Source organism: Archocentrus centrarchus, chromosome 2, assembly GCF_007364275.1.
Source record: "Archocentrus centrarchus isolate MPI-CPG fArcCen1 chromosome 2, fArcCen1, whole genome shotgun sequence".
In the NCBI taxonomy this organism is placed as follows: Eukaryota; Metazoa; Chordata; class Actinopteri; order Cichliformes; family Cichlidae; genus Archocentrus; species Archocentrus centrarchus.
This window is the reverse complement of record NC_044347.1, coordinates 30,955,109-31,095,959: the sequence shown is the minus strand read 5'-3', so window position 1 is coordinate 31,095,959 and position 140,851 is coordinate 30,955,109. Positions and strand designations below refer to the sequence as shown.

Below are 140,851 nucleotides of genomic sequence, written 5' to 3'. Positions count from 1 at the left end.
CAGTGTGATGTTATCTCACTGCTTCTTCAGTGTTATCTGAACCCTGCGGACAGACGTTCTCTAAACCACTACACCAGCGTGTGGAGACCTTTATGGGTGTAGGTGCACCACCCTGTGCTTCAGACTACATCCCTCTAAGTAACTTACATGCTCTTTGCTGTTCCCACATAGTTCCACTAAGCTGAAGATGAGTGGCACGCTAACAAATCTTCACTGAACAAAGCCAGCTGATTTCACTGCTGCAGGTCTCCTGAATGAAGCCTCAGAGACCACAGCTCCAAACGATCAGACTGATGGTCAGACTGGTGTAAGTATGCTTTAATACTATGCAGCTTCCACAGCACAGGTCAGTGTTTTAGCTGGTTATGTTCTGCATATGTCACATGCTCTGAAAGCTCTAAAGCCGTGAGAATCTCTCTCTGCTTCCACAGCTTTGTCTCCTGGTGGAGGTGAAGAAGCTGCTGGATCTGCTGTGACTCCGGGTGACTGTAATACTCTCTGTGCAGGTGCCTGAAACAGCATCCCTGTGTTAGCCTGCATGCAGCGGCCTGTAATTACAGAGACCTGTGTCTGCAACTGAACACTCCTGACCGAACAGTAACAGGAATGGCCCAGTCACTGTGGTCCTGCTGCCGAGCCAACAACAGTTCATTCATTCATCACTGAGGCCAAACGGGAAGAGGGTGAGGGGCCTCTCCTCTGCCACACAAAGAGGGGAAGGACAAAGTTAAGAGCAGAGTAGTTACACTCTGATGGAGACAGGTAGGTGTTGCATGAGTATCCAGATATCCTCTGAATACACTGAACCAATGCCACGTAGGTGTGTCCTTCCTAAACAGCTTCTCCCACCTCACAGCCTTCCTGAAACCTGTGGAGCTGTAAAGTTAAAGAGAGTGTCGTTTTCACAGTCAGCATTAAATGGACTGGACTTTATATGATGCTCTACATGAGCACTCAGGTGGCAGAGCAGGTCACCTACTAATCAGAAGTATCAAAGCATGCTGAACCCCAAGGTGCTCTCTGATGCACCTGTTGGAGTATGAATGGGTGTGAATGTTGTATAAAGTGCTTTAAGAAAAGTGCTCTATAAGAACCAGTCCATTTACTTTATACAGGAACAAAGCTCAGGGTCAATATCTTGGAGAAGGATCCTTTGGGAGCAGTCTGGATTGAACCATCAGTCTTTGGATTAGCACAGGCACCCTGTGTGTAGGTGGGATAATCAGGCTGCTACCACACTGATAGTTTAAATTAGATCCAGAAAGACAATAATGCCATCTAATGCTTCCAGCTTGGATTCAGGAGAGAGACACCCTCTCTATTTTTAAGATTAGGCTTAAAACTTTCCTTTATGATCAAGCTTATAGTTAGGGCTGGATCAGGTGACCCTGAACCCTCCCTTAGTTATGCTGCTATAGGCCCAGGCTGCTGGGGGGTTCACATAATGCACTGAGTGTTTCTTTTTACTCTGTATTTAATCATTAATTATGAATCTCGCCCCTCTCAGCAGATGACCCCCCCTCCCTGAGCCTGGTTCTGCTGCAGGAGTTTTCCCTTCCCACTGTCACCAAGTGCACACACGATGTACATCTATTACAAAACTATAACAGAAATTAAAGGAACATGACACAAGCAAAAGGTCCACTTGGACTTTATTGGTTTCTATCTCTGATTAAATGAACTGATGAAAAGTTGACTGAAGTTACATTTGTAGTTGAGTGTTTCACATCAACATGAGATCTTATGGAATACTATCGCCAACATCATCATTCATGAAAGCCACAGAGCTCTGCAAGAACTCCTGTTTTTTGGAAATGCACGGACACCAGAATTGTGGAATTTCACTGCCCTGAACTCTTCGTTACACACTTCTCTACATTCATGGCCAAAATCTAAAGTGAAAGTTAACCACTGAAGGTTGCAAGGCAAGACGCTGACTTTAGCATTTAACATGATGACACCCTAAAAAGGCATACTGCATTGCTTCTGATAAAGACTTATACTCATCACTTTGGTATTGCATTTATACAATATTCTGCAAAGAAACAAAATGTACAACTGCATAAATATAAAATTCTTCCAACATGTTTCATGGTTCAAAACATTCAGAGAGTTAGCCAACAACGCTGTGACAAATCCAGCAAAGAAAAACAAACCCTTCAGTTAGCACCATCGCCCTGCGAACAGGCCAGTGTCTAACAACCTGGACACACAAGTCTACATTCAAGGCAAAATCAAAGGTAAAAGGCATGAAACAGAGTAATAAAACCAATCACACATTTAAACATAAAGTAGGTCTCCCATGATCAGATGTAAAAGAAATAAAGCGGAAAGACATTTCCTGGAGTGCAGCATTTTCCTTACATAGATCAGAACAGTGAACCCCTTCAATCATTAAGAAAATCAGAGCACGTGTTCATGTTTGAAACATGCCTGGTACTGCTAAAGCTTGCTCATACGTTAAAATGAGGAAGGGCGTGGTTCGAAGGGCCGGGTCTGCGACTACTGTACACTCCGAAAAAACTACCTACTAAAACCACAGGAGGCAGCGCCGCGCAGAGGGGACAGACGGCTCGCTACGCAGCAGAGGTGGGGTCACGATCATCGGTGAAAATGTCCCATGGCTTGTTGAAGAGTCTCATTTACAGCAGACTAAACGTTTTATTGGCCCTATTGCTACTTTTCCCCTAAATTACATTCTAAGGCTAGACAGAAATGTAGAAGCTAGTGATGAAAGCAGACAGATTACACAGCAGTCCCCTAACAGCTCTTCCCCCCTTTATTCAGTCAAGATGAGTTAATAGCTACAGCCTACCCCCTCACTTCTCTCCTACACTAGATTGATACTAAAGGTGTATGGGGTGGAGAGCGCTATGGTCCTGATGGCGGTCACGAGTCATTAACCTGCATCTTGACCTCAAAGCGTCCCTGGTAGCGGTCCTTTTCGCTGTAGTCGATGTTGTCTCCGTACACTTTGCATTCGATGCGCAGTTCAGTGTTGCGGGTTAGGTTGGTGAACTGCAGCGCAACCAGTGGCTGCAGGTACTGAGGGTGCAGCTTCTTGCCGTAATAGGGGTAATACTGCAGGGGGAACCCCTCACCGATGCCATAGTACTTAATCTCTCCGATCTTATCAGCATCCTCCTCTTTCTGCAAGAAACAAGAGTCTGGGCTCAATAAGAGGATTCAGAAATTACAGTCTTATCCAGTTCTTAATTGAAGCAACAAAAGCATGCACGTACCCTGCTGGTACAGTAAATGGGGATCACATTGGGCTGAACCTTGGGTTGAGCCTCCTCGGGAATACTGTCATTAGAGGTCGGAGGCTAAACAGAGAAGTCAAGTTAAAGATGGACAGACCCAGAGCTACTGCTGAAACAGAAACATGACCTTTGGTCTTCAAGGAAACACAAGGAGGCTACACGTTACCCTTGGACGGAAGTTAACGATTCTGTTGAGCTTCACGATCAAACAGGGCTTTCCGTCCTTGAATCCAAACTCTGTGTCATCGATGCCTGAGCAGGGGCCCAGCAAGGACCTGGGGAAACGACAGGCCCTCCTGACCCCCACGTCGCTGTCCAAGTCGCCCCGTTCCTTATACTCTCCAGGTTCACCTACAGGGACAGGGGAAGGGTGAGCCTGGGCTAGGACTTATTTTAGGACACTGAACCACTGAGGGACAGCTCTGCATGTGTCTGCTGAGCTTCCACTGCTGGAGAGTTTAGACTGGAGCCCAGCTAAGGTGATGTCATAGTGAAGTCTGAGACCTGAGGATGCCCAAGTCTCAGGCTGAGGTTCAATGAAGACGATCACGAATGCAGAGAGCTCTAGAAAAACAGGGTTTCATGTCTTTACAGAAAAGGATTTGCCACTTGGCAAAAATGCATCTGTGTGTGTGTGTGTGTGTGTGTCTGTATGGCTGCACTGGAGGTTTTCAGGAGAACGTAGCTTAGCTCTAAGTGACACTCACTTCCACAGTCTTCAAACTTCATCTGGTCCTTCTGTTTGCTGTCATCATAGTGGGCCAGGAACTCCCTCAGAGCTTTGGTGTAAGGCAGGAAGGTCTCCACGGCTCTGGGGCTGAAGCTGAGCTCAGCTTTGTCCGACCGTGGGGTGTGTGTAAGGCCTACAAGTAAAAACACAAGTCCTCGATATCAAAGATGGACACAACTTTCATGTCACACACTACAGTTCTTAAATTCTACGGTTTTAGAGGCACGCGCCTCATTTACACGATTAGAGTCATCAGATGATGCTAGCTTCATCTGGTGGAGCAGCCAATGGAACATGGGGCTTGTAGAGCCTCAAGTGGCCACTGCAGGAACTGCAGTTTGTACTTGCCCCCCCACACACACACACACACACTAAACTCTCTTTGTAGGATTTGGAGGTTCTTTTACTTCTTAAAGAGTTGGAAGCTATCAGGTGTTTGAGGTACTGTGACACTGTGGGACAGTGGATGTGAGGAAAATGTAGCTTTCTGCAGATTCAGGCCCTTTAACAAGTATCAGTGTCAGTGACACCAAGGCCCAGATAGGGTTCCTCCTGCTCCCGGTTATTGTGCTAAGAATACAGTCCGAACACTGACTCAGATGAAACTGAGCACGACTGGATATGAAAGCTAATACGTGACCCTAAAAATGAAGACACTGGGCTGCACACTTTGAGTGTGTTACTGTGCTTGTGTCATTTTAACAAATCAGTTGTATTTACTGTATTTAGCTGAACGAGGATTAGGACGGATTTCTGTGAAAACACACACACACACACCCACACACACACACACACACACACACAGAAGCTGGCTGCCACCAGCCCTCACTGTCAGACAGTATTTCACACATTCTCAGTTGGGCCTGTAAAGCCCAGCTGGCCCTCCCCGTCATGGAAAACAAGCTGTGGTGTGTGCAGAGGGGCGGCTGCAGCGGGGCCATTATGTGCAGATATATGGAGAGTGTTTCCAGTAGGATGTGCGGGGCCAGTCTGAGTACACCAGTTCACTGCATACCAGTGTTTCAAAGCTGCCACTCAGATTTTGAAAGGCCTGTTTATATATTGATAAGCCTGTTTAACGAAGCAGCGTATCTCAGTTTACTGTGAAACCCTCCCTTTGCCTTCAGGCGTCAGCAGACAGAGATATTAGTTAATCACACTCAAGGAAGATCGCTGCGTCATTACGAAGGTCAAAAGTTCATTCTGATCTCTGACAGAGCAGCTGAGAGAATGATGTCACACACCACACACACACACACACACACACACACACACACACCTCAAGCTAATTGAGTCACCCAGTCTGTAGCAGTCAAAATGAAGTGTTTGGAAAGCAGGATGAAGCCTGAGTTTTCCATCCTGAATCGGATCAGTCTCCTCTCTTACTCTCAGTGAGGAGGCCGTCTAAACCTCAGGAACGCCGCCTGCAGGCCCATCCTGGAACATTAAGCTAACATTTTTCATTTAGGAAGCTCGTCACTAAAATAATATACAACACGCAGTCTGAGCACCCCCTGATAAACTGCCATCAGCACACTGATGCAGTCTTGGAGGACATCACAGTACAGCTCAGTTGCTTTTATTTTGAAGGTGACAGTTTTAGTTTTGTTATAACGTGCGAGCATCACTGAGGATGTGCTGCATGTCTGAGAGATGTGAGCGTCCATCAGAAGCAGACTGCTGCAGAAAGGAGAGTTTTAATGAGTTTAATGGACTTTAAGTTTTCATTTACTGACATCAGAGGCACAACTGTTTACACTTTATGAGACTAAACACACAGAAATACAAGAACCCGAGTGAATGCAGAGCAGGAACAGAGACCTGAACCTTTGCAGCTGCAACACGGACGTTTTAACCAACACAGGGATGGAGCAGTCAGCCCTTCTCCGAGTACGAGCCCCTCTTCAGGTGAACCGTAGCACTAGAGCGCTCGGCTGTTTTAGATCCCGAATAACGCGGTGGGGGGTCAGAGTGCTGAAGTCACTGAAGTGTGTGGAGCTTGATCTAAACCCACGGCCACGTTACAGTTTTTTGTGGAACAGACGCCGAGGCTGGTGAAACATAACGCGACTTTCTCCAAAACACAGAGCTAACGGGATCGAGGACACTGCGGGAAATCTGAAGCTTCGCTAGAAAACAAAGTGGAGCACGAGACCGAACACGCTGACACGGGCCCAGCACACCGCTGACAGGTGGCTCTGACGGACAGGCGCTAAAAAGCTTTGTGAGAAGAGCAACGACATTCCAGAGAGGAGGAATGAAGCAGGATCTCTGGTGACTGTCCTGCACCACCTCACACACTGAGCCCAACTTTAATGCAGAAAAACTGCACATGAAGTCATTAAACTACAAGCAAAACAGCAGTTTATACAAAGTTAACGGCTCGGATATTTTAAAAAAACATGCACGTCTGTCATGGTTTTTGGGAATGTTGATTAAATCGTGATAGCTGCTGTTTTTCCCGTGTCTGCTTCACATTTCAGTGCCTAATCATAGCAGCTACTCTTACCAGGAGCACTTCAGAAAGAGAACATTAATACTGGGCAGATGTTCTTACCTGGGGGTGCAACTCTGTCCTGCCAGGTGGGCTTGTATTCACTCAGAGTGAGCAGCATTGCTTGGATGGTGCCAATGAAGACCCCAGCCAGGCAGCCGTAGAAAATAACATAGAAGAGTGTAATTTTTACTGTGGGGAGGAAAAAAAAAGAAAGAATGTCAGTGCACAGAGAGGTCAAAGGTTAAACTGCTGAATTCAATATGTTAGAGTTAGTGCAGAAATCTGATTACATGATCCTCAAACCAACGACACGAAGAGGAAACTACAGTGACCGTTATAAAACAGATCTTTAATCCCACTGCAATAAAAAGGTCAGCACAGGCCCCAGCTCAGCTGATAGTGCTCTGTGGACGGCTGACTCAGCATACTGTGGGGAATGAGGCAGTCACTGTGAACACATCAACTCCACCAGAGCTGCATATGAATAAGGAACACTACAAGAACATCATGTTACACAACTGCAGTAACAGTGTCAGTGATTCCACGCTAAAACGCCCACTTCTGCTCAAAACTGGAGGCCAGAAGAGTGCTCCTGAGGAAGGTCACCAAGATGCCTGGATGTGTCTCTCACACACACAACACACACACACACACACACCACACACACACACAACACCTCAGAATGTATTAGCCACTTTGTATTTACTGCTTGGTGAAAATTAGGCACTATAAATAATCAAATTAAGCCTTGTGGCTGTAGTAGTGCCACTCCACACAGCAGAGGAACCACACCCACCCTCCCACAGGGACGTCCACTGGTGACAGCACAAGCTGAGACGTAGGAGACCAAGGAACGACAAAAACCAGAGAACGCCCAAACTGCGAGCAGTCACAGCAGCTTTGACCTGCCCAGAGCTGCAGTAAAGCAGCACAGGACTGCAGCGAGTGCACACACAGACACACACTTCCTCTGACACACAAACTCTTTCTGCAATCATTTAATGAGAGCTTTCACTTTGATTCTGGAGATTTTTATACCAAACTCAAACGGAGCTCCGACCCTTCGTGGAGCTTCCTGTGTGGACTGAGGCGTCACTACATTCCTGCATCAGTGCAGGAACACTGGAGCAGCCAGTCTTTGCCCTTCCACAGCAACTCAGCCCTGACATCTGTGCATACACAGCAGCTCATGACTAATCTGTTATCACAACTTAAGTCATAACAAACCACAGCTAGTTTTAGGGTGACCTACGCAGGGACACTGTCCTTCTGCTGCATGAGGCAAGGTCACAAGGTCACAGCAGCCTGAGCCTATTGATGTGACATTACTGAGAGTGTCAGATGCAAGAGCAGTTTTTAAAATCGTGCTCCTCTCCGCACCACAGCCCTCACACTGCCAGGACGTGTGTGCTGGAGTTCACTTCAGCTGCAGTACACAGATTTACATTAATAATCAGCCAAGACTTCAAAATAATGTCCAACTTCACGAGCTTGAAACTCATTTATTGTGGTCCCGTGCCCGCCCACGTGCCATTATCACAGCAATGCGCATGGCACACTCTCCATACGCATCAGCACTTTGAGGTGACCCCAGAAGGACAAACAGGAGCAGCAGCAGCCTCAGCTGGAGCCCCTGCAGCGGCGCGGCAGCCCCGGGGCTCCTCGGCTCTGATCCGGGACTTTGACCAGGTGTTCACGTCTACAAAGGGCCGGGCGCTGTGACATTCAGGGGCGGCGCAAGGGCATGCGCACGCCGCTGCCGGAGAAACGGGAGAAGAAAGGTCGGCCGAGTTAATCAACTGTATTGTTCGTTAGATTACAGCGACGTCTGCCCGGAGGAACCCGACACAGATCGATAACCCGAAGCCCTCAGTTACGATAAGGCCCCTCACCTTGACTCACCTTGGACTGTGATGCATTTTTAACCCTTTGTGTGCCCGTTTCAAAACTGCTTAAACACAACTTTTTACCCAACAACAATCAGCCAGCGTGGACGAGACTGCGCTCCAATCAGCTGCGCGCACCGCAGCGGCTCCGCCACACCGCAGCGCGCACGCTCCCTGAATGGGTAATAAGACCCCAGCGCGTGCACACACACATCACGACCTTGCTGTAACCGTCGCCGGGCGGCTGCGTTAAACCCGCTCGCAGCCGGCTCAGCCGGTTTGCTCGCCCACCACAGAGGCGGCGGCGGCAGATGAGCTCGGCGCACGTACATTAGCAGTTACAACTGCAGGACCGCGCCGCGGACCCGGGGACGGAAACGCCAGCTCCAAACAGGTGGTTAGAAACACGAGACGACCCGCGCGCACTTCAGCAACCGTGAACGCGCGTTTCCCATTCTCCCACGGAGAGCCGGTTTGCACCCATACTCACACCAGCTGGCACCGGTACGGCCGAGCAGCTCCCCCGTCTCCGAATTCCACAGGAACTTCTTCCATCCGCCGTCCTCTTTGTTACTGGAAGGCATGTTGCTTATTTCCTTCAGGCTTCAACAGCAGGACCCTCCGCGTGTTGTTTAACCAAGTCCAGCCTGTCCAAGAGGCACCCAGCCCAGTCCACGCTTACGCGCCCCAATATAAGGTCCCAGACTCCGCCCGAAACTCTCAGCAAGTTACTAGGAGGAGGGAGGAGCAGCGCCGGCCAATTACAGGGAGCGGAGAGGCCGTGCGTCGCTGTGACGTCAGAAAGACTGACAGAAAGCAGTAGAGGTGGGCGGTCCTACATGTCCCGGGCCTGTGCAGGTAGGAGAGGACATCACCTGCAAAGCCCCGAATCAGGCTGCTCCGTGAAGCAGGTGCTGTGACTGAGTGCAGCTGCTGTAATGGTACACACACTGTACGTCCACACTTAGGGTTTCCACTTCCCACGACTGTGCACATGAAGTCACTGCACGCCAACAATTATTAGTCACACACTTGATGCGAGATTGCAGTGCGCCAACCTGCAATTCCCAAAAGAAGCTGGCTCCCATAAAACAGTCATTATGGTGCAAACAACAGTCATTTCATCCTCTTCACTGGCTCATAACTGTTCCCACTTTAACTTGGTGGGTGTCCTACAGATGTTGCTGTTTGTGACGACCACCCCCCCCAACCCCCCCCCCCCCCCCCCCCCCCCCCCCCCCCCCCCCCCCCCCCCCCCCCCCCCCCCCCCCCCCCCCCCCCCCCCCCCCCCCCCCCCCCCCCCCCCCCCCCACCCCCCAACCCCCCCCCCCCCCCCCCCCCCCCCCCCCCCCCCCCCCCCCCCCCCCCCCCCCCCCCCCCCCCCCCACACACACACACACACACACTGGGATAATAGGCTCTGGCTGCTTAGCATTGCCAAGTATTTGAAACTTGTACATGCTATATCCTGCCTTCTAGAGCCTATATCCCTCAGTATGGCTGTCCTCAAGGGCACTTCAGCAGCCAGGGTCACGATGATCCGATCTCCTAAGATCAAAATATGGAGCTTTTCATTTCTCCTTTTAAAATGCAGCACCTCCTTAGCATGGCTCTGAATTCAGGCTGGAACGGGTAAAAATGTGATTCAGTAGAAAGCTAAAGCCACTGGCTCACCTGCCTTCCACCTATTTACACACACACACGAGAATCAGTGAACTTTACATTGTGAGCGTGAGCTCAGCAGTGCTGCCCTCTGGCTCTCTGCAGCTCTGTGCATTTGTTTGAATGTAAACATGTGTGTGTAGGTGTGATTACCAGGATTCTGCACTGCTGGCTTTGACCTTTAAATATCACCTCAAGGACAAGATGAGTCAAGTGGCCAGCACTGTCCAGCTCTGTGTGACTGTCATGATGGAACCTCTTCCTCAAAGTCACGTCCCTCAGCCTTTCTGCCTGTGCTGACCCCGTCACCCTAACCTTTACGTTTATGTGGGCTCACGAGGAGGCTGAGGGGGAGTTACCAGAAAATCAGCGCTAACCACCGCTTACCACAGAGGGTCAGGGGTCTTGGACCAGAAGCAGGAGACCTCTGGGTTTAGATCAGCTAAACAGAGTTAGTTCAGTCAATTCTGGAATAATGAAAAAGAAGCAAATCCACGCTGGCTGGAGCTCCGTCTCTCTGACCCAGCTGGAAATCTGAATGCCTGCCGGCGCCGACCGTGATAGCAGCAGGAGTGGACAAAGAAGTCAACACTTTAACATTGCTCCCATCGCTATCTGCTCCTTCATCATTCATTTTCCTTAAGAGATGAAAGGTCCTCCTGGACTCCTCCTGTGTATTAGATTACAGCCGTTTTTAGCAACTGCTTATTCAGCGGTAACCTGACAGGGACAAAATGCTGGTGATGGTAGCTGAAGATAAAATATGAATCAGTCTCAGTCCTCACAGACGGGACCTTTTAGGTGATTTGCACTTGAAATCATGTCTAGATTTAAAAATATAAAGTCGTATTTCAGGGTGTGTCCAAACACCGTAAAACTTTATTCCCCTTCATCTTCGTCCTCACTCACGAATATTCATGTTTCCAACACGATGCTAGCTGATAGAAGTGCTCACACTGTGTGCTCATTAATCAGTGTTCTGTGTACCTAAAGCCTGAACATGTTAGTTTAGTGTAAACAGTGATTACAGATTAAAGGTTCTGATCAGGAGGAAGGAAGTGGATAACGTTCTGTGAGGTAACGGCTTCTGTCCCCACACTGATGCATGGACACTGCTCTGCAGTGACCTTTGAGGACAACACATTTATTAACACAGCAATGACACATCATCAAATTCTCACATGCAGCCCGGTTAGAGAGAGAATAAAGTATTAGCAGTGTCTGTTGGAGGCTGCAGTGAGGAGGTCTGGGTCCCACAGTCTTACCTGAGAACTGGATCAAACAGGGAGGGACTAAAGTGATGACAACAATCCTCAAATCCCAAACATCTGCATGCTCTTTGCCTTTTTGTGAGTCTTGCTTGTTTTGTGGAGGAGTCTGACTTGGATCTGTGAGAGGTGGGGGGTCTTTGTGTGTCTTTTGTCTCATAATCTCATAATCCAGCTCCAGCATCCCGGTCCGGGAACGCAGGGCCAAGGGCGCACAGCTGGCACAGTGACGAGCCCTGAACCAACCCAGAGGCAAATGTAGAGGGTGTGGGGCAGGGGTCATCACTGTTCTGGGTCCGACCTCGCCCCACCTCCACAGGCATCTCTGTGGCCCCTGAATGGAGACACTCAGGAAAGCCTGCCTGTGTGTCTGAATGAAGTACTTCCCAATCACTGCATGTGCTGGGGCTGTACCTGCAGGCTGTGATTCAGCCCAGTAAACAGCTATGATTTAGGAAAAGTCACAAGAATAGAAGGTCATGGTGCTGTGCTCATGTCACAGTCTTCACTGGGCCCTGTCTCAAGCATAAGCAGGCATTACTCCCATTAAACACGAGTCACTTCAGGAATGGGCTCAGCGCTGGCTGGCTTCATGTGACAGGGACTCTCTCACTGTCATGTTAATGAATTCACACATGTGATGTTCACTCTGTGCGGGAGCCTACGATCAGATCTGTGAGTGAGCCGGGCAACTCGGGATGTGGAGACAGTCGCAGGTCCTCGGTTGCCGGCACGCAGTCCGACCTGAGCGGTGTGTTAGTAAGAGTACGGTCACGACTTTTACACAAAAGGGACCAAGGTGCACACTTAAAGCCTGCATCAGTGCATTGCTCTGCCACTGTTGTGTTGCTACAGGCTGTGTTAGAGTGAGCACAGGGAGTGTCTTTATGGCAGCTAGCAGCCATGCGGGCTCAGTGAACTTTAATCGTCCGGCTCGTACCTGCGGGAACGACGGCACAAGCTGAAAGACACATTCCCTCAGACTCACGGAGAGGAGTGTGTGTCTGAAGGAGTCACAGCAATCAGGTAGGTGGGAATGCTGGCAGGGAAGCTTGGGTTTGTGCAGCCTGGTATCATGGAATGGAAATATGAGCATCACGTCCTCAGGCTGTACCTAAACCCTGACCTAACCTTGTCCAGTGTGGCGTTGCTGCTGCATGAAAACAGATTACATTGTGTAGCTGTGACATGTAAATGTGTCTCGGGCGTGTGGTGTTTTTAGAGGGTAGATGGGACCTGTGTGGGCCTAAGTCAGGAAGACTCCTTCACCTTGATTCCACCCTTCCCCACTAACTACTACACACATGTTTATTGTGTACACAAGCTGACAAAAGTCTGGGCGTGGTGACTGTCAGACATCAGGCCGTATCATTAGAAAGCCATCGAGCTTTATCCCCCCGGCTGCTCCACGAGCCCGGCGTCCATGACTTCAGCCTGATGGTCCCCCTCACACAGCTCTATCATATAAACACAGGAAATGAGCGCTGTTGTTGTGCAAATTAGTGTGTAGTAACAGCACAGTTCTCAGCAAGAGTCAGAGCTCGTCTTACTGCTGACGGATGGACGAGTGCTAAAAATGAGAGCGGCTCTTAAACAACGTGGAAAACCGTCATAAAGCAGAGGACTGGACCAGCAGAAGGCCACAGTTCACCTGCTGAGGACTCATCCGTAAGGTTTCCCTGCAGTCTGTTTCAGCTTCTCCATGATCCCGCAGACTTTCTGTCACTCAGGTCAAACGGCCTGCTCTGCCTTTGTCCCTCCAGCAGATTCTTCAGCTGCAAGAAAAATCAGTGACTGCACCCTGAAACACTGACAATACAGGGTGAGAGGCAGTACAGACAGGAACTGCTAAAACTGCAGAATAATAAATCCTCCAATGCAAACTGAAATAAAATGTCTTCATGTCTGAGCTCACATTTAAAATCACACCTGTTATAAATAAACTGAAGCTCTTTGTTTGTTTCTCAAGACTTTCATGAACAAATCACGTTAAACCACGGAGGACATCCTTCAGAGTTTCAGTGAAGATGGATTAAATATAATCTGTATTTCTCAGTCAGAGCGTCCTCGTTGTGCCACACAGATGTGACGTCTTCACTGCTCAGTGCACTGCAACATCACATGCCTGACACACATCAAGAATGATTAGCAGACCTCAGGTTACAGATTAATGTTAGTTTTCAGTGTGTTTTAATGCTCAAAAACAGCAGATGAAAAAACTCCACCTCCTAGAAACTAAGCTCAGCACACAAGTGAGGACATGTGTGTTTGGTGATCATTTCTTTATAACGATGCTTCTTCCCATTAAATCTGATCCCGTTGGAAAGCCTGATTATGGCCTTAAATGGAGCCACATGTGTAAGGAGAATACATCTGTGGGTTGAGCAGCAGAGTTTAGTTTGTGGGCTGCTCTCATGAAAAACAGCTGATCTGCTGTTTGGAGCCTCTGGTATCCCGGGTCATCATTGGAGGCCATCTACTGCAGAGATATGGAGATATTTCCATATCTCCACAGTCTGAGACCGAACTCTATCCTCTAGGAGGACATAGAGCGGGTTTATCAGAGACTACCTCCAGAATTTGGGAGTGGAGAGGACGGATGGTCTGCCTGCAGTCCTGACCTCATCTGCACTGAACACTGTGGGATCAGCTGTTGGTGCCAGAGTGACCAACACAACCACAAAGGCCATAAACAGGCTTCCAGCAGGATCAGATTTATTGGGGAAAAGCATCATTCCAGAGAAGTGCACACATCCTCACTTTCTGGGCTCAGCTGAGCTGAAGCTGGTGAATCTGTGAGAAATGAACTACAGAGTCTGAGCTGGAGATAGTTACCTTTGACTGCTCAGCAGATCCAAACAGTAATTCTTCCACACACATGAGAAGATAAGGACAGTAAAATGTGCTGGGGTTTGTTAGCTTTGGGCCTGCTGGCTTCCTCTGACTCTACCCTGGGTCTCAGCTCAGGCTGTGGTAGAGTCTCCTTCAGTCTCCAGCAGAAAATATCCGGATGCTTTTTAATTCTGGTGCAGACAGGAGGAGGACGTGGATTTATTCCTCAGGACTTTCAGCCTGGCATGTTGGATACGATGTAAAATCCAGCCCAGCTCAGACTGAGCTCCTGACAAGGTCAGAGAGGTTAATTAATAATTCATTAAAACAGTGCTGTGGATTACAGCAGTCTCCTTTCTGATTTTTCCATGTCCTGCCTTCTTTTAGTTTGACGAGCACACGAAAGGCTGCTTCACAGTGACATCGGTGATGCTCCTCTGTTTGCACAGTTCCAGTGTGAGTCCCTGCTGCTGGAGCTGCACACTGAGACTTTTCCTCTCAGCACACATACTCTCAAACCAACAGCTTCTTTGTTCTAGTTTCTCCTGAACCCTGCATCTAAAATAATAATTAGTCAGACCCTCACAATGAATGTAAATTATTATGTTTTGGAAACAGGTCTCTCCTGCTCTCAATGGGACTGCCTGTATAAATAAAGGTTAAATAAAAGAAAAAACTAGCAGTTTGTTCTCTGTGAGGGACCAAGCTGCACGGCACAGGGAGGTTTTTGAGAACAACATCTTTATTTACTAGAAAGAGTCATCTACACAACATCAGTGAGGTCTGGGCCATAGAGAGGCTCACAAACACTGATATGATCCTGTTCTGTAACACACAGAAGATGGCATTATATGCTGTATTACACACTAAGATGCCACAGCACTAAAAACTACTGACACAACAACAGATTGTTACCATGCCTCCTGCTCCAAGTTTGGATATATGTGGATCAGATTTGACATTATGATGATGATGATGATGATGAGCATCTGCAGACTTTCTGCAGATGCTCAAACATGTAAGAGCTCCGGGCTGGCTATGGCTGAACAGTGCCATTACTCATGGCTGTTACTGACACACTCCAGCTCTGCACAGCAGCAGGACATCTTTCAGCAGGATCGGGCGCCCTGACCAGCGATGTTGTGGAGTGTTTTGAGGCACACTGCACCAGCATGGGGCAGAGCGGTGGTACGGAGTTAGCCTTGTTGCCTCACAGTAAGAATGTTTCTAGTCTGAGCCGGGCCGGGCCCTCTGTGTGGAGTTTCATGTTCTCTCTGTGCTGTGTGGTTTTCCTCTGGGTACTGTGTGGGATGACTAAATTAGCTGTGGCTGTCAGATAGTTCATGTGCTGTATGACTGTATGGTTAAAATGTAGCTTTCTGTTAAAGGACTGTGAGTGTTCAGCAAGATTAGAAATGCAAGTACATTCAGCTTAAAGGACGCGCTGTAACTGCTGGTGCTGATACCACAGAACGTTTTCTGAGGCCCTCAGAGTCTGTGTGAGTGTGAGACACACACACACACACACACACACACACACACACACACACACACACACACACACACACACACACACACACACACACACACACAGAGAGTGTACTGTGCGCAGAGGTACAGACATTCTGTACTGAAGTAAAAGTACAAATACTTAAAAAAAAAACAATTCTGGTAAAAGTTGAAGTACTGGTTCAACTACTTTACTCAGTAAAGGTGTAAAAAGTACAGGCTCTGAAATGTCCACAGAGTAAGAAGTAAAAGTAGGAGGACATTTCTACCTGATATTTATGTGTAAAGCTAACTGAACCTCAGTGTAGTGGAGTAATGTGAAGAAACAAATCACAGCTCACAATCATTTCTATTGTACGTCTTCTTTGTGTGCAGCTGTGACCTGCTGCTGCTCTGAGGTTTACTGCTCTGTGTCTGTCTACCATCACCTACACTGAGAGTATAAAGTTGGTGTAAAGGTGGAATTCAGTGAATGAACCTCAGCTTCAAACTCATCTCTGCACCATCCAGCACTGAGCTTTACTGTAAACTCACCACAGTACTGCAAACTGACCTGTTTATCCTGCACTAAACTGCAGCATTTTCATGCTAGTTATCATACCTCAGTTTGTTTTTCAGGACATTTCACAATAAGAAAAAAACTCAGCTTCACATCACAGATTTTAAAAAGTAAAGCTTTAAATTTCCAGATTATCAGAGGTCCCTGAGCAGTCCTCTTCCTCTCCTGTCCTCTTTCTCCAGCTCTGAGTGAACTTCTGTCTCTTTCTTTTCTCTCCCTGGAAACACAGCAGCTCTTCTTTCAGCTCGCAGACTCACTGTGTGACAATCTGCACACACTTTGTGTGTCTGCTGATATTTGTTGAGCTGATAAAAACATTACATTTAAAATTACCTGCAACACATCACTCAGTTTATTTTCACTCCTCTTCTGTAGTGCCGGCTAAGATGCTGAAGTACCCCTGAGTACAGAGCTTTGAATGATGATGTCTGACAGCACAAAACCTTCCCTCAGGCCTTAAACCTAAAGTAACGAGTCTGTTTGAAGATGTAACGAGTAGAAAGTACTGATATCTGTGTAACAGTGTACGGAGTAAAAGTAAAACATTGTCAGAAAAATAAATACTCAAGTAAAGTACAGACACCTAAAAATCCTACTAAAGTACAATAATGTATTTGTACTTCATTACTGTGCTCCTGTAAATGAGCTGATAAACACGGAGGAGGAAAGCAGATGAGCCACGTGTTTTTGTTCAGTCATCCTAAATAATGTAGTTTCTCTCAGACAGCTGATGATCTGTGTTATGACCACACGCATGCAGACAGCTGTGTCAAGAGCTGGGAACTTATCACACACTGACACTCATATCTAGATGGAAGCAAACACAAAAAAGGAGAAAATGAGCCGTGTGTGTGTGTGTGTGTGTGTGTGTGTGTGTTGTGTGTGGTGTGTGTGTGTGTGTTGTGTGTGTGTGTGTGTGTGTGTGTGTGTGCTGGGGCAACATTAAATGATAACAAATCTGAATAATAATTTGGAGCATTAGAGAGTGTCTGTGAGGATTACTGCAGGCCAGCGTGCTCACGTTGAATGTTCTCCTTCATAGATGAGGTCATACTGATGGACAGCAGGTGCAGACTGCTACACAGAACTGACCCTGACTTTGGTGTTAATTACATTGTTACTATACTTCCAAGTTCGTTACCATTACACAACTGCAACACAAGAGAGGATCTCAAAGTGTGAGATTGCTGCTGAATGCAAATGTGATAGCAGACAGCCACAGGTTTAGACAGGATCATGTTTCAGGCTTTCAGGCCATCACTTCCACCTGCAGCTGTCCACAGACAGAGCTCCTGATCACACTCTGCCTTCTATAGTTTAATGCACTTTTATTTATACGGCACCAAATCACAGCAACAGTCACCTCAGACTGCTTTATACCCTGGCAGTGCTGAATGCTGCTGCTTAGCTCTTTTCTCTGCTCCAGCACTCAGAGCTCTTTATACAACATGCCTCACTCACTCCAGCACCGTGCTTTCTGTCTGACATTCATACACAGTCACACCCTGATGAATGCAGCTCGGGTTCAGTATCTTACCCAAGGTTACTTTGGCATGTAGGGATTGAACCACCAACCTGCAGGGTTTCTCACTCACACCTAGCATGGACCAAAGGAGCAGGAGGAGAGAAGCCGATTCCTGACATCTGACGACCATCATTGTAGCAGTAATCAGATCTAATTGGAAAATTTATTGGAAAATAAACTGACACCTTTTAGATAAATCCTTCAGACCCTGACTGGATGAAAACAGGACGGATTTTAGGATGCTAGCTTATTGCTATCATGTGAACAACCGGCTGCTCGTGCTGCTGCTGAGCGGCTGATGTGGTTTGTGGAAAATTATGCAATTATTTATATTTTGAAGTAGAAGCCAGGAGCTGAATAACTTTAGTGTCTCTGTGCTTTATCCTGCAGTTAACTCATTCTCACTCTAACAATAGAACCTCCTTTTCATGCATGTATCTTCTTTCACCACACATGTCACCTGTGCAGATTGTCTCCTGAGTTTTTGGCCACTTTATGGGATAATCCTCAGATGTGCTGCATGACTCCTCCTGTAACAGGGAAGTGGAGGTCACCTGGATGTGCACGTGTGAGTGTTCATTGGCTGTGTGTGTAGGAGGGAGGTGGGGGTGGGGCGGTGGTAGCAGTGAAACTGTGGGACGTTTTTCCTGCAGTTTCTCTAAGAAAGAAAAAGCTTGAAGAGGTTGGTGGTCACCCCACTGAGGGCCCTTTGTTAGTCACAGCCCGAGGCCACAGCAGGCTGCAGAGCTCAATGATTGACAGGGGGTCATAATGGAAAGCTGAAATGTCCTCTTGGTTAATGTGTTGTGAAAAGAACCTGTAGTTCATCCAGAACCTCAGCAGCCGAAGCTAACACAACACAAACGCAGCCCCACTGCTGTGAACGGTGAAGCACAGTGATTGTATGGATGCAATCTGGTGCTGGTTACTGGAAATATGTTGGGAGAGACTTCGGATAACTGGAAGGTGATAAAATATGGTGAGAATAATGAACTGTGCTGAAATAAGTGAAGTGTTTGCAGGAGAGATGGTGCTGAGGTGTGACTGATTCTGTGTGAGCTTCAGCAGCACCTACAGCAGCTTTTTGTAGCAAAGATGTGAAGCTTTTCTCTGACTGATGATCCCTGGTGGCAAACATCAGTGAGCAAGCACACTGTCTGGTCCAAGTTTGGCTCCTCACCCAGAGTTAAAACCCCGCTGACTGAAATGATGAGCATGTGTATCCAGTGTTAGAGCTTACTCTGAGAGGGCTTCTTGTTAAAAATGATTTAAAATGCATCAGTAACTATGCTGAACTCTGCTGGACCCTGTTGGTCCATAGCTACCTATGCTCACAAGTTTTAGACATGCCCCTCTGGTGTCAGTACTCCTGTGTCAGTTACTGCCTTATTAGTAGCTCCCATCAGACCGGCTGGATCGAAGCCTGGGAGGCACTCTTAGCTCGATGTTTGATTTTGTCAGCTGGAGATCCAAGAGTAAATGGACTGGTACGAGTGACCTCAGTCACTCGTTCCTATAAGCACTGTTTTCCTATACCTACAACATTCACACGGATGCACTGGGACAACTCGGGCCTCAGTATCTTGCACAGGGATACTTTGACATGCCGACTGGCTCCACTCTGCCTCCTAAGCCACATCCACCCACTGTTCAGTCCTTGAACAGAGACATCTCTGATTTTGTTAATATGGGGGGAAACAGGTGTTTTTAGAGGGTGACCTGTCACTTCTAAGTGATCATGGTGACCACTTTTGACAAAAACTCAGAAGCTCACCTTCACATCATCCCAGACTGATAATGGCCACTCATGTGAAGCTTTTATAAAGGTTTGTCATTTTGTTTTCCCCATGAGTTTGAAATCCCTGAGCCTTTGTTAAAGAAACTGTGACAGCAGCAGCACCCAGTGAGTGCCACACTGTAGGGACATCACCATCATAGTGGTGTTGGCTTATTTAAGAATGCACAGTGTTGTTATTAAAATGGGTCTGTGTGTACACCTTTTCCACCAAGGTAACACTTAATAATATGGCCCGTGACTAAGGGCATACGTTTTTTTTTTCAGCCTGTCAGGTCTGGCAGATACTGCAACCAGAATTGTGATCTGAATGCACTGTTGTGCCAGACATATTTACTCTTAGAAGATGAGCTCTACAGATTCTCTATAGGGTCCTCCTGTTAATGTTTGTCCTATTATTTTATTAATTTGTGTTATTTTCCCCATACATGTACAGGTGTCCTTGTGATGCCAGAGTTGACAGGCTGAGAGAGAAGAGAGAAAAAAAAAGAAAAAAAAGAAGAAAATAGGAAAAGGAGATATGAGGACAGAGCACAGCAAATAAATCATAAGGGTTCATCAACTGCTGCGTTAAAAAAAAAGATAAAACAGCATACAATAAACAATACCTAGAAAAATAATTTATAAGGAAAAAACAAGACAGAAACAAAGCGTGGCTACACAAACCAACAACCCTGCTATACTGTGCCTGCATGAGTAAGTGTGAGTGTCTGTGTCCATGTCATGAAATGTAACGAGGGTGGAAAGCTGCAGCTCCGCCCACCAGAAGCCCGAGACGGATAGAGAATGATCCAGGACACCCGACTGTCTGCAACCCATCGAGAGCACTGAAGACCAACGGCCACACACTCCAATGGTAAATGGACTAGTTCTTATATAGCGCTTTTCTACTCTGTCTGAGCACTCAAAGCGCTTACACAACACGCTTACATTTACCCCATTCATACAAGCACTTCCATCATTAACTACGCTAAGTGCTTTTATTATCTAACATTAACACTCCAACGCTTGCGTCGGAGAGCAACTTGGGGTTTAGTATCTTGCCCAAGGATACATTGGCACGCAGCCTGGAATAGCCAGGAATCAAACCGCCGACCTTCCGATCGGTAGGCGACCTGCTCTACCTCCTGAGCTACAGCCACCTCCAATGCCAACCACATGCCCACCCCAGCAGATGGGAGAGGGAGGTCCCAGACGAAGCCCCTCCAGCCTAGGGGCAAGGACCCGAGAGGCCCCAAGACAACGGGAAGCCAGCCCTCCCCCAGAGGCCAGCCCCCTGCGCAGGCCAGCGGTAGGACCCCAGGGCTTCACAGTAGGCACCCACACCTCAGCACGGGACAGGGAGAGAGCGAACCCGGGGCCCGCAGTGACAACACCGAAGCACTGCAGCACCCAAGATCGGAGCCACCGCCCCCACAGCAGAGGGCAGCCTGCTCATAACCAGACACCCGTTCATTGACAATAGATACAAACAAGAGACAAGACAATCTGGCCTGAGCTCTAAGTTCTGAAAATTAAGTAGAACTTAAATGTACTCACAGGATACATCTCTGTAAAATATGTCTGCTTACGGCCTTACTCACAGGCCATATTATAAAGTGTTACCAAATTCAGTTCTATTCCATTCGATTTTATTAATATGACACCACATCACAACAAACAGTCACCTCAAGGTGCTTTATATTGTAAGGTAAAAATCCTACAATAATGTAGAGCAAATCCCAACAATCAGACGACCCCCATTAGGAAGCACTTGGTGACAGTGGGAAGGAAAAACTCCCTTTAACAGGAAGAAACCTCCAGCAGAACCAGGCTCAGGGAGGGGGGGTCATCTGCTGTGACTGGGTGGGGGTGAGGGAGATGAATAATAACTAATGATTAACTGCAGAGTGGGGTATAAACAGAGTGAAAAGAAACACTCAGTGCATCATGGGAACCCCCAGCAGCCTAGGTCTGTAGCCACATAACTGAGGGAGGGTTCAGGGTCACCTGATCAGCCCCGACTATAAGCTTGATCATAAAGGAAAGTTTTAGATTGTCCAGTATTAGTACTGAACAAATGAACAGACTCCACTCTTTGATATTTCTGCAGAAATACTGTCAGACAGACACAGGAATGAGTCTGATATGAGGTCAGAAAGTAGCTACAGTGTTTCAAATGTGTGAGCACGCTCAGTAGAAACATTCTGTCCTTCTGAGTGGGCTGTGTTTCTAATGACATTCAATCAAGTCAATGTTTTACTTTCTGGGACTTTGATACCCAATCCCTTGAAGCCAGGATATGACGTCAGGACAGAGTGAAGGTGGGAACTGGATACGGTTGCTTACGCGTTATCTGTTCCTTCAGTTCACGATCTCAAGTGTACTTAATAAAAATGGGACGCAGAGGAGCAGCTGCACGGAGGAGTGTATGCAAACACAAGAATTAAGCAGTCAGGTAGCCTTGGAGAAACCTTGGAACTTACATCTGTGCTGGAAACTTGTGCCAGTAACACTCCCGTGTAACAAACACCCTCCCCATTAAACTTTAATTGCTTTCCCCTCCAGTCCGGGCTGCCGTGTCTCGGCTATTCTTTTGATGCTGTGGTGAAACATATGCTCTTGCGAAACTTTGAGCTGGTTACAAATTAATCCACATCTCACAATATTTAGCTGCAGCCTGCCCCAGTACAAAGTTTAGCACTCATTCCTTTCAATAATTCATGCACTGGTTAATGTTTGAACCACACAGATAACCTGATGTCCAGAATTAGACTCTGGCTCTTTGAACTGGGAACAGTTTAGCACTAAGCAGGCACATAAAGAAGTTATGCTCAATCAGTTCCTCTATTTCAAGGAGGAAATTCTGTTACAAGGGAACACTTCGGCATTTGGGAAAATCTGCACGCTTGCAGTTTCACCAGAAGTCACGTGGCTGTAGTAGATGCAAGAAGCTTTTCCTGGTAGTGTTTGTCAGGTTTCAGCTCACTGGAACTGACCCTCCAAATGTGTTAAGCCGTCTATGCCACTGATTAAAGTTCATTAGACCTGAAGCTGTGCAGATCTGTGGCGTATTCACTGTTAAATATGAATGATGAGTATCCCACAAACATGTTAGTACTATGAATGTCTGAAAAAATAAATGAGACTTAGTCCATCCATTTTCTTCCAGGAGCCTTTCCCAGCTGTCACAGGGCAGACACAGACACCTAACCCCTGATCTGTCTCTGGACTGTGGGACTGTGCATAGCTAATAAATGTCCTAGAATTTGTAAGTGGTGCTTATACAGCACGTGTCCCTAATTTAACTCTGAAAGCATCTGTAACATCTGTGAACACTGAGGACACAGATGAACGGGGAAGCACTGGTTTACATGGTAACAGCTCACTAGGAAGCACGCTGGCAGTGCTGTGACTGGATGAGCTCCCCTCACACAGGTGAACGAGCCCGTCGCAGCGCTCAGCAAAGACCTACAGATTAGCACCTGCTGAAAGGTACAGAATACCTGGCCAAAAACGAGAGACAAAGGAAACAGTTTGAGTCTGCCTGAAGCCACAATGCCCTTGAAGAGAAAGGTGAACTAACACAACACACCCAGTCGCAGCTGCTCTGACCTGCAGTCATATAAAAGACACAAACATTAACAGGCTGCTGCTGGCTTGATAAGACAATATTAGGCTGTAAATCAGAGAGCAGTATTAGTAATCGTGTGCTGTTCTATAGGACCAGATTTACCCATTTTACCAACTTGCTGTTGTTTTGTGCAGTGAAAACATGATTTTCATCTATGCCAGCATAACCCAGGCAGTGAGAGTGGAGTGGTTTTAATATTCCCACTTTATAAAGTCCGGCAGTGATGACGAAAACGTATCACTGCCGAATGTTTAACCAACACAGGCCTTCCAGCTGAATCAGAGGCAAAGTGGACGTCATCAGTTTCTATTGTGACGACAACAAACTCATTGCTACGGATCACCAGTCAGCTGCACATAGTGTCAACACAGTGTGTTTTTAGAGGGGGACAATCTGCCTCCGGCCTGCCCTTCACCTGCCTGCTGATCACCAGGTAAAGGGTTTCCTTTTCTATTTCAACCCTGAGACATCAGAGAAGTCATTTAGTCATTAATACAGATGAAATCTGCACACATTAAACACAGGAAAATAAATCTTCAACCAAAAAAAGAAGAGACAATGTTAATATCCTGACATTAATCCATGGAAATGGTGCAGAAATTCACCATCATCCATCACTGAATAAGCTTTTAGCTCTTGGATGCTCTGAGACTGATTAACAGGAGTTAATCAGCAAACATCCACATACTTTGTTTACCCTCACAGATACACTACATCACCAACAGTGTTCACTCATCTGCCTTCACATGCATATGAACCTGAGTGACATCCCTGTCTTAATCCACAGGGTTTAATATGCTGTGGGCCCACCCTTTGCAGCTATAACAGCTTCAACTCTTCTGGGAAGGCTTTTCACACCAAACTGGCTCATCCATGTCTTTATGGAGCTGCTTTGTTCACTGGTGTGCAGTCATGTTGGAACAGGAAGGGACCATCCCCAAACTGTTCCACAGAGTTGGAGCATCAAATTGTCCCAAATGTCTTGGTATGCTGAAGCATTAAGAGTTCCTTTGACTGGAACTAAGGGGCCGAGCCCAACTCCTGGGCAGTCGTAAGCACTCTACCGAATGACTCTCTAAGCTGCATATTTATACACACAGAAAGCAGATGGTACAGGAAGAGTGTAAGAGAAGAGGAAGCAACTGAAACACTTTGATGTCTGCGAGGTCCTGCATTGGTGCAAGCAGACAAATAATGAAACCAGAGGAGGGAGGAGGATGAAAATCAGACACACTCTTAACACCTTCTGTCAATTCTCAGTAACAAGGTACACAAATATGAAACTTAGATAAAGGTCATGGTTAGTGTTTGTCTTCACACATAAGGTTTCGTCATGTAGGAGTCTCTCTGTTCATAACTAATGCAATTCACACAAGTAATTCAGATAAACATGATTATTATAACTCATACCTTACATTTTCCTAACAGGTATCATCCTGTCACGGTACCACGCTGGAATTCACTGAGCTCCTGAGAGCGACCCATTCTTTCACTGATGTTTGCAGAAGCAGTCTGCATGCACAGGTGCTGGTTTATACACCTGTGGAAGTGACTGGAACACCTGAACTCAGTGATCTGGATGGTGAGGGAATACCTGTGGTAATATAATGTATGTTGCATTAATTTTTCTGTTCTTTGTCTCGTTCTACTTTCAGAGGCTTGCCTGAAAGTGATGCACTGACATCAGCATCAGCCTTAAAGAGTCTTAACTGGTCAGGTCTAGTTTGCTCTAGTATTCCAGAAGTATGGGTATTACCCATGAACTGCCAGCCACAGCCACTTACCTGCTCAAGTCACATGATGATTATGGGATTTGACAGGATGCACTGCATGATGATAAGATGCTATTTGGGGATTTAAATAGAAACTGATGAAAGAAAGTAGCAGAGGCTGCGATATCATAACATCTGTTGCCTCCTGTGAGGTCAAACCACTGGATTTATCATCTCCCATAATGCATCTGGATGCTGTCTTCCATTAGAGCACCTAGCCATGTGTCAGTGTCTTCATCGGCAAAGAAGTGCTATCATGTCAGTTCAGGGGTGGCTGTAGCTCAGTAGGTAGAGCAGGTCACCTACTGATCGGAAGGTCAGCGGTTCGAATCCTGGCTACTTCAGGCTACATGCCAATGTATCCTTGGGCAAGATACTTAACCCCAAGTTGCTCTCCAACCGTTCTGTCGGAGTATGAATGCGTATGAATGTTAGTTAATTAAAAAGCACTTAGCTTTGTAAAAATGGAAGTGCTTGTGTGAATAGGAGTGCATGGGTGAATGCACAGGTTGTATAAGCGCTTTGAGTGCTCATACTGAGTAGAAAAGCGCTATATAAGAACTAGTCCATTTACCATAACATCACGTGATGATGCATGCTGACATGCGTCATCACAGAGCAGTGCACAGTACACTGTTAGGCCACACACAAATACACAGCTGTAACATAGTATCTACAGCATGCCAACACAACATGTTTTGAAGGAATCAAACAGATGGTTAAAGATTTGAAGGAAAAGGATCTTTGGTATGATGGCCTGATATGACACATCAGAATACTGACACTGACATCACTTCCTGAAGATGCTTGGAGGGTCAGCAGTCTCGACAACACCAGACCAGGTGGGTGACACGCACTGTACACACATAACATTAGCAGCGTGCTCAAGACTGCATCCATCAGCGTGAGCCAGGAGAACAGTTCCCAGCCTCCCGTGGAGACTCTGCTGCGGCTGCATGTTTGTGGTGAGGCTTTGAAACCACACTCTGAATATTTCTCTGCAGCAAACCTTCAGCTTTTATCTGAAGGTTTGAGGCCCCCGCACGTCAGCCAGACCACACGGGAGACAGCGGGATTGTTTCCCTAAGCACTCGTGCTTATCGCATCATGCAATCTTCTGAATACAGGGAGTCTTAGTGCTCAAGATACAGCGTGTGGCACACAGAGGAGGACTGGACAGATGCCCCCCTCCCTCTGGATTTTTATTCTAGTTCAGCAAGCAGGGGCTACAAGCTTGATAAAAGTGACCATGTAGCCTGCTGAGCACTATCAGAGGAGAATCAGAGAGGCTCTGTGGTTTACACACTCGTTTATAATAAAGTTTATTCCAGCGTGTGTGTTCTCTGCTTCCCCTGAGTAAAGGTCATGAAGAGCCCTAACTGCTTAACCCTTTTATCTGATTCATGGGGCCCCAAAGGATCACACTGAGATTTTTACTACCTGTCCTTTAGGACTGTGTTTGCTCTCATAATGTTTAAAAGGTTGTGTTACTGAACATGTCCATGCTTTATGGCAGCCTGCCTGTGTTAGAGGGAGTCAGTGGTCCCAGCTGCGGCTCATGCTCATGTCTGCAGTCTTAGCTTTCCCACAGGTTCCTTATGACACCAACTATTCATGTGGGGTGAAAATAAAAGCAAAGCTTGCTGGGAGTGAATGCATAAGTAGCAGAAAAAGAAGTAAAGGAATAGATTCCCACCGAGTCACAGAGTAAAGCATTATTTGTTTCTGCTTAGCACATCCAGCTGTGTGTGAGGCTGCTACTACTTAGAAGTCCAAGGACTACAGTAATACCACAAAGGGTTCATGTACTGTTAAGTACAATGTGTTAATCTTTAAACTTCCTCGTATTTTCACTGTCGAACTTTGGACACAATCTGCTTCTAGTCGTTATGCTAAGCTATGCTAACAATGGCCTTGGGTCAAAAGTCAAGGGTAACGATGCCCCTCTGATATATGTGACCTTCCTGCTGTGCCTGTGGCCCAGCATGTTTCCACTGTCCAGCTGTGGAGAAGGCAGTGCACAGGCCTCCGTTAGTACTCTAGTGTGTTTCTGGCACCTAGATAAAGCCTACGAGCATTCCTCTGACTCAGGTGAGTGTGGAGCGTGTCCCGCCTTCCTCATAGTAAACCTGCCCTGCAGAGGAGTCACCTTGGCCCTGCAGGACATTGCATCTCTTCCTGCCTTCCTCTTCCTGTCTCGTCCAGCCCCCTTCTTACTACTGCTTCCTTGTTACATCACACATACAGAAGAGCTACACCTGCACAGCCTGCTGACTTGGCTCAGCACTTTCCATGTAGGTCACACTGACCTCTGGAGGTTAGACCTACTGTGGAAGCCATGAGCCACTTTTCTCTGCCAGAGGTGGAGCTGCAGTAAACCCCGCCCCCTTAGATCACCTGAGCAGTGAAACAGGAAATAAAGACTGCAGCAAGTCAGGTGTCCTTCCGTCACCTTCACCTTTAGATTGTCTCAGCTATGTGTACATTATTTCCAAATCATAAGAGAACATCTGATAGGTAGACGTTTTCACCTGTGAGCAGACACACACACACACACACACACACACACAGAGCAGAGATCTGCTGTGGGGCACACACAGTGTTCAAAAATAGAAATTCACCTTCTCATCATACTGAAACATCTGCTCTGGCACACAGTACACTGAGTACACAGTGTACTATCACTGTAATCACTGTAGTAAAGATACACACGCCTTTTTTTTTTTTTTACCAGCATCAAAGTGTTATTAGTAGCAACAAAACATTTCCATGTACAAGCTGGAACATACACACACCCAAGGTAAGCACGAGAGCCAGTGTCACATTGCAGTGGGTGCTCGAGACAGAGGAGGCGGAAAAGCAGCGTCACGCCCGGCCGAGCCTCACATCCTTCTGTGGGAGAGGGGATTAAACCGTGAACCGTCCTCGTTTCTCTCTGCTCTCCTCTCCTGTTCTCACAGTTTGAAAAGTGCTGACTGGGACTTCAGCTCCTGACAGACTGAGCACGCTCCATGTTTGCAGGCTTCAGTCATGCTGGCTGCTAGAGGACCCTCCTCATCAAACACAGGAGGGCTGTTTGTCTCTTCTGACACAGACTTAACTTCTTATTTCATCACGTGGCCCAACTGTACAATGACCTCCACACAAAGGCTTGTATAGAGAGCATTGTGATTGAGTGTGTGTGGCACTTTTGCAGCAGCCTAACTCTTCAGCCCGTCTCCATGATGCTGTCCTACAATCGTGCAGCTCGGCTGTTTCCTCACACCGCCCGTGTCTTACTGCCACCTGCAGTCTGAACACAGAATTCATGTTGTGTGTGACTTTGTCGGGGTTGTTGTTTCACAGAGCTCCTCAGAGACAAACCAGAAATATTCAAACTACTCACAGTTCAAAGGGTTCATCGTTTCTAAGTCTAAAAACAGTTTAGCACCCACACTTTTCATCTGGAGCTGATTAACCAGACTTGTTGTACCAGCTGGACTGGTTTCTGTGGCCCTGGCTGGCAGAGGGGCCCATAGCAGAACTCTAACCTCACATATACACTGATGAACAATTAGCTTATTCTAGAAGATAATTACTTCTTCTTGGTGACTGCGTGCATCATATTGCATCACTGCAGTATGATGGCTCTCTGCACCACATACTAGAGAAACAGGTATTACAGCAGCCATTTAAGATGTGTTCATGCAGCACTGCAACACACAGCTGATATCATGATGGCTTTTATACAGTGGTGGAAACAAACTAAGGTACCACAAACACAGTGTTAAAGACTAAAAACCAGCTTTCTGCTCTTCAGTAAAACCCGAGTGCAGCTGGGAGGTGAGAGTGGAGGGGCTCACAGGGACCTATTAGCACTGTAGTGTGCTCAGTCTGCACCTTCACTCCTCATAAATGCTGAGTGCTTTCTCCAGTTTCCACCAGCTCAGTTTCTACTGTGACAGGTGTGTTTTCTATGCAGTGGATGGTGATACTTTCAGCTCACTGAGACTTCATTATTTACCCTAACCATTAGATAAGCAAGGGTGTGTGTCTGTGTGTGTGTGTGGAGGATACAGGCTCTTCACGGTGATGTCTGCAGTGTTCCTGCCACCTAGTGAGGGTCAGTGGTTACTGCATGTTACCTGGAAGCAGCACGATCTGCATCACCTGCAGAGACCTTCCAGCAGCTGCAAGCTCACTGCAGGCACCTTCATAAAAATGCTGATGTGGAACCAAACTAATAACCATCGTGCAGGCATGAATTAAAACACAGAAACAGTTTTTCTCGCAGTCTTCTTGTTCACATTCCCGTCCAGTAGGTGGCGGTAACGCTCCTCTAAACTGACTGCATGAGGCTGTTATTGCAGCAAAATCGTGTGTGTGTGTGTGTGTGTGTGTGTGTGTGTGTCTCAGTCCACATGTGCCCAGTGTGGAGGTTTGTGAATGTGTACATGGAGCTGCAAATGTGAATTCAGAACGTGAGTAATCAGAGATCTTAAAGGTTGAATAGAGGTCATCAGTTACAGGTCACCCAGCTTTTAGGTTGGTGCCTCTTTACACGGGACTGTTGCTGCACTCGTGTGGGTTCAGATCTGCACATATGTGTGGAAAAGCTTCATTAACCCTCAGCTCAGGCTCTCATGCCTCACCTACCCTACAGACCCCCCACCCCCGCCCCGATCCCAGCAACAACCCTCCATCACCATCACCCACCACCTCCCCTCTGACACTCACTGCAGAGCCGAACCATCCCCCAAGCCTCCAATAGAACTGTGCATCACAGCAGACCAGTTAATGAGGACACCAAAGATGGCCAACCAACGAAAGGCTGCTGGACCAGCCAGCATCAGTCTCTTGGTGCTGAAGAAGTGCACCAGCCAGCTGTGTGGAGTTCTTCAGTACCTCTTCAACATGAGCCTGACAATCTGGAGAGTCCCAGCACTACAGAAAACCTCATTACTGGAACAGACATCCGGTGGCACTGAATGACTACAGACCAATAGCACTGTCTTCACACATCACGGAGGTCATGGAAAGACCGGTACTAGATCATCTAAGACCACTGGTATACCCAGCTCAAGACCCCTTGCAGTTTGCATACCAGCCACGGGTGGGTGTGCACGATGCAATCCTATCCCTATACTCCTTCCTGGACAAACCAAACATCATGTTCTCTGACTTCTCAGTGCATTCAGCACCATCCAGCTCAGCCTGTTCATGGCCAAGGTGGGGGACATACTGGTGGACCCCCCCCATGGTCACCTGGATCCACAGCTACCTGACAAGCAGACTGCAGTTTGTGAGATTACAGAGCTGTGTGTCTGAGCATCTGATCAGCAACGTGGGGGCTCCACAGGGAACCCTGCTGTCCCAGTTTCTCTCCACCACCTTCATACCGCACTGAGGTGCCATCTGCAAAATTCTGAGATGACACAGCCATAGTGGGATGTGTGGAGGGTGGACAGGAGGACGAGTACAGGGTGGATCAGGTGGTAAAGTGGTGTGGGGAGAACGCCTTGCTGTCTTTCTGCTCTCTGAGTCTGCGCTCTCTAATCAGTGTTGATGGTGTCAGTGGACACTTGTTTCAACAGGCTACGTTTCTTGATGAAAACGCATGTACAAACCGGATTCCAAAAAAGTTGGGACACTAAACAAATTGTGAATAAAAACTGAATGCAATGATGTGGAGGTGCCAACATGTCAACATGCCAACAGAAATCACAGATCAAAAGTTTAAACTGAGAGAATGTATCATTTTAAGGGAAAAATATGTTGTTACAAAATTTCATGGCGTCAACAAATCCCCAAAAAGTTGGGACAAGGCCATTTTTACCACTGTGTGGCATCCCCCCTTCTTCTTACAACACTCAACAGACGTCTGAGTTTCTCAAGTTTAGAAATAGGAATGCTCTCCCATTCATGTCTAATACAGGCCTCTAACTGTTCAATCGTCTTGGGCCTTCTTTGTCGCACCTTCCTCTTTATAATGCGCCAAATGTTCTCTATAGGTGAAAGATTTTTTTTTGTTTGTTTTTTTCGCTATTCATTTTTAACAACGAAAATGCCGCTAAGAGGATTAGGAAAGTCTCGGTTCAACTCAAAACAAATGCTCCCATGGATGTTTACACCAAAAGATTGCTGATTCGCTCATTTCGCTGTCAATCAAAAAGGGATTCAGCCTCAGACAGATCATCCAATCATCATGCAGAAGCTGAGCGTCCGGGCCGGCCGAGGCCAGCCCACTGCCCCATAGACCCCCAGAGACGCTGAGCGTCCGATGGGCGGGACAAAGCCCAGCATTTATCCAATGACTCGTCTCGTTTCGCTGCTTTCTTTGCTTCGCTATTGAACTCTGCGGACGCTCAGCATCCACGCTGTTTAAAGCACTGAGAAGCTGCGGGAATGAGTGAGAGGAAAGCCGCGTCGTTACCAGTGATAAGAAGCTGATTCTGAACAAAAGTTGAGCGCATTGGAGGGACTGATCTCCCACAATGAGGAGACAGCCTACAGGAGAGAGGTCTCCCGCCTGGAGAACTGGTGCCAGGAGAACCACCTCCTGCTCAACGGCAGCAAAACGAAGGAACTGATCGTGGACTTCAGCAGGAAGCAGCAGAGGGACTACCATCCACTTGTCATCAGTGGTGCTGAGGTGGAAAGAGTGGACACCTTCAAATACCTGGGAGTGACCATCTCACAGGACCTGTCCTGGACTCATCACGTTAACATCACTGTGAAGAAGGCCAGACAGTGTCTCTACCTCCTCAGGCGGCTGAGAGACTTCAAGCTCCCACTCAAGGTGCTCAGGAACTTTTACACCTGCACCATCGAGAGCATCATGCGTGGGAGCATCACCACCTGGATGGGAAACTGCACCAAGCAGGACTTCATGGCCCTAAAAAGGGTGGTTCGTTCAGCTGAACGGACCATCAGAACCACCCTCCCCAACCTGCAGGACATTTACACCAAGCAGTGCAGGCTGAGGGCCATGAAGATCCTAAAACAGCCCAGCCACCCCGGACACTCTCTCTTCTCCCTGCTCCCATCAGGCCGGCGTTACCGCTGCCTGAGGGCTAAGACTGAAAGGTTGAAGAAGAGTTTTTACCCACAAGCCATCCGTCTGCTCAACTCTGAGCCCTAACTGGACCATTATTGCACAATGTAAATATTATAATTTATAAAAGTGTGTATAGTGTATAGTATATAGAGTATAGTGTGAATTACTTATTTTAATTTTTATTCTTCTTATTTATATGTGTGTGTATATATGGTTGCAGGTACAAAATACATTTCACTGTGCATTGTACTGTGTATAACTGTGCATGTGACAAATAAACACCATCTTACCTTACATTATCTTACCTTATCTTATCTATAAATATGCTTGTGACAGTCATCAGATACTTAGTATTTCATAGTGCTGTCATAGTTATGAAAAGGTCAAAGTGAATTATGCTTTTCAGTGTGCGTTTCAATGCAGGTTCTTCTGGAGCATCACTTGGCCACAAGCAGATGATGATGATGACGATGATGATGATGAAATCAGCTGACATCAAATGTCGTGTCAGCTCCTCCAAGATTTCATCACCAGGGTTTGGCTGTTACAGCATATTTGCACATGTGCTTTAAACAGAATTAGGATGTGTTCTGGGTGTAAAATTTAATTAAAAATCAACTTTTGATTTTAGTTTTTTTTTTTTAATGTAGCAACACCAACTGAACTGCTGATATTCTGACAGGCTGGGAGGTCCTGCCAGCAGCTCTGCAGAGGAAATCACAGCCTCAACCTGCTCTGAGATTCTGCTCGTCCCTTCCCACCACAACCATTAGACTTCAGTGACTCGCTCCTTTTTCCACACAGGATTTAGTTTAGTGTGAAAGTGCCAGCTGATATTTCCATAATTCAAAGGTTTGAACCGGTTCTCGATTCCCATCCTAAATTATAATGAAATGTGCTTTGTGTTCTATCAGTTGTGTGCATCTAATTTTATTAGACATCAAATGTCGTGTCAGCTCCTCCAAGGAGGAGCTGACACGAGCTGACATCTAATTTTATTAGATGCACAGATTCATTCTAGGCTCAGCAACCAAGAGAATCCCCCGCCTGCTCCTTCCCTTCTGTTACAACCTGTCTGTCAAACCATGGCAGAAAGCTATGCACCACACAGCAGGCAGAGGGCGCTCATTACCCCACAGGTGCAGTAGTGCGGTAGGCGCTGCTGCGGCGATCGCAATGCGCTGGGGGAGCGGGCGGTCATGTCCCCCATATCAGGAACCGCCACTGTTTTCACCCATGCCACAGTTCTCCCTCACACTTAGTTTATGTACACAGAACACTGCAGTGTCCTGTGTACATAAACAATAGACCAGGAGTGCCGTGACAGCCCCTCTCCCACCTGCAGCCATCTTGACTGTGCCCTGTTCTCCCTCACACTTAGTTTACTGCCGTGTTCTGTGTACATAAAGCCTTCTTACTGCGTCACTTCGTACACTTTGGCATTGCCAAACCAACCCCCGAACCTCAGCCACCGAGCCTGCCTACCCGCTCCCTCCGCTCCCATGCCCGGTCCTCGCTTCGGCCTTTCTCAACCTTTGAGAGCCGACAGCGAGTTTTCTTACACAAGCTGGCAACAGCGGCCCAGATAAAGGAGGAGGGTTGAACTTAGCTAGCAGTCTCACCCCACAGCGCTTTCGTTTAAATTTGATATTCTAACATTAAACAATACGGGACAAAGTAGATCTATGTAATGAGGGCCTAGGCAAGGCATGAAAGTTGTTAAGTTATTTCATAAAGTTTATTTGTAGTTCTAAACATATTTAGGGTGTTTTGGAAAAACGCCGATGATCACAGGTGATCGGCATAGAGCTGCGGGTCACCTAGGCAACCAGCTGACAACAATAGTTTGCGATGCGTGCGCAGCTTTTCTGTGTTCACACGTGACAATAATTTACATTCGAAAAGCCTAGTTCCACGTCATGACGTCATCCTTTGATGTGCCTTCTATCCGTGCGCTTCAAAGTGGGAGCCGAGTCCATAGGTTGAACACTGCGTTCTATTTCAGGTTATTCGGTTTGCACAGACAAACGATTTCAACAGCGCAACTGATAATTCGGTCAAGGTAAGGACCATTTCTGTAAAAAAACTCACTTTTGCACATAATTCCCATTCATTATGTCAGAAAAGCCTTCTTAGTGCAATTATTATTATTATTATTTACTTATTAGAAGCAACTTCAGCTATGAATCTCATTTTGTAAATTTGCACTTTACACACTTTAATGGAAGAAAGGAGAAAAAACTCCTGATCTGTTACTATAATGCAAATCAGAACAATATGATGGGTTGTTTTTGAAGGGACGAGTGAAGAAAAGTCCTTTAATTAAGAAAACGTTTCAAATGTGGCTAAAAATCAAAGTTCTATCATTCTGTTCATAAAAAGAAGCCAAGTTAGGAAAGAGTTCATGTCAGAGGGAATCGGTGACTCGTGCTTCTAAACAAAATGGTCTTGTGCTCACATAATAAGCTAGAAAGTATGAAATGCTCACTTATTAACATCTCTCCATCTCTTTAGTTTACAGCCATGCTGAGAAGAAGCAGACGCTTACAGGAAAATGGATATTATGGCAGTGACGGCGAGCCAGTCATCTGCTATAATGAGAGGACAAACAGGTAAGGTTGAATATATACATACATATATAATATGTTTTGCTGTCACGTGTGCGTGAAATGCATTGTGTGCATGGGTTTATTAATGTACCTTTTTTTCTCATTTGGTTTTATTCTATTCAGGGTTTTCAAAAAACTCAAAGGTGGTTTTCATGCCAGATTTGATACGTTTCCAGATACGTATCTCGATGTCCCACTAGACGTACCTAGTGGGACACGGAGCTCTGAAACGAGTCCTGCAAACAGGCCATGGAAGATGTTGGCGTTCATCCTGTTCTTGTGTCTTGGACTCTTTGTGACTCTGGCCTTCCGCACTGAGTTCTCCACCAACACTGTGACAAACGTATGGCAAACAGCCGCAGCTTATAATAACAAAAAATTATAATAATTCTGACATAGATCAGATGATGCCACCATAATATTATCTTAAGGTGTTTACATAAACATAACCTGATTCTTCTCTCAATTACAGGTCTCCAGTGGGAACTCTGAAGATGTGTGGAAGCACCTCAAGGAGCTCCAAGTCAAGGAACTCCAAGAGGAAGTGAAGAAACTCCAAGAGGAACTGGAGGAACGCCAAGAGAAATGCCAAGAGGAAGTGAAGAAACGCCATGAGGAAGTGAAGAAACGCCATGAGGAAGTGAAGAAACGCCAACAGGAAGTGAAGAAACGCCATGAGGAAGTGAAGGAACTCCGAGAGGAAGTGAAAAAATGCCGAGAGGAACGGGAGGAATGCCAAGAGGAACTGGAGGAGAAAATGGAGTTCCTTCATCCAGTATCAGACATGATGCCCAATTTTGCCCTGGAGTCACTGGGTGAGATATCATTCAAACTGGAAATTGTGTATGATTTTTTAATTTATTTATTTTTGTGCTAATCATTTCTCACTCTGTTTTTAATCTGAAGGAGCCAAAATTATAACTGATATGACTTCAGAGTCCTATCCCCCAGAGGACAAAGGATTTAGCTTGTTTGGGTTTCAAGTGTTAAGTCCCAAATTCCCTCCACCTGTGAGCCCAAGGATCCTTCTTCAGGTAGTAACTTGTTCCACAAATGAATATATCATATGCTTGCATGACACAGCACTGAACTCTGTTTTTATTAATTTATTTGTTTGTTTGTTTTCTCTTAAGGGATTGACACCTACGACGCCGGGGCGGTGCTGGGCCTTTAAAGGTACAAAGGGAAGGGTGTGTCTTGAGCTGCCCTACAGCATGATGGTCAGTCATGTCACGATAGGACACATCCCGCAGAACAAATCCCCGGATGGGACGGCATCAAGCGCTCCGAGGCTATTTCAAGTCTTGGTATTCACAGATTTCTCAAGTTTATATTAAACTATTTATATTATTATTTAACTATTAACCTTTTGCATACATTACAGTACATTAGAGAAAAAATGTTATATATATCTTTGTGTGTCTTTAGGGGCAAAGAACTATGTATGATCGAAAGATCTACCTGGGTACCTTCAGGTACGATATCAGGGGACCGCCACTTCAGACGTTTGAGATAAAGGTGAGTCCACTCTGTCATTAGTCACATGCACACACACTTTTTATTTCACAAACTTATGAAACAAAATGAGAGCAATTGTAGATTATCTCTTAAATATAGCTTTCCTCGTAGTAGTCATCCCTAAATTTACTGTCCTGTCATGTTAGCACAAAGTTCATATCCAACTAACTCAACTTATTATCTCTTTTGTCTCACAGGGTCATGACAAAATGGTGGTGAAGTTCCTGACACTGTGGATCCACAAGAACTGGGGCAACAGTTACTATACATCCGTTTACAGCTTTAGAGTTCATGGAAAGGTGACCGACTCTAAGGCTCTGCAGATGCTGCATTATTTATAAAAAGAAAGAAAGAAATGATGTGAAGATGAATCAGATTGAAAAAATGCCTTCATAGCATTTTTTCAGAGGTGGATATTAGCTGGGTGGAGTCTGGTTAACCAACAGTCTCACATCCAGCGAACATCCATCCTGCCACATAACACTAGTTCAGTGTTTGCAGTCTGATTCACCTCACCCCCAACCGGTCCAGGCAGATAACCGCCCCTCCCCGAGCCTGGTTCTGCCGGAGGTTTCTTCCCGTTTCAAGGGAGTTGTTCCTCCCCACTGTCGCCAAACGCTTGCTCGCAGGGGATCGTCAGATTGTTGGGGTTTTTCTTTCCTTACTTTTTCAATCATCCTTTGAGATGATTATTTTTTTCTACGAATTGTCTTTATGTGTACAATATCGAATAAAAAAATTTATAATAAAAAAAAGAGAGACACTGTGTTTGTTAAAAACTCTGAAATGTCACTGTATATTATACAAAACTACTAATTATGTGACAGATTATTCGTCCTTCACCTACAGAATAACAAGCAAGATGAAATGAATTATATTCCCAGGATTTATCATCAAAAAAGTGCATATGACACCTATACTGTGAAACAGGGTTTGAGGATCAGTGAGGTGACTTCAGGTTTAAAAAGGTGGTCTCAGCATTACAAAGGTACCTGGCAGAGGCGATTACTCTAAGACTGCAAGGGAAGCTCAGCTTCCCCTAAAATGTCAAAAAATAAGTGATCAAACATATACTGTTGTGTGTACATGTCATTGACTAAATATGCCCTCCAATGCGCTCATCTTTTGTTCAGAATCAGCTTCTTATCACTGGTAACGACGCGGCTTTCCTCTCACTCATTCCCGCAGCTTCTCAGTGCTTTAAACAGCGTGGATGCTGAGCGTCCGCAGAGTTCAATAGCGAAGCAAAGAAAGCAGCGAAACGAGACGAGTCATTGGATAAATGCTGGGCTTTGTCCCGCCCATCGGACGCTCAGCGTCTCTGGGGGTCTATGGGGCAGTGGGCTGGCCTCGGCCGGCCCGGACGCTCAGCTTCTGCATGATGATTGGATGATCTGTCTGAGGCTGAATCCCTTTTTGATTGACAGCGAAATGAGCGAATCAACAATCTTTTGGTGTAAACATCCATGGGAGCATTTTTAAATTTTCATTCTGTTCTGAGTTGAACCAGAGACTTTCCTAATCCACTTAGCGGCATTTTCTTTGTTAAAAACGACTAGCGACAAATCGAGCTTCTATTTCTGGTGGTTTTTTTGTAGCTGCTTGTGTTTGGAGACTGACTTCTATCACTCTTTCTGTAACATCTTCAGGAAATAATCATTCATATTCAGCTTGATCTCACTTTAATGACCCAGCAGACCAACATGCACACATAACACTGTACGAGCGGCAGACATCTTCTTTTTTAGGCACGCTTGTTCTACTCAAGAACACAGTTACAACAATGCTTATAATAGTCTCAGTCTGCCCCCTACTGGGCTCAATCTTACTGCAGCATTAACACATATTGCTGACAACATCAAATAACAAATACTCGTGCAGAAAGCAAATATGTAAGAACAATTAAACATCTACGATACCACATCTCCTCCCCTTCAAGTTGACAGCTTGTACTTGTCTGAAACGTTAAACAGTGGCAGTATAATATACACCAACATAGAACAATATTATATATATTTTTTCTTTTTTTTTTTTACTACAAAGAAACATCTGTGAACTAGTGTTGTAGTACTCGAGATCGGTCTTGGTCTCGAGACCGGTCTCGAGACCGCTTTTTGATGGTCTCGGTCTTGTCATGGACTCGACCGCATTTGGTCTCGGTCTTGTCATGGACTCGGACCTTGCGGACTCGGGATTTTATTTCAAGACCAGTCAAGACCACAGCTGTGGAAATATCACTAAATTGCCAGAATACTGTCCAATTTATTTGTTAACATCTTTGCTTTTATTGGATACAAATCATACTGATTCAAATCCCACAAAGATTGCGCTCCTCTGCCTCTCAAAGGAGCGCACCTCGCAGACTCCGCCCCGGCTAGGTCGCTGCTATTATCGCTGCTTACGCCTGTATCATTTCACCGCAGTTTGCAATCTACCACAGAGCACGGACAGTTTCATTCACAGTGTGTACGTTTGATCTCACTATGGTCATGCGTGTGCTGCATAAATCGAAATAACAACCGGCATGAACACGAAGAGAAGTAAGAGGGAAAATGAAGATCAAAGGAAAATTTCAGGCTTCCGATTCAACAAAAAAATCCCAGCATGAAAGGTAAATACCAACCTTCATGTATTTTGATACACAAACTAAAAATTTAATGCAAGTTTTAGGGCTGCAACGATTCTTGGAATAACGCAATTCGATTATTAAAAATCCTCGACACAAATTTGTTGCTTTGATGTTTCGTTTCAGCTCTGCAGCTCAGGTGTCTCTGTGTAAGCGGAGCATTTCCAAAAAAAATAAAAACGACCCTTTAACACGAGTGGATCGCTGAGATGTTTTTTCACGCCCCTACTTCTCTGTGCTGTGAGTGCGCATGTTTGAATGTGCGTGCCTGTTGTGCAGAGGATGTCAGCTGTTATTTTTTCTTTACGTCAGCTGTAGCCACCAGAACAGATCTATAACCACAGTGTACTGGGGAAAGGGGGGCTGCCATTAGCACTAGCAATCGTTCGGTGCCCCCTCCACCCCCTTCAGTACAGAGGGGCTCCGTCAAAATGTTTTTATCAACCACCTGATCAGCAACATGAAGAACAGAGAACTTTGTAGCTGCTCCATCCACCCTGTTTGTTTCACACAGAGAAACATCTGCAGTACGGAAGTTAAAATATGCTGATGAATTGTTAAAATGAAAAATAATTTCTTATCCAATTACTTGATTAATTGACGGAGTAATCAATTGAATACTTGATTAGTAAAATAATTGATAGTTGCAGCCCTACTTGTATTCAGAAAGCCATAGTCAAACATTAGTTTTCAGCACCAGTAGAGCTATGAGAGGCCTTCAAGAATAAAATACTACAGTTCCCAGCAAGATGATGTCACTTCCTATTGTTGCATTAAAAACGTGATAGTTTATGCTCACAATATGGTGGCTGATATTCAAATGTAGGAAATGCTATTAGCAGCTGAGGAATCTGGATTATGTTTTTGTTGTGTATTTTTTTATGTGATTTCTGCAAACACAGTGGAAGGAAACGGCACTCTGGGACACATTAAATGCTTGATGTATAAATGTAACTTTTCTGGATTATATGCAAAAATGATCATTCTATCGATCTAATAAGGCCTGATTTAGAGTTCTGCATTGATCCTTTGTGTATAACTGAAAATCCTCTCTGAAGCAAACCTGACATGCACCTCGAGAAATGTAACTACACGTCCAAAAAAACTGATTACTGCTTTCTGGTTATGTCTTAGGCCCCATCATTCAATTAACAAGTGGGAGCGGCATTTGGTGGTTAGTATTAGCTTACTAATTAGCATTAGCATTAGTGCTGGGGTGAGGAATATTTCTTGCTAGAACCCGGAAGTTACCATGGCCACCACCAATGGTAACAGCAGAGAAGTAAGTAAGTTGTTTCTCCGCCATCAGTACATTGAGCAAGTGGTGGGCAGATTGATCCTGATATCGATAATATGGATGCCAACATTGGTATTGGTATTGATCAATATCAGTGTGATGAGATCGATACTTTGGCTTCAGTTTCTCTCCTGTATGCAGTGCTGCGGTTTCATCAAAGATGCGAGCTGACTGTCTAAGTGTGGCTCCTGTCACAGCACAGAGCACTTTGCTCCTCCCCTCCCCACAGTGTTTTGTTATACTGTCATGTGATGCATAACATATTTTATTTGGGAAAAAAAAGGATTTTGCTATGAAACATTTAAATCAAATTTAAATTTAAATTTGTAGAAAATTAGTGAATGAAGGAACATTTTTTATTAAATTTTTTTATTATACTTTCTGAAAAATCTACCTGGAAAAAAGTTTGCATTTGTTCTTGAGTGATGATTTTGTACACTTAATTTATGAAAAAAAAAATCCAGACATCAATTTATGGGGAAAATTGTTTTGTTCTATTGTTTCAGAACAATAACTTTTATTTTGATAAAGTATTTTCTACTTACATATAAACTTTGCCCAATTCTATCCTGGGTTTTAACTAATTAATGATCCAAAGGAAAAAAATCTCAAACCAGTTAAACTTCATGGAAATTCTTCATAATTATTAAAAAGTATTGGTATCAGTATCGGTTATAATGGCCCTGTGTTTACTTTACATTGGATCGATACCTGTAGCTGACGCTATGGTGGTCTGTGTGGGTTGCCGTAGTGACAGGAAGTAGGAATATGCTACGAGATTTTATTTGCTAATTTTGGTTTAATAATGGCACAATTATTTTATAACAATAAGTTACATGGCATTTCAGTTAATGTTTGTTTGTAAAATTACCGGTGCTTAAAAGAAAACTATATTTGTATTAAGTCATGGAAATGCATGACCCGGAAGTGTGTGTTGTCAGTAGCGGGAGAGAACGGACACAAGAGAAGGCAGAGAGAAACGAAATCGTCGATAAAAGACTCAAATCTACTAACGATATTCTACTACTGGTCAACAGGTGTTCCAGGTGTTCCATTGATGATCCGTGCATCGTTTATGATCTATAAAAGAAATAAATGTCTGTGGACATCAGTACGAAGCGTGAAGTCCTTTTGAGCAGACCAGAGTAGCTACAATACCAAATTATGAAGTGTTGCACACAACTACATTGAGCAGCATACACCAGGAGTGATTGACAGTGCTAAGACCCTCCTCCTGGCTCTGACTGGTTGTTTTTGACTGGGAGCTTTTCAGGGAGGAGGTGGAGCGTCTGGTGCTGTCCCACCTCAAGTCCCTCACAGCCCCCCTTCTGGACCCCCTGCAGTTTGCCTACAGAGCCAACAGGTCTGTGGACGACGCCATCAACCTGACTCTGCACTTCATCCTACAGCATCTGGACTCCCAGGGAACCTACACCAGGATCCTGTTTGTGGACTTCAGCTCTGCCTTCAACACCATCATCCCTGATCTCCTCCAAGACAAGCTGTCCCAGATGAACGTGCCAGATCCCATCTGCAGGTGGATCATTGACTTCCTGATGAACAGGAAGCAGCACGTGAGGCTGGGGAAGAATGTCTCGGACTCCCGGACCATCAGCACCGGCACTCCTCAGGGCTGTGTCCTCTCTCCTCTGCTCTTCTCCCTGTATACCAACTGCTGCACCTCTGACCACCAGTCTGTCAAGCTTATTAAGTTTGCAGACGACATGACTCTCATCGGACTCATCTCAGACGGGGACGAGTCGGCCTACAGGATGGAGGTCAAACGTCTGGTGTCCTGGTGCAGCCACAATAACCTGGTACTGAACGCCCAGAAGACAGTGGAGATTATAGTGGACTTTAGGAAGCACACAGCCCCTCTACCCTCCATCATCCTGACTGACACCCCCATCACCACAGTGGACTCTTTTCGCTTCCTGGGAACTACCATCACCCAGGACCTCAAGTGGGAGCCCACCATCACCTCTGTCGTCAAAAAGGCCCAGCAGAGGATGTACTTCCTGCGGCAGTTGAAGAAATTCAACTTGCCAGCAAGGACCATGGTGCAGTTCTATACTGCCATCATTGAGTCCATCCTTACCTCCTCCATCACTGTGTGGTACGCTGGAGCCACCACTAGGGACAAACAGAGACTACAGCGCGTTGTGCACTCTGCTGAGAAGGTGATTGGCTGTAACCTCCCATCTCTCCAGGACCTGTACACCTCCAGGACACTGGGGCGTGCAGGTCGGATCACAGCCGACCACTCTCACCCTGGGCACAGACTTTTTGACCCTCTCCCCTCAGGCAGGAGGCTACGGTCCATACGGACCAGAACCTCCCGCCATAAGAACAGTTTCTTCCCCTCTGCTGTTGGACTCATGAACAGTTACCCTAAGACTGTGACCACCACCCTCCACAAACGCTGATGACCCTATGTCTATGCACCTGTCTGATTGCACTGATGTACATATTAGTGGAATATAGTTTACATTCTTTTATCTTTTAATTAGTCGCTGCACTGTATATTTTGTAAGCTCTAATATCTCTGTATATTTGCAATTTGTATACTTGTATATTGTCTTATAGTTTTTATACTTATTTGTTTTTTTTTTTTTCTGTAAGCACGAAGTACCGCAGCAATTTCCTAATGCTGTGAACCTGTTCACCCATATGGCAATAAAAACCTTCTGATTCTGATTCTGATTCTGATGAGGAGCTCCATTTTTTTCGCAGATTATCGGTCTCATACTGTCTGACATGGTGACAGTTTTAACAAATATGTAAAAACCAGATTTTTTATAAAAGTTACATCCTGCAGCTTTAATCTGTATAAGATTAAAGGCTTTAGTTCTTACTGTTGATGAGTGTTTGCCATTTTTTCAGTTTTACACATTTAGCTATGTGGTTTTGAAAAAGCACCCATTTTTACAAAGGTTGTTGGTTTAAAAACAACACAACTTTATGCATAGTTTATGAAAGGCAGAGAAAAGTTAAGACTATTGTGATGAACTATGAATAATTGTTTTACATTCTGTGATAAATGATGGAAGTCACCCAGGAGGATTAAATAAAGATGGTTATATTTATTTGAGCTGTGAGTTTTTAATATCAGGATGATTTTATGGGAATGCGGATCTTTCAGATCAATTTGAGAAGTGATTTTGATCATGTTTCACATTTTATTGTGTCATGTAGTGTCAGGCACTGGTCTTGGTCTTGTCTCGGTCTCGCCCCCCCTCGGTCTTGGTCTCGACTGGTCTCGGACCCTAAAAGTCTTGGTCTTGTCTCGGTCTCGATACCCTCTGGTCTTGGTCTTGTCTCGGTCTCGGGTTAGGTGGTCTTGACTACAACACTACTGTGAACTTAGAGCACATAACTTCTCCAAGAAAAAAGTCTCTATCTAACAAAGTCTTTGAGATGCACAGGTGAACGTCTCTCTCGCTGAGAACGTCGCACCTCAGGCGCAGCTGGTGCCTCAGGCTGAGCCTGGATGTTTGGAGCAGGTGGCAGCTCCTGAGGATCACATGACAAGGCTTGTGAAGTTGTGTCCATTATGGTGGGTAAGCAGTTGTGGGAGCCTGAGTCTGTGTCAGGTCCCGGTTCCCCCTCTGTGTCTAGTTCACTTGGGACAGTGTCTTTTAATCTGGATCTCACCTGATCCACATGTCGTTTCAGGGTTTGACCATTTCCAATGGTGACAGTGTATGACACAGGACCTGATGAGCTCAAGATAACAGCTGGGATCCACTTTGGACCGTAGGAGTAGTTTCTGATGAACACCTTGTCTCCTGGTGCAAAACTTCTCAGTTTCTTCTTTGTGTCATGACTCTCTTTCTGTTTCAGTTGTTTTTGCTGCACTTTGGTTTTTACATCAGGCATGAGCAGGTCAAAAGCTGATCTGAGTCTCCGAGACATCATCAACTCCGCTGGTGACAAGCCTGTTGTTGCATGCGGCGTAATGCGATAACTGAACAGAAATCTTGACAGTCTTGTTTGCAGTGTGTCACCTTTTACTTTCTTCATCCCCTCCTTGAAGGTCTGGACTGCCCTCTCTGCCAGGCCATTGGAAGATGGATGAAAAGGTGCTGATCTCATATGATCAATTCCATTTCGCTTCATGAATGTCGCAAATTCAGCACTTGTGAAACATGTTCCATTGTCTGATACCAACATTTTCGGCAGACCGAACACACTGAAACTCTGTCTCAGTTTCTCGATGGTAGCCTGTGATGTAGGCGATTTCACTGGGTAAATGTCCATCCATTTAGAATGAGCATCCACAATGAGGAGAAACATTTCACCTAAGAATGGCCCTGCATAATCCACATGAATCCTTGACCACGGTGATTCTGGCCATTCCCAGGGGTGTAATGGTGCAGTGGGTGGTGATTTGTGGTGTTTTCGACACTCGTCACATGACTGTACCTCTCTTTCGATACTCTCATCCATCCCCGGCCACCATACATATGACCTTGCCAGGCCCTTCATCTTTGACATGCCTGTGTGAGTCTGGTGCAGAAGTTTCAGTATTTTGTCTCTGCCTTTGGTGGGGATAATTACTCTAGCTCCCCAGAGCACACATCCATCCCTCTCACTCAGTTCCATTTTTCTTTGTTGATATGGTTTGAAGCGAGTATCGGTCTGTGCCGGCCAGCCCTTTAAGGTATACTCATGAACTCGGGACAAGATGATATCCTTAGCTGTCCAGCGTTTGAGCTGTGTGGTGTCCACAAGTGTGTCATCTAATACATCCATCATTAAGACTTGTTCTGTCATCTCTTTTTCAGGGGCCGTGTCTGGTACAGGTAATCTGCTAAGCGCATCTGCATTTGCATGGTGTTTTCCAGGTTTGTACACAATGTGGTACTCATAGGCACTCAATGTCACAGCCCATCTTTGCACTCTTGGTGAGCCCATCTGAGGTATAGGCTTCTTCATGTTGAAAAGAGAAATCAGGGGCTTATGGTCTGTATAAATAGTGAAGACTCGACCATACAAATATTTGTGGAATTTCTGGATGCCAAACATTACAGCCAAACCTTCTTTGTCAAGCTGAGAATATCTCTTTTCAGCTGGAGAGAGTGTGCGTGACATGAACCCCAGGGGTCTTTCACTGCCATCATTCATCTTGTGTGACAAAACGGCGCCCACACCATATGGAGATGCGTCACAAGAGAGAATTAACTCTTGGTCTGCTGAGTAATGAACCAACACATCTGCTGAGTTCAACAGAGCCTTTGATTTCTGAAAAGCTTCTTCTTGCTTCTTTTGCCATGTCCAACGCATGTCCTTCCTTAAGAGTTCATGCAGGGGGGCCAGCAGTGTTGCCAGATTGGGAAGGAACTTGTTGTAATAGTTTAGCAAACCTAAGTATGCTTTGAGTTCTGTGACACTTGTAGGAGTAGGAGCGTCCATGATGGCTTTAACTTTCTTTTCTACAGGGTGCAGCCCCTGTGCATCCACTTTGTGCCCCAAGTACTCCACGTCATTTTGCACGAAGACACACTTACTTCTTTTCAGTCGTAAGCCTGCCTCTTTCAACCTGACCAACACCTCATCCAGGTTCTTTAGATGATCTGCCTCATTCACCCCGCTCACCAAAATGTCATCTAAATACACAGCCACTAGGGGTATCCCTTTCAAAAGGCCTTCCATGGTCCTCTGGAAAATGGCTGGAGCAGAAGCCACTCCAAAAGGCAGTCTGTTATTTGTGAACAGCCCCCAGTGTGTGTTCACTGTCACATACTTTTTGGACTTGTCATCCAGGAGTATTTGCTGGTAAGCGTGGCTCATATCCAGTTTTGAGAACTGCTTTCCTCCAGAAAGTGCAGCAAACAGGTCCTCCACTCTGGGTATTGGATACTGTTCCAGAGAAGCTACTGTGTTTACAGTAAGCTTGTAGTCTCCACACAACCTTACTGTCCCTATAGGCTTCAGAATCGGCACAACAGGTGCCGCCCATTCAGCATATTTCACAGGTGAGATTATGTTTTCTTTTAGCAGTCGGTCTATTTCCTCATCTACTTTTGCTCGCATGGCAAACGGAACTGATCGTGGACGGAAAAATCGTGGGGTAGCATCCCGTTTTACATGAATGGTCGCTTTTGTGCCTTTCAGGGTGCCCAACTCCTCTTTGAACACATCCTCATGTTTGCTTAAAACTTGCTGTAGTGTGTTATTTTCTGTTGTCTTTACCTGGTGCACCTTCTTAGCTTTGTGTTTGTTTTTGATTTCTCTCCAGTCCAGGTGTATTTCCTCTAGCCAGCCTCGTTCTAGCAAGCTGGGGCCGTCCCCTTCGACCACCACAAGGGGCAGTGTTTTCCTCTGCTGCTTGTACCTGACTCTGACAGCTGTTACACCAATCACCTTCACAGGATCCCCTGTGTATGATTCCAGCTTGATTTTGGCAGGCCTCAGGCTGGGGAGTTTGCAGCATTTCCAAGTCTGTTCATTTGTAACTGTTAGGCAGCATCCAGTATCAATTTCAAAGGTTAAAACTTGATCATTAAGTTCCATATCCACAGTGTAGGGGTCTACTTTTCTCAGGTGCACTGCACTCCGGCGCCCTAATCTGTACAGTTTACTCTGATGCTCTTGGATACACTTGATACAGTTAAGTGTGAATGAGTCCTCTTCTGAGCTCTCACTTTTACTTCCATCACCTATCTCATGAACTTTGTGAGAATGGTAGTGTGAACTCTGCTTTTTGTCTGTCTTTTCAGTTTTTAGTCCATACTTCTTCTGGTTCTGTTTAGCTTTGTTCCTACATGCTCTTGTTATGTGGCCTACTTTGCCACAAACATAACATTTTTCTTGTTTGTACTTACAGTTGGCTGCTGTGTGATTGGTTCCTTTGCATCGATAACACTCTCTGCTTTCTCCTTTAAATGTACGAGCCTCCTGCGACCCTCGGGTGACGCTGAAACATTTTGCTGTCGCACCTGAGGTCCGTAGGTCCTGGGCATTTTTATTTACGGTCTCCAGTGACACAGCGATTGACAGAGCCTTGTCAAACGTGAGGTCTGTTTCTGACAGGAGACGCCTCTGAATTCTGTCGTCATTAATTCCGCAGACGATCCGGTCTCTCAGCCTCTGTTGCAACGTGTTGCCATAGTTACAATCCTGCGCTAAGCGACGCAGCTCGGCCACGTACTCCATGACAGTTTCACTGGGCTTGCGGTTGCGGGAATCAAATTTGTACCTTTGCACAATTTCACTGGGCTTTGGTTCAAAGTGGTTTTTCATCACAGTTACAAGCTCTTGGAAAGTTTTGTCCTTTGGCTTGGCTGGGCTGAGAAGATTACGCATCAGGCTGTAGGTCGATGCTCCAACGACACTTATTAATATTGTCTTTTGCCTGTCTGCGTTAGTAATCCCATTAGCTGCGAAAAACTGCTCCAGTATTTCACTGTACTCATCCCACGTTTGGCTTTTGGGATCGTACGGTGCCAACGTACCGATTGTAGCCATGTTTCCTCTTCGTATCCCCGCTCTCTCTCCCTCTGTCTTTTAGCCAAACCTGTCGCAGGCTCCCGTCACTCTTTTTGTTTTACTTCTCTTCTGAGTAATCCTCGTCGCCAAAAAGATGTAACATCTTCAGGAAATTCATATTCAGCTTGATCTCACTTTAATGACCCAGCAGACCAACATGCACACATAACACTGTACGAGCGGCAGACATCTTCTTTTTTAGGCACGCTTGTTCTACTCAAGAACACAGTTACAACAATGCTTATAATAGTCTCAGTCTGCCCCCTACTGGGCTCAATCTTACTGCAGCATTAACACATATTGCTGACAACATCAAATAACAAATACTCGTGCAGAAAGCAAATATGTAAGAACAATTAAACATCTACGATACCACACTTTCTGACTTCTATCGCAGTTTCTGTCCAGCGGGTGCTGCTGAGCCCCTCCACCGTCACAAAGCACTCACAGGCGGACACACTGAACACTAACCTCGCGCCAGTCCCAGCTAGCGACCTAGCTAGGTAGCAAGCTGCACATAATGGCAGACAGTTTGAAAGTGGTGGACCGGAGTTGGACAGTGCAATGCCTCAGGTGTACAAACTATTGTCATTAATGGCAACGATTGGAGCTACATCTGCAGGTGTAGAGAGGAGCTTCTCCTGTTTAAAGCGGCTCAAGTCTTACACCCGCAACACCATGGGCCAAGGCCGTTTAAGCAGCCTAGCTCTGCTGGCCATTGAGAGGACACTAGTCAAGTCCCTGGAAAAGATGCCTTGTTGGTACGACAGGGTCACAGATCATTTTCTTGAAAAGGAACGGAGGGTAGAATTTACGTATAAATACCGACACATTTTATGATGTAGGCTGAAATTGAGCTTCCCCTCCTTGAAAGACCAGCATCCGCCACAATGGTCTTGTGAGGTGACTTCAGGTTTAAAAAGGTGGTCTCAGCATTACAAAGGTACCTGGGTACCACCGAGACCAACGCAGTAACTTGTACTGCAGATTTATGTTAGACAGTAAGATGGTGCAGGCCTTAAACACCACCTACTGACCAATTACTTCTTCTGTATTGTCGCTCCATGAACAGTGGTGAGCATAAAGTAAAAGGTCTGAGTTTTTAGACTCTTTCAGATTTCCTGCTCAGTTTATGGGCTCAGTCACATATTTGAGGTTAAAAATGAAATCTGTTCTGTAAATTTGGCTTCAGTGTTTCAAACAGAAGAATTAACTCTGGTTTCACACCTCATGCTCATTGGTTAAAGAACGGTCAATTACAAGTTCAATTCAATTCAATTCAATTCAATTCAATTCAATTCAATTTTATTTATATAGCGCCAAATCACAACAAACTGTCGCCTCAAGGCGCTTTGTATTGTGGGTAAAGACCCTACAATAATACAGAGAAAACCCAACAGTCAAAACGACCCCCTATGAGCAGCACTTGGCGACAGTGGAAAGGAAAAACTCCCTTTTAACAGGAAGAAACCTCCAGCAGAACCAGGCTCAGGGAGGGGGGGTCATCTGCCGCGACCGGTTGGGCTGAGGGGAGAGAAAGACATGCTGTGGAAGAGAGCCAGAGATTAATATCAATTAATGATTAAATGCAGAGTGGAGTATAAACAAAGTAAATAAGGTGAATGAGAAACAGTGCATTATGTGAACCCCCCAGCAGCCTAGGCCTATAGCAGCATAACTAAGGGAGGGTTCAGGGTCACCTGATCCAGCCCTAACTATAAGCTTTATCATAAAGGAAAGTTTTAAGCCTAATCTTAAAAATAGAGAGGGTGTCTGTCTCCTGAATCCAAGCTGGGAGCTGGTTCCACAGAAGAGGCGCCTGAAAGCTGAAGGCTCTGCCTCCCATTCTACTCTTAAGTATCCTAGGAACCACAAGTAAGCCAGCAGTCTGAGAGCGAAGTGCTCTGTTGGGGTGATATGGTACTATGAGGTCTTTGAGATAAGATGGTGCCTGATTATTCAAGACCTTGTATGTGAGGAGAAGGATTTTAAATTCTATTCTAGATTTAACAGGGAGCCAATGAAGAGAAGCCAATATGGGAGAAATATGCTCTCTCTTTCTAGTCCCTGTCAGTACTCTAGCTGCAGCATTTTGGATCAGCTGAAGGCTTTTCAGGGAGCTTTTAGGACAGCCTGATAATAATGAATTACAATAGTCCAGCCTAGAAGTAATAAATGCATGGATGAGCTTTTCAGCATCAATCTGAGAAAGGATGTTTCTAATTTTAGAAATATTGCGCAAATGCAAAAAAGCGGTCCTTCATATTTGTTTAATATGTGCATTGAAGGACATATCCTGGTCAAAAATGACTCCTAGATTTCTCACAGTGTTACTGGAGGCCAAAGTAATGCCATCCAGAGTAAGTATCTGGTTAGACACCATGTTTCTAAGATTTGTGGGGCCGAGAACAAGAATTTCAGTTTTATCTGAATTTAGAAGCAGGAAATTAGAGGTCATCCAGGCCTTAATATCTTTAAGACATTCCTGCAGTTTAACTCATTGATGTGTGTCATCTGGCTTCATTGATAGGTAAAGCTGAGTATCATCTGCATAACAATGAAAATTGATGCAGTGCTTTCTAATAATACTGCCTAAGGGAAGCATGTATAATGTAAATAAAATTGGTCCTAGCACAGAACCCTGTGGAACTCCATAATTAACCTTAGTGTGTGAAGAAGACTCCCCATTTACATGAACAAATTGGAGTCTATGAGATAAATATGATTCAAACCACTGCAGTGCAGTACCTTTAATACCTATAGCAAGCTCTAATCTCTGTAATAAAATGTTATGGTCAACAGTATCAAAGCTGCACTGAGGTCCAACTGGACAAGAACAGAGATGAGTCCACTGTCAGAGGCTCTAAGAAGATCATTTGTAACCTTCACTAATGCTGTTTCTGTACTGTGATGAATTCTGAAACCTGACTGAAACTCTTCAAATAAACCGTTCCTCTGCAGATGATCAGTTAGCTGTTTTACAACTACTCTTTCAAGAATCTTTGAGAGAAAAGGAAGGTTGGAGATTGGCCAATAATTAGCTAAGACAGCTGGGTCAGTGATGGCTTTTTAAGTAGAGGTTTAATTACAGCCACCTTGAAGGTCTGTGGTACATAGCCAACTAATAAAGACTGATTGATCATTTTTAAGATTGAAGCATCAATAATTGGAAAGACTTCTTTGAACAGTCTAGTAGGAATGGGATCTAACAAACATGTTGCTGGTTTGGAGGAAGTAACTATTGAAGTTAACTCTGAAAGATCAACTGGAGCAAAAGAGTCTAAACAAATACCAGCAGTGCTGAAAGCAGCCGAACATGAAGAATAATCTTTGAGATGGTTATGAATAATTTTTTCTCTAATGTCTAAAATTTTATTTGTAAAGAAATCCATGAAGTCACTACTAGTTAAAGTGAAAGGAATACTCGGCTCTACAGAGCTCTGACTCTTTGTCAGCCTGGCTACAGTGCTGAAAACAAACCTGGGGTTGTTCTTATTTTCTTCAATTAATGATGAATAGTAAGATGTCCTAGCTTTACGGAGGGCTTTTTTATAGAGCAACAAACTCTTTTTCCAGGCTAAATGAGCATCTTCTAATTTAGTGAGACGCCATTCCCTCTCCAGCTTTCGGGTTATCTGCTTTAAGCTGTGCGTTTGTGAATTATACCACGGAGTCAGGCACTTCTGATTTGAAGCTTTCCTTTTCAGAGGAGCCACAGTATCCAAAGTTATACGCAGTGAGGATGTAAAACTATTGACGAGATAATCGACCTCACTGGGAGCAGAGTTTAGGTAGCTGCTCTGCACTGTGTTGGCACTGAAGAGCATAACAATGAAGGAATTAGATCTTTAAACTTAGTTACAGCACTTTCAGAAAGACTTCTACTGTAATAAAACTTATTCCCCACTGCTGTGTAATCCATTAAAGTAAATGTAAATGTTACTAAGAAATGATCAGACAGGAGGGGGCTTTCAGGGAATACTGTTAAGTCTTCAGTTTTTATGCCATATGTCAGGACAAGATCCAGAGTATGATTAAAGTGGTGGGTGGGCTCCTTTACATTTTGAGAGAAGCCAATTGAATCTAACAATAGATTAAATGCAGTGTTGAGGCTGTCATTCTCAGCATCTACATGGATGTTAAAATCACCCACTATAATGATTTTATCTGAACTGAGCACTAAATCAGATAAAAAGTCTGAGAAATCAGACAGAAACTCTGAGTAAGGACCAGGTGGACGATAGATAATAACAAATAAAACAGGTTTTTGATTTTCCCAATTAGGATGGACAAGACTAAGAGTCAGGCTCTCAAAAGAATGAAAACTTTGTCTGGGTCTTTGATTAATTAATAAGCTGGAATTGAAGATTGCAGCTAATCCTCCTCCTCGACCTGTGCTTCGAGCATTCTGACAGTTACTGTGACTCGGGGGTGTTGATTCATTTAAACTAACATATTCATCCTGCTGTAACCAGGTTTCTGTAAGGCAGAATAAATCAATACGTTGATCAATTATTAAATCATTTACTAATAGGGACTTGGAAGAGAGAGACCTAATGTTTAACAATCCACATTTAATTGTTTTATTTTTTGGTGCAGTTGATGAAGCTGTATTATTTATTGTTTTTGAATTTTTATGCTTAAATAGCTTTTTGCTGATTTTAGCTTTGGTTTTTGGTGGTCTGGGAGCAGCACCGACTCTATGGGGATGGGGTTTTGGGGGGATGGCAGGAGGAGAGAAGCTGCAGAGAGGCGTGTAAGACTGCAACTCTGCTTCCTGGTCTCAACCCTGGGTAGTCAGTTTTTAGGAGGGTTAATAAATTTGGCCAGATTTCTAGAAATGAGAGCTGCTCCATCCAAAGTGGGATGGATGCCGTCTCTCCTAACAAGACCAGGTTTTCCCAGAAACTTTGCCAATTATCTATGAAGCCCACGTCATTTTTTGGACACCACTCAGACAGCCAGCGATTCAAGGAGAACATGCGGCTAAACATGTCGCTCCTGGTCTGATTGGGGAGGGGCCCAGAGAAAACTACAGAGTCCGACACTGTTTTTGCAAAGTTACACACCGACTCAATATTAATTTTAGTGACCTCCGATTGGCGTAACCGGGTGTCATTACTGCCGACGTGAATAACGATCTTACCAAATCTACGATTAGCCTTAGCCAGCAGTTTCAAATTTCCATTTTCACAAGTCAGTGAAAAGTGTCGTGGTTCCTTTTAGCCTTCCTACTATTTTAACATAAAAAATGATGACTGTTTCCAGTCCAGCTGGTGAATATCTATTAACTAAGATATTATACAGTTATTCTCCAGGATGCTGTGTTATCACAAACTATTCCACCATGTAAACCATATAAAATTTGTAAGTTTTACCACACGTTGAACACAAAACATTCTGGTCATATCTCGAGTTGTGTGTTAATGAACTTGATGTATTGTGTGTAGCTGCATCCAGGAGGCTGTGTGAGTTCAGACATTAACACAGATATTTTACTCTGATCAGTAACGGCTCAGCGACAACAAACAAAGGAGTCACTGTGTGTGTGTGTCTGTAAAGAAACGACCAGCAGAGATGCTTTCAGTGTGTCCACCAGCACCTTTTGCACACTTGATTGATTCCTCATTTCCTCAATTGATCGACTGATTATTTGGTCAACTGAAGACAACTGAAGTCTGCACATTATTTATTTTTATATATGTATTAAATCATTTTGAAGTTTATATTTCAGGTGATCGGGTCAGAAAAGACTCCTTATTACACTTGAATTAAAATGAACAAAGACCAGTGTGTTTTTGTGAGTCTGCCTTTACTCCACAGTCTGCTGTCCTGCAAATATACACACATGGTACACTGTTACACAGCTGTCAGTCTCTGGGCTCATCCGAGGCGCACCGCTTTACAGCGAGCGGCCCGGCCCCTTAAACAAAATACACGAACAATCACTGTGATTACAGCTCGGTATATGCACCAGATCATATACCGCCATAAGCTCTCTGCACGCACTCCTGCATTGGTGCTTGGTGCTAACAGTTAGCCCCATGGCTAATCTACACCAATATCAGTAAACACTCCGTAGACACATGTGGGGATCGACAGCCAACATTCCCACATTTCCTTCCACTCTATGGACGACACATTACATGAAGGTTTTGTAGCTCTCTCCTGACCTCCTCCATACACACACGATGACAATTTGAACCCAAAAATTCTAATTTGGATTCACCACTCCATCAGACCTGCTGATTTTCAGTCAGATTCTTGTATAATTTGGCATGCCTCAGCCTCTCCTCCCTGTTTCTCTTCCTGACAGCCGCCCTTCCACTGATCCCATTTCTGATGAGGCTTCACTGAACAGCAGGTGGATCGGCTGAAGGGTCAGATGCAGCTCTCAGGTCCTGTGTCAGCTCTTTGCTGGATGTGTTCCTATTTCTTGAAGACTTTCAGAAACTGTACTACTTAAGTAGAAGTACAGATACTTATGTTCAAAAACTCTAAAACTTAAAGTACTGGTTCGACTTCTTTACTAAAGTAAAAGTAAAAAGTACAGGCTTTGAAATGTACTGAAAGTCAAAGCAGCTCTTTGGAGGACGTTTCTATTTGTGCAAAGCTAACTGAACCTCGTGCTATATTAATGTAATAAAACAATATTATTACATGAGAATACAAACTTGATTTCAATCTAATTCTAATGAATGCACTCAGCTTTGACACTGCTGTGTAGAACATGAGCAGAAAAAGTAAAGAGCATTAATAATCAGCTCTGTTACCTACATTGTAGAGGGCGACTCTGCCTCAGCTGAACAGGGAAATAAGTACAGTCAGGGGTTACAGTGGCACTCAGCGGATTGGGGAACCCTACGATCGGCCGTAGAGGCTCAGCGTGGGGTGATTAATCACAGATTAATCATTTCGATTGTGACCTCCAGAAGCTTTTTTGTGTGCAGGCTGTGATCAGCTGCTGCTGCTCTGTGTGGATTTAAACAGCTGAATTCAGTAAAGTGTAACCCAGAATCTGATGAACTCTTTTGGCTCATTTCCATCAATACGCTGACAGCATACAGACTGTAAAAAGGATGATTTCAATGACTGAATCTAAGCATCATCAGCTTCAATTCAAACTAATCTCTGCTACACTTGATGTAACCATTGCTGAGCATGAACACCACAGCTGCTGAGCACCAGTCCAGCACTGAGCTTTACTCTAAACTCACCACAGTACAGCAAACTGACCTGTTTATCCTGCACTAAACTGCAGTATTTTGAGTAACACAAAGTTAGTGTACCTCAATTTGTTCTGCAGGACGTTTCACAATATGAGAAAACAATAACTTCACATCACAAAGAGATCCAATATCTGATTTTAAAATGGAAGCTTTTCAGTTTATCAGATGGGCCTGAGCAGTCTTCAATCTAACCTCTTCCTCTCCTGTCCTCCAGCTCTGAGTGAACTTCTCTCCCTCTTTGCTCTCCCTGATATACAGCAGCTCTTCTTTTAGCTAGCAGACACACTGCAGACACTTTGTGTGTAGTCAGTACAAATGTTATCCATACTGCCTTATTGTCTTTCAATGTCATGATTGCATTCAGGGCTTTCAAATTGTTTTGGTGTAGCAGGGGGGCACGCCAAAGTAGCAGGCACCTTATGACCGAGACCTTTGCTGTCCTCCATGGGCGTCTTTTCCCATCTCTTTTGCTGTTATGAGTACTATCCCCTAAATTGTACTACTTTTTAAAGACTTTCATTCAGTACTCCCATAAATATATCAAAGTTACTATAAATGAACAACTTCTACTATGAAAGGAAGAAATGCCACGGCCGATGTGTTCACAAACCATTACTTATATGCAATGCATCTCATCAATGTTATGGTTTAATTTTAAACAGAGTTGGCAAAAGTACTGACATTCTGTACTTCAGTAGAAGTACAAGTACTTGTGTGAAAAAAATCGAAGTACTGGTTCAACATCTTTACTTAAGTAAAAGTAAAAAAGTAAAAGTAGTTCTTTGGAGGACGTTTCTACCTGCTATTTTTCTGTAAAGCTAACTGAACCTCATTATATATTATTGTAATAACATAAAATAATATTACATGAGAATACAAATGTTATTCCAATCTAAATTTTAATCCTAATGAATGCTCTCAGCTTGAATCTGTTCTGTAGGACACAAACTGTTAAAGGGAATTTAAACACAGCTCTGTTCTCTGTGTCCTCCATAGTAGAGGGTGACTGTGCCTCCACCTAAACACCAACATGAGGATACTCAGGGGTTACAGTGGGATTCAGAAGGTGGGGGAACCCTAAGATCAGCTGTAGTGGCTCTGCATGGGGAGAAGAACCACAGCTTTCTATTGTAGCTGCAGTAAATGATGTTGGTGTGCAGGCTGTGATCAGCTGACCTGCTGCTGCTGCTGCTCTGAGGTTTACTGCTCTGTGTGGATGAAGTGAACTCACAAAGATGTAACCCAGTATTTCACAGCTATCTGAGCTGATCTCCATCCCCTACACTGACAGCATACAGGCTGTAGAAATGCTGGATTCAGTGAATGAATCTCAGCATCAGCAGCTTTGATTCAAACTCATCTCTGCTGCACTGATGGAACCTGTAACTCTGACCATCAACACAGAGCTTTACTGTTAATACAGTACAACAAGCTGACCTGTTTATCACACATTAAACTGCAGTATTTTCATACAATCTTTGAATAACACAAAGTCAGCATACCTCAGTTTGTTTTGCAGTCCTTACCTTTAACTCTAACCTCCCTTCTTCCTCTCCTTCCTCTTTCTCCATCTCTGAGTGAACTTCTCTCTCTTTGCTCTCCCTGAAATACAGCAGCTCTTCTTTTAGCTACCCGCTCATTGCGGCGTCGTATCTGCCGGCTGCATCACGAGGAGACGAGCAGACCCACGTCTACTATTGAGGTCACGTGACTTACCAACAGCCAGGTACTTTTGGGTGTCCGGGCGATGCCAAAGCGTTTTTTTTTGGCAAAAAAAAAAAAAAAAAACTCGCTAGGAGGGCCTGAAAAGCCGCTGAATCTAGCGACAAAGTCTCTAAGTTGGCAACACTGTTTGTATTTCCTGATTGACTGCCAGTGATAATCACAGATGATTAGATCCTTCACTTGGTTTATCCTCTGGCTGCAAACACTTTAACAACCATTTTGTTGTTCTGTGAGCATTAATATTTGTGTTTGTGGACTTTGTGTCCATCATAGGTAGACTGAGCTTACATTTGACTTCAGTTTTTGTATTTGTCCTCTCATATTTAGTTTTAACTACTCATTTTTCTGCTGTACTACACTCCGACACAGCAGGGGGCGCTATGACCCTTTCCTAACGGTGCACCAAAGCCCGCCCGGAAGAAGCCGAAGGAGAAGAAGCTGGCTTCCGTAATGAGCTGTCGAAGGAGGCTGTAGACCCGAGCGAAAACAGCTTTAGTGAAGTATATATCCAGCGCAGCCATGGATGTAGCTCTGTATCTGATAGCTGCTGCTATCCTCGTCGTCTTGATCGTGTTTGCGTTGAAGGCGCGGAGCAGAAGCCGGGAGGGTAAGAGGCCGCGCTGCCGACTCAGATATTCATATATATACGTGTGTAAATCCACTGACAGCTGGTTAATAACAACAATAATCGGTTAATTACATGGTTCATGTAAACCGTCCACAGCTGATTAAACTCTCCCACTGACGGAGCTCTGGAGAGGAAAGCGCGCTGTGTTGAGGACATTAGCAGCGTTGTTTCCTCTGACATCTTCATTGTGTGAGTTGTGTGCGCTGCGTGGGTCACTGTTTCACTGTGTTGTGTGCTCAGCTGATGAGGAGCAGCGCAGGGAGGTTGTGCGTGCAGCGGGGCCCCCTCAGCGTGCGGCGGAGGAGCGGGGAGCCGGCATGCCCCGCAGGAGGAGGAACTTGGCCGCTGTGGTGGCCAACAGACGGCCGCAGAGAGACGCCGTGCAACGCGGTAAACACCCGAGTCTGTGCTGTCAGCTCCAGACTGACACAATCAGGACATAAACACTGCCTAATGTGTTGCTGAAGCTTCTGCTGGACTTGTTTGAGTTTCTCACACAACACAGTATCATTACAGTATGGTAGAGTTGGGTATATGAGGAGAGCAGCAGCACAGGTTTCCTGTGTGTCCTCAGATATGATTCTGTTGTGGAAACTGGAAATTCAGAGGAGCCAAACGTCCATAAGTTCAAGGAGCAAGCTGACTGTCCCCACAGTCCTCTGAGTGTTTGTGACCTACAGTGTGTACAAATTATGGCTGAGCTCACTAGTAATCTGTGCACAGCATTTAATGCCAGTTTTTACATTTTCTTTTTTTAATTTATATTTTCACATCCACACATCATATGCAACACACACTTTAAAGTTTATACCACTACATGTTTTTTTGTATATCCTGTCTTTTGCTTCATATAAAGTATGAAAATCAGCAGCAGCATGTAACTGGTGTGTGCTGGTTTCAGAGGAGGAGCCTGCGGAGGAGGACGATGAGGCGGAGCAGCACAGCTTCCAGCCCAACGCAAAAGTCGGAGCAAAGAAGCAGAGGAAGCTAGAGGAGAAACAAGCCAAGAAAGCCCAGAGGGAGGTGAGACAGACGTACTGCTCACTTGTCCATTGACAGGCACACTCAAGGACACACTCCCTGACACAAATTTGTTGCTTCGATGTGTCATTTAAACTCTGCAGCGCTCTGGTGTGTCCGTGTAAGTGGTGTGTTTCACCCACATCAGCAGCAATAAATGGATTTCTGTCATTTGGAAAAAAAAAACCAACCCTTTAACACCGAGTGGATCATCGCTGACAAGTTTTTCCTCCACTGCTCTTTGCTGTGTATGTGTGTGTGTCTGTGTGTTGTGCTCAGCTGTTATTTTTTTCTTTACTTCAGCTGTTACCTCCCAGCTGTTATAACCACTTTTTGCTAGCAGGCGCTGCCATTAGCACTAGCGACCGTACTGAGGAGCTCCGTCAAAATGTTTTTATGCTGTAATCTCTGATGAGAGACTAAAACTAGATCTGCAATAGAAACGTATGTAGGAGGACAAGTGTGGATACAAAGCATTACAACATTAAGCACATGCAGCCCCCACTTTTCCAACAAAAACACTGATAACACAATAGCAGCTGTTCTACGTGCAGTCTGTCTGCACACGCGCAGCGAGCACAAAGAGGCGGAGCCTTTACGGAGACGGTGAGCTCAGGTGGAGCGAAAGGAAACGTTTTTCTAGCGTCCAAAGCAGCAGCGCTTGTTCCTGTAAACAGCTGGAGGTCCTTCATCGACCACCTGATCAGCAGGTGAAGAACACAGAACTTTGTAGCTGCTCCATCCACTGATGTTTGTTTCACACAAACATCTGCAGTACGGAAGTTAAAATGTGCAGATGAACTGTTAATATGACAAAAGTATTTCTTTTCTGACTACTCGATTAATCGATAGAATACTTGATTACTAAAATAACAGATAGCTGCAGCCCTAATCTGATTCCCTGATAGTAACAGCAAACTGTGCTTCAGCCACAGTATCAACAAGGTCTACAAGTTCAGCACTTGATGTTAGAGCATTCATCTGGTTTGGGTTAACGATGCAGAGCTTTAAGGCTCCGCTGCTGAACTCATCAGAGTTTACTTGTATTTTCAGGCTGAGATGGAGGAGAGGGAGGAGAGGAGGAGGATGCAGGAGCTCAGAGAACAGGAAAGGCGGCAGGAAGAGGAGAAGGAGCGGCTGCTGGAACAGAAACAGGTGTCCCACTCATGCCCACCTTTGTCCCTGTGTGCTCGTATAAGGAGGTGCTGACACTCTGTGCTGCTCTTCATTCAGGAGGAGGAGGAGCGCAGAGCCAAAGAGGAGCAGGAGAAGCGCGAGGAGGAAGAGTACTTACGACTTAAAGCCTCCTTCATCGTAGAGGACCAGGGAGAGGAGGAGCAGCTGTCTGAGGACCAGGTCGGACCACTATCAGCACCGTTTTCATCTACAGATTTTTGCATACATTTTAGTTCTAATAACCTTTTGTATTTTTGACTCAGTCTCGCAACCTGCTGCAAGAATTCATCCAATACATCGAGGTGAGTGTGAGCGGCGCTGCGCACCGCACCTGAACTCGAGTAAGTGACGGTGTTTTCTGACGGTCCCGTGTGTCCTGCAGAGCTCTAAGGTGGTTCTCCTCGAAGATCTGGCTTCTCATTTTGGGATGAGGACAAAAGATGCCATCACCAGACTACAGGACCTGCTAGCCGAAGGCTCCCTCACAGGTTAGTGCATCAGGCCTGATGTGGCTGGTACAGAGCAGGTCAAATTCAACATGGTAAAAATATCAGGAGGCCAGAGCATACACCAATGAGTCAGGAAAGTGATTGGGAGTTGGTGCTGTAATGATGAGATGTCAGCCAGCACAGATGAACCTCAGCAGCCCTCTGCTCCCTGCACATCCTCCCACACTGTACTGCATGTCTGTGGCTACCAGCTGCTGTTTGTGGTGAAGTGCGCAGTGACTGCTGGTAATTTTTATCAGAAATAAGTGAGTATTATTTGTGTGGTGATACAGAGTTTAAAGAATGAACTGTAAGACGTGTCCTGTGGTGTACTGTGCTGCAGGCGTGATTGATGACAGAGGGAAGTTTATCTCCATCACTCCAGCAGAGCTCGACTCAGTGGCTCAGTTCATCAGGCAGAGAGGCCGAGTGTCCATCGCAGAGCTGGCTCAGGCCAGCAACTCTCTGATCAACCTGATGCCCGAGTGAGCGGCGGCGCTGCTGCAGAGCTCACGAACCAGAACTGGACTTTCTGCTACCACCTCATCTGCAGCACTTCAGAGGAACTTCACGGCTCAGCAGCAGCTTCATGCAGTTCCAGTTTACCCAGAGAGGGGAGGATGCAGCCTCACTGAAATAAACACAATTATATGTAACAGCTTCTGTGCTTTACTGGGGCGCCGTACAGAGTACTGTACATAATGTATTTCTGCTAGTCTTCATGCTCCTTTGTACTCCACTCAGAGGGAAATACTGCAGTTTTCTTTTGTCATTTTTATTCACAAGTTAAATTCCAAATGAAGATTTTTGCATATCAAATAAATGAAGATATTTAGTAATGGTTAAATTACCCAGCAGCCACCTGGAGGTTGTCCCTGTTTTCATTACTGGTGCACAGCAAAGGTGGATACAGACTGTTTTCTTGCCTAGTGCTGAGAAAGGAAGAGTGAATGGGGTACTCAGTGTCAAACCTTAAGGATGCTGTGTGGGACCAGGACGGTCCAGCTGCAGGAGCCTTAAAGCAGTTCAGTGCTGTTCAGAGGGCTGCACTGAGGCCATGAACGATGGAGCAAACTGTCACTAACTCTGTAGCATGATGAGGAACCGCAGGAGGAGGTGCCTGAGTCTTAGACGAGGTGTGCCTTCTCTGAGCCGCTGTAATAATCCATACCACCCTCTGCAGCAAACATCTTCATACACCTGCTGACTTCTGAAACTAAACTAGGAGCCAGCACTCATGCAGTCGTGATGTTTTTAGTCCAAGTCTTTCAGCTCGATGTCTCTGAGCCTTCATGCTGAGGTCTCGGTCCTCTCCTGCTCGCGTTGATCTCCCACGTGGAGCTGGCTCCTCTATCCTGAAAACACCACAGAGTGCCCTCAGTCCAACCTGTAACAGTATACACACTGAGACGCTTCTTTTCAGCTCAGCATACCTTTATCACCACGCCCAAGGGTGCCAGGTCATCTCTGAGGGCATCGCAGGCTTTAAGGAGAGGGATTCTTTCAGGGTGAAGTCCAGGTTTCGTGGGGGATCCCGTGGCTGAAGCATCCTGATGAGCGAGCGCGAATGCTCGAACTTTGTTTCTGAAATAAGTCAGCTGATCCACGACAGCCTCCAGACTGCCAGAGCTGCTCAGCACATCGGCCTCCTGCAGACGGTAGCAGGGAAAGGTGGAAGGAAGACGATGAATGTGGGAGAGGTTTTCCTGCTAATGTTTTGTACAGAACCATCACTGATTAGGTTTCACACACACACACACAGACACACACACACGCTTTCCCACAGCTACACTGCAGTCCAAAGACTACATTTTCCTGAACTGTCAGAAACACACATTTAGATCATTTGGACTCATAAATGTGAAAATCTGTATGTCATCTGTAAGCCCTGACCTGAGTGTGCAGATCGATCCCACACACATCCAAGATGTCTCTGAGGTAGGCGACCATTGCTCCAAACACCGCAGGCCTCCGGGCCGCTCCGTCAGCCTGAACACAAGCACACAGAGTCTGAGGAACTCTGCAATAACCTCAGCTGCTCACCTTCCAGGTCAGGCGAGGAACTCCTCCTGCCGGTCTTGTTCCTACCATGTCAATCTGCTCAGGAGCCTCTGCCACTGAGCGGTCACGCTGTGGTGATGTCATAGCCTAGAAAATGTTTTCATATTTCCCTGACATCACAATGAAGCAGCATTTATTTAGTGCTTTCTAGTCAAAGCACTTTAGAGTAACATTCATCAGCACGTTATCACGCACAGCAGGCACATTTGCCCACAACATTACACTGTGGTGGAAACACTACAGGAGCGCTCGTACGGTGGAGACTGGAGCTACTGACTGATCTTTCATCACTGACGCGGTGTGTTACCGTAGAAACAGGCTGGAGTTGGCAGTTTCCATGACGAACCAGATTCAGCAGAGCGGTCGTGGCTCTCGGTGTATCAAAGTCATCTGCCAGAGCATCCATCACACTGGATTTGGTCTCAGCCAACCTGAAGAAGCACAAAAACACATTTAAAGAGCGATGGCATCAGCTGATACCTGCACAGGTACACACTTCTAAACGAGTAGCTGTTGGACGCTCATTCAGGCCTGCCTGCTGCTGCATCTCATCCCGGCTCCTGTCCTGACTGCTCCACGTTTCTTCCGCCTCCACAGTTAATTGGATTGCTGCTCTACGCTCACTGATTACAGCTGGCTGAGGAGTGAGTGTGTGACAGCTACGGCTTAAACGCAGGACCTGCCCCGGTACAGAGCCCAGCTCCACCTGAGGCACTTACAAACCCCAGGAGGCCGGCCACACGGTATCATACACAATCCTGACAGGGTCTTTAGACTGCATTCATCTGTAGTAGCACCAGAAACGGTAATCAAAGCTCATAACACATTTTAAACAGTTACACATGATAGGGCAGCAGAAACTCTGCAACACACACACACACACACAAAGAGCAGAAGAGAAAGTCAAACATCTGAAGAAGACGTTTGGATGAAGCATGCAGGAGCTCAGTGAGGAGGAAGCAGCACCTGTTCCAGAGGAAATCCTCCTGCACGTGTGAGCACTGCAGCTGTCCCTTCATGTAGGCCTGAGCGTCATGGAAGAAGGTGGAGATGGTTCCCAGGGCGGCGCGAGCCTCCAGCATGCTGCTGTCACTGTAGTCGATGGCTGTGGAGACATCAGAGGGCTGGTTTTTAACATTACAGCCGTGTGACTGCCATTTGACCTTTCTGTACTGCTACAATTACTGTATCATATTAGTTTATTATTACACACGCAGATATCCTGATCAAACTGGGCAAAGGGTCACATTCAAACAGACTAACAGCAACCAGCACTGGATGATTTCTCTCACCTGATCTGTATTTGCTCAAAAGACAAAACATCCGGAATTCATTGGCAGAAAACGACTGCAGAAAATCCTGATGGACGACAAAGACAATGATTTTCACCCGCTGCAGAACAGAAGGGAAATATCAGGTAACTGCTCAATAAATAAGGGCCAATGATCCACTGTACCTTGATGGTGATGTAGTTCTTTAAAGATTTAGACATTTTCTCGGGACTGCCTTTTAGGTGTAAGTGACCTAAAAACAACAAGAAGCAGCCAGGTGAGCATATAGCAGGTGAGCATATAGCAGGTGAGCATATAGCAGGTGAGCATAAATCAGGGGAGCATATAGCAGGGCCACGTCACAGACTGTGCAGAGCGGCTCTCACTGACTTTAACTCAAACAGGAGGGCGTGCAACAGTTAAAGAAACCTTACAGCCTCTGCTGGGAGGAGACGGGCCGAGCACCAGGAGGAAGTTCATGAATGAAAGAGCAGACTGTGGGGAACCTAAACTATGAGGAGGACGTGCTAACTGAACAAAATGATCTGACCTCTGCTTCATACCCAACCATCAAAACACACCTGCGCAGCACCTGCATGAAGTCTCTCCTCAGTAAACCTGCTGCACAGACGTGTGCTGCTCTTTGTAAGGTTCTTGTTGTGTTACCTGAGTGGAGGAAGTAGTTTGCCCACTGTCCACACTGGTGATAGGCTTCACTCTGAGCGATCTCATTCTCGTGGTGAGGAAAGGCCAGGTCAATGCCTCCAGAGTGAATATCCAACTGGCTCCCAAACACACAGCTGGAACCAGGACACACACACACACACACACACACACACACACACACACACACACACACACACACACACACAGGCGGGTAAAACTGTCATGGATGTGTTTGCAGCTGAGCTTTCATTTTAGGAATTATGGAAAAAAATAAATACTGTATTCCAACTTTGTCACTGACTAAAGAAAGGAAACCACTTCCACTGAAGCGACGTCAGCATTCCCACAGTCTCAGCTCCCTCCTTCAGCTGCAGTTTGGTGACCAAACGTCTGAGCAGCGTGTAAAAGCCGTCCAATCCTCAGCAAATCAAAGCATGAACCCTGACATCCTTTCCCACTGCTCAGGCTTTGATTTAAGGAAGAACGACCTCCGAGTCGTGAACTCCTGCAGCTCCGGGACTTCCTGAATAGTCCCGTTTCTGTCGCCTGGGCAGGACTTTAAACTGAGTGAACACTTAGGAATCAGCAGGATTGCTGCACTCATGATTCATGCTCTGTAATCAGAGCCTGCAATCACAGACAAACACACAAAATCAGGATTCAGGAGATCCAACTATGATGACACAGGAAGCACACTCCCCATTCCTGACTCAGCCTCCGTGGGAATTAAGGCATCAAAACTCTGGTTACTGATTGAGCCTTCTCAACAGAAACAAATATTAGACTATTTTTGGATTAGATGGGCTATTTCACATTTCAATATGCACTTCCTGTGGATATATGTGGATGCAGACTGAGGACTTTCTCTGTGAGAAGTCCACTGGCAGAGCTGAGGCCCTGTGAGCCGTCAGCACTCAGGCACAGTGTGCTGCTTCTAACAGTCTCTAAAGGGGCCGTTTTACCTGCACAGCCCAGCAGAGCCGTTATCTTTAAATGCTCTTTAACTAGAACGTGATCATCCTCAGAGCTCAAGGAGAATTTGGGGTATTTGTGGCAGCCCTAAAGGCCCAAAACGTTTCAGAGGACGTTAGAAGAAGTATTAAAAGTGTTACAAAGTGTCTCCAAACTGAGGTCAGAACTGCTGCTACTCTCCACAGGAGGGGCCATCCTGCAAACACCTCACCGCACAATGTTCAGTCCTGAGAGAGGTCAAAAAGCACCTGATGGTAACAGGAAAAAAAGACCACACTTTGTGTTGTCTTACATCCTGAAACCACAGATTATCAAGATGTAGATGCATATTTGATCATAACAGAATGACAGAGGGGAGCATCGCGGCTCCTTTGCTGCCTCGGGCCGGACAGGAAACTGTACTGAGGGTTTTTGTAGTTGGGACAAAGGCAGATATGAGTATCAGAAACATGGATTCTTGGAAATTCCCAAGCATTCATGCCCATATAGATTATGAATGAATAAAGCAAATGGCCAAACCTAGCAATGGTAGAACACTCAATATGCCAGCCAGGTCTCCCTCTGCCCCAGGGCGATTCCCAGGACGGTTCCTGAGGTTTGGACGGCTTCCACAGAGCGAAGTCCCTCGGGTCCCGTTTATTTGAGGAGCCTGAGGAGGAGGCGCAGTGTTTGCTGTCAGTAACTTCTACCACAGGATCAGCCAGGCTGCAGAGCTCTGACAGCCAACACTAAAGAAGAACTGCACAGGATTTATTTCCACGAGTTAACAGGTTAAAACTGGGACGGCGACAGAAAGTCGTCGCCTATTTAAAAGACCGAGCTGTCTTTGTCCTCCATTACTCCTCTTTAACACAAACACTTACCGGGCTCTCCCTGAGAACCCACGGCTCCCACAAACCTGCCGTAGCGGGAACCAATGGACTGGATGTCAAAGTAGACGTCACCTGCAACCACAGCAGACGGCACCTCAGACACTGCGGGGGGGGGGGGGGGGGGTTCAACCATCATTTCACAACACAGCAACAATCTGAGCACGATTTACCTTCATTTGTGACGTAAGCATGTCCGTTTGTGATGATCCTCTCGATGAAGGCAACGATGTGATGCACGTTCTCTGTGACTCTTAAGTACACCGCAGGAGGAATCACCTCAAAGACAGGCAGGATATGAAGACGTGTTTAAGAATACGAATACCTTTATTAGTCCCACAATGGGGAAATTACAGTTAACAGAACACCCATCCAAGAAATGCAAACACAGAGACAAACACAAACAGGGGGACACGTGTCTGAGGTCATGCAGCTACCTTTAGCAGGAAACAGAAAGAGATACACTGGGATAGGTAGGTTAAAAAAAAATCATCTCGTACTGCGTTCATTATGAGCACCTTACGAGGTTTCAAAAAAACACCTGAGGTGCTGACATGAGCAGACTTTTATGACAACAGGCCGGGTCCTGCAACACTCAGCCTCCACTGAGTCCAGTGCTGAAGCAGACTGACTGCAGTCCACGTGTGTCACAAAGAATCAGCAGATTCTGAGTGGGGAGGACATCTCTGATTTTCCATGGGATAACTGTAACCTCACCTTTAATGCCAGCATGTCCCTCTTGAACTCCTCCTCGTACAGAGCCGCGATGGCTGCTGGGGAAACCTTCTCCTGTTGAGGACAGGAAACAGCGTCATTTGAGCAGAGGGCACCGGCAGCACCTGAGCAGCACCTGAGGCTTTACCTCCAGGCTCCTCCGGATGATTTTGTCGTCGATGTCCGTGATGACCATGGCGTGGATGACGGTGATGCCGAACAGCCTGGACAGGACCCTCTGCAGGATGTCAAACCGCACATACGAGCTGCGACAAATACACAGACACACGTGCTGTTCGGTCTGTACGTACACACACACACACACACACACACACACACACACACACACACACACACGTGCTGTTTCCATGGTTACCTTGCATGGCCCAGGTGAGCGTGGTCGTACACGGTGGGTCCGCAGCTGTACCTGAGAGACATCAGCAGGTTAATTAGGCAGCCGTGATGATGACGATAATAATAATGATGATAATAATGATGACGCACCAGGTCGCCACTCCCTCCCGGGCCACGATGAGGGGCTCTCTCTGTTTGCTCAGGCTGTTGAAAGTCTTTAAGCCCGTATCAAAGCCGCCCGGCCTCACCCACGGCTTCCCCGAGCCCACGCAGCTGGATCCGTGGGATCTGGCTGTGTTTGGCGGCGAAAGCCCGCGGATGCCCTCTGCTCTCCGGATCACCCACCTGACCGGCTGTCTCCACATGGTTCAGCCCAGCAGCCTGCGGGATCACGGCCTGCGCGTCATCGACGGTTTAATCTTTACGTATATTTATATCCTCCTTCCTGTGTAAATACATACACGCGTGACATCAAATGACAACAGTTTCTGCCACAGACCACCGTGTTCACGCACACTTAAGCCACCTTCGCACTTCTCGCGAGAGCCAGATAGCGGAAGTTTTCCGGTAAATCATGTGACTGGATGTTGCTGGCACCCTGTGTGAGCGGCTATGTCCCAATAATCCACCTTTGACAGAAGATTGAAGAAGAAACTGTCGCTTTATCCACGAGGACCCGTGGGAGATGCAGAACGTCATAAACACGGTGAAGGGGACGGCCCTGGGGGTGGCGGAGCTGTTCACCCCGGTGCTAAAGGTACCTCACGCCTCAGAGCTAGCTCGTTGATAGGTGTAGCTGCCGTAAACACACGGACGGTCCGCCCGACACCGTTTCACATCTGTGCACATCTAAACTGTTTGTGTTTGCAGCGCCGCCGCTAACAGCTTTCGCTTTATTGTTAATGACAGGAGTCTAAGTTCAAGGAGACCGGAGTCCTCACACCGGAGGAGGTGAGAGCCGCACGCGCTCACACTGAGTCTCACCTGCGCTCACCTGTCCGACCTGCTCTCACCTGCTGCCCTGTCTGTGTTTCAGTTTGTAGCAGCCGGAGATCACCTGGTTCATCACTGCCCCACCTGGAAATGGTGAGTGCCTCAACTTTGTCACGTGAGGGGTTAAGGTTCAGAACAGACCGTAGATCAGTTTAAGAAGAGTGCAGAGTCAGCACTGCTTCCGTTTGTCAGTTTGGTGTGTGTGTGTGTAGCGTAGAGTGTAAGACTGATCCCAGATCTCACTGTCACAGCCGTCCTCATGCTCCTGCAGTTGTTTGGCTGTGAGTCCCAGATCTCTCATCATCTGCAGTTTGTCTCCTTCCTCTGAAACGCTCCAACTTTCTAATCTTTTGCCCTTCTTTAGTCCGGAGCTGCTGCCTCAGCCCTCTCACTGATCCAGGATCATCTGTAGACTTCATCCTCAGCTGTTGATGAGTTTTTGTCTGCCATTTCTGAGTCAGTCTTTATTAAAAAGTGTGCTGTGTGTGACGTCTAGGTGGTGCCCTTAAGCATGAAAAGTTTAGATTTCAAAACCATGTGTTCACTAAATTCTGTGGTATATGTTATTGCTCAGCTGCAGGTTTGCTAATGACTGATCACAGTGCACAGTGACAGGCCTGTTTAAAGAAATTAAAATTTGTAGCTCCTCCCTATTAAATAAAAACCACCTGTTGAGCCGTGATGTTTTCTGCACTGCAGCTGCATTCAATTTAAAAGCCTGTCCTTTAACATCCAGATCCAGTAACATCTGCACCCCTGCACGTGTATTAGCCGTTTCAGGGTCACGATGAGCACACGGTTCCAGGTTAGCTGGAGGGGCTGGAGCCTGTCCTAGCTTTCAGAGGCGGGGGTAGCCGGTCCACCGCAGGGCTAACGCAGAGAGACCGATGGCCGTTCACCTTCACACCACAGCGCAGCTTCAAATCACTAGTTAACCCAACATTCATGTCCCTGCACTGTGGGAGGAAGCTGGAGTAGCTGGAAAGAACCCACGCAGACACGGGAGAACCCGGACGGCAGGTTCAAACCGTGATGTGAGGCGACCGTGCTCACCGCTGCGTCGCCCAGCATTCAGCACACTAAGCGGTTTGGCTGAGGTTTTTATTATCAGGGCTGCTGATGCTGGCTGTGGTGACAGCGTGAGCTCTGACATGCTCTTCGCTCTTTTCCTGCTTAGATTTCACACTATGTTGCAATAAGTTGTTGTGATGCAATGTGGAGAACCCAAGCTTACACCACCATCACATACAGAGACCTGAGCTCAGAGAACTGTGTTCATGCAGGACATATATATGTATGTATGTATGTATAATACACACAGCACCCGTTGTTTCTGAAGTCCTGTTTGGGAGCCTCCAGTTCCCACAGTCACCACAGGCTCATTGGCTAATTTCAGTTTAATTTACATAGCACCAAATCAAGGCACAGTATATTATAGGGTAAAGACACTATAATAATGGCCTGTGATTGACAGCTCATTAGCCAGTGAGTGTGCAGTTTCATACCACAGATGATTATACTCAGTAGGGTTTGGCAGTGGTCTCAGTGTAAAACATGCCTGTGCCTTTCTCCCATCAGGGCCACCGGAGAGGAAGCAAAAGTGAAGCCGTATTTGCCTCAGGACAAACAGTTTCTCCTGACACGCAACGGTAAGAGGAAGGCTCAGTGGTTCAGGCAGCAGGTTTTCGTTAGTGCTGCTTCCATATTTAGAGAGGCAGCTGGGTTAGAAACTGTCTCCAAATAGATGGAAGTGTCTCCAAGGGCAGGAAAGGCCTGGGTTTCTTAGAGCTAATGAGATGATGACATAAAACCTGAACTAAACCAAACTGAGAATTGTCACAGTGCCTTTGCTGAATATTGTCATAAATTACAGACTTGTATAGGGAAAGCTGCCGTCCTTGTTGCTGACCTGAGGCAGCTGTGAGAGCTCTGCCTGCCTTCACTTTGTGCTTAAACTCAACACTGTGTGTATGTGTGGCCGTGCAGTTCCCTGTTACAAGCGCTGTAAGCAGATGGAGTATTCGGATGAGCTGGAAGCCATCATAGAGGAGGACGACGGAGACGGGGGCTGGGTGGACACCTACCACAACACAGGTTGGACATCCGTGCACAGCTTTCAGTGTCAGAGGCCTGTGTGGGCAGCTGCTGTCCTCTGATCGTACTGCTGGCAGCTGAGATCACAGCTGTGAAGCACACTTTGTTAATGACGTTGTTCATGGAAATGATGTTTCCTGATGATCGAGGAGATGCTGTCTGTAACGCTCCTCTCAATGTGTGTTGCAGGAGTGTTAGGAGTCACAGACGCTGTGCAGGAAATCTCACTGGACAATAATAAGGTATCTTTGATTTCAGTGCTTTTAATGAAATCCTTCAGTCACCATCATTCTAATAATATCTGGCTGAGCGATGAGCTTATGTGATGGCGGCGGTGTCGCCCGGTCTGTGCTGGTGTGAATGGAACAGATTCATGTGTCCTGTGTGTGGCTGAGCCTCCTCGACTCATCGCTGGGTTTTAGTTACCATCAGTGTGTCAGTGCGGCCGAACAGCAACAACACGGATAACTTCTGCTTCACAGTAAGCTGTGCGTCTGTGAGACACAAACTGCTGATGCTCAGATATTATGAAGAGTTTGAAAGTGAAATGTGAAAATGATGGGACGCAGTGATGGACGCTTCCAGCTGAGTGTGTTCACCGACTACATCCTGGAAACCAGATGTGACGAGCGAGGGGCGGGGCTGACTGTGCAAGCACACACACAGACACACGCAGACATCTTTGTACCTGAGTGTAACCTCAGCCATGTCTAACAGCTGATTGGAGAACAGCTCAGTGACCTCAGCTTGGTCACCGTCCTTTCCCATGAGCACAGAATCCTGAAACACCGCCCGGTTTGTCTAAGAGGGCGTTGTGCTCGGGTTGGTGGTTTCACACTGGTTGTAGAGGTTTGAAGTGTTTAAATCATAGTGTTTCACACAGAGAGGGGTTATGAATCAGTGCTTTTTCCTTTCAGGACAAGAACATGAATGCCACGTCTGCAGCATGTTGTGAGGACGAGGATGAGGATGAAGATGGGGAAGCAGCAGATATGGAAGGTATTCATATGTTACTCGTTTCCCTGTTTGTGGAATAGCTCCCAGCTCCCGTCCTCATACTCTGCTGCTTTTTCAGAATACGAGGAAAGCGGCCTGTTGGAAACAGACGAGGTACGCTCAGAGTGCTGCTGTCCTCCTCTGTGCTGCTGTCATCAGCACCGCCTGACTCTCGTTTCCTGTCTCTAGGCAACCCTGGACACCAGCAAAATAGCAGAAAGTAAAGCCAAAGCGGAGCCTGGGAGTGAAGATGCGATCCTGCAGACCAGAACATATGACCTGTACATCACCTATGATAAATACTACCAGACCCCTCGACTCTGGCTCTTTGGATACAATGAAGTATGAACCTGCTGATTGTGTGTGTGTTCTGTGGGAGCGTGGGCGAACGTGCTCAGCGCTGATGCAGAGAGTAAAGCTGACACTCGGCTCACAACCAAAACTAAAACCACACCATCAACTGTTGCTTTGTGTCCAGGACCGGCAGCCGCTCACTGTAGAACAGATGTACGAGGACATCAGCCAGGACCACGTGAAGAAGACGGTCACCATCGAGAACCACCCCCACCTGCCTCCACCTGCCATGTGCTCGGTCCATCCGTGCAGGTGAGAGAGACGACTGGGGGAAAGCCTCAGTGAGCCCGATCACATACAGACTCAGGCTCAGAGGAGTCTCCCTGTGTGTCTGTGTGGTGCTGTGTGTATTAGTATAACTAATATCTTTACCTCTGGTTGGAGCTCGAGGCTTTGTGTTGAAATGTGGAAAGATGATCTAAAAAAAGCTGAACCAGTACCCAGGTAATGTGCAGCATACTGCTGCACCACTGCTGCCCTCACCAGGATTTCACCGTGGACCTCAAACTTGAGCAAAGGTTAAGTTTGGGTGAGGGCAGTGAGCAGATGGCATCCTTCTGCAGGAGCCCGCAGAGACCCACAGGGGTGTGCTGGCTGTGATTCTGTGAATTTGTCTCCCAGGGTCAAACATCTGCATGTCCACTCACAGCACCTCCACACAGCACACCTGCTGCTCGACACCTGTCCTACTCTCCAGCTTCTTCTCCTCCCGGTGTGAATTAAAGCTGAGAGCTCACTATTGGGGTGCACTGAGGAAGATCCGGCACACAGCACTTGCGAGTGGATCAGAGTGGAACGTGTTCAGGCTGAATGGATAAATCTGGTCACCTCCCTGATGATGTTGTGCAGCGTGTTTAGAAGCAGCACACTGATATAGTGCATGCTCTCACATATCACTGATGTTCTGTTTTCACTGCTAGAAGCTGCTGAACCAAATGAGTGATCACATGACCTCCACGCTGTGCGTTTAGCTTTGAGCGTCAGTCAGCAGTGGAGCTGAGAAGCCCGCGGTATAGACGGGGAACATCGACGTGTTCTCAGCCCTGCACATCTGCAGCTTTACAGCGCTGAGATAACGGAGCCAGTGGTCTTGTTTGTATAATGATGTGTGTCACTGACCTTTGACACGAACCTGCACTAATGTGACCTTTGCTTTCAGACATGCTGAAGTGATGAAGAAGATCATTGAGACTGTGGCGGAAGGGGGAGGAGAGCTGGGAGTGCACATGTATCCTTTCATGGTCATGAAGTGGCATCATTATGTCACACAGCTCCTCTCTGCTTGGGCTGGTGTTCCCGGGATAAGCAGCAGAGATGGATGGCTGCAGGCCTCCACTAACAGTTCACTGATAGATGTTCAGGACTTCCATATTTGATGATACCAGCTGCAGCAGGCAGAATGCTTCCTGTGATGGGAGCTCATAGCACCTCTGTAGGTGTCCTCTTTGGTGTGCTGGGCGAGCAGCACTGAGTACCTGAGGAGGTGTGGATGTTCTGGGCGGGGCGGGCAGTTACAGTGTTGCATCTTCCTCCATCCTCTGTGTTTTCCTTAACTGGACCTTTCAGGTATCTTCTGATTTTCCTCAAGTTTGTGCAGGCTGTCATTCCCACAATAGAGTACGACTATACGAGACATTTTACCATGTAGCTGCATCAGCACCGCTCAGCTCTGCTAACACATGATGTGCACGTGGGAAACACCAGAGGTTATATCTGCTCTGAATCCATCTGGTTTGTGGAGTATTTGTGTTACTGACATGCTTTGTGTGGAAGTGTCGAGGAATGTGAAGGATTTTTGGGAACATGCTTGTTTTGTGCTCCGCACAGATAAAAAGCTGAACATCAGTGTGATGGGAAACAAACAGCGGCTCCCATCACACTCACAGCTGACCTGCTTCATTTTACAGGCCTAGCTCATCACAGGGGTGTGGTCTCTGTGATGAGCTAGGCTAAGCCCATCCTGGATGGCACAGATGAAAATCAGCACCCACCTTCTCATTTAACCCCAGGTGAGGCTCCACACCTGCTGGACTGCACCGCTGCTGTTAATTAGGGATAGTTGTGGTCTGATGGTTTCCGTAATTTGAAAACTGAATGGTCCCAGTTTGGAAGCAGTGTTCTGCTGAGGATGCAGCAGCAGCAGCATGTAGTCACATACAGAGAAGACCAACAGTATCAGGTTAAGATCATATTGCAGAACACAGCATGACACGTTCCCCAGTCAGTGACTGTTTAACAGGAGCCTTCTGTCGGTGGTCTGCAGGGTCATCTCCTTCGTGTGGCTGCTGCATCCAGAGCAGAGTGCTGCTCAGAGACACAAAACTATCCCTTCAGTTGTGTGACCGCGGTGTGCAGCTGGCTTTGCTGCCATCATTAAAACTCCCACATTCTTCATGCTCAACTTTGAAAGAATGAATCTGTGTTGGTGTGAGTCTCAGGAGAAGGTGCTTAATCACAGCAGCATTAGCATCATTTCATCTGTGCCCACATGGTGAATGTAAGTCCAGTATTCACTCTGCTTCTGTCTTAGTGTCCAGAGAGAAGCAGGAACAGTGAGCCCACAGTCTTTTGGATGACTACAATAATAATAATAATAATAATAATAATAATAATAGAAGCTCGGGAGCCTCGAGCTCTCATCCTTCAGTGCAGCAGCTCCCTTCTCTCTGCAGGAGTCAGGGCTGAGCCTGCTTTGTTTTAAAGCTGAATGTGCCCATTCATTTCCCCGTTCCTCGTGTGTGGGGCTTACATGCTTTTGTGTCTGACTTCAGGTGTGCGCACTTTTCTAATGCACGTGTCAGAATCTGGAGAATGTGCTTTCAGGCTTAAGTTCACGTATGTCTAAGAACCTCCACAGGACACCATTCAAACTAAACTGAACTCCTTCATAGTCCTAAACGCTGCGCTGATGATGCAGTTTAACAGTGAGGCCTTCAACATGGTCCTTCTAAACTGTTGGGCTCGTTACAGTAACGTGTGAGACCGTACCTGACTACACAAAGCATCTGCTTCAGTGATCCATGCTCTGCTCTCCTCATTTGTTGCTTGGATAAAATCTTCTTTGTACCTGTGCCTGTTGGTCCAGTCTAATTTAAATTGCTTGGTGGTAAGGCTTCACCATTTCTAAAAGATGTACATTTATCAATAAAGACTTTCCCAAATATTGCAAGCAGAATGCTTTTTATGGATGTATTTATTTGTGCTGTGGAGGGGTGCTGGGGGTCTGAAATATGAATGAAATCCTTCATTATGCACACAGGTGCAGATTACAGGTGAAGCTGACATGAAGCTGTTCCACCCCTGTCTGCAGCAGGGGTGGAACAGCATCATGAGGGCACTGATCGAAGCCTCCCGTATGTGTCAGATTTCACTGAGTGCAAAAGGCAGAGCATACAAGCTGTATTTTTAATAGACTGTGCAGGGAACCCCGTGCCCTTTAGCTGGCAGGGATTTGCATTCCCACCTGGAAAACTGAAGGTGATCACAGCTTTGCATTGGTTTGCTGTGACCCTTCCTCCAGATAAGCCCTCACCTGTCTGTAAACGGGTACGCTTGTATACGACTGTTATTACTGTGCTGTTTTATACTTTTTGTAGTGTTCGGTGGGAACGATGGTGGGAATCAAACACCGTCGTTAAATCTGTCAGGCTGTTTTCTGAAGCTGCTGCGCCACATTCCGCCGGGTGGGGGCAGTAGCGCGCCTGAAAGGCGCCAGTGGGGTTGGTTATAAAAGCGCAGGAGAAGAAGAAGTTGCGCATAGGTCATGTTTCGGCGAACATGGCTCCGGTTTACCCCACGCTGCTGCTCTGTGTTTACGGCTTCTTTACAAGCCTGCGGCCATCGGAACCTTTTCTCACCGCCTTCCTGATGGGGCCCGAGAAGAACCTGACGGAGACGCAGGTGAGTTAGCCACATGCCGCTGCTGTTAGCGACGACCGCGCACGGGTTTGCGTCACAGGTGTATGGATGTCACCACGCGCGTTTGTTCTGAGGGGCGCTCACCTGTTTCTGGTAGCGTGGAGTGAATGAGGCAGGTAAACTCTGAGAGAGCTGGCAGGAGCTGTCAAACGAGCCCCCTGAGCCCTGACCTTGGAGAACCTGCACACCCCAGAGGTGAACTTTGCGTTTGCATTGCGTCATGTTACACACACACACACACACACACACACACACACAGATGATGGTAAATGCTGCTCTTCGTGTTGAAATCTGATGTCGGCTGAAGCAAACATCCTGTTACAGAGCAGCTTAGGAAAGGTCACTATGACGTAACATAGGTCTGAATTGGGCTTAAACTTCAAATAAATACACCAAAGTATCATCTTAAATAAATATTAAGTAGTAATTGAATAAAAACATGTGAGAGGCAGCAGATGAAACTGCGTTAAATGGTTTATTAGAACAGCCCAGCAAACACAGGACTGTGAACGCACCACACTGAATGGTAGCATGGCTGAGCTGGAGCTTCCTCCTGCAGTCCTCCTGTGAACCGTGCTGCTGATGAAAGAAATTACCTATTCTAAGTGACCGGTGATCAGCCAGCCCCGGCCTTTGTTTTTCACTACCTGGAGGATGCAGTAGCTGCTTCCGTCATCGTTAGAGTTCAGGGGTCACCATGAACCTGCTGTGGTTTTCCTGGAGAGCTGCTCAAATCCAAGATGGTGGAGCTGGATTCAGTCATGTGGCAGTGGCGCAGTGGGTAGGCGCTCGCCTTGCAGCCAGAAGGTTGCAGGTTCAAGCCTGTGTCCTTGGGCAAGACTCTTAAACCACATTCTCTGGCTGCATGACCGCAGATGCTCGTCTCTGGATGAGTGATCTGGAACCATCATTTCGTTGTGTGCCTTGTGTGCACAATGACAATGAGTTGAATCTAACATGTAACATGAGGGGCAGCTAAAGGCCCTTAAAGGTCATCACAGCAGCCTCCAGGGTCCTGGGAAACAGACCCTGAAAGTTGAAGGCTGGTGTGGGTTAAGGTGAAGGGGGGACCACCGTTTTAAAGTTTCTGTGTAATAACTGTTGCTGTGTGGTGCACAGATCTGAAAGGCAGGGTTGAAATGGTGACATTATGGGGAAAACTGGAAACAACATCATCACTGTTTGAGCTCAGAAAGGCAGAATAATCCCTGTGAAAAATGATGGTTTATGGCTAATCCTTAAATAATTGCTTTGATCAAGTTCAGGCTCTCAGCCGGCCTCCAGAATACAAAGCTGAGGAGTCGGTTTAATGTTACCACTGTTGCCACCAAAGCTCGTATGAAGCTGATTAACGAGCAGATTTTCATTTTGTTTCAGCAACAAGATGATGAATGATAGATGGGAGGTTTCTTTAAAGCTAAAGCAGAGAGCTGACAGAACAGACACCGTGGTGATGAGCAGACCTCAGCTGCAGCAGGGTTACCGGCAGATTTCACAACGTGAATGTTGGCTAAAAGAATGCGGCATTACTGGGACGAGCCTGTTCCAGGTTCAATGGGAGCGGGAAAGCTGAACGTGTTTAGCCTGTCCTGTCTGACTGTCCTGTCAGGATCTGAGTGCACTGCTGTTACTTTAACAAGAACAGCTCTGTTAGTCCTCTATAGACTCCTCTTGATAATGGTCTTATTATGTATTTATTTCCATTATTATTTACAGCTGTGCGTGTGAAATATCACCACCCTCTTAAAATAATGGTCTGAGTCATTTTATTTCAGGTTTTTCAGAAAACTGAACCAAGCATTGAAAATGTGAGTTAGCTTGCTGGTGCTAATGGCCACGTGTACGATGGTGATCTGTTCTGGTAGCTAACGGTGGAAATTCTCAGCCAGGCGATCAGGTCCTAGCTACATCCCTGCACCCACCACCCCCACTGCAAAGGGTGGTTTCAAGCATGCAGACAGTTTGGGGGGGGGGCCACAAACAAAACCAACCAGATACGCTGGGTTAAAAAGGCAAAGTATCTCAAAATGTTTGTGTCACATCAGTGTTTTTCTTGCCAAGTGTTAAAATCTGATCCAGTGGTAGAAACACGCTGCAGCCGTTCTGGTTAAAGTGAAGTGACAGGAGCTGACATCTAAAGGCTGTGATGACTGTTTGTTTCCACTGTGTGCAGGTCGTCAATGAGATCTATCCAATCTGGACGTATTCCTACCTGCTGCTCCTGCTCCCCATCTTCCTGGCCACTGACTTTCTCTGCTATAAGCCGGTCTTGGTGCTGCAGGCCGCCAGCTTAGTGGTCACCTATGCTATGCTCTGGAAGGCACGGAGCATGCTGGCCATGCAGCTGCTGGAGTTTGTCTTCGGACTGGCCACGGCTTCAGAGGTGGCCTACTATTCCTACATCTACAGCGTGGTGGAGCCGGCACACTACCAGAGAGTGACGGGTTACTGCCGCAGCATGACTCTGTTCGGCTCAGCTGCTGGATCCCTGGTCGGTCAGCTCCTGCTCTCTGTGGCCAAAGTTCAGCTGGTCCACCTCGTCATTATTACGCTGGCGTCAGCCGCTGTGGCCTTTGTGCCCCCCTGGTTCCTCCCCATGCCCAAGAGGAGCTTGTTCTTCCACAAGAGTCCAGGAGCGGTGAAGGGCAGGCCCCGCTGCAGCAGCAGCTCCACCCGGCTGGAGAAGATGGAGGATTCAGAGAGCAGAGTGCCTCTGAACGTGTCCACGGTGAGTGACGCTGCCCTGGATGTGATGGTTCAGGAGTTTAAAGTCTGAATCTCTTACCTTTTGTCTCTGCAGCTGTCCAGGTCCTCTGCAGCAGGAGGTGGCGGCAGCGGCCTCGTGGCGGTGCTGCGGATGCTGTTTGATGACTTTGTGCAGTGCTACAGATGTCACACCCTGCTGTCCTGGTCGCTGTGGTGGGCTCTGGCGACCTGTGGCTACTTCCAGATCATCAACTATGCTCAGCCACTCTGGGAGAAGATTCGTCCCTCCCAGGGGTATGAAATCTACAACGGCTACGTGGAGATGCTGTCCACGCTGCTCGGTGAGGCTGCCGTTCCTCATTGTAATAATATTTAAATGATGACCTGAGAACGGACGAACTGTGACCCAGAGTCCAGTACTGTTGCCTTCCTGGTGTGACAGTCACATCACACAGCTGTCAGGAGTGTAAATGTGTGAAGTTTAACTGTGTTGGTTGTGTGTCGCCTGCAGGGGCCCTGGCAGCTCTGCTGGTGGGCTGCCTGCCCGTGTCCTGGGCTCTGTGGGGGGAGCTGGCTCTGTGTGTGCTCTCCTTGCTAATGGCTGTGTGCGTGTTTGTCATGGACGCACTGAAAAACATTTGGGTGTGTTACAGCTCCTACATCCTCTTCAGAACCACTTACGTGCTTCTCATCACTGTGGCCACGTGAGTACCCAAAAACTGCATGATACACCTGAACAGCCCGAGACGGCAGCACTTCTATAAGTAAATCTAGCGAAAGCTACACATTTCAAACGTGTGTGTGTGTGTGTGTGTGTGTGTGTGTGTGTGTGTGTGTGTGTGTGTGTTATGGGATTGGTGCTTTGGTGCAGCTGCCATTAAAAGTGCAGGGAATCGGGTTATTCCATCTATGTTTTTCTGGCAGGGTTTTCAGGGTTAGCTGCAGTGTTTCTCCCTGTAGTTTAATGTGAGCAGTGTTTCCAGTGTCGCGCTGTTCTCAGATCTGTGTGGGGTCTACGTTCTGCTGTCATTGTTTGTTTAGACTGTCTCTAATAAGAGTTCCACAGTAAGAAGCACACTGAGCTTAACGTGTGGGAACATCACCACCGAGAAATGCACTTGAACGTAGGCAAACATGAGGGATATAATGTTTCTGCCGTTTGTCTCACCTCTCCTGCTGCTTTCCAGGCGCCACAGTTCAGTGAAGGAAGCGATGTAGAGATTGACTCGCTGTCTTCCTGCCTCCCTCTGGCTCCTCAGGTATCAGATTGCAGCCAGTCTCAACATGCAGCGGTACGCGTTGGTGTTTGGGGTGAACACCTTTGTGGCCCTGCTGCTGCAGTCTCTGCTCACACTGGTGGTGGTGGACTCCTCTGTCCTGGGCCTCGATGTCCTCACTCAGGTGAGGAAATGCAGCCTATACCACAGTTTTAGCTTCTGCAGAGCAGATTTGACAGGCTTGTTCTTCCCTCAGTTCCTCGTCTACGGTGCCTACTTTGCTGTCATCTCTGTGATCTTCCTCCTCGCCGGGCTTTGTAAACTGGCCTCCAGGAGGCGCTCCGAGCAGAAGCCTCTGCCCGGGAGTCAAGCGCAATCGGAGACGGCCTCTCCACCAATCGGTGATTCAAGCTCCAGCTCGTAGCACGTAATCAGAAGCTGTTAATGACATTGATTAGATTGTTTCACATGAACAGTGAGCTCAGCGGCTCCACAGGTGAAGCTTCAGGAGCCTCTGCAGCAGCACACGTCTCTGTGTTCATGCTGTCAGTGAGAAGGACTGCCTTTGCTAACAGGTATTTAAAGTCTTGCTGCTAAGTGTTGGTAAAGAAGGTGAAGACCTCAGGAATGAGCTGACACAGGCCCAACTCATGAAGACACTGAAATATCCATACATGCATAAACTTCAATGTAAACCTGAAAGAGAGCTGCCTGACACTTGTATGATGGGTTGACCTTTCACCTTATGTATTTGATTATGCAGCTTTAAAGACAACGGATAGACTTCACCTGATCATTGTGACAAATGTACACAGAAGCTGTTACCTTAGTCTGGATGTAGAGACCATAGGAATGGTACCTGCTCAGCACCTGTGCTGCTTTCACCAGCCAAAGTGTTCATGTGTTTATCTCCTCTTGTAACTGCTGTGCCACTGACCTCTGCTTCTAAACTAAAAGGAGCATCTGCCTCAAGCTCAGAGCAGTCTTTAATGAACAGATCATCTAGATCTTAGGATCAAAAACAGCTCAACTTTGGTCTGTAACATAAAATTGTCTTGTCAACGAATCCTTGGAGTGACAGATGAGTTTTATTCCAGCCTGGTACCATGATAGGATGCCACCTGTGCAACAAGTCCACACTATTAAGTATTCCACAGTGAGCCATAAAGACATGGATGAACCAGTTTGGTGTGGAAGAACTTGACTGGCCTGCACAGAGTCCTGACCTCAGCCTGATAGAACACCTTTGGGATGGATTAGAGCAGAGACTGTGAGCCAGGCCTTCTCTCCAACATCAGTGTCTGACCTCACAGATGTGCTTCTGGAAGAATGGTCAGAAATTCCCATAAACACTCCTAAACCTGTGGAAAGCCTTCCCAGAAGAGTCTGTTAGATGGCTGTCTGTGGAACAGGGTCATCTCAGGGTTACCAGTTTTCCATAAACCTGTACTGTGGAAAAGCTCTGAAACACATTCCCTGCTTTGGTTCTGGGATTTGTTGATGGGGGAAGTCTGTAATTCCAGCAGGCAGCTTTGTGTAAAGGTGGTGACCAAACTGAAACAAAATCAGATTATAAAGCATAAATACGCTCTCCAAAGGCTGCACTGTGACTGAACACAGCGGGCCAATCAGCTGGCTTCTGTTTTAGTATTAAATGTAAAATCCTCCTGGATGCGGGGGGGGGGGATTTACATGATCCCTGCTGAGTTTGTACACTTGCTCACAAACAGTCTCATTTTTATGGGCACCTCATTATAAGGGGATCAAATAATGGGGGTGGCTGTGGCTCAGGAGGGGGAGCAGGTCACCTACTAACTGAAAGGTTGATGGTTTGATCCCTGGCTGCTCCAGTCTGTGTGCCAAAGTATCTTTGGGCAGGATGTGTGAATGTTGGATAGAAAGCACTGAGAGAGCTGGTATGAATGGACTGTACTGTAAACCACTGAGTAGCAACAAGAACCATTTAGCATGTTAATGGAGACAGAATATCAACCAGAAACAAACACATCATGTAAAGTTTATGATGTGATTTGCATGTATTTGTGTTGTTACAGCGTTCTGCAGAGGGTCAATAAAGAGCTGGTGGACCACAGGACCAACTCCCACAGTTTACTGCTGCACTCAACAGCTTCTCCACCAACTCCTCAGTCATGTTTTCAGGATCGAATACTTATTTCACTCAGTGACCTGCAAATTAATTTATAACTCTCATAAACTGTGTTTTGTGGATTTTTGGTTGATATTGTGTCTCTATTAAAATGAAACGGCCATAAAAAGGAGAGCGTTTGCTCACTTGCAAAGAACAGACTAATAATCTGAGCAGGGATCAAATCGTGTCCTCCACTGTAGGTGTGCTGTGTCCTCTGCTCAGAGGGGTTGTTTCCTGTCAGGAAGTAAATTTTCATGCAGACAAAATAACTGCACACAAACCGTGTCATCAGAGAGCACAGCCACATTGATCAGAGGACTCAAAGCTCTGAGTGCCTTTCCTCAGGGCTGCAGATGATCAGCTGACCTGAGTCAGAGTGAACTGATCTCCAATCCAAGATTTTTGAGTGTGATTTCAAGCTGTTTGCACTGAAGTGGTCCAGCTCTCACATGACCGTCTCTTACGCACAAATCTAGGGTTTAAAAATCTTAGTAGTTCTAAGCAATAATATTATTTTGGGTGTTTTTGAATCATGTAAAGGTACATATTTATATATTTTTGTGTTGAAATAAACTTTTTAAAACAATAACAGTACCATTATTTTCCCATCTTTTCTGTTTTTGCTCTGTTTTTAAAGAATAAGATGCTACAGCCATGCTAGTAACACTGAGCTGGTAGGTGTGCACTACAGCGCACGTCCAGATCATTAAAGCTTTTAAGAGCCGAGCTGCACATCATATACCACTGTCAGCTGCTATTATACAGTGTACTCAGCTGCTCATCAGCCAATCAGCTCTAAAAGTACTGCAACAGGGAGGCCAGGGCCCTAGTGAAATCGGTAGCTCTGAGTTTCCTGTTCCAGAGCGTGAGGAGAGAAGGCCATCATCATTGGAGCTCAGACAAGGATTCACCATGGTGACGGGTAAATAAAGAGCAGAGCCTCCATTTTTAACCCAGAGGGTGGAGGAACGTACCTGTCAGTGTGGAGCAGGACGGTTATCTTAAACAGGAGGGAAGGAGAGAGTTCATCAGCTCGGTCCACTCTGTCATCAGTATAGAATAAAAGCTTGATATATGTAATTTCTTTTATAATGTATTTTTTTATTTAATTCTGCTCTAACCTGACAGGATGAACTGCAGGAGGCAGAGTGAAGATAAAAATGGAGAAATCAGTTTACTGTCAGACCTGTGATCTCTGACAGCAGCAGAGCTGCACTCAGGTCAGCTTTTTATTAAAGAAAAACTGTTTTTGCTGCAGTTTATCACCATCCATGTGCTTGAATAACTATTCAGTAGAAATCTAATCTATTGATGGAATAGAACGTTCACTTTCATTTCATTGTTTCTGCCGCTACTGGATAAAAATAAGGTTTAGAGACAAACTGCATTTCTAATCTGATCTGAGATCAGCTTCACTGATCGATGACGGCTCTGACAGCCACAGCAGAGATGGTTCACTGAGCTACTGTTAAAGGTCAAAGGTCAGTCAGTGAACGAGACTCCTTACAAAATGAGGACAAGAGAATTTTGAAAGAGAGAAATGAGGGAATTAAAGAAAGCAGACAAAATGAACTGTAACAAGGTACAGAGAGGAAATGAGACCAAAAGAAAACTCAGTTGGTGGTTCGAGCCCTGGCAGCTCCAGCCTGCTTGCCAAAGTATACTGCACCCGTTTATTGGAGTGTGGATGTGGAAAGCACCAGTGTCACAGCTGAAATGTGTCACCACTTCACATTATCCCCAGAGAGAGAAATCTGTGCAGACTGCCAGATCAGTGATGGAAAAGGCCAGAGCCAATCAGAGGGAACCTACCTGAGTCTCCAGCTTCAGATCTCCAGCTCAGCCGTTCACAAGTCATCATCTGCACTCAGTCTTACCAAACACTCACCAGCAACATGAGCCAAAAGTGACCGTCACAGAGATGTTCACGCTGGGAGAGGTTAGCAAGAGCATTCATCTCCAAGAGCATGACCACAGGAAACCAGCAGCAGTCATCAGACAAGTTGAAACAGCGATTTGATCAAATATGCACAGCTGAAGGAGGACAGACAGACTTCACCTTCCTTTTATTTTCATGGAAGTCACTTTGGTTTCATATAATATAATCACAGTAAATATATTTAATGATGACATGACTGTTCTTGCTGTTCTGTTTAACACAGCTAGATGGCAGCATTGGGTTCCACACTAACATGCTGAGGCACTCTTCTATCATGACTACAGCCTGGCACAAATCCTCACTAAGAGCAGCTGATGATGTGCTGACACTATGAGAAGCTATTGTTATTCTTCAGAAAGGGACAAAGCATAAAGCACAGTAATTATTTTAGTGAAAAGCTCTTAAAACAACAACTTACTGAGTTATGCTCTAAGCAGTGTGATAAAAGCCTGACCTTGCACAAGAGCACATCAAATCCCAGGTTTTTCAGGAGTTGGGCTCGGCCCCTTAGTTCCAGTGAAAGGAACTCTTAATGCTTCAGCACACCAAGACATTTGGGACAGTTTGATGCTCCAACTCTGTGGGAACAGTTTGGGGATGGCCCCTTCCTGTTCCAACATGACTGCACACCAGTGCACAAAGCAGCTCCATAAAGACATGGATGAACCAGTTTGGGGTGGAAGAACTTGACTGGCCTGCACAGAGTCCTGACCTCAGCCTGATAGAACACCTTTGGGATGGATTAGATGGATTAGCCTTCTGCCGCTTGGCTGTGCCTAGAAATTCTGTCCATAAAAATTATGAACAGAATTGGTGGCAAAGGGCAGCCCTGATGAAGTCCAACACCCACAGGAAACGAGTGCAACTTATTGCTGGCAACATGAACCTCGCTGTGGTTGTACAGGGACTGAATGGGCCGCAACAATGAGCCAGACTCCCCATACTTTCTGTAGCACCTCCCACAGGATCTGTGTGGAGGAGTGGGCCCAAATCCTGCTGCAGTGTGTGCAAACTTGAACTACAGGAAGCGTCTGACCTCTGTAACTGCAAACAAAGGTTTCTGTACCAAATATGAACTTCTGTTTTTCTGTTGTATCAAATACTTATTTTCCCCACTGTAGACAAACCCCCCCTCCCTGAGCCTGGTTCTGCTGGAGGTTTCTTCCTGTTAAAGGGAGTTTTTCCTTCCCACTGTCACCAAGTGCTGCTCATAGGGGGTCGTTTGGACTGTTGGGTTTCCTGTTATTGTAGGGTCTTCACCTTACAGTATAAAGTGCCTTGAGGTGACTGTTTTGGTGCTATAGAAATAAAATTGAATTGAAGAGCACTGAGCATAAAGGTGATGCTGTTTACCAGTCAATCTACATCCCTACCCTCACCCTTACGAGCTGTCCGCAGTGATCCAAAAAATCATATCACTGATAAAAGTGGCAGAAACGAGCTTCCTGTGAAGGGTGGCTGGCTCTTAGAAACAGAGTGAGAAGTTCAGTTATTTAAACTTTTCTACTCTGCTTTGAGCACTCACAGAGCTTTATACAACATGCCTCATTCACCCATTCACACAAGCACTTACTTCTACAGCTAAGTCCTTTCTTCCATCCATCCATTTTCTTCCGCTTATCCGGGGCCGGGTCGCGGGGGCAGAAGCCTAAGCAGAGAAGCCCAAGCTTCCCTCTCCCCAGCCACCTCCTCCAGCTCATCCGGAGGGACCCCAAGGCGTTCCCAGGCCAGCCGAGATACATAATCTCTCCAGCGTGTCCTGGGTCTACCACGGGGCCTCTTCTCCCCGGTTAAGTCCTTTCTATTATCCACATATTCATGCTCCGTTCCTTGGAGCCCACTATCTTGCATGCAGATATCAGAGCAGCCAGGGATCAAACCACCAACCTTCCAAATACTAAATGATGTGTGCTTCCTCCTGAGCTACGCCCACCCTACAGTCATCTGGGGGGGAGCAGGTTTGGGCATCTGCTAGGCACCTCTTGGGCGAGGAGTTTCAGACACGTCCTACCAGGAGGAGGCCCCAGGGAAGACCCAGGACATGCTGGAGCGACTACGTCTCTCAACTCTTAAGTATTTGCTTGTTCCATGTCTTCATTAAATCTGTGTGATGTTCACACTATGAGGAAAGCACATAATATGAAGCCATTCATATGGTGAATCTGCTGAAGCACTTGAGAACATTAAAACCATCTATGTAATGTTATGCAGGCCCTCTCGTGCCTTAGGTCTGACTATTATTGACATGTTCAAAAAACCCTCAGCCTACTGAAGCACTTCTAATGGAATTTAATCTGACGTTAAAATGGCAATTTGGCCTTTGAACAACAAATCTTATTAAATATGAAATCTGCACAACTCAGTTTGCTCTAAATTGTTCATGCAATTAAAAGTCTTTTTAGACACTGAAGAAATGCTCTGTGTTTGTAGCAGGCCTGCGATCACCACTTAAAGACTTCATGCATCAGCACTGTGCAGTGTGCACAGGTCGAACAGCGCAGTTACTGTGGACTAATCCAGTGGCACAGCTTTGGAAGAGGCTGAGCTGGAGAGAGACGATGGGAGGAAATAATGAAGACAACTCATCAACTGTAAAACTCAAAGTTTAATTCTTCTGTTTCCTCCACCAGAGCTGCTGTACCAGCTTTAGCCCTGAACTGTAGCCAGGAGACCTACAGTGCATCAGGTGAAAACACAGATGCTGCAGTCTGTGCATCAACTGTCTTCATCCCACCGCAGGACCACAGCAGCATGTATACGCAGGCCATCACGTAAGCAGCAGCTTCAGTCCTCCACCGGTGTTTGCACTGCTGTCATCAGTCAGGGCACAGCTGTGACTACGACAGACTACTGTGGTTATTTGGCTTAACTGTCGTTCTACGGTCTGTGTGTGCGTGTGTGTGCGTGTCAGCAGAGGCTCCAGATGGCGGTGAGCATGGCCATGATGCCATTAAGAACAGCGACCCCGTAGCCCATGTGGAAGCCGTGGTCATAAACATCTCTAGAAGAGATCCCACATGCAGAGAAATCATATTAACGAGTGTTATCAAGCAATAAATACACAGTGACATGAGTGCTGATGGCCCCATTTCTTACATTTACATGTTTCAGATCCAACTACTTGTAATATTAGACAAAGATAACCTGAGGAAGTACAAAATGATGATTTCATTCTGATTTAAGGGGAAAAGTTCTCCAAACCTCCTGTGAAAAAGTCCCCCCCCATATTTTTTAGAAAGCTGAGTTCAGTGTCACTGCCACCCCCAGACCTGATCCCTGCAGACCTGCAGAATCTGTAAATGCCTTAAACAGAAGCTGTCTGACAAAGTGAAGCAGGCTGAAAGATCTCAGCACATCACCCACGCTCTAAAGAAGCAGCTGAGGAACAAAGTCTCTGACATCTATCAGTCTGAAAGGCTCACAGAGACATTTCTGAGGCTTTGGGACTGCAGAGAACCACGGTGAGAACCACGGTGAGAACCACAGTGAGAACCGTTATCCACACATGGAGAAACCTTGGAACAGTGGGAACCTTCCCAGGAGCGACCGGCTACCAAAATCACTCCAAGAGTGCATCGAGGACTCATCCAGGAGGTCCCAGAAGAACCCAGAACAACATCTAAAGAACTGCAGGCCTCACTTGGCTCAGCTAAGGTCAGAGTTCATGATTCAACAGTAACAAAGAGACTGGGCAAAATCCATGAGAGAGCTCCAAGGAGAAAACCACTGCTGACCAACACAAAGGCTCGTCTCACATCTGCCAACAAACATCTGGACAATCCCCGAGACTTCTGGGAAAACATTCTGTGGACTGACGTGAGAAGCTGAGCTTTCTGGAAGGTTTGAGTCCCGTTACATCTCCAGAAACTAACACAGGGGTTCATAAAAGAACATCAGCCGAGCAGGCAGACGTGGTGGTGGTGGTGGTGTGATGGTCTGGGGCTGCTTTGCTGTAACTGATGGAACCATGAATTCTGCTCTACCAGAAGATCCTGAAGGAGGACGTCTGCACATCAGTTCATCCCTGAGGCCCACATATACAGCAGGATGCAGTGATTTACTGATGATTCAGCAGCACTGATCAGGCCTGGGTGTGCCTGAACTCAGCTTTCCAAAAAACGTGTTGATCATGGAGGGGGGGGTACTTTTTCACACAGGATCAGGTCCCTTTGGATAGATTTTTCCCTTAATAAAAAACTGCATTTTGCATTTACTCAGGTTATCTCTGTCTAATATTAACATTAGTTTGATGATCTGAAACATGCACGTGTGATAAATATGCAAAAAGCTAAGAAATCAGGAGGGGGCGGGTACTTTTCCACAGCACTGTATTCATATAGCGGCGTGTCCCAGTGTGTTACCTGAAGTGGGGCAGTGTCAGCAGCGTTGGGAATGCCATGCCAGGCTGGTACGAGTCAAGGTAGGTGAGCGTCCACGAGAAGACACAGCAGATGCAGCCTACCACTGCTGACAGCACCAGGATGGTCCAGAAACCTACCCACACACAAGAACCCGGTCAGTCCCCTTCATCTGCAGCTTACAGCCGAGCAGGATTCCTGCTTCCTTTCCCGTTTTGCACACAATATTGTACAAACTGATGGAGAACTCCTTAATTTTACTTTTCAATCAACAAACCATAATGCCAAAGGGAAAAAAAAAACATATTTTAGACAAAAATGTAAATTTCTTAGGAGACAAAATGATGCATTCAGACCATTTATAGCAGCCTGACTGGACACAGGTAGAGATTCCAGTCCCAATGAGCTTTGCACGCCTAGATTTGGGCACATTTCCCATTTTTTTTAATGTGCAGGAAACTGGATGTGCGGCGTCTGACCTGCCGTCTCTATGCCTGTGGTGTTCTGTGGGGTCTAAGCTTTGAAGGACCCATACCCGGGCCTGGAACCACTCCTGCACTGACTCAGCTTTAAAGTCAGGTTACTGTGAAACCATCATCCCCGTCTCTCGGCTCCGTTTGACTGCTTCCAGCCTGCTTCCCATTCCTCACTGCTGGCATGAGCAGAGCGTGCTGCTGAGTTTAGTAAAGAATGACTAAGTGAGGAAACCTCTGTCAGCTGCAGCTCTGACACATTTACACCTGTCCCTTTGTACAGTACCTTTCAGAAAAGTTGGTTTTAGAGTTGTGTCAGTGTGTAAACATGTATGTACACAACATGCAGCTTCAAAAAGTCACAACTGCACATGAAGGTGAACACAATCTCCTGATGGAGCTGTACCTGCAGGACAAATGAACAGCTGATACTTACCCAGCATCCTCTCTTCACGTCCATCCTCTCCTCTCACCCTCTCTGCCCGCAGCTCTGAAACAGGCAGTCATCATTACTGTACAGAACAGTCCTCAGAACTGAGCTCAGTACCACACAAGCAGTCTACCCTGAGCCAGAGGCCTAACCCCTCTGTGTGCACTGACCGCCTGGGCCAGGATTAGTTAGCCTGCAGTGAGACTGAAGAACAAGACAAATCATTCTCTGAGAGAAATGATTTACAATGTGGCAGCTTATTAATCACAAAATAAAATACCAACACTGAGTACAGTTTGATTTTACCACACAAAAGCTAGTGGTTATTATTATTAGTGATTATTGTAGGGCCTTTACAATATAAAGCACCCTGAGGTGACTGTTGTGATTTGGCCCGTGTAGATAGAATTGAACTGAATGAAAACAGGTTATATTTCATATGTTGTCTCCTCTGCTTGTGTGCTATACAGCTAACAGTCAGTAATATCCAGACGCTTCTGATTAACTGCACCCATGCTGGGTGAAGGTCAAACATCCATCCGCGATGTTACAGGACCACAACCACACAACATCAGCCAGATGACCTATTCAGAACCTGCCATTCATTCATCATTCAGCTTCTCTCTCGGTCACACTGGTGGCACACTGTAGCTCAGGCCCATCAGCTGGGACACCCTGACCCCATGAGCTGGCACTGACGGCTGAACCGGACCGGGTCCCCTGTGCTCCGCTCTGCACCAGCTGCTGGTAGTTCAGCTAAACTCTTTCATTTTATTTAAGTTGTCGTCATGAATGCATGTGTCCGAGACACCGCGCACGCGCTTACCTTTGATTATGGGGTACACGAGCGCGCAGAAACAGCCGACCGCGGCCACGGCTCCGGCTGCGCCCAGCACCGACAGCGCGGCGGCCGCGGGCCGGGGTTCGGGGCCGCGCCGGCTGCTGCCGGCGGGTTCCTGCTCTAGCATGAACCTCCGCCCGGATCACAGCTGGAAACGGTCTCACAGGACGTCGAGGTTCCGCTGCGCTGAGCACAACAAACCCGTGGGACAACTATGACCTCACACACTGTTCCTGACCCCGGCTGCGCACTGGGACAAGAACCAGGAACTGCTGATTTCACTTCCGCACTCAGAAATGTCCCTCGGGGGGTTCCGTTAGTGTAGTTCGAATGGCTGCTGTTAAATGTGTGAATCATTTACTGCTGCTCGTTTGAAGAGCCCGCTGCTCTCAGACAAAGAGACGGGCAGTCCCAGCCGGGGTGTGCGCTTTGGAGGGGGTCGGTGACCCACTGTGGATCTTGTGCGTCATCACAGGAGCCAAGGTGTAAACAGAGGCGTGGGTCATTCCTGAGCCCCACCCTGCGGCACTCAGCATGTCTCAGCGTGTTTCACTCATTTTCAGATATCACACACCGAGAAATCATATTTCCCTCTTCATAAGCCTTATACATACTTTGAGACTCAGTATTTCTGTGGGTTTCCTTTAACTCTGAAAGTACATTCACACCTGCCTACCTGCAGACACGCACCGCTTACAGGCTCAGTCGTTCACATTTTCCCAGATAAATGCATGATCAGGCCACGTGTTTTTTTTTTTTCTTCTTCTCATTTTAATCAGGTAATTTTCTGATTTTAGGTAATATTTATGCACTTTGCATATTTATGCAAGCTTGCAAGCACTGTGGTGTATGAAACGTCACTGCAGGTAAAGATGCAGCGTTAGATTAGAGGACGTTAGGAACAAACCAGAACAGATGAACTGATCGCGACTGTTTGTGTGGTGTGTGTGTACTTGTCACTGTCCACGCCAGGCTCAGAAATGTCAGTCTCGACCTGCGGGTGTGAGCATGTATGTAGTATTATTGCTGGGGTTTTGTATGGACGGCATCAGTGTACAATCAGCAGCACTAACACTAACTAAAACCGGAAGTGCAGCCCTTTGTTAGTTTTAGTGCTGAACACAGACTGGTGTGTAACTCTGTGCATTCGAGTAACCATCCAGAGGAAAACAGGAAGAAAAAAAGAGCAACAAACACAACGAGACGCTCTGCAAATGTTAGCGCACCACACACGTAATGCCTCTAAGAGACCACCAGGAGGCGCGCAAACATTTTCAGTACGTTTATTTTGACAGGTTCAGTAAACACAAACGGAATCGCATAGCTTTATTTTGAAGATAAGCGGAAGAGGTGTTGACGCAGGTTCGTTGCTGTCAACAGTCCACGGCAACTTCAGACGCTACCGAACCCGTCGGTAGAAACGGCGAAGCAGCGAAATTACGGTAAATAAACCCTTTATTTTCCCGGTTTGAGCAGACAGCGAGCGGCTGAAGCTCGCGGCTGTCATGGCGCAGACAGCCGGGATCTGTGGGCTCTCTCGGTGCGGTGAGGCCGTTTTTGCTTTAGCCGAGCTAAGCCTCGTCTCGGTCGGGGTCTTGGTCAGGTTCGTGAATCCTTACTTCGTTTGGGAAGCTTTCGCGTAAAGCGTGTGTCCGTGTGTAGAGCGTGTTGAAGTAGCCGCGGGCTGCTGCGTGGCGGCGCTATCCTGCTTAGCTCTGCTCCAGCAGCAGCTTCAGTGTCGTCTGTAGCTGCTTCGGCGGCGCGGAGTTGCTCACTTGTTGCTTTTATCGGCGGCTTATCAGCAGCGAGGCTTCATCTCAGTCTGCCAAAGTCCGGTTACAGATCTGTCTTTAGTTCCGCCACAATCATTTCCCAAAGATAACCTCTTACATCACAGCTGTTTGGTCTGTTGTGTTATGGCAGTGTGTGCTTATAGCTCTGCGGTGTGTTTGGCTCTTTGTCAGGTGTGATCTGCTGAAGTACTGCTCTGCTTCAGCTCCACACTGACGCAGGGGTTGGAGGCTCAGGCTGGTTCCTGATGGAGTCTTTGAGCTCCACCCTCAGCAAACCCTGGCTGTAGGGCGGAGGTGCTGAGTGGCAAACAGAATGTGAAACCAGTCGGCTTAAAGAGAAGTATTTAAACACTGTGAGGTCTCCTATCGTTTAAATCTAAGGTTGCATTCTTCTGTTCATGTCTGTGACGTACAGCGCAGGCGCAGTGTGTCTGAGTGACAGGCTGTCATCACTGTAAGGATGTAAGGAGCCTTCCAGCCGTGCTGCCTGCATGTAAATGCATGCCTGCAGTGATTCTTACCACTGAGATGAACGCTGTGCAGCAGAGGTGTGAACATCAGTTAATTGATTGTTTACCACACAGAGGAGATGCTCATATAAGACCTCATCTTCCATATCAGCTGTACAGATGCACCTCAGACACACTGGCTGCTGTTTTGTGGTCCTTTAGTTGGTTCAGGTTCTTCACACTGTAGTTTAAGCTCAGGGTCAGTCCCTGGGGCACCTGGAGCTTTGTAGGGCTGTTTGTGTCTCCAATAAGTGCATTAAGATAAGATATCTTTATTGTCATTGCACAATACAATGAAATTTTGTTGGCGCCATCCTCCAGGTGCCAAAATAATAAATACAAGAAATATAAATAAGGATCTGGTATTTACAGTGAGCAGAGGTAGTATGATGACATTACAAACTGAAGAGTGCATTATGGTGCAAAAATGTTACAACAGTTACATAATGTGTGTGTGTGAGAGAGAGAGTGAATGTTGCTGCTGCTTGTACATGTCAGCATTATGGTTTTCCTGCAGATTTGATGGTGCATGCGGTGGTATTTGGCCCACTGAAGCTGCAGTGCCATAAAGGCAGAGAGCAGTGTTTCAGATGGGAAATGCTCGGTGATAATAATGCATTACAGTTTTCTCTTTATTTCTGCAGCACAGCTTTCCTGGGAATCTTTTCCCAGCCCCTGGAGCACACTTTGACTAAACTGCTTTCCTCAGCTGCTCTGCAGTGCTGTGAGAGAATAAAGGGGGCAGGGTACTGTGCTCCATCCTTCTGCTAAAGGCACAAATGAACACAGTGGCATTATGGGTGTGTGCACAGGGATGCGGTGCAACATAATCTGCAAACAGTGCCATCTGCATACACGGTGTTGTTCCTGGACACACTCCAGGATTCAACATATCCATGATTTGTTTAAATAGAGCATTAACCCAGCAGGTACCCCGAAACAACAGGTTTCTTCAAAGCCTGTGAGTCTGCGCTTCGCCTCATAGGCAGACCGATCACAGCAGAGCATTCAGATCAAATCCAGAGGCAACCTTGTCCACACTGAGGACACAACCCTCTGGTTAACAAATCCAAGCAAACAAACACACAAACCGTGCTTTAACTGACAAACTGAGCAGGGAGTTGGGACTTGGCTTTCGGGGCTAATCCCTGTATGCTGCTGTAGATACTGGATGACTTGTTCACTGGTAAAGACAAACTCTGCTCTGTGTGCTTCACTTTCTTCTGACTTCTGACCATTTGCACTTCCACCGTGTCAGGATGATCCTGCTCCTTCAGTTCTCTTTGCTTTTTATCTGCAGATGTTTGGAAACACAGTATCCAGTGTCTGCAGATGTTTAACACTTCAGGAAAGCACCGTTCCTTTCATTTAGAATCTGATTGTGTTTTAATGCTGTTTTAGTTGTAGAGCTTCATCATGTCTGGAAATAAACTGTGTCAGGTGTTGCACCCTCTGCTGTGACCTGCTGAAGTCAGTGAAAGGAAAAGAGGAAGCTGTTACTGTGCATGTCATCAGAAATGCTAGCCAGCATCCTCCCCAACAGATTCTTGGTTACTGACTAACATGCTGATAGTGTGCAAACAGTTGCTTTTTCACTGTGTGTGTCTGTGTGTGTCTGTGGTAAGCTGCAATAGGCTGACTGACTGTTGGTTAGTAGCGATATTTATTTAAAGCTACATGCTGTCAGCTAGTATAACATCACAGCTGTGTGTGTGTGTGTGTGTGTGTGTGTGTGAGCAGGGTAAATAATAAGCAGGGGCTGGGGGATAAAAGGGAAGCATGTAGAAGATAAGGAGGGTTAATAAGTGAGGAGAAGAGTGATGCAGTTATTGAACTGATGAGCCTCCATTATGCAGCTCATGCTGTTATAAACGCTGTTGTTGGAGCTGCTGAAGGCTCCGATTGAAGGTCATCGCAGTGGAAGAGAGCCACCACAGAGGGATGAACATCCGCCTTCAGTCACATGTACTCTCAGAAAAACCAAGCCCCACTGAGGTCTAAGGCTTCTCACTCTGATGCTGTTTCACACCTCAGGCCGGCGCTCATCATGTGATCCTGTCAGGGTTATCGGTTCCTTTGTTACTGGAGAAGAAAACTCTGCAGGTGTTGCTCAGATAAAGAACCCACTCTGAGGTAGAGCATCCTCACTGGTTAGTGCCCATTAGTTCAGGTCGTCTTTGAGGAGCTTTTCTGGTTTCTCAGCACTACAAAAACATGCTAAGTTGACCCGAGTGTGTGAAACACAATCTTAACTTCAAGAGTTTCACTTCCTGCTCAAATAAAAAGCAAAGAAAGAGGCAGCATGAAGTCACTGACTGGGGGAGAGCAGCTGGTTCATGCCCAGAGATCCTGTGATGAAAATGTGCCTTTGTTCCTGTTTAACTGCTCACAGTGACAAAGACCCACCGACAGCTGCAGCACCAGTGTTCATGTTAGATAACACAATAAATAACCTGACACACTGGTGCTTTATCACAGCCCTGTGCTTCATTTTTCTGCCCAGTCTGCAGTGAGCAGTGTCTCAGGCTGTCACTTGGAGAAGGTTGTGTGTCTGTCAGTATGCCAGGTGATGTTATTTATATCAATCAGTAGCAGCATGTACAGCTGTGCTTGTCAACACATGTCTCAGTGCACACAGGCTGTGTGATTATGACCTAAACGATCAATTATCACAATCATTCACTTTTTGTGACACACCGTTTTAATGTACTGTGATGTAAACACAACTTTGACATCTTCACATGTGTGCAGATCTTTGCACAGAATAAAATCAGTCCTCCTTATTCAGTCAAAACTGAATGAGCAGGACACACACTGCTTTCACCCTCACACTGTGCTGCATTCCTGTGAATGGAAAAATGAATCTGTGCAGACAGGTGTTCATTCACCTGGCCTCAGAAGCAGAGTCTCCATGCACCTGCACGATGGACGTGACTGAAACCACAGCTGAGAGATCCATGCATACTTCTCCTGCACCATTTTTGGCGCAGGTTTTTCCACTTGAGAAAGAACAATAGACTAATGCATTGTTAGTCCATTGTGTTGACCATTTTCCTGAAGTCTTCATCACTCACTGCATGATTGTGTTTGTGATTTCAGTGTGTGTTTGTGGGCTGGATGGATCTGCACACGTGCAGTGCAGGCTTGTCTGAGTAGATGCTGGGTGATTGGTGTCAGTGAACACTGTTGGCCTTCGTGTTTTTAGCTGGTTGAATAAGTTAGTTGTGTTGCTTTGTGGTGCAGACACAACTCTACAGCAGTTGTTGTGTATGGTTTCTTTATTGGTTAATGTCACCTGCTCTAAATCTGAATTATTCCTCAATAACTGATGATGCTCTGCTTGGAGGGAAGGCGCTTCACCTCCTGCTGTGCGAGGCATTTGAATTTAGTGGTTTGACTTAGTGCTGCTCATCCAGAGTAGTCGAGGAAACCAGGCTGTGATTGGCACATGCAGGTGTGTGGTCAGGCGCTGATTCAGCAACTGTTGTTTTACTGTGTTGGTGGAACATACATTTCAATACATCATGTTTATTTAACTGTGGGAAGCCAGTTAAACTGTGATTGAGATTAAAATTAATCTAATCTTGCAGCCCACGCAGCATCAAGACTTCTCGTATAGCAGTTATGTTTTGGTTCAGCAGCTGACATCTGCAGTGATGCAACACGAGCACCCTCACAGGCTGATGCTGACTCATTCTTAGAGGGTTCAGCAGGAGAGGGAGCGCCTCGATGCCACTGAGTCTCCAAAATGAGCTGTTTGCACTGAAGCTTGAGCCACCCCTCATTTCTTTATATTTTGCTAATTAATTGGGAAATAGGTGCAGTGATGTATGTGCAAACATACATGGAAATACAGTATATAAAATAAGAAGGGACAAAGATGTGTTTTTTTTTCTATCCAGGGATGCTTTTACTGCACTGGCAGTGTGTTTGGGATCGTTGTCATGCTGAAAAATGAAGCAGTCAGATGCTTTCCAGGGACTGCATGGTGCAAGTCTGTCAGATCTCAGCACCACTGGCTGAAACAGCCCAAACTGTGACCCATTCTCCACCGTGCCTTACAGATGGCTGCACACACTCAGGGCTGGGCCTCTCTCCTCCCTACAGACTGATGAACCAAAATGTTCAAATTTGGCTTCATCACTCCATCAGACTCGTTGCCACTGATTTACAGTCCAGTTTAGGCTGTTCTCCCCTCTGATGAGGCTTCAGTGAACAGCAGACGGATCAGCTGAAGGTCCAGATGCATCTCTCAGGAGCTGCGTGAAGCTGACACCCCAACCACGTGAAAAATTCCAGCAAATAGACTGAGTGGTTAGTTCTCCGTTTGTGCTGCTTTCGTTTCTGAGTTATTAAAGATTATTTTTTTTAGGGCATCTAAAGGTCACCCCCCTCCCCCCCATTGTGCTCCAAAACAAACCAGATTGGTCTACTTTTTTAGTGAGTCGTGTTACCGCATAATTTTCTGATTGGTTAAGATGGTGCATGTGTTTTGTTTTTATTAGCAAGCACTCCCTGTTAGCGAAACTTTTGTTTTCTCCGTTTATTTCTGTACAAAACACGCATCGAAGGTGAGGACAATACACAGGAAAAAACATGGCGTAAAGTATTGGGCATAACTCTGGTTTTACTTGGCAGCAAAAGCAGCACAAACGACCATTTTAACGGCACAAAGCGGCACAAACGGAGCACTAACTGCTCAATCTGTTTGCTGGAAGTCTTCATGTGGGTGGGGTGTCAGCTTCACGCAGCCTCCCAGGTCCTGCATCAGGTCTTTGCTGGATGTGTTTCCCTGTTCCTTTAAGGACGTGACTCTCAGATACTGTTTACAAAGTGACTAAAGATAGAAGCTAACATTGTCCCTTTGCTAGCCTGTCTGTAATGTGTTTGTCCCCTGAGTTAGGGGCCTTGTTGTGTTTGAATGCCTCGTAGGGCAGGTGTTGGGGCACTTAACAAAAACAACAGTCAGGTACAAGGATTGGACTGAAATTGTGTTAAAAAGCAGCCAAAAACATCGAAGGTCCCTCAGAAAGCCTGAAGACCTGTTGCTCAAGAGCACTTTAAAAATTCCAACAGTCTGGCTCCTTGGAAGCTGAATCTAAAGAAAGCAGAAGGGCACTCTGGTAATGAGGGGGCTCTAGACTTTTGCACAGTCTCACGTCTCGTTGTGGTCTTCTCAGTGCAGCGGTGCTGTGTGTGTGAATGCCGCTCTGTGAGGCTTTGGCTGGAGTTGCTGTCTCAGGACTGCAGTGAGAGCTTTTTCTGCAGAGCTGGGCTGAAGGGGTTTGGATCTTTTGTGTTATGAGAGCTGCATTAAGAGCAGTGAGAGTGATGCGACTGAGACGAACTACACAAGTGGGTGATTGTTGCCACACTGTTAGGCCTGGATGTTGTTGATGTGTGTGCCCTGTGACCATTCCCAGGATTATCCAATCAGATTACAGTAGTGCTGGCTCTTTTTGCTCCCATCCTTATGTCTGGAGCTTATACTTGGTTACAGTGAGTTATCAGGACTTAGCAGCACTTCCCATCTACCTCCAGTTTGCTCTTTTCAGATTTTGCTTTGTTCTTATCAAAAATGGTGCGACCACTTCAGCCTCTGATGTTTGCTCTTTAATTGATAGCATGAATCGCTCCAGGCTGTGAGAGAGAGATGTGTTGTGTGATGGTTCATGTACAGCAAGTGTTGATGGTGCTGATGCTGCTGCAAAAGCATGAATCACTCGTTTTTCTTCTTTCCCACACAGCTGTGAGAGATGGCACAAAGACACTGGACTCTGTGGTTTAGCGTGTCAGAAGAGTAGATGTGCATCAGAGTCCGTCTTTGCTGAACGATCGAATGTGGGGCGGATCTGACTCGTTTGGATCATCTTGTTGTTAAAGGGTCGTTAAAGAGCAGCATGTTCTGTTTGTGCTGAAACCTCGCTGACCTGGAGCGTTTTTGTCTCTTGCAGCTTCTGTGTGTGTGTGTGTGTTTGAGTGACTTGAACAGAGACATCACTGTGTGTGTCAGTGTGTGTGTGTGAGTGTGAGAGAGAGGGGGGCCTTGTAGTGCTGTAGTGTGAGTGTGTGTGATGTCTTCGGAACTGCTGGTAGACGTGGGTGACGACCCTGCAACTGCCCAGCTGGGACAGCTGAAGCTGGCTACCATCGAGGACCAGCAGTGGCCCCCCGACGAGTCTTTCCTCAGCAAGTCAGGTGAGAGGAGTCCTGCACACACCTGCACGTAAGGTCATGTTTGTAAGTGAAGCGCAGGGACACACCTTTTAGAGAGAGAAATGTACAGAACACAGGAAGAAGCACGTCTTACTAACTGTGGTGGTGTGAAGCTTAAAACATGACATGAAATATGAGGACTGTACTGTAGTACTGTTACTGTGATTATTGTCTTATTTACTGTGTGTGTGTGTGTGTGTGTGTGTGTGTGTGTGTGTGTGTGTGTGTGTGTGTGTGTCAGAGACAGATGTTTCCCAGCAGTTTGATGCCAGCTCTCCCCACCTGCCCTGGGACCATCCCTTCTACGACATTGCCAGACATCAGATCATTGAAGTGGCCGGTCAGTTCTGCAGTCACAGACCTGTCTGCCCTTCACAGCTGACCTTTGCCTCCTGCTTTCACGCTTTACTAACAAAACACTGTGTGCTTATGTTTTATTTGTCATTTTTAGTGAAGTAAATTCTTTTAATGTAGGTAACGTCCAATCCATGTCTGTGTCTGCAGGTGATGACAACTTTGGCAGGAAGGTGATCGTGTTTAATGCCTGCAGGATGCCCCCACAGCACCAGCTGGACCATCATAAGCTGCTGATGTAAGCAGTAATGTAACGCAGTCAGAGGCTTTGCTCAGCATTTTCTAATGGGACACAACTGAAGAAGAAGGATTTACTGACATTTTGGTTTCAGTTAGACTCACAGCATTGCAGCGGGGTGGCTGGAGCTCAGGAAGGTTGGTGGTTCGATTCCTGGCTGCACGAGTCTGCCTGCCAGGAATCGAACCACCAACCTGTGTCCTCCATCACCTCCGTCTGAGCCATGTGCTCCTGCCACTGTAAAAAGACATTTTAAAGGTTATTTTATGCTGCTGGCTGTTTCCACAGTCAGTGAGTAAGGGTCTTACATAACTGTGATTTTGACATTGACCCAGATAATCATAATTAGAAGTAATGGAGCAGGCATAGCTCGCTGTTGATCTGCTGTAATGGTCCCTGCTTTGGTGTGTGTCATGCTGTGAATGTAAAGCAGCATTTTTACCCTTGTCTCTGAACACTAAAGGAAGTGCACTGGAGTCGATAAAGATACTGCTGCATGTTTTTCAGGTATCTTAAAGGGACACTGGATCAGTATGTGGAAAGCGACTACACGCTGATCTACTTCCATCACGGGCTGACCAGTGAAAACAAGCCTTCTCTGGGCTGGCTGCGAGACGCATACAGAGAGTTTGACAGAAAGTAAGCTCCGACACACGCTGCACACACAGAGCCTTAAAGAGCTGACCGTCTCTTTGCCAGGCTTCACTTTGGACCCTGAAAACAAACTGCACTTCCTTTTTCCTCATAGTTAGGAGAGGAAAAGGGACAGACGTTTCATTTCCCCCCTGTACTATATAAGCAAAGGTGCACACTGTCACAATCATCCAGTAACACAGTATAGCACTGCAACCCTAACTTTATGCTCCCACACAATATAAAACAGGAGCATACTGTTGTCATACTGTGTTGAGTGGAATGGAGAAAGTGGGGATTCCCCATATCTGCCAGCTGACCTCGGTCCCTGAACAGCTGGCAGCAGCTGATGGTGAGAAACTTCCAGGTAAAGAGCCGGAACATCAGCTCCGGGCTGCAGCCTGATTGATTAGCCTGTGATGCCGACCTCTGATTGGTTGAGCCATAAATAATACAGACTATGACCCATTATTGCACAGTGTTATATGTTTACTAGCCTGCTGGGCACTAAAAGGATTTTGATCACAGTTTAGGGCAAGGCCTCCAAATTAGGGCTGAATAGTTTAGAAGGTCTGCTGAAGGCTTTCTGTTATGAAATGAGGCTGTGATGTTATCCTGACCTCTGCATTTATGTGGTGCTTTCATTAATGGTGGGAGGAGACCCCCATCAGTGAAATGCAACAGAAAACACAGACTATAGCTGCAGGGTTTCACGAGCTGCTTCCACACCTGCAGCCTTGTTGTCACTGCTAGAAGGACCGAGGAGCTGCTGGGCACCCAGTTAATCACTGGTGAACACGCCCACTGAGCCCCAGTGTGCATCCAGGAACTACCACTTTGCACTTGTCAATCATCTTGGCTGACACATGTCAAAGGTGAGAACACTGAGCATTAGGACAGCAAGTCTACAGTTGTGTGTCCTTCTGTGGATGACGGCTGTGTTACTGTTCACAGCAGTCTTTGTGGTTGGTACTGTCATCGTTATGTAAAAAAGGCTGCACAATATCTGCTGTGTGTGTTTGCAGGTACAAGAAGAACATCAAGGCCCTGTACATCGTCCATCCTACCATGTTCATCAAGACTCTGCTGATCCTCTTCAAACCAATCATAAGGTTAGTTTCCTGTTCCTGAGTGGGATTCTCTAATGAAGCCACGTCACACATTTACAGAGCTGCTGTAAAGACGTTTCTCAGACTGAGCTGTTGCAGCGGTGGCTTCCTGTTACAGTACCAGGCTCAGGCTCAGTGGCACCTGTCCGCTCACATGCCTCATTTGATACACCTGGAACTGAGAACACCTGGGCTAGGATTAGTATTTCAAACATTACCACACACCTTATTTTACATACTGATTGATGCATCAGCCGTGGGAATATTTTGACCGACAGTACTACTGTGCATTATGCAGTACAGCGTTACTCTGTGGATAAATGCATGTACTACTGCAAAGTGCTGCTGCTGAGCAGTTCCACAGGTGTGGATACCTGTGTTTCTTCCTACAGCTCATGCCTATGATTTCTTTAGGAAGCTTCAAGCCTCTAATCAGTGCATGATGACTGAACATGAATTTGAGGCAGCTCCACCAATGATGGGACTTTACTGACATCTAGTGGCAGTAGTGGAGAGCTGCAGCTGTGACCAACGTGAATCTTAAATTTCCTGCAGGGTTTCAGGTTCAGCTCTTGGTGCATACTGATGCATTGGAACAAAGCTGATGTATATCACCTCTAACATGTGTCACTGCAGAGCTCAGCTCAGAGTGCACATCAGCAGACACACAGAGTCACGGCAGCTGCAGATAGAAGCCAAAGTTAGCACTTCAGTGTTTCTGACAGCACGCTGACTCACACTGAAACTACTGACATGACTGCTGCTGTTCAACACACACATTAAAGGAAGAGTCTGACCACTGCAGTGAGGGGACTGAGTGACCACCTTCATCCTGTGATGAAGCAGCTTTATATTGATGGGACAGGGTTGTGTCTCAGCCAAATTTATTCTTTAATGTTTCAAAAAGCAGGAAAAGCTAGCATATTTAATAAGAAGATACCTAGGCATTTACTGGTAATAACTGGATAACTAATGTCTTCTGATGACTCAGTTAAGCAGTTGTTGCAGCTTCTCTTTGAGTGCAGCAGTCTAAAATGCACAGACTGAACCTCAGCCTTGTACTCAGAGTTACACATGCTGTGTGTGCTGTTTGTTACCTTCAGTTTCTTACATCTGCATCATAAACTCAGGTGGACAAATGAAACGGTCTGAGCATCAGCGGCTCACAGAGTAATTCTGCAGGTTGTGAGGTGAATCTATTTGAAGACTGTCTCTGTCTCTTAGTTTTAAGTTCGGCAGGAAGATCAACTACGTGAGCTATCTGAGCGAGCTGGAGGATGTGGTCAAGTGTGATCAGCTGCTGATTCCCACCCGTGTCAGAGAGTAAGTGTTCATGTCCAACTCCACGTTCTGTTCTCCAGCCAAGCTACTGAAAAGCCTGAGTCATGATGTAAAATGGAAATCAAACAGTGTCTTCTCACTGTGTGACCGAAGGCTGAATGAGGCATGGAGACCAGCTGTAGTATTGAAAGAGTTACAACAGAAGTTTTTTTGGAGTCCTTTGGACTGTAGGATTGTTTTCATTTGCATCCTGTTATCATTTGGAATCTATTTGAAAGCTAGTGATGCTGCGTGTGCGGTCCCGCACCACAAAGACTAACATCGTCTCTGTGGCAGGTACGACAACAAATTAAGAGCGTCTCTGAAACCCAGCACCCAGCCTCCCGTGTCTCCTCCTCACAGCCCTCCTCTGCCCAACCAGGTGTTCGGAGTGCCGCTCGCACTGTGAGTAGCTGACCGTGTGCTGTCTGTGTGCCATAGCTGCTGTAGGAGAGATACAGGAACCTTGTAGTAATAACTGTGGGGGTCCAACATAACTATAACAGCTTTCAGTCTTCTTTTGGGCAGTCAGCAAACTTGAGCAGTTTTTAATTCTGTGCATGTTTTTAGTGGCTTATTTGTGTAATGCTTCAAAATAAAAGCCTAAATAAGTGCATGGATGGTTTCAAGATGCCCGCCAAGTGGTGAGAGTGCGTGCTGTTGCTTTGGTCCAGGCTTGTTGTTTTAATGTGTGTGTGTGTGTGTGTGTGTGTGTGTGTGTGTGTGTGTGTGTGTGTGTGTGTGTGTCTGTCAGGCTCAGACAGAGGGACCCAGAGGGTGATCCAGTTCCTGTGGTGATGAGAGACACCATTAGCTTCCTTTCAGAGCAAGGTAACACAAACACGATGCATGGATGAAGCGTCACTGAGGTCCAGAGCAGAGAGCTGCTGCAGAGGTGTATCAGAGCAGGCTGTCAGCAAAGCCTGCTGCCTGCACACACTTATACACCTGTGCTGTGCTGCTCATGCTGTGCATACAGATGGTGTCTGTAAGAAACACTTCTTTCTTTCTGTGTGTGTGTGTGTGTGTGTGTGTGTGTGTGTGTGTGTCAGGCTTGGAGATTGAGGGCATCTTCAGACGATCTGCCAACGTGACTCTGGTGAAGGAGGTCCAGCAGAAGTACAACTCGGGTATGACCACCAGGCCTCTTTGACCCACCTGTGAAGCTGAACAGTCACCTGCTCGACCCATGTGACATCATGTGACATAAGCTGCAAACTGCCAAAAAAGTTGTGTCCACACAGTGAGCATGATGCTGCCAAACACAGCAGCTGTGCAGCAGTTAGACTGCAGTGTTTGTGGTTCTGTTACAGCAGGTTATTTACAGATGCGCAGACACTCATTTCTTGCTCTGATGGAGCTGACAGGCAGCAGCTGGAACACACAGACAGTCTTTCCTTTCTTATTGGCTCTGTGTTGTGTTGTTGTTGTGTGTTTGTTAGGGGAAACAGTGAACTTCAGAGAGATGGAAGATGTGCACTTGGCTGCTGTCATTCTGAAAAAGTTCCTGAGGGAGCTACCTGAACCTCTGCTGACCTACACGCTCTACAACGACATCGTCAACTTTGCCTGTACGTTGAAGCAGCTAGCACTGCTGTTACATTCACCATTGATTTGTTTTGGTTTGATTAGAATCAAGTAAGAAAGGCTCTGAAGGAAGAGCTCGGCGGTCTGTGTCCAGCTCCTGTGCAGGAAAGCTGCTGCACGTTGTTACGTTCTGATGTAAATGTGTTTCTAGCAGTGAAACTGCAGATCACACCCAGCAGGATAACCCTTACTTTGCTGTAGGAGAGCTGAATACTGACCTGCATGCATATGCAGAATTACAGTGAATGCAAACTCCTGTGAACACCTCATTTCTGTAGTAGCTGGTGTTCTAGTCTACACAGTGTGTTGAGTACTTGCACAGCATCTGGAGCCTGAGTTCACACTGACTCTGTGTGTGTGTGTTGCAGCTGTATCCAGTGAGAGCCAGGCGACGGTAATGAAGACGCTGGTAGAGTCCCTGCCCGAGGAAAACTACGCATCACTGCGATACCTCATCACATTTCTGGCACAGGTACAGCTGACAGCCTGAGAGTCACACTGATGGCTGCTCTACATCATTTAGACTGTCTGTCACCAACAGCATCCTCTGTGTGTGTGTGTGTGTGTGTGTGTGTGTGTGTGTGTGTGTGTGTGTGTGTGTGTGTGTGTGTGTGTGTGTGTGTGTGTGTGTGTGTGTGTGTGTGTGTGTGTGTTTAGGTATCAGCCAACAGTGAGGTGAATAAGATGACCAACAGTAACCTGGCTGTGGTGTTTGGTCCTAACCTGCTGTGGGGGCGGGACAACGCCATGTCACTCAGCGCCATTGGACCAATCAATAACTTCACTAGAACCCTGCTGGACCAACAGCACCTGGTGTTTGTCTAAGCACCACAAAATGCAGCTGCGAATAAACACAAAGGATCCACTCTGCAATTTTCTTATAGCAATGAATTATGCTACTAAATTTAGTTTTTTCTTCTCCTTGCCAACACAATATAAACTGTATCTGGGGCCTTCCCCTCACACCAGACCTCTGAATAGCACATCTGTTTCCCTGCCATGTTCTGGGCCTTTGACCGCACCCTCGGTCCAGTGCGCTGAAGCCTCTGTGGAGGGCACTGAGGACTCTCCACATCGCTTTGCTTTAGCTGTTTTCCCACACACTCACAGAACACATTATAAATTCCCAAAAACATGTGCCACACGAGTACAGATCTAAACATGTCATCCATTTCTCCCTGTGAGCACAGTGTGAAGCTGAACCATGATGCAGAGTAGCAGCTCACTCTGGTTATCAGGCTCACACTGTAAGAGCTGTAACATGAGGAGGGGGTGTGTATCTTCCAGGACAGCAATGCACTCATGAAATCTGACAGTGTGAGTGCACTGCAGCCTGCAGGCCTGTCACGTGGCTCCTTTGTGAAGCTCCCGCCTCCTGTTTCTTCCATCCGGGCCTTCGTGAACTCCATTCCTACCTGCATGCTTTCACGTGTATATTCAGGTGTGTCGGGCCCTGCCCGAGCACAGCGGCTGGTTATCGTCCTTGTATCTGTCAGTAGGATAATAGCAGTTGGACGTAGATGTCCCCTTTCTTTCTCTTTGTGTGTGTGATGTGGAGTTTGTTCGTCCCATAGGGTTCTGACTGTGTACTAAAGAGGGCGTTGATGAAGGTGAGACTTTGCAGCTCCATGAAAGACTCAGGTTAACTTCAGACTGGTGAACTTGGTACCAAACTTTGAGGACAATCTATGAGATGCTGTACTGTAGAGGAGTCGTGGCACTCAGTGAGCACATACAGCTGTACAGGAAGTGCTGGACCTGAAGCTGCTGTGGTTTCACACCAGCGGTCTGCAGCAGTGTTTCTCTCCTATATCTGACTGATCCTCACTAATGACATAATGTGGAAACACGGGAACCACAGCCTGACTAAATTCAGCTTTCACTGTAGGAACTCTGATTCTGGACTCGTCTCTCTTAGCTTTGATAAGTAGCTAATTTTACTGGTGGGTAAACGGCACACACACAACAAAAGGTCTGCTTCTTTCCTGAATGACAACTGTGTGTGTGTGTGTGTGTGTGTGTGTGTGTGTGTGTGTGTGTGTGTGTGTGTGTGTGTGTCAGAGAAGGTGACCGGTGAGCACCACTCCAGGCACTCTGTGGGTGTGGTCATCAGCGTGGAGCTGTTTATTACAGGTGTGGTGCTCAGAGAAAGGAGGGGGAGGTGTCCTTCGGTCTCATGCAGTACCCGTGTGCATGCAGGGGACCCCCCCACAGGGATTTGTGTTATCAGAGTTTGAAACTATGAAATAGGCCAGCGTCTCATTCCTGATCATGTGAGCAGTAATCCAAGTTGGGCAGTAATGGCTTTGCTTTTTCCCCGTCTCCGTTCTGACCTCCGTTCTCATGTTTTATATCCTCAGTTGCCATATTTTGTTTCAGGTTCTGCCACTAAAGGAGTTTGTCCAAGTTGTGTGATGTTTGTGGCTCTTCACCCAGTGCTGTACTGCTGAGTGCTTCCAGCTTTCCAGTCATGCTGCAGCAGCACCGTCAGAAAGTATTGTTCTTTCATTTACTGGAGCATTAATGTAGAGTAATGATGTGTTATACCATTGCTGTCTGTGGCCAATCACAAACCAGTATTCCCTTCAGCTATTATTATATTTGATGGCATTTTAGTCACTACAGGCATTTGGGAGCAGGCCAGTGTAATCTGTAATCAGATTACACTGGCCTGAAGCTTCCTGCTGCATTTGCCTTCCATTCCTCACCGCTCACGTTCTTTGTGTTCCCAGGACAAACGTGGTTCCTGTTTGGACTGTGCGGCACCCTGGAAAGCTCTGCTTTTCTCCTCAGTTTACATGACCTCATGTTTGCCATCTGTGCCCATCCAAAGCCTCAGTCTGAGCTACGTTAACCCGCCATCTGACCCGTAGCTGTTGATTATGACTGTAACTGGAAGTTGACCTTTGTGACCCGGCTGAGGTGTCTCCTTCCATTTTGTGTAAAGACTCCGAGCCAAATGCTCTTGAACTTGTTGTGTTTGAGTTTGTTAATTATGAAAATACTAGAGTGGGTAAATATGAGTGTTGTAGTGTTCCTGTGATTCTTGGTTTCTATAATGATGTGACTGAAAAGCACCAAAAAATTCAGAATTTCAGTTTGACTGAAGCTGAGAGCAAAAAAATCTCCGTTTACCTGTCCTGATGCCACAGTGATCGACGTGCTGTCGTGTGTGCGTGCGTGTGTGTGCGTGCGTGTGTGTATGTGTGTGTTGTGCCTTATGCCTTATTTGTTTTCCCCAAGTGATCATGTGATTAGCCATCCAAGTGCCAGTGTGATCATCCTGCCATAGATCCAGACAGCAGAGCTCTGGTGTTTGCATGTTCGTGCTCAGAAAGAGCTGAAGGTACGATGAGCGATCACCCGTGGGTGGACGGTGCCCGTGGGTGGACGGTTGCAGTTTGTGCGTCAGCTGAGCTGGAATAACGTCTGGGTTCAGTTTGGTGTAATCCAGAGTCGCCGTCAGCAGATTAAGAATAATAATGTTGGGCTTCCTTTTCTAATGTGAGCTGACGTCACGTTTTCAGTAACATTCCTGCCGAGCGATTACAGCCTCTCTAATCTGTGGATCTTTGTACTGTAACTGTTGTCATGGTGACAGTGAACAACATTCTCCGTGAGAGAACGTCATTGGTTTCCAGGCTGATCTATTTTTACGTAGTGACCTTATCATCTTTTCTTTTTTCATCCTTTTACTTTTGATATGATGTGGAGCTCAGTCTTCTACATGTATGATGTATAATGGTAATATACAGTAATATCAGTGTGTGCAAACAATAAAGAAGTGCTGAATGACAGCTTGGGCTTGATTGGATTTATTAATATGTGTATCCCTAACAGGCTCATAGGACAGCAGTGAGACCTGAGCAGAGCCGTGAGGCCCTGATCACATCCCAGCCTGGAGGCCGCTAACATGCAAACACACACACACTCATGATCAGCACAGCGAGGCGTCACACACATCATAATACAGATGAATTCATTCTGAGGGTCTGAGAATGAGGAAAGCTGTCATCCTGCTGGATCCCTGCTGGCAGCTGCACAGTAGATCACAGCTGACTGCAGCTCCTTCATTCAATTATGTTCTTAGTTTGGCTTCAACAGACGAGCTTCCAGCTATATCAGGAAGCTTTCTTCTAGTTAGATTTATTATACAGATACATAAAGAGCATGCAGAGCTGATTTACTACACACAGACACACATCAATGAGACAAAGAGCAGAAGAGAGAGTCAAACGTCTGAGGAGGACGTCTGGATGAAGCATGCAGGAGCTCAGTGAGGAGGAAGCAGCACCACGACAGCGCAGAGAAAAAGGAGTCCTTTATGAGAACCAGCCTTTGCTTTGACGTCTCAGTCTGCCATCACATCACCAAAGATTAATAGAGAGTAACAGGGAGGGGTTAAAGGTCATGTGATCAAAGACATAATTTAGTCTGGTTAGAAATGCATGAAATGATATCTGAACTAGTGTCTGTCAAAGCATCCGTCAGGTGTCGCCATCCTTATAGAAACACATCCAGAGAGCGCCCAGGTGGCTCAGCGGTAGAGCAGGCGACCACATACATATGCCGCGTTGCGGTGCGGGCGGCGCAAGTTCGAGTCCCGGCCTGTTGCCAGTTTGCCCGCATGTCTTCTCCTGTATCCTTCCCCCACTTCCTGTCTCCCTCCACTGCAGACAAAAGCCACTGTGGCCCAAAATGAGCACAGGTACACTGACTGGGTTTAGAAAATAATAATGCAGTAATACTTGCACATCTGATCCTCTTACAGTACTGCATTCTGGTGTAGGTCATTTTAAGTTTACTTGATCTGTAAGGCATAAAGACAGGGACACCGTTTACTAGCTTTAGGTTTAGCCCGATGGATGGGCTAAATCTGCTGAGCTGGAGCAATGCAAACAGAAATTCACAGGACCAGTAAAGACAACAAAAACGTATTAGAATATAGAAAACAGGAAGTAAGAGTTAAGAAAAGACCAACAAAATACATTAAAGACAAGAGAGGGAGCTATAGTCACAACAGAGGAGGAGTGGGAGCAGATTTGTACCTCACAGTGCAGGAGTACAAAATCTCACACCTGGAAAGGATACTGGAAAAATATGTCATGTTACTTTATACCCCTTCTCAAAGTGCACATTATTCAATGTGGCTGCCAGAATGCCAATCATTAGCACATTTTCTGGCGTTGCCCAAAGGTTTTGAATTACAGGAAGGAGGTTAATAGAGCAATGCAACTCATTTTCAAAACTCCCATTCCTCCTGATTTTAAAATAATGTATCTTGATACAAACTTCCACAGCTCAAAGGAATAGATGGATATCTGTGGAATCTTCTTTTGGCCGCAGGGAAGAAAACAATAATGAAGTGGATGGTACAACATGAAGCAACCGTTAAAGAGTGGAATGAGGTGAACATGAATATTTATAGGATGAAAAAATGACCTTTTCTGTGAATCTACAGATGGACATTTTTATTAAACACTGGGAGAAGAAGAGAGATGCTAGAAAGTGTATATCTAACTTTATTTGAAGTAAACGAGGAAGTACTTCAAGTATGAAAATGTTACTGCTACATGTTAATGTTCTCTCTCTGCTTTGTTTTTTTGTTGTTAAAAAGAAGGAAAACAGAAGATGGAGACATCATGAAACATTTGTTATTCTTTTGCTCTTTTCTGTTTTGGATTGAATTCGGGTCGATTGTATTGAAGAGTGTCGACTGTGTTTTTGTTTCCACTAATAAGGAAAAGAATAAAAATAAAGTTAAAAAAAAAAAGAAAAGCAAAGACTTTGGTCCCATAATGAGAGCTAATCTAGAGGTACAACACACACTCAACAATACACAGCTCATACTGCTGTTATACTTACAGGTGTCATCATCACTGACACCACTGTGCAGTGCTGTGATGGAGGTTCACAGAGTGTCACTGAGTCAGATTATCATAAATGTCACTTTGAGCTCTAAGATGTTCCCAAAAACTAAATCAGGAGGATCAGCTTTCCAAGCAACTGCGGTTTATGCCCCCCCGCTCACTACTGTGATCCTGTCAGTCATGCTTTGTTTAACCCCCGAGCAGTCACAAATGACAGTTATTATATTTTTCAGTGGCTCAGTTTCTTATAATGTTTCCTTTTCAAAAACATTTAAAATGATTTCATGCAATTAATTATGCCTTTCAATCATTTTTCCTTTTCAAAAAGGAGTTACAAAAGGAATAGTTATGAGTAAAATTATATTATTTCATCATATTGATATTTATTTATGAGTAACATATTAATTCAGATAATCCGTGTCAGTAATTATGGAATAATTACCAACATATTAGAAATGACAAAGTTACACATATTTCCAGGGTTGTAAATGGTAAAAGTATTCAGGTAAAAGTAGATTTACACTCACCTGCTCATTCACAAGTGTTTTTATATCTAAATAACTATGAGCCTCATTCCAGCTGTGAGGTTTGAGATACTGAGCCTCAGCTGGGCCCAGCCTTCGACTGACTCCCACAAACCTGTTATTATTTCTCAGCCACAGCACTTATTAAACAAAACATGAATAAATACAATTAAATCAGTCAGTCAATAAAAAATCTACACACACAGATGCACTTTGAATGCAAATATTTTACACACAGTCTTGTCTAAAGTCTCTGAACGTTAGTCCAACAGAGCCAGAGAGCACAGCCTGGATCAGCCGGTCTCTGCGCTTATGAACAACCTGCTTCTTCTTTTTGTAACTGGATCTCCACAGCACCGCTAAATAAATATTTACTCCACCTCTGAGTGTTCTGCGTCGTCAGGAAAGACTTAATGAGTAACCCATGTACCTGCTCACCTTAAGACCATCTGTTGCATTCTCAGCCTGAGGCCACTGAGAAGATGGTAGATGACCTGAGCCATGGTCACCTGCGGTGATGTCACATCATTAACTGCCACCTTTTTTTAAAATAACATCTAATATTTGCACCTAATTCATCTATGACCTGCTCACTCCAGTCAAACGTCCTCCATGTTGTTTTCGTCCTCTCTCTGTGTGCTTCTGCTGAAGAAGAAGAAGAAGAAGAAGAAGACTTTGTCATTATATGTAAACATATAAGGAAAACTGCGTCCCAGAACACCCATCAAACCAGACAAACATAGGGAGATAAGTGCTCTGCGGCCTTGCTGCTGTTACAAAAGGTCAAACAGGTTATTGTTTCATGGCTGTAACGGGATTCAGTTTTCTGATGCACTAAACATTTATTTATAAGGGTCTGTTCTAGCCTGACCCTGAACCTATTTGCACACCTAAACTAAACTGAGCAGTAAATTATAAATATAACTTATGAGTAAGATTAGAAAGAAACAAAATGCTGTGTGTGATTCAAACCCAAGGCTGGTGGGCTCCATCTTACTGTCCAGCCTCCTATAGGAGATGTTGGTGTCTCAGACTGAAAGCACTACTATACACTATATAACCAACAGTATTCACTCGTCTGCCTTCATATGAACCTGAGTAACATCCATCCTTAATCCAGAGGCTTTAATATGATGTGAGCCCACCCTTTGCAGCTACAACAGCTTCAACTGTTCTGGGAAGTCTTTCCACAGGTTTAGGAGTGTTTATGGGAATTTCTGACCATTCTTCCAGAAGCACATCTGTGAGGTCAGACACCCAACTCCTGAAAAACACCCCCACACCATACACCCCCCCTCCACCAAACTTTAGATGGAGAAGTGTGATTCATCCCTCCAGAGAACACGTCTCCACTGCTCTAGGGTCCAGAGGCGGCGTGCTTTACACCACTGCATCAACACTTTGCATTGACCTTGGTGATGTAAGGCTTGGATGCAGCTGCCATGGAAACCCATCCATGAAGCTCTCACTGTTCTTGAGCTGATCTGAAGGTCACATGAAGGTTGGAGGTCTGCAGTGATTGAATCTGCAGAAAGTTGGTGACCTCTGTGCACTATGACCCTCAGCATCCTCTGACCCCACTCTGTGATTTTACGTGGCCTACCACTTTGTTATAATCCCACTAACAGCTGACTGTGGAATATTTAGCAGTGACTGGACTTGTTGCACAGGTATCATCCTATCACGGTACCACGCTGGAGTTCACTGAGCTCCTGAGAGCGACCCATTCTTTCACTGATGTTTGTAGAAGCAGTCTGCATGCACAGGTGCTGGTTTATACACCTGTGGCCGTGGGAGTGATTGGAACAGCTGAACTCAGTGATTTGGATGGTGAGGGAATACATTTGGTAATATAGACTATATAAATCTGGTTATTTTCTTGCCCACAGTCATTAAAAAAACTGCACAATTTACATCTGTGGATACTTATCAAAAGATCAGGTTACAGATCTATCTGTCAGAATATTATCGATGGCCCACCATAACTTTATAATGCCAAAAATTTATCATATCATAAAGCTACAATAATTCATATTTGAGTTATTATATTTAACATTTTATGAATTATTACAATTCATATTAAAATAAGTAATACGATTGAAATATGTATCAAAAATGGAATGTATGGGTAACATACTGGGCAATGAGGGTTCTGCTTTCCAGCAGGGGGTGTCCATGTCATCGCTGTCTTTGGGATCCAATGGGCTGCCATTTGAAGGATGTGACCGACTAATTGACACGCACAGCCTTTGACTTCTCGGCACTGATTCATAAGCCAGCCTTGGATGCTTCTTTGTTCAGGTCATCTGTGGCTTGCTGGAGACTCCTCCCATCTTCTTCCAGCAGGGCGATGTCATCGGCGAAGTCCAAGGCACCCAGACGATTGTGGTCAGAGGATGCTGGCTCTGATGTGTGCACTTGCCCATCTCATGATGTAGTCCAGTGCGATGAGGAATAAGAGCAGGGAAAGGATGTAGCCCTGTCTGACGCAAGGGACTATGTTGAAGCTGGCTTGTTCTTCCCTCAGGCAGTGGTCCAAGGTGCTCCTAAACCTTTGGAGAAGGACCACACAAAACTCCTTCCCCGTTTTTGCTCTTACTGAGTGAGCAGGAGTTTCCCATTCTTGCCCTTTTTTTGGAACATTAAGGTTGCTTCTGGTTTCAGTGTCAACTTACTGACAATATGATACAGTGTCTTGCAATCGTCCCAGTCTGCCGCTGCTTGGGCCTCGTCACCCTTCCTGTGGAGCCACTCTCTCTTTTTTATCTGACAGATCCTCTTCACCTGTCAATCCAAGTCTGCCTACCTTCAGCTACCCTCTTCCACTGAGCTATCATCTTTCACCTGTTCCCACTTCATCTTTGCAACTTTATGCTCGTCAGTCAACTTTCACGTTTGGTCTTGGATCCATTTTTCCTTCTGCCGTCTCCAATGTCGGCCAGTATTGACTTCTGTGCACGTTGTGGTGACGTGCACGTCCTTGATGGCCTTCCAAAGACCTTCTACTTCTACTTCTAGACCTTCTGCCTCTTCAAGGAGGTCAAATTTGTTCTGAAGTTCAAGTGTGAAGCTGTTAGTGGTGGCTGGGTCCCTGAGCTTCTGTCAAGAATGGTTTCTTTGGTGTGGACTACTTTTGGTCAGGTGGTGCTTTGTATATGTTTAATAAATAAAAAAAATTATAATCAAAGTGAGACTTAGACATTCTTCTCTCCATAAAGCCACCCTCTGGAGCTGGTGATTGGAGAGAGAGCTGGATGTTCACATCACCAGGACCCTGACTCTACTCTATTGTACCCCCTCTTTCCCGAAGCCCTGGATCAAAGAGAAACTGGGACTTTTTCACCAGTGTGATTCAGCAGCTACTGACCAGACCACTGATCCACAGCACAGACCCCTCTGCTTGATCTAGGTGTGCAGAGAACAAACACCTGCAGCTGGGCCATTGCAGGATCAGCGGGCCTTCCAATCTGGCAGCACGAGGACTTCTTTCTGTGAGAGACTGCTGGTAAACTTCGTCGATCTGACGCCTTCAGCCTCATCATGCTTACAGACACGGGTTAGCATTTGCATACAGCCATACAGCTGCATTGATGAAAACCAGTTCTTTATATCCCTTATTCCACATTAAGGAGAAAAGCTATCTTGGAAAATTTGTGTATACGTCAGGAAGAAAATCTATTCCTCGAAAGTCTGCCTTAATACCTGCTCTTGGGGACGGTCAAACCATGAAGCTTACAAGGGCAACAAAAAAGTGTCAGGATGGCAGACAAATACCCACAAAGGCATTTCAACTTTAGTAACGGTCATTCAGTCAGAGAGTTCGGTTCAGTTCAGTTTGTATAGCTGTCACAACAAACAGTGGCCTCAAGGTGTGAGGTGAAGACCCTACAATAATACAGAGAAAACCCAACAATCAGAACAACCCTCTATGAGCACGCACTCATTTTATTGTTTAAGACTCTTTGGAACAAACAGCTTGTAGCATTCTCAGTTATGCCTTTTGTTGGGTCATGATTTTAGGGGTCCCCCAGTTTCTTTTAGGCTGAAATGAAGTGGATTCAGTCCTCCATAAAACTCAATTAAAACCAAAGTTTCCAAAAAACTCAGTGGGATGAGCGGGCTCCACTGCAAGCTGTTTATTAGACATACTGGTTACACAAAAAGCTCAGAGCCTGTGCCACGGCACATGTAGGTTAAACAAAGAATAACACACAAAGACCAGCACACACACAGTAACAGAGACAATGTTACACACATAGAGAAGAAGAAAGGGAAAGGGCAGAGAAAGAAAGAGACAGATACAGGAAGAGAAGAGGAAGACAAAGAGCAGGTGCATCATTATATAACCTGAAAATCCTAACTCTGCCCACTTGCCTTTGAGCCCTCTCAGTTTGCATAAAGTGAAACCAGATGGCAGACCAATCACCTCCAGGCCTTTTATTAACTTCTTTCTCACATGTGCTAAAGAAACACACATCACCAGGGTACCCCATGGTTGATGACAGTTGTGGCAGGTGTCGTAGATGAGAGATCCTCGTCCAATTACAAAAACACTTAGCTAGAATTCATCCCCACACCAATTCATGTTACACAGACACAGGCTGGTCTGCAGGACCAAATTCCACCCACAGTCATAAAATAGCCTGTGATACATGTGAACCATGTGAGGCCCCGAGCATAAATGAGAGTGAATATATCAGGACTCAGCTTTGTCCTTCTAATCTAGAGCGTACAGTGTTCCTTAATTCAGTGTATGTGACCACTATAAATAAACGAGACTAAAAATGATGCCTGAAAATACCAATACCACAGTAAGAAGAAGTTCCCAACATTTTGAGGAGGAAAATGATCACCTTAAATGACAATGACAGTTTCTGATTGGCCAGCTGCACTCCCAGACGCTGGTTTCTAATTGGTCAGGGAGATGCTCCATGTTGCAGCGGTGAGTTTGAGTGAAGTGTCTCGCCAGTACGTCCTGGGCCGCACCAACTGTTCCTGATTGGTCAACCGGAGCCCACGCCACCATTTTCACGCTGGTCGAGGGCAGGAGGCGGTCCCAGTCAGGACTCGGTCCTTCACTCAGGATCTCCTCAGCAGAGTCCTGGTGAGGTGAAAATCCAGCTTCCTCTCTGGGAGTACGGACAAGAAGGCCTCATTTTGATTTTGATTGTTTACTAAGTAAACATATACAAATTAATATAGATTTCCAAGCATCTCACAGCCGCCCACCTTTGTGAGACGTCTCCAACGCTGCTCGACCTTCAGTTATGATTGACATATTTAATATAATTTACACACGTATATATGCATCACAAAAGTAATCAAAAGCAAACATTTTGCCATAAAGTGACAGTTGAAACACAGTCATGAACTATTGGCCCATAATTCCATTTCTGGTACATATACATATTATTCATATTAATAATGATAGTTGATATAATTATTAAGTATACTGGCTTGAATATGAGTGATTGTAACGTTCTGACTTCATAAAGTTAGTAGCTGAATTCTGATGAGTCGCTGCTTTTACACAGAAACTGGCACAGAGCTGTGCAGGGTGGGCTTTTCCCACAGCAGGGAGCGTTCTCAGTGAGGCGCCCGGCTAATGAAGGGCTATAAAAAGAGTGAGGAGGCAGAGAGGAGGTACACAGCAACCTGCACAGGTTCACAAGGTAAGTGTCACCCACATGTTTGACTATGACTTTATAATTACATTTCTATAACTGTAAAAAATGCGGTGCAGACAGTTATTGTGTGCTCAGCAGTGTTTACGCCCACTGCAGGCATCAGAAGAACATGAAGGTGTGTGCCTTTGCTCTCCTGCTCCTGGTGGCTGCCACCTATGGTATTTATTAATTATTGAAGGAATTTTGCTTCCTTCAATAGTGTTATTTATTTTTTAGACAGAAAATAAATAACACTGTGCCAGCATGGATATGCTTGAGCATCTTTCTGATCTCGACATGTTTCATGCGTTAGCGGTTCTCCTCCACGCCCTGCAGGTGAGGCCCTGCAGTGTCTAACCTGTGTCCATGAGGCTCCTGACAGCGGGGACTGCGAGGAGACTTTGGAGACATGTCCTCCAGAGATGGATGCCTGTGCCAAAGTTACCTACCCAGCTCCTGATGGTGAGCACTGTTCATTCCTGCCACCATTCTCACCAGGAAGGAAGACTATAATGCAAAACATATTTTCTAATGTATTCTCTTTGCAGAGAACACTTTCCACAAGTCCTGCTTCAAAATGCTGGAGTGTCTGAAGCTGGGAGTGACCGAGGGGCTGAAGGTCACCTGCTGCAACTGGGACAGCTGCAACAAATAAGACCGGACAATTAGATACTCCACCCACTTCAAATGGCAATAAAGTTTATGACAACCATCTTTGTTTGGCTCTGTTTCTACAATCAAACTCAAATATTTATTGAAACCTTTATTTAACCAGGCAAACAGATTAAGAACAATTTCTTTTTTACAGCTGTGGCCTGCCAGTAAAACTCACTGTAGTGCCTGTATTAACACATCTGAAGCCTCAGCCATTCTGGGCGAGGGCCTGTTTGTTAGATGGGGTGTAGCAACGTTGTCTGATTTAGAAGTTATGAAAGCTGTGTTGCATGCTAGATAAGAAAGGACAGTGTGTCCTACTTGGCTGTGTTAAGGGCACATTATTTTCTGTCAGAGCTTCAGTTATGGATGCATGCGCAGAGCAGCGGAGCATGTTTAGATGGATATCAGTACTTCACAGATTTCACAGGCTTTGCACCTTCTCTTGTTCACACACTGAAGTGTAAGCTACCAGAAGACAGAGATATAGTTAAAACGTCAGGCAGGACTGGAAGTTGAGAGTAAATACAATAGAGCACGAGGGCAGGGATGAGTGAATAAAAACAGATAAAACTCCAGGTCAGCAGAAAGCAGGAGAAGCAACCGTGCCAAAGGTAAGGACTGGTGAGAGCACTCCACACCAGTCATAGCTCCTGTGATGAAGACTTTCTGTCCTGAGGGGCGCGGTCTCTTCTGTGAGCACCACAGACAGATCCACTGATGGACACTATAGACTTATATATATGCAAATGATCATTAGTATCCATACAGCATCATTGTTGGAATTAATTTAAAGCCAGTTTTTTGTTCAGAGTTTCTCACTTTTTCATGCCCCACCAGATCCCTACGTTACACTAAGGCGGTAAGAAACATACAATATTCAAAGAAAGTGCAGACAAACAATGAACATAACTTCTTCTACTAGTGGTTTATGATTATGAGAAAGAGTGTAAATTTTGTTAATTGACCCTTTAAAGTGGGGGCTGAGATCCAGAACAGTGCTGGCAGAGAGCCAGGCAGTAAGGACGCTATCTGAAGAAATGGGAGTCGGGGATTTTAGTCTCAGCTGTTCAAAAGATGCAAATTTGTTACTGATGCAGAGATCTTTTAAAAAGATCAATCCAGTCGTGGCCCAGGAGTTAGAAGATGGACCAACAAAGGAAGGCTTAACCCTTTATGAACAAGAAGGTTCTTGTCCTTTTCCCTCCTCCAGCGGCCCATGGCCGATGGCTGCCCCTCCCTGAGCCTGGTTCTGACACTTTCTTCCTGTTAGAAAGGAGTTTTTCCTTCCCACTGTCGCCAAGCACTGGTCTGATTGTTGGAAGCTGCTGTTGTAATTAACAGAATCTCAGACTTTTGGAAGTGTTCTGGTTTCGTGTTGCATCAGGGAAGAGGAATTGAACATGTGCTGAGCCCACAGGGAGGGATTTAGTAACACTTGGAAACAAATGGGATTGAAGTAAAAAGAGCATGCATGTATTCATTCCTGTGTTTTCTTTTCTAAGTTAAGAAGTAAAATAAAGGCATTGCTGTATCTCCTCTGCTGTGCTGCTTCACAGAAGCTGAGATTTTGTTGTATTTTGAGTGTTACACAGTATCCACATATGTAGGTCTCCTGCCTTTGTAAACAGTAGCTCTGATGCTCCATCGTGTCCTGGGAACCAACAATAATTATCTTCTGTTTGTTTGTAAAGTCAGTTTTCATAAAAAGAAAATTCCAGACACGAGTCATCGCAAACAAAGAAACACACAGGACGCACACAGCTTTGTGTGGAACATCACAGATAACACAAGAAGGATTTAAACGATCCAGTCACCACAAAGCTGTTTAACAAGGACTGAAGTCTGAATGCTGGTTTTTAAATGTTATTTGGAACAGTCCCTAACCTTGCTCTCCCTTCAAACCAGAGCCTCCAACCCTCCTGCAGCCTCACTCAGTGCTGACGTCTCAGGAGCAGACCTGCCTTCAGGAAACTGAACTCAGGCTGGACTTCTGGGAATTCAAAACATTTGATCCAGAACATGAGCCCACATGTTCCCAGCAGTGGGAAGTTTGCTTAGATGAAATTCTGGTTTTTCCTGGTTGTGAAATCTCCGGTGGCTCAATAACAGGATGTTGTAACCTTAGTAGTTGCTTTTGTGCTAATGGAAACTCCACTGTGTGTCTAACACTCAGACAATAAATACTGAGGGCAGGCTCCTCTGCTGAAGCTCAACCCAGATAAAGGAAACACAAACAGGTACTTGAAGCTTTTACCTGCTCTCTGAGGAAATGTGTGATCAGTGAGAGGAGCTGCTTGTTGGGGGGAGGGTTTGGGAGGATCCTTTTTTTCCTCTTACCTGGTGAGGTGAGCCCCGACTGGGCTCTCACTTCTGGTGTCTCCACTCTGGGCACGGTGGCAGGTAGGGGGTTTGTCTGGGGTGGCACACCTGTCAAACCATCACGCAGGTGTCCTACGGTGAGCTCAAAGGGGCAAAACAGCTCCCTTGATCTTGATTTTCAGTATGAATGTGGAGTGTGAAAGCTCAGCCTCACAATCCTTCTGACTTCCTGGGTTTAAAGTGGAGGTGTCGGAAAGGAGCCGCAGGGTCAGGTATTTGGTGTGTGCGCTCGGCTGAGGAACCAGCGCTGCGGAGAATCCACCTGCAGCCCTGCGGAGCGGAGACTGGCAGGACGGTCGCCCCGCACCAATCTCACACTCACGTTTGTGGAGAACCTGGTGCTAAATAACACGGAAATGAGCTGATTCTGATGAGAGCAGCGCCGGTGATGAGGAGCCTGGACACAAACGGGACAAGAAAGAAGACACATTGAGAAATGAAGACTGTCTTTCTTTAAAGAAAACAAAGTGTTTCCTTAAACTCATATCTGAGCTAACCTGCAGGGTAAAGGTGGAAATATGTGATTAGAGCTGCATTTACACACATCCTGCACACAGTGACCAGAGGATATTCTAATCAAAAATAATATCTGACTTCATGCTTAATCAGAGTTCAGCCTCAGTCAGGTAAACCTCTGTGATATTGATGTGGTCAGTAAGTATCAGAGTTGGTGATCATCAGTTTCAGCTGCTTCAGAGCTACAAACTGACCGCTGGTGTGAGTGTCTCTGAGCAAACAATCAGAAACAGACTTCACTGCCCGGCACCGTGGAGCCTGATTGGCATTTACCATAGAATAGCAGAACTGGCAGGTCCACCACTGGAGCTCTGCTTTCACAGATGAGAGCAGGTTCAGCCTGAGCACAGACCTGAAATGGTCTGTAGAAGCTGTGGAGAACGTTATGCTGCCTGTAACATCGTTCAGCAGGACCGGTTTGGTGGTGGTCAGTGATGCTCTGGTCCAGATCTGGGAGGAGATCCTCCAGGACACCATCCATCATCTCATTAGGAGCCCTGTCACTGTCAGGCATGGATACAAGCATGTGGGGGCCACACAGACTCCTGAGGACCATTTAGAGTTGCTGCAGTGACTCTTGGGCTAAATGTTCCAGCTGCTGCATCATTGATTCACTGTGATTTTCTTTGAATTCAGCCTCTATAAGTTCATCATTTTCATTTCCGTCCAACGATGTAGCATCCTTTCATTCCTCACACATTACCCAGAACATATCAGTGCAGCAGGAGTTTCTCTCATTGAGATCTGATGTGTTTTTAAAGTGTTCCTTCATTTTTTAGCAGTGACCAACTTGTGCAGGAGAAGAAAAATGAAAGCCTTTGTACTTGCTGTCGTCCTCCTGATGATCTGCATCAGCAGTGGTAAGTTAGCTCTGTTCAAGTGAAAATCAGCAGTTGTTTCCAAAACCTCACTGGTCAAAGGTGGCTGACCTGTGAAATGCATTTTGATGCACCTGAAACCACATTCACTAAGTTCTCCAACTCAAACCTCTGTAGTTAAGGAAACTAAGAGAATGTAATCACTGAGGTCCCTGAATAATAAAGCTTGTCAGTGGACTGCAGGTAGCAAAGTAAATGGTCAGTCCTCCCACTGACCATCCTCAGCAAAGCCAACGACCGGATTCCAACAAGCTCTAAAGAGTAGCTGTTAGAAACATGCAAAAATGAGGAACTAAATATTTAAATGATCACCATTCTTCTGTTACTGACAGCAACATCTAAGAACTTACTTGGATTAAATTTGTCATCAGTGTTCAGCAGTGCTGAAAGGTCATATTAATAAGTATGTGATTATATTTGTCTTCCTGCAGAGGCTCTGAAGTGTAACCGCTGCATTCCATATTCTCCTGGTAGCGGCTGCTCCAACACAGTGGAGACCTGCCAGAGAGCTGACGAGGTCTGTGCCTATGTCATCACAAAATATCCTAGTAAGTGTGGTCTACACACACACACACACACACACACGCGCACACACACACACACACACACACACACACACACACACACGCACACACACACGCACACACACACACACACACACACACACACACACACACACACACGCACACACACACACGCGCACACACACACACGCGCGCACACACACACACACACACACACACACACACACACACACACACACACGCACACACACACGCACACACACACACACACACACACACACACTTCATCTGGCTTTTGTGCAGCCTTTAAATATTTTTCATTTATTGCTTCTTTCATTCAAATGTGTATTTTCATGTTGCTCTTTTTCTTCTCTGCAGAGTACTCATACTTCAAAAGGTGCATGAAGACCGTGGATGCTTTTACTTTGAAGTCCGTTCCCAACTTTGATGTTTTCACATGTAGCTCTGACAGATGCAACTGAGGAGTGAAACTTCTGAATAATGAGAGAGAAATCACAATGCTGTCAGAAGATTTTTAGCCATTGTTGCGTTTGCTGTTGAAGGTCATCTCAATAAAAACACAAAAAAAGGATACGTGTGTGTGTGTGTGTGCCTAATGAAATGTCCTCTGTGAGCAAACACACTCTGAACTTTGTACATAACCAGTGCTGAGAAACAGTCAATAAATAACCTTCCAAGAGCAGATTTACTAACAAATACAGTAACTTCATGCACGGTAACATTAGAGGAAGGTTCTTTATAGAGCGCTAACAAAAGTAAACCAGTGCAGCATAACTGTGTTTTTCACCATCAACAATAAAAGCAGCCGAGCCCAGAGGTCCAGTTATTATCTGGGTGTAGCAGCTGAGGCTGTGGAGGTCTATTAAACTGACTCCTCCTGTCCATGTGGCAACGTTTCCTAAGGAAAAGGTTTCCTGACCCCTTGTAGTCTATGAAGAGTGTTGTAAGTGAAAAGCACTGTATGAGTCCATCTACCATCTCCTCAGCCCTCTCCGAGGTGCAGAGAGGAATACTTTCCTTTAGGAGGTCCTGCTTCTTAGTCCAACTTTCTTTAGTATTACAAGGTAGCACAAACATTATGGTAAATGGACTAGTTCTTATATAGCGCTTTTCTACTCAATCAGAGCACTCAAAGCGCTTATACAACCTGTTTTGCATTCACCCATGCACTCCCATTCATACAAGCACTTCCATCATTAATTAAGCTAAGTGCTTTTTTAATTAACTAGCATTCACACACATTCATACTCCGACAGAACGGTCGGAGAGCAACTTAGGGTTAAGTATCTTGCCCAAGGATACATTGGCATGTAGCCTGGAGTAGCGAGGATTCGAACCACTGACCTTCCGATCAGTAGGTGACCTGCTCTACCTACTGAGCTACAGCCACCCCATTATGCACAGCAAACCATTGCAGCAGGCCGTGCAGCTTGCTGCAGGGATCAGACTCTAGTCTGCAGAGCCACCTGAAACTGTTGGCTGGGGATGCCATTAGCATTGTGTAAGGCAGCACAAGGTCTCCAATCAGTTAACCACTTCAGACCTTCTCATCTCCTGCATCCTCACTGATCCTCTCAGTTCCTAAAAGGCATCTGGAAAAGAGAGGATGAAGGACAGGAGTGTTTGGGGTGGACATATGGATCTGTTTTTCCCATGGCACATGAACGAGGCCTGGAGTTTACACACCGTGACAGGAAGAGGACAGTTTCACTTCTCAAAGATGATCAGCTGTGTGACCAAACGCATGTTTTGTGTGTGTGAGATTAAAGTGTGATATCTGGTCACACTGTGCTACACTGTGAATTTGATAAAAGAAGTCCTAAATATGAAAGTTAGGAGCACTGTCATGTTTTCATGGAGATCACAGAGAGCAGCTGCTGGTGTTCAGCTGTTGTAGCTACTGTATGAGTGGAGCTGGTTTTGGCAGGTTAGTGACCTGCAGTGACCAGTCTTACTTTGTCTTTCTTCATCGTCACAAGACAAATCAGAGCGATTGTGAAAGGATTAAAGATGTGGAAAGAATAACTGAGAACAGTTTTTTTCCTGCTTCTTTACAAAAACAAAAAAGTTCAGTTCCTGGAGCATTTTATGCTTATTGTTTTATAGTTATGTAAAAAATCTCATCTTAAAGGTGACTACTAACTGCAGACTGTCTGTAAGATTAATGTAGCAAATTTCATAAAGTCTATAGTAGCTTCACATAGAAACAATAATCCTAGCAGGTAGAATTGTAACCACTGCTTATGTTAGTGTTACATTAGTGAGCACAGAGCAGGAACGGTCATAAAATGACAGTTGGGTAGATCCTGTTCTTGCTTCAGTGCTGAAAAGTCTGTTATGCTGCAATCAGTCTTTTTCCAAATTTGGGACAATAAAATATCGTCCTTGCTTACTGGGGTGGCTGTGGTTCAGGAGGTAGAGCAGGTCACCTACTAATCGGAAGGCTGGAGGTTTGATTCCTGGCTACTCCAGGCTGCATGCCAAAATATCCTTGGGCAAGATACTGCGTTGGAGCATTGGAGTATGAATGTGTGTGAATGTTAGCCAGTAAAAACACTTAGCTTAGTTACACAGGGAAGTGCTTGTATGAATGCAAACATGTTGTAGAGCTGTGGCGCAGTGGGTAGGCGCTCGCCTTGCAGCCAGAAGGTTGCAGGTCCCTGTCCCTTGCTGCATTGTGTCCCTGGGCAAGACACTTAAACCACATTGCCTATTGGTAGCGCCAGTCTCTGGCTGCATGACTGCAGATGCTCGTCTCTGGATGAGTGATCTGGAACAATCATTTCGTTGTGTGCCTTGTGTGCACAATGAGTTGAATCTAACATCTAAGTGCTCTGAGTGCCCAGTTAGAGTAGAAAAGCACTATATAAGAACTAGTCCATTAATAAGAATATGGTTGACATCAGTGATAAAACTGGACTTGATTGAAATGCAGTTTGTAAAACTGCTGACAGTAAATAGCTTGTTTAATGTTTTGCAGTGTAAGACACGGATCATGGGTGATGATTTACACTGTCAAAGAGTATTAGCATCAAAAGAAATGAATATGGAACATAGCAGGTGACACTATTAAATATTAAATGCCCCTCAGAGCTACCTGCTTGTGTTCATGTAGACTGTGTCTGGCTGCGCAGCGCTAACTCTGGCTGCGCAGCGCTAACTCTGGCTGCGCAGAGCTAACTCTGGCTGCAGAGAGCTAACTCTGGCTGCAGAGAGCTAACTCTGACTGCAGAGAGCTAACTCTGACTGCAGAGAGCTAACTCCGGCTGCGCAGCGCTAACTCCGGCTGCGCAGCGCTAACTCTGGCTGCAGAGAGCTAACTCTGACTGCAGAGAGCTAACTCTGGCTGCGCAGAGCTAACTCTGGCTGCAGAGAGCTAACTCTGGCTGCAGAGAGCTAACTCTGACTGCAGAGAGCTAACTCCGGCTGCGCAGAGCGAACTCCGGCTGCGGAGAGCTAACTCTGACTGCAGAGAGCTAACTCCGGCTGCGCAGAGCGAACTCTGGCCTCAGTATTCCTCTCATTGCAGGATGCTGACAGCTACTAAACCTTTTCCAGTGTATTGATGTGTTCAGCTAGGTTCTGTGAGGGTTAGGGCCTGCTGCCTTTCTATGCTGACGAACAGGCGTCATTAAGAGACTTTTCCGTCACAGCCACCCTGACCCTGTTTTCTAATGCAGTAGTCCTGCTTTTTTGTGTTATGATGCAACAAGCAGTACACAGTTTGGGCTTTTATCAGTTTTCCTTTGTAAGTGTTTCTTTGGACACGTGTGGACTGCACTTCACACTCCTCTGGTTGGTAGTTTTTGCATAAATAGACAAACAGCACTGATCACAAGCACACTGCTCACTGCTCATGGTGTGCTTTTAGATTATTGCACATTCCTGAGGCCATCCTACTGTTGCACCTCTACTGTTGCAACAAGCCTCAACAACATGAAATCTCCACCAAAAAGAAAGAAGTAGCACTGCAAGTGTCAGCAGAGAGGAAGGGAAGCAGGACGATAATTAAAAGCACATTTAATATGAGTCTTAAAACAGAAAAACAAAGAACAGCTTTCATCTGTTCTTTGTTTTTCTGTTTTAAGACTCAGTTCAACACAGCAAGGAAATGTGACATCACCATTTCAGGTGTTCTGAGAAAAAGCTTCTGTCATTTCTGTGAAAGGTAGATTACATGTAAAATTCCTCTCTTGCAACAGATCCAGGAAAACTATTTAATTTCACTTTGTCCTGACCAATCACAGCCTGCTACACAGCTCTTCTGGTGGATTGTGCAATGGTTATAAAAGAATGAGCAAACTGTTAAGCCAACACTTTCCAACATACAGGACACACATTTGGAGCTGAGCACCTGAGCACAAGGTAACAACTCACATGTAGATCAGTGTGTAGCTGCAAACTTTATGAACTTGATTCCACTCTGTTAATATCATCAGAGAAGTTTGCTTGCAAGCATCTGACATGCATGCATGCAAGAGTCTGAAGTGCTGCGAAGAGCACTGACACACAAAGGCTTACATGATGCTGAGAGACCACACGTTTGATTTGTGTTGGTGTGTTCCTGACAACAACACATCAGCTCTTTCAAAATGACTTCTCATTGGGTAGCAAATGAATCAAAATACAAAGTTGTGAGCTGACTTTGGTTCATTTTGTCATGTTTTGGAGTGAGACACTGAAATGAGGCGTGCCTGCAGCTTCACTCTCTCAGATGTGTGTGTCTGATACCTGCATGATGTTTGATTTGAAAAGCATGATGGGCTGACTGTACGCTCTCAGGCATTCAGTGAACGGTGATTTTATTTCATTTGCAATAATTTAGAAACACTAACAGCATTAAAGGCTACTGTCACATGGATCACTTATTTTGCAGCACATCGTTCCTGAAGCGTTTCCAGGCTCCGTGAGCTCATTCATACGTTTCTGTTTTCTCTGACTTCCAGACCAAAACATGAGAGCTGCAGTGTGTGCCTTCCTTCTCCTGCTGACTCTGTACCACGGTACTTTTTTATTCTTTGCATACATGCAATATGTGCACTTTATGACATCCAGTGAAAAACTGTAGCATAGCAGTAATCAGGTTATAGGTTCATTACAAAACAGAGGATAGAATTACAGTAGTAATAAATTGTAGTTTTAATGTTGCTTTTAGGACCCTGATCTTTGCTGCAAAGCTGTAAAGACATAAACTTACAGTATTTGCAGCATTTAACGCAAATTGTACAAATCACTAAATTCAGCAAAGCTGCAGTGAGTCATTATTTACATCTTCCAGCAGGTGTAGCTGTTGCTGTATGACTACAGAGGGAAAAAGAGAAGAGAATATAATACGGCTGCAGTATATTGAATTTCAGATTTGTGTATGAAAGCACCCGAAAATGCTCTACAAGTGAATGTTATGCTACATATTACATATTATATAATACGTGTGTGTGTGTTTTATTCCCAGGAGAGGCACTGAAGTGTAACTATTGTTTCTCAAACGATAGCAACCTCTGCACTCCTACAGGCACCCAGACCTGCTCCGGATCAGCTAATGCCTGTGCTGCTGTGATCTTCCAAGGCGCCCTGAGTAAGTCCTCTATGTAGGATATAGTGTGAATAAATCTTTGAATCTGGTGGCGTTCCATTGGACTCAAATTTATCTAGATTATATAACAAGTCACAAAATTTACCTCACAATAAAAAGATGTACCTGTTAAATAACCTCATTTCAAGGCTATTGTTGCATTAAAGAATCGTTCCACAGTTTTTCAGGTCAATTTGTAAAATGTAGATGCCTGCATGAACCTCAAAATACTTTTGCTGGCTTGAAGAGGTTTCCTCCTAAAGTGAGTGCTAGGGTAAATGCAGGGGTTCATGACACATTAAAGGACAAACAACATCAGGTGATTGGGAAAGAACAATTTCAGTTCCACTTGAAATTGAATGTCCATGGAATGATGGATTCCTCCAAAAGGTATTCCCAGATATTTGATATTTTGATGAGCTGTGTTGAGCTCTGGTGACTCGGAGAGCCACGGTATGAGTCACATCATTTTCATAATTATTCAATTTCATTAAATTCAATTCTATTTATATAGTGCCAAATCACAACAAACAGTTGCCTTAAGGTGCTTCAGATATTAAGGGTCAGCTTGATCATAAAGGAAAGTTTTAAGCCTAATCTTAAAAATAGAGAGGGTGTCTGTCTCCTGACCAAGTGCTGAGTTATGAATTAAAGACAACCTTTGCTGGCTCGTCCTTTCAATGTGATTACGGACGCTATCAAGATTAATGCAAAAGCGGTAGTTACACAATCACAGCCAGTTAATGCCATGTCTTCCCAGCACTCTGCTCAATAACACAACACACACATTCATCCATCTTCATTTGTAAATAGAACCTGATATGATATTTGGTCGTAACGTGTGTGCCTCAAACAATGCAAAGATGCTTCAGATCATTGAGGTGTGTGAGCGTGTGCGTGCAGGTGTGTAGATGAAAGCATTGCACTTTTCCAGGAGAGGGCGCTATAATTGAAGCTTCGAGTAATGAACCTATTTTCGAAACAATTGGTCCAAGTGGTTCAGTGCTTCACAAAAGCTTCATTTTCTCATCACTAGTGCATGGAGATAAAATCAAATGAGAGGTGACTCAAATGTCTTTTTTTTTACTAACAATTATACAAAAAACAGTGAAATACAGTGAACTCCAACACACACCTAGCAATACTCCAGTCCACCCAAAAGCACAGAAAACCCTTTATTTATAGTTTGCCTTCCTTGTAACTACAGGGGAGTCACTCCCAAAGATATTTACAATTATGTACACGATATCTCATAAGATGCCTGTATTAAACCCTAAAATGAATAACATGAGCATCCCAACAAAACTAGAACAAATCTAAATACTAATGGAAAACATTTGAAAAAAATCCCCATGACAAAATAACCCCCTTCCCTGCCTTCCACACGCCATGGTTCAGTCCAATCAATTGATTAAGAATGGAAGTCAGGTGGAGTAATCTCTCGTGTGCGCTTTATGAAAGCACCACCCCCACCAATCAGAAATGGACCTCGAAAGAGACAAGATAAGATAAGATAAGATAAGATAAGATAAGATAAGATAAGATAAGATAAGATAAAACTTTAATGATCCCACGACGGGGAAATTTGTGCATTACAGCAACTCAGTACAGAGAAAAAATGAAAAGGATGAGTAAGAACAAATGAACTAAACTAAAACTAAAATAGAATAGAATAAAATAAAATAGCAAAAGAACTATACACATATACATAAGCACTATATACATAAATATATATATCAATGTCAATACACACATTTACATATACACATATACACACACATCAAAACACTATATACAGATATCAAAAATACATTTGTATACATTTGTAGCCGGTAAGGTACACAGCATGCACGGTATGCATTATATGGGTGAGTGTAATAAATAAAATGTATCTGGACTGTAAGGATAAAGTGATGGCAGAGGAGGTAAAGTGTCCAAGTGACTGAAGACATTATGATGTGTTGTACAGTCTAACTGCTGTTGGGATGAATGAGCTGTGAAAGCGCTCCTTCCTGCAGCGAGGATGTTTCAGTCTCTGACTGAAGGAGCTGCTCAGCTCACCCATGCTCTCATGCAGAGGGTGATGGGGGTTGTTCCTCCTCTCACCCATCACCATCACAGACTCCAGAGGACATCCCAGCACAGAGCTAGACCTCCGCACCAGTTTGTCGATCCTGCTCCTGTCCCTTTCGGTGCATCCACCCCCCCAAGGGTTAATAAATGCCACGACAAATTACTTTAAAACCATCAACACCTTAAATACATTTAAATGTGTTAAATAAATACTCAAATCACTCACTGATGTATTGTTTAACAAAATCTTTGAGACATCAAAGATATAAAAGGATTCATCACCTGTATAGTGAAGGATGCGGCTCAGAGCTCCTTCACACTCTGCCTCCCATTCTACTCTTAAGTATCCTAGGAACCACAAGTAAGCCAGCACTCTGAGAGTGAAGTGCTCTGTTGGGGTGATATGGTACTATGAGGTCTTTGAGATAAGATGGTGCCTGATTATTCAAGACCTTGTATGTGAGGAGAAGGATTTTAAATTCTATTCTAGATTTAACAGGGAGCCAATGAAGAGAAGCCAATATGGGAGAAATCTGCTCTCTCTTTCTAGTCCCTGTCAGTACTCTAGCTGCAGCATTTTGGATCAGCTGAAGGCTTTTCAGGGAGCTTTTAGGACAGCCTGATAATAATGAATTACAATAATCCAGCCTAGAAGTAATAAATGCATGAATTAGCTTTTCAGCATCACTCTGAGAAAAGATGTTTTTTGCATTTTGCACAAATGCAAAAAAGCGGTCCTACATATTTGTTTAATATGTGCATTGAAGGACATATCCTGGTCAAAAATGACTCCAAGATTTCTCACAGTGTTACTGGAGGCCAAAGTAATGACAAGGTCATCCAGGCCTTTATGTCTTTAAGACATTCCTGCAGTTTAACTAATTGATGTGTGTCATCTGGCTTCATTGATAGGTAAAGCTGAGTATCATCTGCATAACAATGAAAATTGATGCAATGCTTTCTAATAATACTGCTTAAGGGAAGCATGTATAATGTAAATAGAATTGGTCCTAGCACAGAACCCTGTGGAACTCCATAATTAACCTTAGTGTGTGAAGATCATCAAATTATTCAGTGACCCTTTTAAGCCCTATGGATGGGTGCAGTACAAAGATTTTCACCACAGGATAACAGTGATCACTCAGAGCTGTTTGGAACTGATTAGGAGTGACTCTCTGCTTCAAGGTGACCAAAGAATAAAACCCCCACAGCGATAATAGAACCATAGACAGAGTCAACAGTTCACCCATCTGTGCCTGTATTTGCAAGTTCAACTATATGTGACATTCATAATTTGAACACTGCATAAACAGAAGCAATGATGACAAAAATACAAATTATTTACATACTTATACTGTATGTGCATCTGATTGTTAAGACAATCTAAACCAATGAATATCTAAACCAATGTATGACTGTATGTTTGTGTGTCCACAGTTTGAATGTGTACTTTTTCTTCATTCTAGGCGCTTCGTTCCGTCAGTGCATGAACATGGCGGTGTGTCAGGGCTACATTACAACGCCTGGTATCTTTGCCCAGTGCTGCAGCACCGACCTTTGCAACTGATCCTCATCACTTATGATTTCTAATGTCAAGACTGGACTTTGTTAGCTTCATATTCTTCTTACACTGCTGCCACTAAAATGAAATTCTCTTTGCTTTCTCTAAATGGAATGATATTAGTGCATAGCTCTGTACAAGTACCACTGATAATTCTTTTGTGTCGGGTCTAAATTAACCAGCAAGGCCTAAATCTGGATGCCACTAGATGGCAGCAGCGCACTATGCAGCGTGATGAGGAGCTACTCTGACCATTTCTGCATATATATGTGTTTTTATGTGTGTTGAGAGCTTCATTAAAAGACAAACAGTGAAGCTGAGTGACATTTTGATATCTGAGTTTTGACGTCTTTTTTCTTTATGTGATGAATTCAAATGACAAGTGGTGGAGCTTATGACTTATTAAAGCCAGGTCGTTTACCTGAGGTTTAATAATGGATCATCCTGAGCTGAACATATGCAAATGAAACACATTTTTCAGTCACAGGCAAAGATCAGCTGAAACAGAGATAGATGTGTTCTCCTCTGTGTGGGCACTATGAGCTGATGGCTTGGCTTGTCACTTGTACATGTAAGAGTAATTGTTGTGTTATGTAGTGTCATGCCACTCCACGCCACTAGGTGGAGCTGCCGATAAGAAGTAAAAATGAAAAACGGTAGGCAGAGTGAGAATGAGGATGTTTACATATACCTTATGGTACTGTGCTCCTTCGTTTAGTTTTTTGTGCCTGATGTGCTACGTTGAATAAATGCACCGAGTTATACAAGAACGTGCTTTACTTGACACACCATTACAGTAATGTAGCATCCCAAGGCACGATACCACTTTTTTATGTCCGATACCGATCTTTTACATTTGGATATCTGCTGATACGATACAATTCCAATTTTTTTTTTTTTTTTTTATATTTGTTTTTAAATGCCTGGATACATTTTATAAAAGTCAAAAGTTTCTCACACAACAAAATCAAAATCTTTTAGTTGTCCCATGTACAAGACTAAGGACCAGAGAGGGGCAGAGCTTTTCAGGCAGTGGCGCCAAAGCTCTGGAACTGTTTAATTCAATTCAATTCAATTTTATTTATGTAGCGCCAAATCACAACAAACTGTCGCCTCAAGGCGCTTTGTATTGTGGGTAAAGACCCTAAAATAATACAGAGAAAACCCAACAGTCAAAACGACCCCCTATGAGCAGCACTTGGTGACAGTGGGAAGGAAAAACTCCCTTTAACAGGAAGAAACCTCCAGCAGAACCAGGCTCAGGGAGGGGGGGGGGTCATCTGATGAGGGGGGGCTGAGGGGAGAGAAAAGACATGCTGTGGAAGAGAGCCAGAGATTAATATCAATTAATGATTAAATGCAGAGTGGAGTATAAACAAAGTAAATAAGGTGAATGAAAAGAAACAGTGCATTATGTGAACCCCCCAGCAGCCTAGGCCTATAGCAGCATAACTAAGGGAGGGTTCAGGGTCACCTGATCCAGCCCTAACTATAAGCTTTATCATAAAGGAAAGTTTTAAGCCTAATCTTAAAAATAGAGAGGGTGTCTGTCTCCTGAATCCAAGCTGGGAGCTGGTTCCACAGAAGAGGCGTCTGAAAGCTGAAGGCTCTGCCTCCCATTCTACTCTTAAGTATCCTAGGAACCACAAGTAAGCCAGCAGTCTGAGAGAGAAGTGCTCTGTTGGGGTGATATGGTACTATGAGGTCTTTGAGATAAGATGGTGCCTGATTATTCAAGACCTTGTAGGTGAGGAGAAGGATTTTAAATTCTATTCTAGATTTAACAGGGAGCCAATGAAGAGAAGCCAATATGGGAGAAATCTGCTCTCTCTTTCTAGTCCATGTCAGTACTCTAGCTGCAGCATTTTGGATCAGCTGAAGGCTTTTCAGGGAGCTTTTAGGACAGCCTGATAATAATGAATTACAATAGTCCAGCCTAGAAGTAATAAATGCATGGATTAGCTTTTCAGCATCACTCTGAGAAAGGATGTTTCTAATTTTAGAAATATTGCACAAATGCAAAAAAGCGGTCCTGCATATTTGTTTAATATGTGCATTGAAGGACATATCCTGGTCAAAAATGACTCCTAGATTTCTCACAGTGTTACTGGAGGCCAAAGTAATGCCATCCAGAGTAAGTATCTGGTTAGACACCATGTTTTTAAGATTTGTGGGGCCGAGAACGAGAATTTCAGTTTGATCTGAATTTAGAAGCAGGAAATTAGAGGTCATCCAGGCCTTAATATCTTTAAGACATTCCTGCAGTTTAATTAATTGATGTTTGTCATCTGGCTTCATTGATAGATAAAGCTGAGTATCATCTGCATAACAATGAAAATTGATGCAGTGCTTTCTAATAATACTGCCTAAGGGAAGCATGTATAATGTAAATAAAATTGGTCCTAGCACAGAACCCTGTGGAACTCCATAATTAACCTTAGTGTGTGAAGAAGACTCCCCATTTACATGAACAAATTGGAGTCTATGAGATAAATATGATTCAAACCACTGCAGTGCAGTACCTTTAATACCTATAGTATGCTCTAATCTCTGTAATAAAATGTTATGATCAACAGTATCAAAGCTGCACTGAGGTCCAACAGGACAAGAACAGAGATGAGTCCACTGTCAGAGGCTCTAAGAAGATCATTGGTAACCTTCACTAATGCTGTTTCTGTACTGTGATGAATTCTGAAACCTGACTGAAACTCTTCAAATAAACCGTTCCTCTGCAGATGATCAGTGAGCTGTTTTACAACTACTCTTTCAAGAGTCTTTGAGAGAAAAGGAAGGTTGGAGATTGGCCTATAATTAGCTAAGACAGCTGGGTCAGTGATGGCTTTTTAAGTAGAGGTTTAATTACAGCCACCTTGAAGGTCTGTGGTACATAGCCAACTAATAAAGACTGATTGATCATTTTTAAGATTGAAGCATCAATAAATGGAAAGACTTCTTTGAACAGTCTAGTAGGAATGGGATCTAACAAACATGTTGCTGGTTTGGAGGAAGTAACTATTGAAGTTAACTCTGAAAGATCAACTGGAGCCAAAGAGTCTAAACAAATACCAGCAGTGCTGAAAGCAGCCGAACATGAAGAAGAATCTTTGAGATGGTTATGAATAATCTTTTCTCTAATATCTAAAATTTGTGGTAAAATATGTTTACCACTCCAGCTCCATTTAGCTGACTCTGTGGAGTCTTTTAAAAAACATCTGAAAACCTGTTTAACCAGGCTTTCTGTTGACTTTATTTTTGTTCTTTTTCTTTTAATATGGTAATGTTAATATGTTTTTAACATGGTGGTTTATCTGGGCTTTTTTGATCTTGTGTTTTAATTGTTGTACAGCGCTTTATGACTTCTTGTCTGTATAACGTGCTATATAAACAAACTTTTCTTACTTACAACAATCGCTCTATCACCTGAATCCTGTTGCTCCTATGTGAGAAGGTGATGCAGTGGCTTATGGTATGTGGCAAATTTCATTAGGACTGCAACTATCGAGTATTTTAGTAATTGAGTATTCTATCAATTATTCCATTGATTACCCAAGTAACTGGATAAGAAATACTTTTTCACATTAACAGTTCATCTGCATATTTTAACTTCCGTACTGCAGTTTTTCCCTGTGTGAAACAAACAACTTTTGTGTGAAATAAATTAACAACTTTTCAGTCCGGAATATCAGGGAAATTGATTTTTCTGAGAGTTTTAATCAATGGATTCAACAATCCCAAAAATTTAGTAGTAGAGCCTCTCAAGGTGAAGTTTTTCTAATTTAATGAAATACAGTGTGTCTCGGAGCCAATGGATATATGAAGGAGGTTGAGGAGAAAAGTCAGGAAAGCTGAGGAGGATTTTTGAAAAGAAGACAGGACAGGCTGAAGAGGTGCAACTCCAAACAAAGCAGTCAAGGGGTTAGGCTCCAATTTCTTATCAAAAACATCTGACAAATAGCAAAGACTTTGGACCAATAATTGAAAAGTTGGGGGCAGAGCCAAATAGTGTGGATCAAATTAGCTGAAGAATACTGACATCTATCACAGACAGATGAAACAGGATTTGTTCCCAAAGGTCCTCTGAAATGGCTTGTCCGAGGTGCACCTCCCAAAATGATCTAATGGAGTTTAGTGTTTGTGGGTGGAGTAACATAATTTGATTATAAATAAGGGAAATAGCCCCTTCCAGTTTGAGAGTTGCATTTAAACATATCTAAAGGTGAATCCCTGGGAAAGTTGGGGAAAACTGAATAGGTAGCGCGGACAAAACTACGTACCTGCAGGTATCTGAAAAACTGATGGCACGGGAGTGCAAACTTCTCCAAAATTTGCTGGAATGAGGCAAATATATCATCAATATACAGGTCATGAAAGGTTGAAATTCCCATTCTCCTCCATGACAGAAACACTATCTGTGAGAGAAGGTGGAAAAACATGATTTGCAGCTATAGGAGCACGAACAGAGAAAGGTTGTAAGCCAAAAGGTCGTCTAAATTGCACCCACATCTTCAAGGATGCATTGACTATTTTATTAGAGCATTTGGTTGAGGACTGCAAGGTTGCCAGAGGTACAGATTTTATGGGTTTTATGGAATTGACCTCCATAACAAACCAAGCCTGTGGAGAAGAGCTATCTGACTGAAGCAAGTATCTAAAGAGTTGATTATTTGAAGCCCAATAATAAAATCTAAAATTTGGCAAAGCTATCCCCCAAGTATTTTGAGTCTTTGTAAAATCTGAGTGCATATGTGAGTGACCTTCTCATTTCAGAGAAACTTAACAATACTATCTAGTTTGACAAAAAAAGATGTGGAAGAAAAATAGGAATGTACTGAAATAGGAGAAATGTGGGAGGATGTTCATTTTAACTGAATTAACCTGAGCAACCAAAGAGGCCAAGCACCATCCAGTCTTCCTTAACATGCAACAGGTTAATCACAACGTTGTGGGACCTGGCGCGTAGTCACATTTCTCCAGAGGTGAACGTCAGGTTACGTCGGTTCAGAAGGACTCTGCCGCTTTCTTGTGCACAGGCACACAACACAGCTGCCCGACGGCGCTCCCAGCTTAAACTCGGACAGCGGAAAAATTATCAATCCAGAAGGCTTTTAAATAAAATGACAAACAAGAAAAGGAAGGTCATTTTATCTATAATTTCAGTTAATTTTTGAAACTCACAATACAGTTTGTTATTGTTTTTTCCTTTTAATTATAGTTTTTATTTAAGTTAACGACAATGTTTTTTCAATTTCAGTTTTCGTTATTTCGTTCATTTTCATTAACTATAATAACTCTGCCGCATACAAAGAAACTTCGGTTTATATGTACCTACAATATATGGATTAGATCTAAGCACAATTGCAAGGGGCTCAATTGCCAAAGCAAATAATAAAGGACTCAGTGGACAGCCCTGGCACATTGAGCGATTGAGACGGAAGTTTATAGGCGGAAGTTATTTGTCCCAATTGAGGCATAGGGATCAGAATAGAATAGCCTAATCCAGGACAGGAATTTTCCCCAAAACCAAATTTCTTAAGTAGAATAAGTATGGCCACTCAACTCTGTCAAAGGCCTTTTCAACAGCCAAAGAGATCACAACTTCTTGAGTATTGACAGAGGATGGACTGTATATTACATTGAAAAGGCACCTAATGTTGGAAAAGGAAGGTCTATCTTGTACAAAGCCAGTCTGATCAGTCCCAAACACATTGGGAAGCACGGTCTCCAGCCGTAGTGCTATCGTTTTTGCTAACAATTTAAAACCAATATTTAGCAAACTTATCAGGTGATAAGAAGGACAGAGTTGGGGATCTTTGCCTTTTTTTAGCAAGTAATGTAATAACTGCCCGATTAAGGGTCTGAGGTAGGCGTCCGGAGGTCAGGGCCTCATTATATACCTGTAAAAGTAGTGGAGAGAGCTTGTCCCAGAATATTCTCTAAAACTCACAGGGGTACCCGTCAGGGCCTGGACATTTGCCCCCCCCGCAGGGATTTGACTGCCTCACTGAGTTCTGAAATGACGATGGGCCTTTCAAGGTTATCAGCTACATCCTGATTGATGGTAGGAATCTCCAAATCACTGAAAAAAAATCATCAAAATTAGCTACAGAAGGTGCACATTCTGAGGAGTATAATGACATGTAAAAGTCCTTGAAGGTTATATTAATCTCAACAGGACTGGTTGTGACACCATGGGTAGTTTGGATTTGAGAGATGTGATGAGAGGTTGATGTCTGTTGAATTTGATGAGCCAATAATTTACCAGCCTTGTGCTCATAAAATTGGGTTCCAGACTGAAGTAGCAGCTCAGCGTACGTTGTGTCATAAGCACATTAAATTCAGCTTGCAACATAAGGCAATCCTTATACAAAGTGGGAGAAGGTGATATTGCATATAACCTGTCAAAAACTCTTGACCCCCCCTCCCTGAGCCTGGTTCTGCTGGAGGTTTCTTCCTGTTAAAGGGAGTTTTTCCTTCCCACTGTCACCAAGTGCTGCTCATAGGGGGTCGTTTTGACTGTTGGGTTTTCTCTGTATTATTGTAGGGTCTTTACCCACAATACAAAGCGCCTTGAGGCGACAGTTTAGTGTGATTTGGTGCTATATAAATAAAATTGAATTGATTTATTTGAGATAGCTCTAATTACATTCTGACTAGTCGAAATGACATCAGATTTACCATTGAGTTGAATGGAGGCTTCTATGGCAGGCTGTTTTAACATAAAATCCATTGACTATCTGTAATTACATTTCAGATATCTAAAACTGCATTTTGACTAGACAAAACTACATTTTGACCATCCAGAATGGTAATTTAAGATATCCGCAATTACATTCTGACTAGTAAGAACAATAATTCAAGATATCTTCAATTACATTTTGACGAGTCAAAATTCCTTTCAAGATTTCTCAAATGACGTCACCAGATTCATCATTTGACGGGGTCACATATCCATAAAAACAATTTAAGATATCTCAAACGTAATTGAATTGAAGATATTTGAATTCAAGATATTGTAAATGTATTTTTAGATAGGTGATATATATAATTTTGACTAGTGCAAATTTAATTCTAAATACCTGGAAAGCAAATATTGACTAGGCAAAACTAAATTAGCGATATCTAGAACTGTAATTCTGAGTAGTCAAAATGTCTTTTAAGATATCTCCAAATGAATTACAAATATCTTAGATGGCTTTTCTATTTAAGATATCTTTAATGAACATTCTGACTAGTCCGAATGACATTACTGATATCTTGAATTAGTATTCTGTTGAGTCAAAATGTAACAGATTTACGGAGCATTTTGGCGGAAAGTTTATAAGGCAGTTTGTTGAAAGAGCCTGCCATAAATTCTGTTTATGCCAAAACTACCAGATTCTGTGCAGATTTCTGAATTACTCTTTAAGTACACGATTCTCGCGCTCTCCGCATATCCCATACTGAGGAGCTCTTTCTATATTGTTGCATTTTATTACAATTTTGTCCACAATGGCCAGCACCATTGCAGTCACCTGAAATTCTACACAGGCAATTGTTTAGACAGCTCAGTACAACACAATGGGGCTTACATGCAATCACTTAATTCAGATATCTAAACATAATTTTGACTAGTCGTAATTATGTTTGAGATATCTTAAATTGTAATTACGGATGTGTGACCCATCAAATGACAAATCTGGTGATGTCATTTGAGATCTTCAACTACATTTTGACTCATCAAAATGTAATTGAAGATAGTTTGAATTATTGTTCTTACTAGTCAGAATGTAATTGCAGATATCTTAAATTACCATTCTGGATAGTCAAAATGCAGTTTTAGATATCTGAAATGTAAGTACGGATAATCAGACAAACGGATTTTATGTTAAAACAGCCTGCCATAGCACTTGGGCAATTCCTCCTTACGCTTTACACACTTACCAGGCAGAAGAAAAAGTAGTTTCCATCAACCCTGTCATGGCTCAGTCAGTAAGGACTCCAAACGTGGACTTGAAGAATTAGAATAATAGGTTTATTCATAACACAAACTGAGAATCAATGGGGCAGGTTTCCCATGGGAAGACAGGTTTGCAGCGATTTTGATTTTCCACAAACAGACAGGGTCCAAAAGCTCCCAAACAAACAGACTCCAGCTTAGCCTCTCACCACTCCTTCTCGCTCAGGGACACCAGGGAGGTCTGTGTGGAGAGAAGCAAACAAGTGAACAGCCATACTGTGAAGGTAAGTGGAAAACAGGGAAGAAACTGAGCCAAGAACACTAACATGTATACTAGACCATCCAGTGTCGACTGATAGCCATTGCACAGCATAAATACTGGCTAGATGAGCGGATCACCGACAGGTGTGGTGCAGCGGCCAAGCGGAGACTCAGGCGGACCCACCCACTAAAACACAAAAAGGTAAAGACCACACCCACACCCACCCTGGAAGGCAGACTGTGACAAACCCTGTCTTATTTAGGCAAGATCTCAATAATTTAGTTACTTTCTAACGTGTTCTTAATAAGATACATTATCTCAAATGACTGAAGTATTGAAAGTATCGATACTTGGATTTGAGAATCGATTTTAAAGCGTAAAGGTCTGGTATCGGTATCAATATTTCAGTATTGATCCACACATCACTACTGCTGTGGAAGAAAAGACAGCAATTGTGGCAGAATACCTCCAGTGGTATATTATTGACTGCAACACATCTTTAATTGACAGGTAAGATATTTTTAATGATGTGATTTTCTTTTTTTATGTAGGAATGTTTCGTTTGAAATGCTCCATGGCACGTGTATCTGTTATCAATCACTGTGACAAACATTTTTGCCTTAGTGTGCAACAGCTACACAGCTGTGTAACAGTGTGTTCACCTTGTAGATTCAAAGATGGTCTTTCAGCCCTTCAGTTCCTGATGGCACTACAGCAACACCCTACTTTGCTGACTCCTGTCCTGTGCCACTGTGAAAAGTGACTGGCTTTGAGCTTGAGACTGTCCTCAAACCTCAACTCAGCCCTTCAGGGAGTAATAGGAGACTGAAAGCAAGTCAAACCTTGGCCTACTGGGCAGACTATCTCCTTGATTGTGAAGGTTTTTTTGTACCTACTTGGAAAACTACATTCTCCTGGTATACCTGAAGATTTATGTCTTTGCAGAAGGTGAGGCTTCTGTGTCTTTGGAAAACATTTTGATGTTTGCAACTGGGCTGACATCACTTCCCCCATCTGGCTTGGAACCATTGCCAGAAATAAAGTTCCTGGATGACGTTCCACTCCCAGTGGCACATACATATTCATACTTGTTGAAATTGCCACTCCCGGATTCATACAGTGTGTTTAAGTCACAAATGGACTTTGGAATTAAAAATAGTCCAGGATTTGGTTGTCTATAAACCCTACAGCTGGATAACCCTTAGAGCAGTGTTTTTCAAACCTGGTCCTCTTGGGCACTGCCCTGCATGTTTTAGATCAGGGATCCTCAGATCCAGGGCTTCAGGGCCGGTGTCCTGCAACTTTTAGATGTGTCCCTTGTCTAATACACCTAAATCAAATGGCTGAATCACCTCCTCAGTATGCAGTGAAGTTCTTCAGAGTTCTGCTAATGACTTAATTTTTTTTACTTCGGTGTGTTGAAGCAGAGACACATCCAAAAGCCCTCGAGGGCTGGATTTGAGGACCCCTGTTTTAGATGTTTCTCTGCTGATTTCTGATTATTATTAATAACTGATTAACAGGCTTAAAAAAATGCAATCCTCTGAATTAGTTGTGTTAAAGCAGGGAAACATCTAAAATGTAGTGTAGTGTGCCTTGAAGACCACGGTTGGTAAACTCTGCCCTAGAGCTAGGGTCTTTACCCACAATACAAAGCGCCTTGAGGTGACAGTTTGTTGTGATTTGGCGCTATATAAATAAAATTGAATCGAATTGAATTGAATTGAATTGAATTGAATTGAATTGAATTGAATTGAATTGAATTGAATTGACTCAAAAAATGTTTTGTTTGTTCTTTTGTTAAAATACTTTAAAATTGTGGTAGGTGAGCATGTTGTTTTTCCACAGACAGCATTTGGACAATTGTTTTTCATCCATTATTTTCATTCATTTATTTTCCACTTTTAAATATTGAAGCTGTGGGTGACAAATTGTGTACATGTTCCACCATTATTACAACTTCCCTTCAATACATAGCTGAGCAATTTCTTTTTTTCAAATACAGTTCAGTATAAAAGACTGCCACAGTTCTGGCTTCTGTAAATGATTGTGCTCCATTGCATCAGAATGCATCAGAGACTCAGGCACAACAAACTGAAACCTCTTGTGTTTGGTTAAAGGGTCCTTTGTGACCTGGTAGAAAATCCCACCCATGAGTGTCAACCTGTCTCACTGCTTCAGGACCCTCAGGGTGCTGACCTCAAGGTGCTTTGGTCAGATGAGACCAAAATTGAACTTTCTGGCCAAAATGCAAAAAGCTATGTGTGGCAGAGAATTAACACTGCACATCACTCTGAACACACCATCCCCACTGTCAAATATGGTGGTGGCAGCATCATGCTCTGGGGCTGCTTCTCTTCAGCAGGGACAGGGAAGTTGGTCAGAGTTGATGGGAAGATGGATGGGGCCAAATACAGGACAATCTTGGAGGAAAACCTGTTGGAGTCTGCAAAAGACTTGAGACTGAGGCGGAGGTTCACCTTCCAGCAGGACAACGACCCTAAACATAAAGCAGGGCTACAATGGAACGGTTTAAAACCAAACATATTAATGTGTTAGAATGGCCCAGTCAAAGTCCAGACCTAAACCCAATCTGCTGTTCACAAACGCTCTCCATCTAATCTGACTGAGCTTGAGCTGTTTTACAAAGAAGAATGGGCAAAAATTTCAGTCACTATGTGCAAAGCTGGTGGAGACAAACCCTAAAAGACCTGAAGCTGTAAATGCAGCAAAAGGTGGTTCCACAAAGTACTGACTCAGGGGGGGCTCAATACTTTTGCACACCGCACTTTTCAGTTTTTTATTTGTAAAAATTCTTTTGAATCATGTATCATTTTCTTTCCACTTCATAATTGTAACCACTTTGTGTTGGTCTTTCACATTAAATTCCAGTGAAATATATTTATGTTTGTGGTTGTAATGTGATATGGAAAAGTTGAAGGGGTATGAATACTTCTGCAAGCCACTGTAACAAAGAATTGGCATTGTTACACCTTTTCCAGTGTATTGATGTGTTCAGCTAGGTTCTGTGAGGGTTAGGGCCTGCTGCCTTTCTATGCTGACGAACAGGCGTCATTAATAAGAGACTTTCCGTCACAGCCACCCTGACCCTGTTTTCTAATGCAGTATTTTTCAGTCCTGCTTTTTTGTGTTATAATGCAACAAGCGGTACACAGTTTGGGCTTTTATCAGTTTTCCTTTGTAAGTGTTTCTTTGGACACGTCTGGACTGCACTTCACACTCCTCTGGTTGGTAGTTTTTGCATAAACAGACAAACAGCACTGATCAAAAGCACACTGCTCACAGCTCATGGTGTGCACTCCTGAAGCCATCCTACTGTTGCAACAAGCCTCAACAACATGAAATTCCTCTCTTGCAACAGATCCAGGAAAACTTTTTAATTTCACTTTGTCCTGACCAATCACAGCCTGCTACACAGCTCTTCTGGTGGATTGTGCAATGGTTATAAAAGAATGAGCAAACTGTTAAGCCAACACTTTCCAACATACAGGACACACATTTGG

The 140,851-nt window shown here is 45.2% G+C and overlaps 10 protein-coding genes across 13 annotated transcripts; 6 read left to right on the top strand and 4 right to left on the bottom strand.

The window, feature by feature from the left end:
• Window positions 1-1,634: 1,634 nt before the first annotated feature.
• atp1b1b (ATPase Na+/K+ transporting subunit beta 1b) lies at window positions 1,635-9,057 on the bottom strand. The gene is made up of 6 exons (XM_030751068.1): window positions 8,867-9,057; window positions 6,551-6,679; window positions 3,971-4,126; window positions 3,430-3,614; window positions 3,243-3,326; window positions 1,635-3,150 (listed from the first exon to the last, which is right to left on the bottom strand). The coding sequence occupies exons 1-6, from the start codon at window positions 8,958-8,960 to the stop codon at window positions 2,890-2,892; spliced, it is 909 nt and encodes a 302-aa protein (XP_030606928.1). The 5' UTR covers window positions 8,961-9,057; the 3' UTR covers window positions 1,635-2,889.
• Window positions 9,058-33,831: 24,774 nt separating this feature from the next.
• LOC115797430 (SUN domain-containing protein 3-like) lies at window positions 33,832-36,740 on the top strand. 2 transcript variants are annotated; one of them, XM_030754014.1, is made up of 8 exons: window positions 33,832-34,009; window positions 34,462-34,559; window positions 34,680-34,899; window positions 35,029-35,371; window positions 35,463-35,590; window positions 35,690-35,863; window positions 35,985-36,074; window positions 36,272-36,740. In XM_030754014.1, the coding sequence occupies exons 2-8, from the start codon at window positions 34,471-34,473 to the stop codon at window positions 36,413-36,415; spliced, it is 1,188 nt and encodes a 395-aa protein (XP_030609874.1). In that variant the 5' UTR covers window positions 33,832-34,009; window positions 34,462-34,470; the 3' UTR covers window positions 36,416-36,740. The 2 variants fall into 2 exon arrangements, with proteins under 2 accessions (XP_030609874.1, XP_030609881.1); XM_030754021.1 differs by lacking the exon at window positions 33,832-34,009 and having other exon boundaries at window positions 34,065-34,559.
• Window positions 36,741-43,393: 6,653 nt separating this feature from the next.
• Window positions 43,394-47,467, bottom strand: LOC115792358 (uncharacterized protein K02A2.6-like). The gene has a single exon (XM_030746859.1). The coding sequence runs from the start codon at window positions 47,465-47,467 to the stop codon at window positions 43,394-43,396; it is 4,074 nt and encodes a 1,357-aa protein (XP_030602719.1).
• Window positions 47,468-56,830: 9,363 nt separating this feature from the next.
• Window positions 56,831-60,412, top strand: ddrgk1 (DDRGK domain containing 1). The gene is made up of 8 exons (XM_030756243.1): window positions 56,831-57,049; window positions 57,311-57,460; window positions 57,972-58,093; window positions 59,144-59,245; window positions 59,324-59,446; window positions 59,530-59,568; window positions 59,649-59,754; window positions 60,098-60,412. Exons 1-8 carry the CDS (start codon window positions 56,962-56,964, stop codon window positions 60,241-60,243), a joined length of 876 nt encoding a protein of 291 aa, XP_030612103.1. The 5' UTR covers window positions 56,831-56,961; the 3' UTR covers window positions 60,244-60,412.
• Window positions 60,413-60,523: 111 nt separating this feature from the next.
• cars2 (cysteinyl-tRNA synthetase 2, mitochondrial) lies at window positions 60,524-67,182 on the bottom strand. 2 transcript variants are annotated; one of them, XM_030756215.1, is made up of 15 exons: window positions 66,812-67,182; window positions 66,684-66,734; window positions 66,456-66,573; window positions 66,311-66,382; window positions 65,767-65,872; window positions 65,588-65,668; window positions 65,244-65,373; window positions 63,753-63,886; window positions 63,272-63,339; window positions 63,108-63,174; window positions 62,782-62,920; window positions 62,123-62,246; window positions 61,648-61,743; window positions 61,188-61,403; window positions 60,524-61,109 (listed from the first exon to the last, which is right to left on the bottom strand). In XM_030756215.1, exons 1-15 carry the CDS (start codon window positions 67,024-67,026, stop codon window positions 61,023-61,025), a joined length of 1,704 nt encoding a protein of 567 aa, XP_030612075.1. In that variant the 5' UTR covers window positions 67,027-67,182; the 3' UTR covers window positions 60,524-61,022. The 2 variants fall into 2 exon arrangements, with proteins under 2 accessions (XP_030612075.1, XP_030612081.1); XM_030756221.1 differs by having other exon boundaries at window positions 66,684-66,728.
• Window positions 67,183-67,210: 28 nt separating this feature from the next.
• atg3 (autophagy related 3) lies at window positions 67,211-74,259 on the top strand. The gene is made up of 12 exons (XM_030756230.1): window positions 67,211-67,418; window positions 67,571-67,612; window positions 67,698-67,747; window positions 69,233-69,303; window positions 69,641-69,748; window positions 69,938-69,990; window positions 70,666-70,747; window positions 70,824-70,858; window positions 70,934-71,086; window positions 71,223-71,350; window positions 72,258-72,326; window positions 72,665-74,259. Exons 1-12 carry the CDS (start codon window positions 67,347-67,349, stop codon window positions 72,744-72,746), a joined length of 945 nt encoding a protein of 314 aa, XP_030612090.1. The 5' UTR covers window positions 67,211-67,346; the 3' UTR covers window positions 72,747-74,259.
• A 605-nt stretch (window positions 74,260-74,864) lies between these two features.
• slc19a2 (solute carrier family 19 member 2) lies at window positions 74,865-81,626 on the top strand. The gene is made up of 6 exons (XM_030756166.1): window positions 74,865-74,998; window positions 77,190-77,744; window positions 77,817-78,063; window positions 78,234-78,426; window positions 78,982-79,123; window positions 79,196-81,626. The coding sequence occupies exons 1-6, from the start codon at window positions 74,876-74,878 to the stop codon at window positions 79,361-79,363; spliced, it is 1,428 nt and encodes a 475-aa protein (XP_030612026.1). The 5' UTR covers window positions 74,865-74,875; the 3' UTR covers window positions 79,364-81,626.
• Window positions 81,627-85,614: 3,988 nt separating this feature from the next.
• arl6ip6 (ADP-ribosylation factor-like 6 interacting protein 6) lies at window positions 85,615-89,569 on the bottom strand. The gene is made up of 4 exons (XM_030751690.1): window positions 89,115-89,569; window positions 88,295-88,348; window positions 87,389-87,521; window positions 85,615-86,028 (listed from the first exon to the last, which is right to left on the bottom strand). Exons 1-4 carry the CDS (start codon window positions 89,254-89,256, stop codon window positions 85,935-85,937), a joined length of 423 nt encoding a protein of 140 aa, XP_030607550.1. The 5' UTR covers window positions 89,257-89,569; the 3' UTR covers window positions 85,615-85,934.
• Window positions 89,570-90,465: 896 nt separating this feature from the next.
• Window positions 90,466-106,685, top strand: arhgap1 (Rho GTPase activating protein 1). Of its 2 annotated transcripts, none has more exons than XM_030746495.1 (13): window positions 90,466-90,571; window positions 97,386-97,629; window positions 97,895-97,987; window positions 98,152-98,239; window positions 98,747-98,878; window positions 99,898-99,984; window positions 101,206-101,304; window positions 101,599-101,706; window positions 102,056-102,132; window positions 102,354-102,431; window positions 102,744-102,872; window positions 103,257-103,360; window positions 103,546-106,685. In XM_030746495.1, the coding sequence occupies exons 2-13, from the start codon at window positions 97,506-97,508 to the stop codon at window positions 103,711-103,713; spliced, it is 1,287 nt and encodes a 428-aa protein (XP_030602355.1). In that variant the 5' UTR covers window positions 90,466-90,571; window positions 97,386-97,505; the 3' UTR covers window positions 103,714-106,685. The 2 variants fall into 2 exon arrangements, with proteins under 2 accessions (XP_030602355.1, XP_030602346.1); XM_030746486.1 differs by having other exon boundaries at window positions 97,889-97,987.
• An 8,197-nt stretch (window positions 106,686-114,882) lies between these two features.
• On the top strand, window positions 114,883-115,654 carry LOC115799091 (ly6/PLAUR domain-containing protein 2-like). Its single transcript, XM_030756053.1, has 4 exons — window positions 114,883-114,954; window positions 115,066-115,127; window positions 115,285-115,410; window positions 115,497-115,654. Exons 2-4 carry the CDS (start codon window positions 115,079-115,081, stop codon window positions 115,601-115,603), a joined length of 282 nt encoding a protein of 93 aa, XP_030611913.1. The 5' UTR covers window positions 114,883-114,954; window positions 115,066-115,078; the 3' UTR covers window positions 115,604-115,654.
• The last annotated feature ends 25,197 nt before the right edge of the window (window positions 115,655-140,851 follow it).

Bases quoted from the DNA above. Each gene is read 5' to 3' on its own strand.
- LOC115792358 (XM_030746859.1), bottom strand. From the start codon at position 47,467: ATGGCTACAATCGGTACGTTGGCACCGTACGATCCCAAAAGCCAAACG.
- LOC115799091 (XM_030756053.1), top strand. From the start codon at position 115,079: ATGAAGGTGTGTGCCTTTGCTCTCCTGCTCCTGGTGGCTGCCACCTAT. The intron at 115,128-115,284 runs GTATTTATTAAT...CACGCCCTGCAG, and splicing joins CCTGGTGGCTGCCACCTATG to GTGAGGCCCTGCAGTGTCTA. The intron at 115,411-115,496 runs GTGAGCACTGTT...TTCTCTTTGCAG, and splicing joins TACCTACCCAGCTCCTGATG to AGAACACTTTCCACAAGTCC.
- arhgap1 (XM_030746486.1), top strand. From the start codon at position 97,506: ATGTCTTCGGAACTGCTGGTAGACGTGGGTGACGACCCTGCAACTGCC. The intron at 97,988-98,151 runs GTCAGTTCTGCA...CTGTGTCTGCAG, and splicing joins TCAGATCATTGAAGTGGCCG to GTGATGACAACTTTGGCAGG. The intron at 101,707-102,055 runs GTGAGTAGCTGA...TGTGTCTGTCAG, and splicing joins TTCGGAGTGCCGCTCGCACT to GCTCAGACAGAGGGACCCAG.
- arl6ip6 (XM_030751690.1), bottom strand. From the start codon at position 89,256: ATGCTAGAGCAGGAACCCGCCGGCAGCAGCCGGCGCGGCCCCGAACCC. The intron at 88,349-89,114 runs GTAAGCGCGTGC...TGCCTGTTTCAG, and splicing joins CGTGTACCCCATAATCAAAG to AGCTGCGGGCAGAGAGGGTG. The intron at 87,522-88,294 runs GTAAGTATCAGC...GTGTGTGGGTAG, and splicing joins ACGTGAAGAGAGGATGCTGG to GTTTCTGGACCATCCTGGTG.
- slc19a2 (XM_030756166.1), top strand. From the start codon at position 74,876: ATGGCTCCGGTTTACCCCACGCTGCTGCTCTGTGTTTACGGCTTCTTT. The intron at 74,999-77,189 runs GTGAGTTAGCCA...CACTGTGTGCAG, and splicing joins AGAACCTGACGGAGACGCAG to GTCGTCAATGAGATCTATCC. The intron at 78,064-78,233 runs GTGAGGCTGCCG...TGTCGCCTGCAG, and splicing joins GATGCTGTCCACGCTGCTCG to GGGCCCTGGCAGCTCTGCTG.
- cars2 (XM_030756215.1), bottom strand. From the start codon at position 67,026: ATGTGGAGACAGCCGGTCAGGTGGGTGATCCGGAGAGCAGAGGGCATC. The intron at 63,340-63,752 runs GTAACACAACAA...TGTTGTTTTTAG, and splicing joins AAACTACTTCCTCCACTCAG to GTCACTTACACCTAAAAGGC. The intron at 61,744-62,122 runs GTAACACACCGC...GCTTGTGTTCAG, and splicing joins AACTCCAGCCTGTTTCTACG to GCTGACGGAGCGGCCCGGAG.
- LOC115797430 (XM_030754014.1), top strand. From the start codon at position 34,471: ATGCTGAGAAGAAGCAGACGCTTACAGGAAAATGGATATTATGGCAGT. The intron at 35,372-35,462 runs GTGAGATATCAT...TTTAATCTGAAG, and splicing joins TTTTGCCCTGGAGTCACTGG to GAGCCAAAATTATAACTGAT. The intron at 35,591-35,689 runs GTAGTAACTTGT...TTTTCTCTTAAG, and splicing joins GCCCAAGGATCCTTCTTCAG to GGATTGACACCTACGACGCC.
- ddrgk1 (XM_030756243.1), top strand. From the start codon at position 56,962: ATGGATGTAGCTCTGTATCTGATAGCTGCTGCTATCCTCGTCGTCTTG. The intron at 57,461-57,971 runs GTAAACACCCGA...TGCTGGTTTCAG, and splicing joins GAGAGACGCCGTGCAACGCG to AGGAGGAGCCTGCGGAGGAG. The intron at 59,569-59,648 runs GTGAGTGTGAGC...TGTGTCCTGCAG, and splicing joins AATTCATCCAATACATCGAG to AGCTCTAAGGTGGTTCTCCT.
- atg3 (XM_030756230.1), top strand. From the start codon at position 67,347: ATGCAGAACGTCATAAACACGGTGAAGGGGACGGCCCTGGGGGTGGCG. The intron at 67,613-67,697 runs GTGAGAGCCGCA...TCTGTGTTTCAG, and splicing joins GAGTCCTCACACCGGAGGAG to TTTGTAGCAGCCGGAGATCA. The intron at 70,859-70,933 runs GTACGCTCAGAG...TCCTGTCTCTAG, and splicing joins GCCTGTTGGAAACAGACGAG to GCAACCCTGGACACCAGCAA.
- atp1b1b (XM_030751068.1), bottom strand. From the start codon at position 8,960: ATGCCTTCCAGTAACAAAGAGGACGGCGGATGGAAGAAGTTCCTGTGG. The intron at 3,327-3,429 runs GTAACGTGTAGC...TTCTCTGTTTAG, and splicing joins TCGTTAACTTCCGTCCAAGG to CCTCCGACCTCTAATGACAG. The intron at 3,151-3,242 runs GTACGTGCATGC...TGTTTCTTGCAG, and splicing joins CCATTTACTGTACCAGCAGG to AAAGAGGAGGATGCTGATAA.